This window comes from Pseudophryne corroboree, chromosome 3 (genome assembly GCF_028390025.1).
Source record: "Pseudophryne corroboree isolate aPseCor3 chromosome 3, aPseCor3.hap2, whole genome shotgun sequence".
Taxonomy (NCBI): domain Eukaryota; kingdom Metazoa; phylum Chordata; class Amphibia; order Anura; family Myobatrachidae; genus Pseudophryne; species Pseudophryne corroboree.
Genome location: NC_086446.1, coordinates 658,602,362 through 658,746,540, shown reverse-complemented (window position 1 = coordinate 658,746,540; position 144,179 = coordinate 658,602,362). Strand labels below are relative to the sequence as shown.

Sequence of the window (144,179 nt, the reverse complement as noted above, 5' to 3'; positions counted from 1 at the left end):
AGAGACTTATCTTTATGAGACTGAGTTTACTGTACGTCTTCCTAGGCCTCCCCATTGCTTTAGTAGGCAGCCTTCCCCACCTCCAATCCCAACCCCGTGAGACTTGTGATTCACAGACTGTGTGTACTGCTTAGTAAATGATAAACACAACACGGACGATATACTACTGTATGTAAATGAATGGCTCCTGCTGGCTTTGATGGGGGGAGAAAGGAAGACAGGAGGTACATTCATTTGTAAGGCATATTAGCATTGTGCATGCACTGAGACATCGAGAGATGCCTGGCGTGAGTGAGCCATCAGTTGCCAGGCAGCTCTGCTAACATCGGGCGTCTTTTCTTGCCATAAATGCATCTTCTACACATCACTATGTGAATAGGATGCACAAGCAGCTTCTGCTAATTAAAATTATATGCAGCATGCCTATATTCTATGTGTAATAGTGGCTCTATCTGAATCCGAAATGAAACGTTACAGAGCAGAGCATTTTGTATGCAAATACAGTCGCAGTCACACACAGAATATAGGCATGCTGCATATTATTTTAATCAGCAGAAGCTAATCATGCATCTTATTACATTACTTTGCAAACAAAGATGATCGGCGCTACTGAGTCCTGCTGCAGCATGGTGTGACTTCAAGGGCTGTTTAGCATGATCAAAGCATTTAGCTATACACTTCAAGTTGCTGATTGACGCTCTGCGTCTGACCATTGGTCTGTGTTTATAACATTACAGTTGCCACTGGCCATTTGCTAGAGCTTGCTAAGAGTACACTATTACAGTATGATTACTGTACTGTACTGTTTATCCATCCGCCGATATTCACTCTACAATACTGGATTAGTGGAGCATTAGCCACCCAGTGGTGAAGATGTGTATTGCGTGCTGTGTATGTTGTCGCATCTCAAGAAGCCTCTCCGTGGCCTCACCTCAACAACCTGAGCTATAGCTTAGGCGCAACAAATGCTCAGTTTAGGCGGAGAAACTGCAAAGATGAGGGAAGCTCCATCTGTATATTTGTTACATGTAAAATGTTTTCACATATTGGGCTGCCAAAAGGATAGTCTATGCAAGCAAAAAACACAATCAAGGGCGTAGCTACCATAGGTGCAGGGAGTGTAGCTGCTATGGGGCCCAGAGCTTAGGGGGGCCCATGTTTCCTGCCAAAGTAACATGTGTTATGTACCTGCTCATTGTAATATAGTATAAAATGAAAGGGTGGGCATTATAATGTTACATAATATGAACTTGGGTAGAGTAATGTGACAGAATATGAGGTAAAGACATATTATGTCATAATGTGAATTGGTAGAACTATAATGTGGCATAATGTGAACTAGGGCACCACTATGGTTCACAAATTGAAATAGAGCACTACTATGAGGCATAACATTAAATAAGGCCCTACTGTGGTTCAGAAAATGAACTAGGGCACTATTAGGGCAGTTGTTAAAATGAACAACTGCTGTGGAGAGGTGTCTCTCTAAAATCACTGTGACAGGGGCCCTTTCAAAATGTTGTTATTGGGCCCATACATTTCTGGTTACACCCCTGTCTACAGTATATTGCAGATGCCACTAGAAAAATATATTCATGTATAAATAAAGTAGCTTCTTTGTGGAGCACACCTATGTAGATACTGGGCACAGATACAAGTCAGGGAACCTTTCAGGAAGTAATCAGTCCTGTAAATAGTAAACTCTGTGCCAGACTATTGTACCTAAATGTGACAGGAGTCTCTGACAGGTTCTTCTTCCTGTAATACCATGTTTGCCAAAGACGTCACTTATGGTGTCATGACGTCTGCCCTTTGTTTTTAATTACCACTGTCTGATATGACTGGCAACTACCTTTAAAGAATATCCAGTTCTGTAAAAGACACAAAACAAAGAGCCGAACCTATGAAATGATAGTAATAAAGTAAATGAATAAATAAAATGCTGAGGGTCATTTACGTAAAGTACAGGAAAGAGCCACAGTCATATTTTTCTGTGTTGGGAATATTATTTATTCGGTTGAGCAAAATTAAGGTAATTCCTAATGCAGAGGACTGAGGGGTCTATTTACTAAGACTTAAGGCCCATACACAATAGCCGATTTTGAGCTCTAAGTAGCTCACTTTTGGTGTTTTGAGCTACTTTCAGCTCAAACTCAGCCAGTGTGTATGGCCAGGCGATGAGTGGTGAGCACTGATGTGCACTCCTGCATCATAGCTAGCCACCACAGTGCGTCGGGCTGTTTGAACAGCCAAGTGAAGCACTTTCCACAGTCTCCTACTGTGGAAAGTGCTTCACCTTCCCCGTTGGACAATGCTGGCCACAGGGAAAATAGCTCAGTGTGTATGCAGTGAGCTATTTTCCTGCCAGCGATGTTCACGATTATCGCCTTATACATACACGCTTGGCAAAAATGCCTAGTGTGCATGCACCTTTAGATGGAGATAAAGTGCAAGGACATAAGGTGCCAGCCAACCAGCTTCAAACTGTCATTTTTCAAACCCAGCCTGTGACAAGGTAGTTAGGAACTGATTGGCTGGTACTTTATCTCCGTCCACTTTATCTCCGTCCACTATCGCTTAGTAAATAGACCCCTAAATTAGTTATATTGATATTGCTTGTAGGTGTAAAGGCCAGTACTCACTGGCCGATGTCAGAGAGATGTGTGCTGAGCGAACCGCTCAGCACACATCTCTCCCGGCGCTCAGCACAGCGCGATCTGTGCTGAGCGTGTGGGGGGAGACTGGGGGGGGGGGGCGCTCACTTCACCCAGCGGGTGAAGTGAGCGACCCGCTAGATTGGCCTGCATGCAGGCCAATCCAGCAGCAGCGATAGCGATGCGCGGGGCTGCGCATCGCTATCGCTGAGGGGGCTACACACGGAGCGATTGTGCTTAAAATCTAAGCAATCTAGTCAGATTGCTTAGATTTTAAGCAGCGATCGCTCCGTGAGTACCCCCCTTTAAACCTACAAATTAGAGATGTGTGGCTGGCACTTTTCGTGTTTTGGTTTTAATTCCACTTTCGTGTTTTGGTTTTGGCTTGGTTTTGCCAAAACCACCCTTTCTGGTTTTGGTTGTGGTTTTGGATCTGGATGATTTTTGCAAAACAAAACATAAAAACAGCTAAAATCACAGAATTTGTGGGTAATTTTGCTCCTACTGTGTTATTAACCTCAATAACATTAATTTCCACTCATTACCAGTCTACTCTGAACACCTCACACCTCACAATATTGTTTTTAGGCCTAAACGTTGCACCAAGTTGGCTGTATGACTAAGCTAAGCGACACAAGTGTGCGGCACAAACACCTGGCCCATCTAGGAGTGGCACTGCAGTGTCAGACAGGATGGCACTTTTCAAAAACAAGGCCCCAAACAGCACCTCATGCAAAGATGTAGAAGAGGTGCAATGAGGTAGCTGAATGACTAAACCCAGTGACACAAACAATTGGCCCACATGGGAGTGGCACTGCAGTGGCAGACAGGAGGGCAGATATCAAAACTAGGCCCCAATCAGCACATGATGCAAAGAAGACAAAAAGGTGCACTGAGGTTGCTGTATGACTAAGCTAAGCGACACAACCACCTGGCCCATCTAATAGTGTCACGCAGTGGCTGAATGTTGAGAGAGGGCCGCAATTGTTTGGTCCACAGACAGCATCTCCAGCACGCTCCTGTCATGTTTTAAAAAATTCTGCAATTGGTGGACTTATACGGCAGTACCCCAGGACTAATACAGCAGTACCCCTGGATTCATACAGCAGTGTCAGACAGGATGGCACTTTTCAAAAACTAGGCCCCAAACAGCACCTCATGCAAAGATGTCGAAGAGGTGCAATGAGGTAACTGTATAACTAAGCCAAGCGACACAAACAATTCCCACTGGAATTGTATGTCCAAATCACTGGAATTAAATGGCAGTACCACTGAACATATACGGAAGTGTCAGACAGGATGGCACTTTAAAAAAAAATAGTCCCCACACAGCACATGATGATAAGAAGAATAAAAGGTGCAAGATGGAATTGTCCTTGGGCCCCCCCAGGACATGCACAATTTAACATGCACACTTTAACAAACCAATCATTTCAGCGACAGGGTCTGCCACACAACTGGCTGAAATGACTGGTTTGTTTGGGCCCCTACCAAAAAAAGAAGCTATCAATCTCTCCTTGCACAAACTGTCTCTACAGAGGCAAGATGTCGATCTCATCCGCCGATTCTGCACCCCTTTCACTGTGTACATCCTCCTCCTCACAGAGTATTAATTTGTCCCCACTGGAATCCACCATTACAGGTAGCTGTGTACTTTCTGGGGGCATTTGCTGGTAAAGGTCTTCCCGGTGGAATTTATAATTCATTTTGATGAACATCATCTTCTCCACATTTTGTGGAAGTAACCTCCTACGCCGATTGCTGACAAGGTTACCGGCTGCACTAAACACTCTTTCAGAGTACACACTGGAGGGGGGGGGGGGGGGGGGGGGGCAACTTAGGTAAAATAAAGCCAGTTTGTGCAAGGGCATCCAAATTGCCTTTTTTTAGTGCCAGTATACACACGGACTGTCTGACTACTGTTAGGTTCCTGGTGCTCAGAACAAGGGAGATGTTGCGTAGTGAGTCCAGAGCACCAGAACGTGACGCTGAAATAAGGTGTGGTGTGGAAATAGCCCCTAGCACCCTACCTCCATTGTTTCACCCGTGTGGTCAGTTCACACCTGAGTGACTATGGTTTCTTGGGCCCACGGCAGCCGCGTTTGAAGGGCGGATTAGGTCTGCCCAACTCCGATGCCCCCAGGTCTTAGAGTGAGACAAGGCGTGAACCGAGACAGGATAATAACAAGGGGACCTCTAACTAAAGCAAACAGAAGGCTAGGGGCTACTAACAACTTTAAAACTAAATATATGTGCGGCATGCCGCCAAAGGAAAAGAACAACAAAGGAAATGCTGTCCACACGCTGACACAATGCTGTTGTGTACCGGCGGTGACAGCATAAGCAGAACCCTCTGCAAAACACCAGTAACAAAATATAACCAAAGAATACTGCGGCCTAGGCTGAAGGACGCGGCAAAGCCGCTACTCACGGAACCGGTACAAATACTGGCAAACAGACAGGAACCCCTAATGCAGCCGACACAGACTCTCAGAACCGGAGGACAGGCAGAATCAAAAACGACAGACCGGTGGACACCAAGAAGCCAGACACTCGACCAGGCACAGACAAAGCCACAGGACTTCTGGAAAGGAACGCTTCACGGCAGGACATGGGATCAGACACTGGAACCGACACTGGAACCGACACTGTAAGCAGCTAGACAGACACTGCTAGACAGGAGCTAAGGAACTGGCAGGGACTAGCTCAGAACTCAAGAACTCTGGAACTCTGGAAATATCACCAGCGTCTGTGAATTGCACTGAGCCAGAATATAACAGAGTCTTAATTAATTATGTCGTGCAGCTGCCCTGCTGCATAACTGAGAGGTGCAATCAACAGACAGGTGAGGCTGAACACATGGGAACAAGCTGCAATCACACAGACTCACCACCGGCAGCAAACAAGAGTCTTCTCAAACCAGAGCAATGGGAAATCCTGGCCTGCAAGACAACTATAAACAAAGAATAGGAATGAACCACTACCTGTGGTTCATAACAGTACCCTCTCCTTAAGGGTGAGCTCAGAACACCCCATGACACCCACGGGGAACATAAACAGTAACCCCCCCCCTTGAGGAGGGGTCAAAGGACCCCAAAATTCAGACTTTCCAAAACAAGGGATACAAAAAAAAACCTGACACACTGGTCTAACAGAAACAAGCTGTGGCAACAGCTTGTAACGGTGCCCCCCCTTGACGGTGGCCACTGGACACAAGACAAGGAAAAAAAAATCTTTTTTTTTATATCAAGGCAAGAGTCAATAATTATTTCTTTTTCTTCTTCTTATTTTTACAAAGTTCTTGAGGTCTGACCAAGGTAATTCCCCAAACATTGTCTGAACTGATGGTACCTCCCAGCAAGGCTGGGTTCAAATCAGAGATTGGTTTCTTAACCTTGGGAGCTGAACTTTCAGGCAAAGTACTACTATCAGAAGAAGACAGAAAAGCACATCCTGCAGTCAAAACAACGGGCTGAGACTCTTGTGCCGAGTTTACAGTATACGGTGAACTCTCAGCAGATAAGACGGGTGACCTAGAGGAACCTGAACCAATTTCTTTGGAACCATATCTTTTAATAACTGCATCACTGAATGCTGGGGGATCCTGAAGAATGGGATCTTCAGCTTTCATTAGGCTGGTCGCCCACTCAAAAGGCTCTCCTCTAAAGGAATATATCAGATAGAGCACAAGGTTCTCTGAAGTGATGCCCAGAAATGGTCTAGACAACAAAATGGTGTAATAGTGTTTGTAAAGCGCCAGAAATTGGACTAAGTCCCCATCAAAGATTATAGATGTTGAGATATCAACAGAGTCAGGATCTGCTTCCTTCCCATCTGACTGACTAGAGTGCTTTGCTAGGACCTGGTCATTATTGACCTTACTCGAGGCTGAGACTTTCTGAACCCCACCTGGGGCAGTGACTTTCTGAACCCCACCTGGGGCAGTGGCCCTCGGAACCCCACTCGGGGTAGTGACTTTCTGAACCCCACCCGGGGCAGTGACTTTCTGAACCCCACCCGGGGCAGTGGCCTTCGGGAACCCCGCTGGGGCAGTGGCCTTCAGGAACCCCGCTGGGGCAGTGGCTTTCGGGAACCCCGCTGGGGTCAGCACCTCGGATTCTTTTACTGGGACCGGGCCGGGCCGTCGGCCTCCCTCTCTGAGTCGATAATTATCGAAACTTCTCCCGGGACTATGACTTCCGGGACTTTTGCTGAAGCTTTAACCTTCAGAACCTCCACTAACGCTATGCCTCTTAAGTTCTTTCCTGGGGAAGCGACCTCTAGACCCTTCTTTGGGGCTGCGTCTCTCGAGACCCACTTGGGGATATTACTTCAAAGATCCCTTCTGGGGTTTTTCTTCTCGAGTTCCCTTCTAGAACTATGGTTTTAGATACCCTTTCTGGGGTTGCACTTTTCAAGTCCCTACCTTGGGTAACAGCTTCTGAGACCCCTTCTGGTATTGACACCTGAGCTATAATATTCGATGTCCCTCTATAACCTAGAGCATCGGGTACCGCTCCAGGACTCTGGGCATCGGGTACCGCTCCAGGACTCTGGGCATCGGGTACCGCTCCAGGACTCTGGGCATCGGGTACCGCTCCAGGACTCTGGGCATCGGGCACCACTCCAGGACTCTGGGCATCAGGCACCGCTCCAGGACCCTGGGCATCGGGCACCGCTCCAGGACCCTGGGCATCGGGCACCGCTCCAGGACCCTGGGCATCGGGCACAACTCCAGGACCCCGGGCATTGGGCACCGCTCCAGGGGTTTGCAACTCTGCTTCAACAGGAAAATCAAGAGAGGAGAGAAACATTCTCCTTTGGTTCCTGAATCTATAATGGGGCTCCCTAGCCCAAGGACCCCAATTATAGGACAGAGTGCTTTTTAGTGTGGGTTGTGTGACAAGTACCTCTGCCACAGTAGAGACAGGAGTAGGTCTTGTATCCTGACTAAACTTGGCAAGAGGGTAGGACTTGTTGCCACACTTTGGCTTGCGCAACTCACAGGTCTGCAGATAGTTGCCTAAACCCCCACAATATAGGCATAAATCTAAGTTTCTGCGACGCAGACGCTCCTCTTCTGAGAGCCGGGGCCGCAGAAAACTTTCAAACTTTTTCTCTCTAATTAAACCTGAGGATTCACTTGTCACCATACTGTGAACAAGAGTCTCTTTAGAGAATGAACTCTCAAGAACTTCTGGCAAAATAAGCAAAATTTTGGTCAGAAGGTTTTGCAGTTGCTTTAAGGATTGCTGCAAAACTTCCAGCCGCTCAGGTTTCAAAGCACTGAAAGCAGAGTTCAGGGCTGAGAGAGACGCCTGCAGGGCTTGCATAGTAGGCATAGGAGGATTTCAAACTAGACAAGACAAGACTAGACTCTAGACAAGATTCTTAGACAAGATTCTAGACATGATTCTAGACACGATTCTAAGACAAGATTCTTAGACAAGATTCTAGACAAGACAAGACTGGACTGGATTTTTAAACTAGACAAGACAAGACTGGACTGGATTTTTAAACACCGGACTGGATTCTGCACACTGAGTTCTAGACAGGACTGGATTCTTGACAGGACTGGATTCTGCACACTGAATTCTAGACAGGACTGGATTCTAAACACCGGACTGGATTCTGCACACTGAGTTCTAGACAGGACTGGATTCTAAACACCGGACTGGATTCTGCACACTGAGTTCTAGACAGGACTGAATTCTTGACAGGACTGGATTCTAGACTAGACACTGGACCAAAAAAGAAAAAACTACTATTTAGCTTTGTTTCTTTTTTGTTGTATGGCTGGTGATAATGTTAGGTTCCTGGTGCTCAGAACAAGGGAGATGTTGTGTAGTGAGTCCAGAGCACCAGAACGTGACGCTGAAATAAGGTGTGGTGGGGAAATAGCCCCTAGCACCCTACCTCCATTGTTTCATCCGTATGGTCAGTTCACGCCTGAGTGACTATGGTTTCTTGGGCCCACGGCAGCCACGTTTGAAGGGCAGATTAGGTCTGCCCAACTCCGATGCCCCCAGGTCTTAGAGTGAGACAAGGAGTGAACCGAGACAGGATAATAACAAGGGGACCTCTAACTAAAGCAAACAGAAGGCTAGGGGCTACTAACAACTTTAAAACTAAATATATGTGCGGCATGCCGCCAAAGGAAAAGCACAACAAAGGAAATGCTGTCCACACGCCGACACAATACTGTTGTGTACCGGCGGTGACAGCATAAGCAGAACCCTCTGCAAAACACCAGTAACAAAATATAACCAAAGAATACTGCGGCCTAGGCCGACGGACGCGGCAAAGCCGCTACTCACGGAACCGGTACAAATACTGGCAAATGGACAGGAACCCCCAATGCAGCCGACACAGACTCTCAGAACCGGAGGACAGGCAGAATCCCAAACGACAGACCGGTGGACACCAAGAAGCCAGACACTCGACCAGGCACAGACAAAGCCACAGGACTTCTGGACAGGAATGCTTCACGGCAGGACACGGGATCAGACACTGGAACCGACACTGGAACCGACACTGGAAGCAGCTAGACAGACACTGCTAGACAGGAGCTCAGGAACTGGCAGGGACTAGCTCAGAACTCAAGAACTCTGGAACTCTGGAAATATCACCAGCGTCTGTGAATTGCACTGAGCCAGAATATAACAGAGAGTCTTAATTAATTATGTCGTGCAGCTGCCCTGCTGCATAACTGAGAGGTGCAATCAACAGACAGGTGAGGCTGAACACATGGGAACAAGCTGCAATCACACAGACTCACCACCGGCAGCAAACAAGAGTCTTCTCAAACCAGAGCAACGGGAAATCCTGGCCTGCAAGACAACTATAAACAAAGAATAGGAATGAACCACTACCTGTGGTTCATAACAGTACCCTCTCCTTAAGGGTGAGCTCCGAACACCCCATGACACCCACGGGGAACATAAACAGAAGTATAACATAAAATACATAACCAAAATGCAAAACAGGAATGAGCCACAGCCGTGGCTCATAACACTACTTGGATGCTGTCACTCATATAATCCTGCACCATTCTCTCAATGGTGACAGAATCATATGCAGTGACAGTAGACATGTCTGTAATCGTTGGCAGGTCCTTCAGTCCAGACCAAATGTCAGCTTTCGCTCCTGACTGCCCTGCATCACCGTCAGTGGGAAGGCTAGGAAATCTTATGCTTCTTCTTGCAGCCCCAGTGGCAGGAGAAATTGAAGGAGGAGCTGTTGACGGGTCACAGTCTGCTTGAGTTGACAATTTACTCACCAGCAGGTCTATGCACCTACCTCTGCACACTTGTGTCTGCTGGAAAGAGAGATACAACGTAGGCTTTAAACCTAGGATCAAGCACGGTGGCCAAAATGTAGTGCTCTGATTTCAACAGATTGACCACCCTTGAATCCTGGCAAAGCGAATAAAGGGCTCCATCCACAAGTCCCACATACTTTGCGGAATCGCTCCATCTTAGCTCCTCCTTCAATTTATCCAGCTGCTTCTGCATAAGCCTGATGAGGGGAATGACCTGACTCAAGCTGGCAGAGTCTGAACTGCCTTCACGTGTGCAAGTTCGAAGGGTTGGAGAACCGTGCACAAGACAGAAATCATTCTCCACTGCGCTTGAGCCTTTTGCTGCTCCTCCATCCTCTGAAGCATATAGAGGGTTGAATTCCACCTCGTTACCACCTCTTGCTTCAGTTGATGGCAGGGCAGGTTCAGGAGTGTTTGCTGTCGGCTCCAGTCTTCGGCACGCGGTCGCTGAATGTCGAAAGTGGCCCGCAATTTTTTGGGCCACCGACAGCATCTCCCGTACACCCCTGTAATTTTTCAAAAAATTCTGCACCACCAAATTAATTGTATGTGCAAAACATGGGACTTGCTGGAATTTGCCCAGATATAATGCACGCATAATATTGGTGGCGTTGTCCGATATCACAAATCCCCAGGAGAGTCCAATTTGGGTAAGCCATTCTGCGATGATGTCCCTCAGTTTCCGTAAGAGGTTGTTAGCTGTGTGCCTCTTACAGACAGCTGTGATACATAGCGTAGCCCGTCTAGGAACGAGTTGGCATTTGCGAGATGCTGCTACTGTTGACGCTGCTGTTGTTTCTGTGGGATGCCATACATCTACCCAGTGGGCTGTTACAGTCATATAGTCCCTGTTCCACTTGTCCACATGTCCATGGTTAAGTGGACACTGGATACAACCGCATTTTGTAGGACACTGGTGACTCTTTTTCTGAAGTCTTTGTACATTCTTGGTATCGCCTGCCTAGAGAAGTGGAACCTAGATGGTATTTGATACCGGGGACACACTATCTCCATTAATTCTCTAAGTCCCACTGAACTAATGGCAGAGACCGGACGCACGTCTAACACCAACATAAGTGTCAAGGCTTCAGTTATCCGCTTTGCAACAGGATGACTGCTGTCATATTTCATGTTCCTCTCAAAGGAAAGATGGGCAGTCAATTGCTTACTGGAAGTAGTACAAGTGGTCTTCCGACTTCCCCTCTGGGATGACGATCGACTCCCAGCAGCAACAACAGCAGTGGCAGCAACAGCAGGCGTACCACTCAAGGATCCTACAGGGGAATCCCGGTTAGGAGAGGACTCCTCAGTCTTGACAGTGACATGGCCTGCAGTACTACTGACGTTCTTGACTGAGGAGGAAGTTGACGTTGAGGGAGTTGGTAGTGTGGCTTGCAGGAGCTTGGGTATAGGAGGAAGAAGGGATTTAGGTGTCAGTGGACTGCTTACGCTCTTACCCAAAGTTTCACAACTTGACACTGACTTCTGATGAATGCGCAGCAGGTGACGTATAAGGGAGGATGTTCCTAGGTGATTAGCATCCTTACCCCTACTTATTACAGATTGACAGAGGCAACAGCTGGCTTGACACCTGTTGTCCGGATTTGTGGAGAAATAATTCTACACCGAAGAGGTGGCTTTTTTGGGGAGTTTGCCCAGGCATCACAATGGGCTTCTTTGTCCCACGGACAACAGGTGTCTCCCCCGGTGCCTGACTTAAACAAACCACATCACCATCAGAATTCTCATCGTCAACTTTCTCCTCAGCGCCAGCAACACCCATATCCTCATCCTGGTGTACTTCAACAGTGACATTTTCAATTTCAATATCAGGAACTGGACTGTGGGTGCTCCTTCCAGCACTTGCAGGCCCCCTGCAAATGCTGGAAGGAGCCACCTCTTCCCGTCCAGTGTTGGGAAGGTCAGGCATCGCAACCGCCGACACACTTGGACTCTCCTTGGGGATTTGTGATACCATCTCAGAACGCACAGTTCTTTTCTGTGCTCTTTCCAGCTTAACTCTTTTAATTTTTCTAGTGGGAGGATGAGGGCTTCCATCGTCATGTGAAGCTGAACCATTAGTCATGAACATAGGCCAGGGCCTCAGCCGTTCCTTGCCACTCCGTGTCATAAATGGCACATTGGCAAGTTTACTTTTCTTCTCCGACCATTTAAATTTCTTTTTTTGGGTCTTTTTACTGAACTTTGGGTTTTTGGATTTTACATGCCCTCTGCTATCACAGTGGGCATCAGCCTTGGCAGATGATGTTGATGGCATTTCATCGTCTACGTCATGGCTAGTGGCAGCAACTTCAGCGCTAGGAGGAAGTGGTTCTTGATCTTTCCCTATTTTATCCTCCAACTTTTTGTTCTCCAATATGTTTCTGAAGTTATATAACACAATATACGGCACAGGAATGACTGATGGCTGATGGCCAGGACACTACCACTGGTCTGATGCAGCACAACACAGCAACACTGTAAGGGACTTGTTGTTGTTGTTGTTATTATTATAATACTGTAGCAGTGGACATATAGCAGCAGCGTATACCACTGTGACTGCCTGGTCACTGGAATGACTGATGGCCAGGACACTACCACTGGTCTGATGCAGCACAACACAGCAACACTGCGAGGGACTTGTTGTTGTTGTTGTTGTTGTTATCATTATTATTATTATTATTATTATTATAATACGGCAGCAGTGGACATATAGCAGCAGCGCAAGCCACTGTGACTGTCTGGGTACTGGAATGACTGATGGCCATTACACTACCACTGGTCTGATGCAGCACAACATAGCAACACTGTGAGGGACTTGTTGTTGTTGTTATTATTATTATTATTATTATTATTATATTATAATACTGTAGCAGTGGACATATAGCAGCAGCGTATATCACTGTGACTACCTGGTCACTGGAATGACTGATGGCCAGGACACTACCACTGGTCTGATGCAGCACAACACAGTAACACTGTAAGGGACTTATTATACAGCAGCACTGGACATATGGCAGCAGAGGACACCACCACTGTGAATGGTCACTGGACTGACTGATGCACAGGACACTAGCACTGGTCTGATGCAGGACAACACAGATAATTATACAACAGCACTGAACATATGGCAGCAGAGGACACCACCACTGTTAATGGTCACTGGACTGACTGATGCCCAGGACACTACCACTGGTCTGATGCAGGACAACACAGCAACACTGTAAGGGACTTATTATACTGCAGCACTGGACATATGGCAGCAGAGGACACTACCACTGTGACTGATGCAGCACAACACACAACCACTGAACTGATGCAGCACAACAAAGCACCACTGGACAGCACTGGACATATGCTGGACACGCACTGTGACTGGACAGATTCAGCACAAGCCACGGACACTGAGGACACAGAGAACGGAGACACGTCCTCTCTGTACACTCTACAATGCCGGAGTGAAAATGGCGGGGAATCCTTATATGGAATCCAAATCCCGCGAGAATCCGACAGCGTGATGATGACGTTTTGCCTCGTTGGGGTTTCCGAGTCAGGCGGGAAAACCCGAGCCTGGCTCAGAACCAGACTCGAATGGTGAAATTCGGTACGGTTCGGTTATCTGAGAGCTGAACCCACTCATCTCTACTACAAATTACAATATTTGCCTTTTAAAGTACACACTACTTGTATACAAATGCTTATGGTAGTTTGTATAATTAATGAAAAGGGTGTCTGTGTATTGCGCTACTGCACAGAATCTATGTTGCTACTCCTCAAGGGAAGCTTCATTCCCTCTACCAAAATGGCCATGAGGCTACTACTGAGCATGTGCAGAGACATCTTGGAACTGTGTGAGTGTGCCACAGTGGGAGACAGTAGTTTTCCACTTAACCCCAGTGAGACCTATGTTTACCTGCAATGTAACCGGTGTTCCAGCATCCTGCACCACTACACGGTACTTACATACACTCACTGGCTGGTAAGCTGTATGACTACCAGCTGCGCTCCATCTACTAGTCAAACAAATTGTGGCGTTTTGGTAAAGAGTGTTCTTTAGCATATAAACTGTAATCAAACAGTGGACTTTTCATGAACAAGTACTTACAGTACAGTGAAATAAAATGTGTGAAACAAAGCAAACCTTACCTGAACAATAGTCCAGTCTGATATACTGTAAGTATATAGCATGGATTACTTTAGTCTTGGGGGGGTATGCAATTAGCTGTGTTTTTTCGCCTAGGTGACAAAAAGGAGCTTTCATTATTTTTAATGCGAATGGAGATTCGCCGTATGCAATAGCAGGGCCAGATTTTCGCCTAGGTGAAAAATGTGGCAGGGGCGGAAAACACGTTGATCGGCGAATCCACTTGTTTTCCGTTGCAAATGCGGGTCATTTTCGATGATTTTGAGGCATTTTTCACCCAACGACTTTCCACTTAATAAAAAAAGTGAAAAGGTATTGGCGAAAATGCCTTCAAAATGGCTGAAAATGGCCCTAATTGAGGGGCGAATTCATTAGCTCCGAAATGATGGGAACTAATTGCATACCACCCATAGGCAACTAATAAAACCTTCTGTAAATATATGGCATTTTCCTAAAGTTCAGGAAGTGGTCAAGAGATGTTCATGTAAATTCAGGGGAGTTCAATCCAAACGAAATGCATTAGGTAATGAGGAGACTTGCAAAAGGTGTCTATCAGGGCCATAACTAGGGTGGTGCAAAATATGACACCACACAGGGCGCCGCAATGCAGGGGGCGCAGTTCTGCGGCTCTTGTTAACTTTCTGTTTTAATCAATCTCACTTGCAACTTCCTCCTCTTTAATCCCTGGGATAACCTGGCCACCCCATCTCCCCTCACGTGCCTAAATAAAATAAAGATAATGGGCCTAATTAAGTAAGGATTGAATATTCTGCTAATTAGCAGAATTTGCAATCCTTTTGTTAGCATGCTGGGGGCCACCCATCGCAGGGCAAGGCAGCCCAGCATGCTGACCGCCGCCTCCCCCCCCCCTTCAACAAGCAGAAATTGCGATCGCATCACAATTTCTGCTTGTTAGCTTAGCTGTGCCCGCAGGAGGCCCGCTTCCATGTTTCCGATCGCAGTTGTGTGTGACGTCATGCTGCCACCGCGATCACGCCCCTGTTCATGCTGGTTACAGGCCCCGCAACGATCCGTCTCCTCCTAGGAAATGGATCGCTGCCACCCTCCTCCTCTCAACCCGCAAACGCCTCTGATTGACAGGCAGAGGCGTTAGCAATTTCTGTGGGTGCCCGCAGAAAGTGTGGGCACATGAGCAGGACGGGCGCTGCGCATGCACCCATAGGGCGAACGCAATAATTACGATTGGATGCGATTCAACCTGAATTAGCCCCAATTTTCCTAAATAACAGATAGTTCTAAAATTAAGTACAGAAATGATGGTATAAGAGGATTAGTGTCCAAATCTATTTACTTGGAAGTGTTCTGTAAGTATAGGGGTTCTATAAATGTGTGTATGTATATATATATATATATATATATATATATAAATGAACTATGAAGAGGATCGGCACTCCCACTGAAATGCAAAATGAGCACCGGTGCTCGCTTGAAACAGCTGCTTACACACACGAAAAGGTGGAAGCGGCACTCGGCGTCTTAAACAGGTAAAACGTGTATTTCAACAACACATCTCGTGGTCCAACGTTTCGGGGCTCACATGCGCCTTTATCTACTAATGGGTAAAGGAGCTGATCAGCCTGTCGCCAGGCATTTTGTTGATGCAGGACACTCTATTAATGACCTTAAACATATGGTTATAGATCATGTGGAAAAGTCGCTGAGAGGTGGCGACCGAGAAAGGAAACTACTCCGCTTGGAAGCAAAGTGGATCAACAGGCTTGGCACTATTAGCCCCAACGGGCTAAATGAAACGATGCCCTGGAATCTATTTACCCATTAGTAGATAACGTTCTCCGCGGATTCAGTTTAAAACTAATGTGTCTGTTTGTAAATTTATCCTCACTTGCATGCTAATATCTTCTCCCTCAGGTTAAGTTTTATTTTCACTTCTTTTTCACAGTTTCACTCAGTGATAGCCACATGTATGTCACGTTACTATTTTTCCTCCCTTATATTATTGCTGAAGTATAACCTAAGCAGACAGCCCAGTCTCATGTTCAGATGTTTGATACATTGTTGTATACTGTACACACTTGTTATGGCCAATAGGCCTTTTATGTTTTGCAACATGAGATAATTTTTTGCCCATTGTGTGCTTCTTTATGTGGAGCAAATATTTTTTTATGGCTTATAAAATACTGCGTAGGTTATACATATCGGCAACAGGGGCTGGTTCTCTGTATTTTTACAAATATTTGTGTTACACAGTTCACTTTCAAAGTCACGGACTTATGCCGCAACGATGTGTACCTGGTTGCTATGGTACTGGGCGGCCGCACCAAGATGACGTCACTATTCAGCGCTGGACTCAATGTTCTTTGGCGCCCTCCACGCACACCTATGGGGTTTCTTTCTACACTATAAAGGTATGTTATGCACTTTTATTCTTGTTGTACACCTTTACAAAGGGGCATGTGAGCCCCGAAACGTCGGACCACAAGATGTGTTGTTGAAATACACGTTTTACACACACACACACACACACACACACACACACACACACACACACACACACATATATATATATACGTATGTACACACACACACACACACACACACACACAAATATAAAACCACAGCACTCGCCACCCCAGAAGCGGGGTGCAATATCTGCACTCACCACTCATAGGGTGGGGTGTATGTAGCCCATGGCCTACAGTACGTAAATATATACAAACAGAAAATTCAGCACTCACCATAGCAAGCTCACTTATCCTCACAACATCAATAAATAAATGAATAAATGATGGGGGTTTAGTTAGTGAATTGGCCAATGCACAGAAGCCTGCAAACCGTTCCCCAAGGTACCTCACCTTCTTGCAGGTCCTACACTATCACAGAATCTTAAAAATTAACCTGGCAACTGTATCACACATAATATAACTGCAAATATAACTGCAAATATGCCCACTAGGTGTAATGTGCACCTGCCACATACCTTATGGCTTTTAAAGGTACACTAGTCACCTGACACTGGCTGATAAATTACTAAGGAACAGCTGACACAGGTTTAAAACAATTGAGATTACATCGGGGTGCACGAAAAAGCTTGTGGCCACAGTTAAGCGTTAACCAAAGATTAACCCTGCAATATACAAACAAATATAAAACCATAGCATTCGCCACCCCAGAAGCGGGGTGTAATGTCTGCACTCACCACTCATAGGGTGGGGTGCATGTAGCCCATGGCCACCTACTTAAATATATACAAACAGAAAGAAAAAAAATATATATAATATATATATATATATATACATACACACACACACATATATATATATATATATATATATCATGTTGCAAGGGGCATCATGGCCGGTGCCAGGGCTCGCTTTAGGTTACTGTCTGAAAAAAATATATGGGTGGGACAACTGCTTTTTCTAGCCCACTAAAATGTCTAGTTATGACTGTGATGACTGTAGTCTAAAGAAGCCAAACTTTTAATATAAAGTGATAGATTGCCATATAGACCATATAGAATAACATGGGCACAAAAGTGTTGAGGAGACTCACGAAGAAACTGCTGCCGACAAATTTGGGGGACCACTGCTACAATCAAAATGGTGGACAGTAAATAGTCAATGTTCTCAGCCAAAGATGGCTGATTTCCGATGGCAGTATTTTTCCCATTTGATTTTAACAGCCACCAAATCTGGGTCAGCCATGTGGCAGGATGTATTGCATCTACAATGAGATGCGCATGCACATCCCACCCTATATATTGATCTTCCAGTACATACACATTGGTTAAAGAGGCAGGGGCTGATAATGAGTTAAACGTGTGCAAGTTTGCATATAGTAAAATACTGAAAATCGTTATATGTACTATATATCATGAAAAGAGTCTGCACACATATGCAGATTCTCACATGCACCTATTTGCTGAATTCAGTCCTGACTCTAAATGAGGCACATAGTAAGATTTATGAAAAACCTTTGCACAGCAAACATCATGCAATCAGACATTTGCTTTCATCAAAATTGTGCTGGAAAAAGTAAATTTGATTTGATTTGCTGGTGTAGGTCACAGAACCTTATTTGTTCTACACTTCTTCCTCTTACACCATGCATTGATGTGAGACTTTACTTATCTGGTTTCCTTGAATTTTATGGATCTATTGATTTTATTTTTTTGTCATCTCTCTTCTCAAAGCAATAGAAAACTTGCTATCGCTGACATTTATCAATGAAACTAGTTAAAAGCCCATCAAAGTGACAGACACCAGGGCCGGCTTAGTAGCTGCCGCGTTTCTTGAACTCCTGCTGCTGAGAATCAGAGCTCTATCATGCTGAGCAGGTGTGTGTGTGTGTGTGTGTGTGTGTGTGTGTGTGTGTGTGTGTGTGTGTGTGTTTGTTTGTGTGTGTGTGTGTGTGTGTGTGTGTCTGTGTGTGTGTCTGTGTGTCTGTGTGTGTGTGTGTGTGTGTGTGTGTGTGTGTGTGTGTGTGTGTGTAGGTGTGTGCCGCAGGCACACCACAGAGGTCAGGAGAAGCATTAGCCATTTATAATTATATATATATATATCTGTAATGGGCAAGCTATAATGACGCTACACCATTTATACCAGCACTTGCACGTGTAAGCTCACTAGTCTCTGCACAGCTCCTGGCCAGTCTGGGGGTAGAGGTAGTAGCCACCAGCAGCTGGCTGGAGGGGTCTGGGCATAGCCTGTGCAGGGTGTGGAAGGGGCAAGCACAGGACCATGCCCTTCCGCCATCGCTCAGTATATATAAAGCAGCTGAGACGGTTATCTGGCTAAGAGCTGGCCTTAGCCAATTTGATGCCCTAGGCAAGATTCTGTCTTGTGCCCCCCCTCCCCTCCCCCCCCCCCCCCCGCCACAATGGGAAACAGAGAGAGGGAGATAGTGTGTGAAAGGGAGATATTTGGTGATGGAAATTGTGGGTGGCAGGGAGACATTGGGTGACAGGGAGAGTTTTAGGACGGGGGGGAACCGGGACCAGACATAATAGAGGGGACAGGGCAAAGGGGTGACAGGAAGATGGTAGTGGGGACAGGACCAGGACAGAGGTGACAGGGAGGGAAAGAGGTGTCAGGACCAGGACAGATGGAGAAGGGACAGGAGATAGTAGTGACAGGCAGGCCCGGCGACAGGGGGGGTCAAAGGGGACACCCGTACCGGGCCCCGACGTTGTGAGGGGCCCCAAGGATCTGGGCATCAACCATGGCATCAAGCTGTGTCAGTGCAACACGTAGGATGGGGTAAAATTTAAACGGATTGCGTTGGCCAGAAGAGAGCCGTGGCACTGTATAGTTGATAACTCCGTCGGTGGAACCCCCCCCTCTCTGCGGCGGTAACCCAGCCACTGCCCACAGTCACCTGTCCGTGTCCCACTGTGTGCGTAGATATCACATGACGCATCCATACGACGCTACACCCTTCACTTACTCCCCGCCTTTCACAGTTCACTTCAGTCTTTGCAGTGGCGACGGTCCTAAGAGGAGCCCAGTCCAGAGCCCAGGAGAAACACTGGACTGCAGGAGAAACAGCCCAGGCAGCTTGGAACTGGAGGATAGCAGTGGTATTTTGGTAAGTGACAGCAGTCAGAGTGTGGAAACGCTGTCACGCAGTGTCTCTCATGAGCCAGAGCATACAATGTTTTAAAAAACAAACAAACCAGTCAGATAATATTCACAATGCAATGCTATTTCAAAGTAATGCAGCATATTTTTATTAAAGTGCATAGTGAATATTATCTGTGTTTTTTTTATAATATTTAAAAAAACATTCAATATGCAATGTAATAAAAATATACTGCACTACTGCTGAGGATATGCTATAACACTATCTGCATTTTCAATAGAACGTCTCTACCTGATAGCAATGACATTAGTGGGTTTTATTAATATTGTTGAATTGTCGGCATAATGTTATTTTAGAATTAAATAACATTATGCCAGCAATTCAACAATATTAATAACAAATACTAATTTCACTGGTAGAGGACTTCTATTCAAAGTGCAGATAATATATTATGGTCCACTTTGCTCAGCAGTAGTGCAGTGTACTGTATGTATAGTAACATCCTAACTGTGTGGAGTTTGTATATTCGCCCAATGCTTGTGTGGATTTCCTCTGGGTACTTGAGTGTCCTCCCACACTCCAAAGATATACTGTGTGTAAATCAGTGTGTGTACACGTGTTTAGGGCAGACTAAATGGGCCAAGTGGTTCTTATCTGCTGTCAAATTCTCTATTTCTTTGTGTTCACCTGAACAATACACCTATATGGCAATACATTTTATTGGCACATGCAAGGGACGGATGTGCGGGTCTGGTATCCCGGGGGGTCGGTGGTTGGAGGGAAGAGGGGGGCCCCAGAGGTATCAGTGTACCGGGCCCCGAGATTTCTGTTGCCGGCCCTGGTGACAGGAACGGGACAGAGGTGACAAGGCAAGGTCAGAGAGGATAGGGACAGGACAGAGGTGACAGGAAAGAGAGTGATAGCGCTGGGACAGAGGGGACAGGCACAGGACAGTGGGGACTAGGACAACACAGAGGGGACAGGGACAGGACAGTAGGGACTAGGACAGGGGAGAGGGGCAATACACTGAGGAAATGACAGAGGTGATAGTGCCAGGACAGAGGTGACAGGGCAGAACTGAGGGGTCAGGAGACAGGAGTGTCAGGGACAGGACAGAGGGGACAGGGATGCAACAGTGGAGACAGGGTAGTGGGGGCAGGGACAGGAGAGAGGAGACTCGCTGGCTGTAACAGGAAAACTATTTTCACACTGACACTCTACCAGCATCCCACGGATCTTCTCACCATCAGCGGGAGTTGGATCCGTCTGTCAGCCGTCCTGCCGCTGCAGATAGGCTTCCGGACAGGTGGCTCCGTGCACACATAGTGGGTGGCTCTGTACAGTGACAGTCAGGGTGGTCAGAACATTTATAGGTGTGAGGGGCTAAGACAGATCTTCATTTTGGCCACCTGGGGGCAGAGCCACTGAGGATGGGGAGGCGGTACTACGGGGATGTAAAGGAGGCAGCACCACGGTGGTGAGGAGGCCGCACCATGTAGATGGGGTCTGGAAGTCGCACTGATGGAGAGAGTGTTAGGGAGAGAGAGAGAGAGAGAGAGAGAGAGAGAGGAGCAAGAGGAGAGAGAGGGAGAGAGAGAGAGGAGCAAGAGGAGAGAGAGGGGGAGGGAGAGAGCCCTGTTTTGTGCATGTGAATAATGCACTCGGTCTAGGAGCAGGAGGAGGGGCTGCACATACTGCTGCTGCTGTCCAGTCCCTGCACTGCACGGCGGTTGTGATGTGCTGTCTTTGAACTGACCGCACATCGCTCATCCTGTATATCGTTGCCGCTCATGTTTGGGGTGGCGAGATGCCCTCTTGCCATCCTCCCCATTGTGGCACACTACTAAAATAAATCAAAAATGGTGCAGTCGGTGTTGTTTTTTCCAGATGCCCTAGGAATTTACAGATGTCCTAAGCAATTGCCTATTTTGCCTATTGGCTAGGGCCGGCTCTGATCTGCCTCCTCCTTACCTGGTTCATCTGCAGCCACAGCACTGACCCCTCCTCTTCCCAGTCACTGTACTGCTCACCCCACACAGGGTCTCACCCCTTCCTGCCAGACTGATTCACCTTCTCCACCTGCCAGTAAGTGGCCACACGTGTCTCCGGGACTGTCTGGTGGTTCCTGCATCCATTTCCTGGTTACTTCTGCTATTTGGGAAGTAACCTGGGGAGGCAGCATAGTATATGGAAGAGGGGGTGCAGAGTATGCAGTATATGGTGGAAGCAGTATATGGAGGAGGGGGGTGCCATGTATATTGGGGGCACTATATGGTTGGGTTATGGGAGTACAGTGTGTTTATAGGGGCAGTGTAAGGTGGGTGGTGCAGAATATGGAAGAGGATGGGGGTACAGTGTAAATAAGGGAAGTATATGGTGGGAGGTACAGTGTACATAGGCAGTGTGTGTTTGTCCCAAACAGAGGTCCGTCAGGCCCTTTCTAGTGGCTGCTGGCAGTGGTGCCGAGAGGGTGGTATTCTTTACTCGGGCCTGTTGGAGGGACCCGGAGGGGTCCTGCAGCCCCTGTCCCCCTTTCTTGCAGAAAGCCGGACAGGAGAGGGAGAACTGACTGCCGCTGCAACAGCCACTCTCCTCAGCCCAGCACACACCGCTCAGTGCTGTGTGCTGAGCTGGGGAGAGAAGCAGCAGCAGCCTGTCCTCTCTCTCTGTGTGCGTGGTGGAGCGAGCGATCGCATCCCGCTGCCTGCGAAAATGGCTCATCCCGCTCTGGACACTGCTGACCCCCTGTGTGGTGCGCGCAGGCACTTCGCGGCCGCACGCAGCAGTTATTTTTTTAATGGAGGTGGTCTGGCCAGGACTCCTTTATTTGGCCACGCCATCCTCCTTGTACCAGGGCCCGCCAGAACTGTCAGAACCTTTGGCCGCCGGTGGCGCAACAGAGGTGGTAAGCAGCTTTAGCCTTTAATATTGATAGGTACTATATTGAAAAAAATCTCCATCTCTCTCTCCACTGTCCCTATCTGCCCGTACCACTCCACTGTCTTCCCTGTTCCTATTTACCCTTACCCCTCCCCCCACTTTCTCCTCCCAGTCCTTATCTGCCCAACCCTCCCGCCCTCTCTCTTTCTCCCCCAATCTGTGCCCTAACCCACTCTCCAACCCCCCAGTCCCTATCTGCACCTACCCCCAATCTCTCTCTCTTCCCATTCCCCTGTGTGTGCAAGTCAGATCAGTATTATTAATATTAGCAGCAGTATGTTAGGAGGCTGTAACATTTCCCTGCAGTATAACTTTCACTTTCACCTATGACAGCTTGCAGCAGACAAAGGAGTCCTTTGGTCCGTTGGGTGCCCTCCAGTGGCAACTGGCACACATTACAGAGGTGAGGAGCAGTGTTAGCCTTTAATTATATAGAATATAGCTGGGACTTAACATACTGCTTTTTCTGCCTCTTGGACACAACCGGTTTTATAGGTAATGGTCCAGTTATAAAAACTAAAGCCCCTTTTTTCCAGGGAAGGATGTTTAAATCCTCCCTCATAGTTGTTCTCACTTGACTAAACATATAAAGGATCTTTGGTAAGTACACTCCGTGTGTTAGCAAGTGTTGTAGGCATTCCACTTTTTTCTTCTTCTTCACCCACTGAATTTTGTGTGAGAGTTCAGATCCTCAGTCACTTGAAAAATAAATTCAGAGATCAAGCAAGACCAGAATAGCCTGGTATATTAACTGTTATTATGTGAAATAAAAAAATAAAAAAATCTTTAAAGCACATCTATAATCCTGATTCTGAGTGGGATGCAGCACAGTGCATGCCTGCAACTTTTGCCAGTTTCATGTCTTTGACTTTATGCAAATACCGCTCCATGCCTACAACTGTGCACCTGATTGTGCAAGGACTGGGATACCCAGTTTGAGGATCTTCAGATGCTGCAATCATGCTTGGTGCTTCTTTAGACACAATCATCAGTCACACATTGAAATTTGCACAAGCTCCATGCTAGGTGCAGAATGTCTGTCAAGGGGGATTGTATCGATATTCCGGCGCTTGGAATCCGGACGGTCAGAATGCCAACAGCAGCATCCAGATGTTCACACTCCCAACGGACCACATCTCCTGTCAAGTTATAGCCAGTGTGAGCAATTATGCGTCTGAAACCACTTCAGTGACATGCCCATAAAATTAACCATCCCGGTGCCTCCACATAGCCACCTCCCAGTCACACCACCCAATAATATCTAATACATTTCTGAGACCCTACATCTCAATCGCAACTGCGACTCAGTGCGCACAGATTCTGGACACATGTGCAGTCTGACTTAGACACAGGTCCAGTAGTAAAAAAGTCGCTCAGCTGCGATAAATGTCAGCAGTGTGTCCGACTTAGGCCCACAATATATAAAGCTTTGCATCAGTCCCAATGTCTTATGTCATGTATGAATGTTGGCAGCAACTTTTTAAGTGTTGTCAGGTTTTGCACCTAATTCAAAATATAATGCAGATTCTGATTGGTTGCTAATGCTAAGAAGAATGCTATGGGCTATGGGAGTAATTCAGAGTTGATCGCAGCAGCAAATTTGTTAGCAGTTGGGCAAAACCATGGAGGTAATTCAGACCTGATCGTTCACTAGCGTTTTTTGCAGCGATGCGATCAGGTCAGAACTGTGCATGACTATGCACCGCAATGCGCAGGCGCGTCGCACGGGTACAAAGCGGATTGTTGCTGTGCGACGGGTTTTACAAAGAATCCATTCGCACAGCCGATCGCAAGGAGATTGACAGGAAGAAGGCGTGTCCAAGCGTTTGCAGGGCGGGTGTCTGACGTCAGTTTTGGCCCCGGATAAGCTGAAGTGATCGCAGAGGCTGAGCAAGTCCTGGGCAACTCAGAAACTGCACAAAGTTTTTTTGTACCGCTCGGCTGCACATGCGATTGCACAGCTAAAATACACTCCCCCTGTAGGTGGCGACCATGTGAACGCAGGACTGCAAAAAACAGCTAGCGAGCGATCAGGTCTGAATTACCCCCCATGTGCACTGCAGGTGTTGAAGATATAACATATGCAGAGAGAGTTAGATTTGGGTGGGTTATATTGTTTCTGTGCAGGGTAAATACTGGCTGCTTTATTTTTACACTGCAATTTAGATTTCAGTTTGAACAGAACCCCACCCAAATCTAACTCTCTCTGCACACTTTATATCTGCCCCACCTGCAGTGCACATGGGCCCTCATTCCGAGTTGTTCGCTCGTTCTTTTTCATCGCATCGCAGCGATTTTCCGGAAACTGCGCATGCGCAATGTTCGCACTGCGACTGCGCCAAGTAAATTTGCTAAGAAGTTTGGTATTTTACTCACGGCATTACAAGGTTTTTTCTTCGTTCTGGTGATCGTTGTGTGATTGACAGGAAGTGGGTGTTTCTGGGCGGAAACTGGCCGTTTTATGGGAGTGTGTGAAAAAACGCTGCCGTTTCTGGGAAAAACGCGGGAGTGGCTGGAGAAACGGAGGAGTGTCTGGGCGAACGCTGGGTGTGTTTGTGACGTCAAACCAGGAACGAAACTGACTGAACTGATCGCAGTGGCTGAGTAAGTATCGAGCTACTCAGAAACTGCAAAGAAATTTCTATTCGGAATTTTGAGAATCTTTCGTTCGCAATTTTGCTAAGCTAAGATACACTCACAGTAGGCGGCGGCTTAGCGTGTGCAATGCTGCTAAAAGCAGCTAGCGAGCGAACAACTCGGAATGACCACCATGGTTTTGACCAACTGCTAACAAATTTGCTGCTGCGATCAACTCTGAATTACCCCCTATGGTGGTCATTCCGAGTTGATCGCTCGTTATTTTTTTTCCGCAACGGAGCGATTAGTCGCTAATGCGCATGCGCAATGTCCGCAATGCGACTGCGCCAAGTAAATTTGCTATGCAGTTAGGTATTTTACTCACGGCATTACAAGGTTTTTTCTTCGTTCTGGTGATCGTAATGTGATTGACAGGAAGTGGGTGTTTCTGGGCGGAAACTGGCCGTTTTTATGGGAGTGTTTGAAAAAACGCTGCCGTTTCTGGGAAAAACGCGGGAGTGGCTGGAGAAACGGAGGAGTGTCTGGGCGAACGCTGGGTGTGTTTGTGACGTCAAACCAGGAACGACAAGCACTGAACTGATCGCACTGGAAGAGTAAGTCTCGAGCTACTCAGAAACTGCGCAGAGAAGTCTTTTCGCAATATTGCGAATCTTTCGTTCGCAAATTTGATAAGCTAAGATTCACTCCCAGTAGGCGGCGGCTTAGCGTGTGCAAAGCTGCTAAAAGCAGCTTGCGAGCGAACAACTCGGAATGAGGGCCTATGTGTGGAAAGACAGAAATCATTTTGAAATATATAAGTAGATTTTACTGTATATGCGTGCTCCAAGATAAATACAAAAAACTCCAGAAAGTCTAATGGGCTTTACGCATTGCGCGATCCGCCGCCGAGCTGCCTGACAACAGATACGGCTGACAGGCAACCCGGCGGCGGGGGGGGGGGGGGGGGGGGTTAGTGACGGGGGGAGTGAAGTTCATAACACTGAAAGATATTAATGGTATCTCGTTCATTAATGAACAAGATCGTTCATATCTTTCAGTATTATCGCCCAGTGTGTAGGGCCCTTAAGTCGCAATTCTCTTTTCTTTTTAGTCTATGTGAGAACAGAGATAGATTTTTCTTTAAAGGATTGGCATTTATTGAATGACGTCTTACAGCAGCCGCTGAACCCGAGACTCAGCATTCTGTAAAACATCTCCGCTCTCCTGGTTCTCATTGGCTAGTTTTCACAAAAGACTGGGGGCAGGCACTGAAGGAGATTGGAGCCGAATGCAGCATCCAAGGTTCAGTAGCGGCTGTATGACACGCAGAGCTGCCGATCCCTGGGGACCTGCAACCAACGCATATGTTACACACATCCCTGCATGTATGTTCACACGTGCTCCTGCGTGATGTGGTGTGAGCTGCAGCCGCCACTATATATATATAATATATCTCCTATATATTAGCCCTGTGACTCTGTGCCTGCATTTCTAACGCTGGGTGGAGTCACAGACCTGGGCGGACTTGGACAGGCCAGGAGCTGCTCAGTGTCAGCACACCACACACCACAGAAGGGACCACCAGCCACAGATTCAACAGACCATTTCCAGCCACAAGCCAGCAGTGCACTGACGCCCCACACTGCAAGGTACGTATGGACACCCAGACACCCTCACCCCACACCACCCCTCCCCTGCAAACACCCACCACCACCTAACACACCCACCTTCCCCACCACGGCGGGACACACACCCGCTACCGAGGCTGCCGCTAACCTCCCCTACCATCTGTAAGAGTGCAGCCGCGCCGCGGCCACACACTGACGGCTAACACCCAGCCCGCACACATCGCTCCCCCCCTCCCCACTACCGCTCCACACACTGACCGGCGGTGGGGGGAGCGGAGGCCGCTACGGCTGTATGACCCGGGGAACAGGGCCGGCGGTGGGGGGAGCAGAGCTAGGGGGGAGCACCCGATGGCACAGACGGGACACACTGCCCGGGAGCCCACTGACACCCGCACCCCTCCCTCCGCACCAGCCCGTCGCCTGTTCCCACATGCAGCCACTGACACGCTGCCTGGGACCCGCCGTCCGCAACATGGAGTAACAGAAACACTGGCCATAGCTGTACATGCGGCATCACCCTGACAGCACGCCTCACCTGACTCTGTACCAGCGTTATCTCTCTTGCCGCTGCTGCCTCCGACCCGACAAATCTATCTGTTTCCAAACATCCAGCGGGGTCATCGGGTCCGAGCCCTCACCCACCCACTCACATACGGCGTGCCCCCCATATCAACCATCCCACCAGGTGCACCCCGTCCATCACAAGGGGGGAAACAAGTAGCAGCCTCATGGCCCCACATATACCAACACCTATCACCACATACACGGCAACCACTTCTACCTTACACACACACTCACCCTCACCCTCCACACTTCTAACAATGCGCACGCACCCTCCACTTCCCTGTCCCCTCCCCCCAACACACACACACACACTCACCCTCCACACTCCTACTAACACGCCCGCACCCTCCACTTCCCTTTCCCCTCCCCCCAACACACACACACACTCTCACCCTCCACACTCCTACCAACACGCCCGCACCCTCCACTTCACTTTCCCCTCCCCCCAACACACACACACTCACCCTCAACACTCCTACCAACACGCCCGCACCCTCCACTTCCCTTTCCCCTTTCCCCTTCCCCCAACACACACACACACACACACACTCTCACCTTCCTACCAACACGCACGCACCCTCCACTTCCCTTTCCCCCCCTACACACACACACACACACACACACACACACACACTCACCCTCCACACTCCTACCAACATACCCGCACCCTCCACTTCACTTTCCCCTTCCCCCAACACACACACACTCTCACCCTCCACACTCCTACCAACACGCCCGCACCCTCCACTTCACTTTCCCTCCCCCCTACACACACACCCTCTACACGCCCGCACCCTCCACTTTCCCCTCCCCCCTACACACGCACACACTCACCCTCCACACTCCTAACAACTCGCCCGCACCCTCCACCCCCCCCCACACACATTCACCCTCCACACTCCTAACAACACGCACCCTCCACTGCCCTCCCCCCCCCCTCTCCCACCCCCCTTTTTCCTCTCCCCCCCTTTTTCCTCTTCCCCCCCTCCACACACACACACACACACACACACACTCACCATCCACACTCCTAACAACACGCACGCACCCTCCACTTCCCTTTCCCCTCCCCCCAACACACACACAAAACACCTTACCCATCTTTGCTACACCACCACCCAACAACAACCACCCCTTCCCCCATTGCCTTCACACCAATAGGGGAAACAACCCTAACACACAAAACACTACCTTTAACAAACAAACCCACACCTACGCCACCACCTGGCCAACACCACCGCGCACACCGCAAGCCCATCCCACAACCGCAATACACCCATACCGCCCACCCAGCCACCACAAATACAACACCCATCCAACACAACCACAGCACAACCTTACCCATCTGACTAATCCTGCCACCCCCTCCCCTCCCATGCACACACCACAAACCCCACAAAAACCCTCCACCATCCAACCACCCATCCTATGTGGACCTCCTCCACCCATGCCAACTTCAAACCCCCTCCCCCATCCCCCTGCCACCCAACTCCATCCCACACTATCACCACTCCCATCCCTCACCCCTACGCAAAAACATATACAGGCAGTGACCCCTCTCCACACACTTGCCCAAGGACCATAAATCATTACCCACAGCATTTCAGCAAACCACACCCCAAACTACGTACCCTTCACAAAAAAACACTCCACCACACACATTCCCTTCAACACCCTCCACAATCCAGCCACACACCACCCTAACCCTATCGCACACCCACCTCCCTCCCTCTGCACCTAACTAATTCGGTCAAACCATCAAAACACCATCTACCCCACAACACTACCCCATAGCCTAAAGCCACTAATACGCCAATTCCAACTCCAACATCTGCTAACACAACACACTTCTGCCCCCAACAAACACCATAACACCACATCCACTTCACCTTGCCACACACATAAACAATCCACCCACTGCTCCCACAAAAACACAATACAGGCACCCCCCAAACACACCCCAGATCCCACAATAACAGTTCAGCATACTCCCTAAACCCCTCCCACCAACACCACCTTGCACATGGCTTTGCCACACCCTGCACCCCCTCTCAACCTACCTGTCCACCATCCCTTCCTCCCTCACACACACACTTTGCCTTCACCCACCCTGATTGCCATCCCCCCCCATAGCAAACCCTCCACCACTCACATCATGTACACACCACATTTCCACCCACCACTCTAAAACATCACCCCCATCCACACGACCCTTTCACATAAAACCATCTTCCACATGCACCGCACACAACACCATCCCTCTCTGCATGCTATCGCTACCTACATCATAAAACACAACCACCACCCAAGAAACCCTACCCCTCAACACAACCCCACCCGCAACTCCACCTCACCCACCTCCACCACATCAGCTGCACCTCACAAGCACATCCCCCAAACAAGCTAACCCCATACCTAACATCCACCGTCCACACATACACCACCCAACCATTACCCCATGCACCATCCCCCTAACTCACTCCCCACCCCCCCTTCCTTACAGCACCCCACCCCAAATACCCTCCATCATCCCACCACACTCCCTATGTGCAACTCCCCCACCCATGCCACGTTCCAACACCCACCCCTGTCCCCGTGTACCGCACAAACACAAATGCAACAAGTACTACACCACCTACCACCTACACCATCCCTTGCCCCTGTATACGCAGTCACCGGCCACCATCCACGGTTCAGCCCATACACACTCATTCACCCTCCCCAGCATCTTACAGGGCCACAGGCCAAACCTACTAACACTCACACACACCACCACACCAAACACATTACCTTCACCACCATCAACAATCCAAAGCCAACCCTCACACTCCCTAACACATACATCCTCAATCCCTAACCCATCTAACCTCCCCACCACACCCACAAAAACCCCTAAGCACCTATGCACACCCTGCCAAACGCAACACTCCCTCTCAACCCACCTACACACCACATGTTCCTCCCTCACACACAGCACATCCATTCCCCCTTCAAAAATTCCATACCCCCACTGCCAACCCTCCACCACTCCCAACATCCACATACCCCATTTATACCACCACCTCTGCACCAACATCCCCATCCACAAGGCCATTTTACAATCAAACATCCACCACACGCACCACCTACAACAACCCTCCCCACAAACAGTCAATACCTCAATCACAGGGCAACGCCAACACACACACCTCCACCTCACTACACCAACCCCCTTTCACATATAAACAACACACCATGTACACTTTTACCCCACATCCACACAACATACACCTGCCCAACACCCACAACACCTCACAATAACATCCACCAAACACTGTAGCCCCATACTTGACAAACAGCTTATGCAAATACACCACCCCTGCAGCTCACACAAAACCTCAACAAAACCATCAACCTCCCCCTACCCTGCTCAACACCCCTCCCATGAACACTACAAAGCCCCCCATACCCTTCACCATCCACCCACACACCCCATGTGGAACTCCACCACCTATGGCAGCCTCGGACATACCCTCCCCAATCCCCCTGCCACACACACCCACAACTCCAACAAGCCCAACACCTCCTGCCCCCTCCACCATCCCTCAGCCCACAGGGGCGTAGCCCTTTACGACGGTGTGAAGAGCGCCCGTAGGGCGCGATGAATCACCTAGTATATATATATATATATATATATATTCTTACAATACTATCCATTTAAACCGAGCGACCCATGAATTACACAGGTTCTATAGCTGATTGAAACCAGGCAAAAGCCTGCCACAGAGCCTGGATATTGCTATAGTCCTGTGAATGAGTCCTGGGACTTCACGGGATGAAGATATCTGGAACCAAAAAGGAACTAGAGGAGGCGCTCTATAGTGCAGATCAGGGACGTGCAGTCAGGGGCGGCAGTGCCTCCCCTGTGATTAATTATTAAAATAATGCAAATAAGATACTTATTCTGTGTCATACTATAAGTATCACTGTTATTTAATTCTAATAACTGTGTGGCATGAAATGACTTTGGGAGGCACTGATAGCATAATGGGAATGGGACAGAGGGGGGGGGGGGGAGGGGGGCAAGCACTGGGCTGTAAAAGCTGATTCAAAACAGATTGGGAAAGCGGCACTTCTACAAGTGCCTCGCTGACAGGGACACCACCCCCATGTCACCCCCAAGCATTATATAGTAATGGGCAAGTTTGGTGGGCAAGTTTGTAAGCCATTGGCGGTGGCAGCGGGCATCAGCTCAGAGGCAGTAGCAGGCATTGGCTCGGCGGTGGTAGGGGTCATCGGCAGGATTCGGCGGACATTATGGCTGCAGTGCCTCACCAGCCACTGACCTCACCGCATGCCACTGGTACAGATCAGTTTATTCATAAAAACAATTTAAAACTGTAACGCTCAATGTAGAGATATAACTCGTACCAGGAATCTCACCGCTGTGGGCTTAATACCACATGATTCATTATCTACTGCTCCACGACAAACTGGAACACTTTCACAGTGCTTCTATGTCGCTGTGACGTACGGTAGGGGTTGCTGTGACGTATGCCAGGTGAGGCAGAGCCTTTCCTGGCATACTAACGTTTGTGCCAGAGTTTTGACTGTATAAAGTATCTGAAAAATACAAATAATTTGTTTGAAATATATTTTGTATTATTCTAATCATTTTTATGGGATGCAGTCAATTTACCTCCAATCAAAATCCAGACAGTCGAAATCCCGACAGAAATTGACCGACGGTCAATTGCCCATTGTCTGTATTTTAACCTGTCGGCATTTTACATGTCGGTATTTTGACCTTGTTGGTGATTTAAATGTCGGTATTTTGTCCATGTCGGGATTTTGACCTTGTCAGGATTTTGACCGTCGGTCAATTGTTGTCAGGATTTCGACTGTCGGGATTTTGATTGGAGGTATTTCATACCGATCCCATTTTTATAGCCAAAACTCTGGAGTAAAACGTCTATGGTAGGTAAGGCAGTGCCTCGCCTGCCTATATTTACCTCACATCTCTGATCAAAACTCACCAAATTTCCAGAAGTTTATACCACTGCACCTGTGTATAATGCTCAGATGTACCCTTTGGCTCATAAATTGAATGAAAATCTGTCTCTGGTGCTAACCAGTGCCTGCTGAGCCACTAAGCTCACTGCATGTCACTGCTATGTCGAGACCAATCAACACACCACTGCCCGCAAAGCCAACCGCAGCACGCAGGACACCATCACCATGAGCACCTGAAGGTCTAAACCAGGGCAGGAACACTACGTCACCAAGCCACGCCCCTACGCATTTCATCACAGACTTCATCAGAGGGCTGGCTTGTGTGATGTGTCTATGGCGAGTTAAACCGTTTGTAACCAATCAAAAATACAATTACATACAAAGTAGATAAACAATGTTACCAAGTTAAAAAAGCATTTTTAATTTATATAAAAAAAGCAAAACATCTGAGAATTTTTTTTTTGTGCTGATATGGAAATATGCAATCTTATATCTTATTAAAACCGTATTACTCAGATATCATACCATTGATAAACAGTGCATCTGGAAAGTATTCCCAGCAGTTCACTTTTTCCACATTTTGTTATGTTACAGCCTTATTCCAAAATGGAATAAATTTTCCCCTCAGAATTCTACACATAATACCCCATAATGACAACATGAAAAAAGTTTGTGATTTTTACAAATTTATTAAAAATAAAAAACTAAGAAATCACATGTACATAACTATTCACAGCCTTTGCCATGAAGCTCAAAATTGAGCTCAGGTGCTTCCTGTTTCCACTGATCATTCTTGAGATGTTCCTATGGCTTAATTGGAGTCCACCTGTGGTAAATTCAGTTGATTGGACATGACTTGGAAAGGCACACACCTGTCTATATAAGGTCTCACACTTAACAGTGCATGTCTGAGCACAAACCAAGCATGAAGGCAAAGGAATTGTCTGTAGATTGTCTTGAGGCACAAATCTGGGGAAGGGTACAGAAAAATATCTGCTGCTTCGAAGGTCCCAATGAGCACAGTGGCCTCCATCATCCATAAATGGAAGAAGTTCGGTACCACCAGGACTCTTCCTAGAGCTGGCCGGCCATCTAAACGGAGCGATCCTTGGAGAAGGGCCCTAGTCAGGGAGGTGACCAATAACCCGATGGTCACTCTGTCAGAGCTACAGCATTCCTCTGTGGAGAGAGGAGAACCTTCCAGAAGGACAACCATCCCTGTAGTAATCCACCAATCAGGCCTGTATGGTTGAGTTGCCAGATGGAAGCCACTCCTTAGTAAAAAAAAAAGCACATGGCAGCCCACCTGGAGTTTGCCAAAATTCACCTGAAGGACTCTCAGACCATGAGAAACAAAATTCTCTGGTGTGATGAGACAAAGATTGAACTCTTTGGTGTGATTGCCAGGCGTCATGTTTGGAGGAAACCAGGCACCGCTCATCACCAGGCCAATACCTTCCCTACAGTAAAGCATGGTGGTGGCAGCATCATGCTGTGGAGATGTTTTTCAGTGGCAGGAACTGGGAGACTAGTCAGGATATAGGTAAAGATGAATGTAGCAATGTACAGAGACATGTTGGATGAACACCTGCTCCAGAGCATTCTTGACCACAGGCTGGGGCGACAGTTCATCTTTCAGTAGGACAACGACCGTAAGCATACAGCCAAGATATCAAAGGAGTGGCTTCAGGACAGCTCTGTGAATGTCCTTGAGTGGCCCAGCAGGAGCCCAGACTTGAATCTGTTTGAACATCTCTGGAGAGATCTGAAAATGGCTGTGCACCGACGCTTCCCATCCAACCTGGTGGATCTTGAGAGGTGCTGCAAAGAGGAATGAATGAAACTGCACAAAGATAGGTGTGCCAAGCTTGTGGCATCATATTCTGAAAAGACTTGAGGCTGTAATTGCTGCCGAAGGTGCATCAACAAAGTACTGAGCAAAGGCTGTGACTACTTCTGTACATGTGAATTCTTAGTTTTTTATTTTGAATACATTTGCAAAAAAAAAAAAAAAAAAAATGTCACGTTTTCATTATGGGGTATTGTGTGTACAATTTTGAGGGAAAAAAATGAATGTCTTCCATTTTGGAATAAGGCTGTAGTAACATAACAAAATGTGGAAAAAGTGAAGCGCTGTGAATACTTTCCGGATGCACTGTACCACTGAAACATTAAAGTTAATTAGGAACGTCACTCTTACTACTATAGATGCAAGTGCGATTATCCCATACGCATGTGACATGATAGATTTACTTTATAGCTAAACCACCACAGATGTTATTAACGGAATTGCATTATATTGTGTTTAACTTTTTTTGCCATCAGTTAGTATCTGGAATCTACATCAAATACAGGTTGAGTATCCCTTTGTCACAACTGAGGGCCTGAGCTGACGGGAGGCAGCCTCAGTTGTAGGGGCTGAGATGTACCGGAACCTGGGAGGTTGTATCAGACCCCTGGACATGTAAGTAACATGAATAATAACTGCCCGAAGGCGTGACCACGACAACTTGGATAAAAGTCAATGATGTTTATTATGACAACTCCGCAACACTGCAGCAGTAAAAGAAAACGAAAAAGTCAGCAAAGAATAAATACAGTTCCTGGGTACTACAGGATGGCAGGAGCCACAGGGCACTGGTAGTGTGAGATAGTTCTTATGATCTTCTAGATGGAAAGTCCTTACCAGGCCCGACTGCAGCAATGGAGATAACCCAGGATTGTGCCAGCTGGTGTTCCAGAAAAAGCTGGGTTGCTGAAGATAAAACAGCTGCTGTGGATACTGGCTGTAACCAGACTGTTAGCACGGAGTGGATACTGGCTGGAACCAGTTAAATAATAAATGAACTTGGGAGCGATGAAATGTGAACTGAAATGTAGAACTTGAGAGCGGAGAAATAATAATACCGGTGGAGAGTGGTAAAGTGTAGAAAGGACACCGGCCCTTTAAGGGAAGCTGTACTCTGCTGGAAGCTGAGCTGGGAGCAGGTAATGTTGTAGCTGGAAACAGATGAATCCACAATGGATTGGAGAGTCAGGCTACACCGCAGGTGGAATGCTGGTGCGGGTCTCTATGGTGGAAGTCTTGAGACAGGAGCTGGAACCTGGAAGACAATCACAGGAGAGAGACAAACAGGAACTAGGTTTGACAACCAAAGCACTGACGCCTTCCTTGCTCAGGCACAGTGTATTTATACCTGCAGCAAGGAAGGGATTGGCTAGGCAATTATGCAGATTATCAATACTGAGAACAGATTGGTGGAAATGATCAGCTCACAGAATCCAAGATGGCTGCGCCCATGCAGACACTTGGAGGGAAGTTTGGTTTGTAATCCATGTGGTAATGAAAACAGTAATGGCGGCGCCGGCCACCGGAGACCGGAGGCGCCAGGCTGACAGATGCACATCCAACCACGCGGACACAGCGGAGGCCGCGGCTGACGTAATCGCCACTCAGACACTCTGCATGCAGAAGTTCAGGGACGGCGGCGGAGGCTGCGGGAGACGCCATGCCAGGTGTAATATGGCGTTTACTGTGACAGCGTCCCAGAGTGACAGGAGAGGATACAGGAATGTACACATCAGGATAACAGATGGGATCCGGTCCTGGAGCGCTGAGCCAGCCTTAGGAGGCATCTGATGGGTAAGAAATGGCGTCCAGATACCCGGATCGTGACAGCACCCCCCCCTTTAGGAGTGGCCCCAGGACACTTCTTTGGCTTTTGAGGAAACTTGGAATGGAATCTCCGGACCAAGGCAGGAGCATGGACATCAGAAGCATTGGTCCATGAACGTTCCTCAGGACCATAACCCTTCCAGTCAATAAGATATTGTAGTTGACCGTAACGGTGACGTGAGTCCAGGATCTTGGCCACTTCATACTCAACGCCTCGTTGAGTTTGGACTTTCGGAGTTGGAGGAAGTGAGGAATGAAACCGATTCAAGATCAGCGGTTTCAACAGGGAAACATGGAATGTCCTGGGTATTTTTAAGAAGGGAGGCAACTGGAGTCTGTAAGCAACAGGATTGATGACTTGTTCAATCTTGAAAGGACCGATATAGCGAGGTGCAAACTTCATACTGGGGACTCTTAACCTCAAATTCTTCGTGGATAACCATACCCGATCACCCACCTTGAGAGCAGGAACTGCTCGACGCTTCTTATCCGCAAACTTCTTGTACCTGAACGATGCCTTGAGCAGAGCTGATCGTACGCTCTTCCAGATATTGGCAAACTGATGCAAGGTGATATCCACTGCGGGAACAGAAGTTGCTGGAAGCGGTTGGAACTCAGGGACTTTAGGGTGGAATCCAAAGTTAGTGAAGAATGGTGTTGAAGCAGATGAAGAATGATACTGGTTGTTATGACAGAACTCGGCCCAGGGAAGTAATTGAACCCAGTCATCTTGAGAGGAGGACACATAGATGCGGAGGAAGGCCTCCAAGTCCTGATTCACCCTCTCGGTTTGACCATTGGTCTGAGGATGGTAAGCCGTGGAAAACTTTAGCTTGACTTGGAGGACTTGACATAAACTTCGCCAGAATTTGGCTGTGAATTGAACTCCTCGATCTGAGATAATTTCTTCAGGAAGACCGTGGAGTCGGAAGATCTCTTGTATGAATACTTGAGCCAACTTGGAAGCTGACGGAAGACCGGTGAGAGGAATGAAGTGTGCCATCTTGGTGAACCGGTCAACTACCACCCAGATGGTATTGAACTTGTTGCACATGGGTAAGTCTGTAATGAAATCCATCGACAAGTGGGTCCATGGTCGACGGGGAACGGATAGTGGAACCAGTTGCCCCGCAGGCGACTGGCGGGATACTTTATGTTGGGCACACTTTGGGCAAGATGCAATAAACTCCAAGACGTCCTTTTTCAGAGTTGGCCACCAATAGGACCTAGAGATAAACTCCAGGGTTTTTTGGATACCAGTATGTCCGGCAAAACGGGAAGCATGGGCCCAATGCATGAGCTTCTTCCTTAGCATCGGCTTCACAAAACTTTTCCCTGATGGGGGCGTAGAGTCCATCCCTACCGTGGAGAATGCCAACGGATTTATAATAGGATGCTTGTCTGAAGACTCTGACTCATTTTCTTGCTCCCATGAGCGGGAAAGGGCATCGGCCTTGCGATTCTGAGAGCCCGGACAGAACTGGAGTTTAAAGTCGAACCTGGAAAAGAAAAGTGCCCATCTGGCCTGACGAGGGTTGAGACATTGTGCGCCCTTCAGGTATAAAAGGTTCTTGTGGTCTGTAAGTATGGTGATTGAATGAGAAGCTCCCTCCAACAGATACCTCCACTCTTCTAGAGCGAGCTTGATGGCTAGCAACTCCTGGTCGCCAATGGCATAGTTGCGCTCAGCTGGGGAGAACTTCCGGGAGAAGAAACTGCAAGGGTGTAAATGGCCATCTTTAGCCCTCTGAGATAACACCGCTCCTACTCCAACGGAGGAGGCATCCACCTCTAAGATGAAAGGAGAGTCGATGTCAGGCTGTTTCAGAACAGGCGCAGAGATGAACCTTTGTTTTAAAAGATGAAATGCTTGCATGGCTTCTTCAGACCACTTGGACGGGTTAGCACCCTTCTTAGTGAAAGCAGTAATAGGCGCCACAATGGTGGAAAAGTCTCGTATAAACTTTCGGTAATAGTTGGCGAACCCTAAGAACCTCTGGACCCCTTTGAGGGTTAAGGGTACCGGCCAATTTTGGATTGCTTGTAGTTTCTCAGGATCCATCTCTAGTCCGGAACCGGACACAATGTACCCTAGAAACGGAATGGACTTGACTTCAAAGACGCATTTTTCTAATTTGCAATAGAGATGATTGACACGGAGACGGGACAGAACCTCTTTAACCCAAAAACAATGTTCCTCTAAATCGTTGGCAAAAATGAGGATATCGTCTAGATAGACCACGACATGACGGTATAGAATGTCTCTGAAGATCTCATTGACAAAATGCTGGAAGACAGCTGGAGCATTGCTCAATCCGAAGGGCATGACGAGGTACTCATAATGTCCGTCACGGGTGTTAAAGGCGGTCTTCCACTCGTCACCCTCACGGATCCGGATGAGATTGTATGCACCTCGCAAGTCCAGCTTTGTAAAGATGGTAGCTCCGCTAACTCTGTCAAAGAGCTCAGTAATCAGGGGTAAAGGATAACGGTTCTTGATGGTAATGTCGTTCAAACCTCTGTAGTCGATGCACGGCCGCAGACCACCATCTTTCTTTTTTACAAAAAAGAAGCCTGCGCCGGCTGGAGAAGAAGAAGGTCGAATGAACCCCTTTGCTAGGTTCTCTTTAATATATTCCTCCATAGAATGCGTCTCAGGCAGAGACAACGGATAAGTTCGGCCTCGAGGTGGAACCTTCCCTGGAACGAGATCAATCGGACAGTCCCATTCTCTATGAGGAGGAAGGATATCAGCAGAAGCTTTACTGAACACATCCGTGAAATCTTGATATGGAGGAGGTGGAACATCAGACGACCTGGGGGAGGAAGAACAGACAGGCAATACTTTAAACAAACATGTCTCAGCACAGGAGGAACCCCATGCCAGGATTTGCGTAGTCGTCCAATCAATTGTAGGATTGTGAAGACGGAGCCATGGAAGGCCCAGGACCACAGGATGTGTGGCTCTTGGAATCACTAAAAAAGAAATAAGTTCGGAATGAAGAACTCCCACTCTCAGACGAACTGGTAGAGTCCTTAAAGAAATAACTGCATCAAAAATTTTGCTGCCATCCACGGCAGTTAAAGAAATGGACGAAGGAAGTCTCTCGGTGGGTAGGGACCACCGTTTAACATAGGCTTCGGTAATAAAGTTCCCAGCTGCTCCGGAATCAAGGAGGGCAATGACGTTCCGATAACGTTGAGCAACTTGAAGCGAGACTGGGAGATTACAATCTTGAGGAGATGGAGAGGAGATCATTACTCCTAGCCGGCCCTCTCCTTGGCGAGCTAGGATTTGGAGTTTCCCGGACGTTTGGGACAGGCGTTAATGGTGTGAGACGGAGCTGCACAATAGAGACAGAGAAACTCGGAGAGGCGTCTTCGGCGCTCAGCAGGAGTTAAACGGGAACGGCCAAGTTGCATGGGCTCATCTTTAGATGGTGACAGTTGACGAGGAGGAGGAGCAGAAGATTTTGGAGCAGATGATCTTCCACGCTCAGTTGCTCTCTCTCTGAAACGTAAATCAACTTTCGTGCAGAGTGAGATTAGCTCATCTAACTTAGAAGGTAAGTCTCTGGTAGCTAACTCATCTTTAATACGCTCAGATAAGCCATGCCAGAATGCAGCATACAGGGCCTCGTCGTTCCATGCCAGTTCGGATGCCAGGATCTGGAACTGTATCAGATATTGTCCTACAGTACGTGACCCCTGGCGTAAACGGAGATTCTCGGATGAAGCTGAGGTTACCCGGCCTGGCTCGTCGAAGATGCGCCTGAATGTTGACACGAAGGCAGTGTAGGAAGATAGCAGGGTGTCGGACCTCTCCCATAACGGTGATGCCCAATCAAGGGCTGAGCCACTGAGAAGAGAAATAATGTAGGCAATTTTTGTACGGTCACTGGGAAAATTGCCAGGTTGTAGCTCAAACTGAATCTCACACTGGTTGAGAAATCCCCTGCAGAATCTTGGAGATCCGTCAAATTTTGCTGGCGTTGGAAGATGAAGACGTGGAGCAGAAATGGGTAAGGTGGGTGGGGTTATAGCTGGAGTCACTGTGGTTGACGCACCAGACGCGCCTGATCCACGGAGAGTTGTCTGAATCCCATCCAGCCGAGTAGAGAGATCCTGGAGACAGCGGATGATGTGGCCCTGTGCAGCCTCCTGATGTTCTAGTCGGGCTGCCAGTTCTTGCATCGGCCTGGCCGCTTGATCCTGGTCTCCGGCTGGATTCATTAGGTCAGTGCTTACTGTCACAACTGAGGGCCTGAGCTGACGGGAGGCAGCCTCAGTTGTAGGGGCTGAGATGTACCGGAACCTGGGAGGTTGTATCAGACCCCTGGACATGAAAGTAACATGAATAATAACTGCCCGAAGGCGTGACCACGACAACTTGGATAAAAGTCAATGATGTTTATTATGACAACTCCGCAACACAGCAGCAGTAAAAGAAAACGAAAAAGTCAGCAAAGAATAAATACAGTTCCTGGGTACTACAGGATGGCAGGAGCCACAGGGCACTGGTAGTGTGAGATAGTTCTTATGATCTTCTAGATGGAAAGTCCTTACCAGGCCCGACTGCAGCAATGGAGATAACCCAGGATTGTGCCAGCTGGTGTTCCAGAAAAAGCTGGGTTGCTGAAGATAAAACAGCTGCTGTGGATACTGGCTGTAACCAGACTGTTAGCACGGAGTGGATACTGGCTGGAACCAGTTAAATAATAAATGAACTTGGGAGCGATGAAATGTGAACTGAAATGTAGAACTTGAGAGCGGAGAAATAATAATACCGGTGGAGAGTGGTAAAGTGTAGAAAGGACACCGGCCCTTTAAGGGAAGCTGTACTCTGCTGGAAGCTGAGCTGGGAGCAGGTAATGTTGTAGCTGGAAACAGATGAATCCACAATGGATTGGAGAGTCAGGCTACACCGCAGGTGGAATGCTGGTGCGGGTCTCTATGGTGGAAGTCTTGAGACAGGAGCTGGAACCTGGAAGACAATCACAGGAGAGAGACAAACAGGAACTAGGTTTGACAACCAAAGCACTGACGCCTTCCTTGCTCAGGCACAGTGTATTTATACCTGCAGCAAGGAAGGGATTGGCTAGGCAATTATGCAGATTATCAATACTGAGAACAGATTGGTGGAAATGATCAGCTGACAGAATCCAAGATGGCTGCGCCCATGCAGACACTTGGAGGGAAGTTTGGTTTGTAATCCATGTGGTAATGAAAACAGTAATGGCGGCGCCGGCCACCGGAGACAGGAGGCGCCAGGCTGACAGATGCACATCCAACCACGCGGACACAGCGGAGGCCGCGGCTGACGTAATCGCCACTCAGACACTCTGCATGCAGAAGTTCAGGGACGGCGGCGGAGGCTGCGGGAGACGCCATGCCAGGTGTAATATGGCGTTTACTGTGACAGCGTCCCAGAGTGACAGGAGAGGATACAGGAATGTACACATCAGGATAACAGATGGGATCCGGTCCTGGAGCGCTGAGCCAGCCTTAGGAGGCATCTGATGGGTAAGAAATGGCGTCCAGATACCCGGATCGTGACACCCTTATCCAAAATGCTTGGGACCAGAGGTATTTTGGATATGGGATTTTTCCATATTTTGGAATAATTGCATACCATAATGAGATATCATGGTGATGGGACCTAAGTCTAAGCACAGAATACATTTATGTTACATATACACCTTATACACACAGCCTGAAGGTAATTTTAGCCAATATTTTTTATAACTGTGCATTAAACAAAGTGTGTCTACATTCACACAATTCATTTATGTTTCATATACACCTTGGTGGTCATTCCGAGTTGTTCGCTCTGTAATTTTCTTCGCATTGCAGCGATTTTCCGCTAATTGCGCATGCGCAATGTTCGCACTGCGACTGCGCCAAGTAAATTTGCTATGCAGTTAGGAATTTTACTCACGGCATTACAAGGTTTTTTCTTCGTTCTGGTGATCGTAATGTGATTGACAGGAAGTGGGTGTTTCTGGGCGGAAACTGGCCGTTTTATGGGTGTGTGTGAAAAAATGCTACCGTTTCTGGGAAAAACGCGGGAGTGGCTGGAGAAACGGAGGAGTGTCTGGGCGAACACTGGGTGTGTTTGTGACGTCAAACCAGAAATGAAACTGACTGAACTGATCGCAGTGGCAGAGTAAGTCCCGAGCTACTCAGAAACTGCAAAGAAATTTCTATTCGCAATTTTGAGAATCTTTCGTTCGCAATTCTGCTAAGCTAATATTCACTCCCAGTAGGCGGCGGCTTAGCGTGTGCAAAGCTGCTAAAAGCAGCTTGCGAGCGAACAACTCGGAATGAGGGCCCTTATACACACAACCTGAAGGTTATTTAATACAATATTTTTAATAACTATGGGGTCAATTCTATTCGGCAACTAAAGAATAGCGCCGGGAATTAGCTCCCGACGCTATTCAATTCTGCTACTAGTTGCCCGCAATTGTCGGGAATTCTTCTCTCATCCCCGGGGGATGAGAGAATAAACCCGACAAAAGTGCTGCCTCGCGGCCGGCGCGAGGCTGATTCTGTCGGGAATCAGCCTCGCGCCGGGTAGTTAAGTCGGAGAATGCCCGTTCTCCCGACAAAACTACCTGTTAAGTCGGCGAGAACGGGACATCACCGACTTAACTTTAGCTGAATTGAATAGCGTCGGGAGCTAATTCCCGGCGCTATTCTTTAGTTGCCGAATAGAATTGACCCCTTTGTGTATTAAACAAAGTTTGTGTACACTGAGCCATCAGAAAAAAAAAGGTTTCACTATCTCACTCTCACTCAAAAAAGTCCGTATTTTGGAATATTTCGTATTTCGGAATATTTGGATATGGGATACTCAACCTGTATTTTTTAAATATAATAAAAAAAATAAAGTATGAATTATTTAATTACACTTTTCAAGAGGACTCTTTCATACCCTCCAACATTGGCCCTCATTCCGTGTTGATCGCTAGCTGCCGTTGTTCGCTGCGCAGCAATCAGGCTAAAAATCTGCATTTCTGCGCATGCACGGCAATGCGCAGGCGTGTCATACGGGTACAATGAGCGTCGTGGTTTTGCACAGAGTCTAACGAACATTCCAGTCGCACGGCCGAACGCAGGAAGATTTACATGAAGTGGGCGTTTCTGGGTGTCAACTGACCGTTTTCAGGGAGTGTTTGGAAAAACGCAGGCGTATCTGGAAAAAAACGCAGGCGTGGCTGGGCGGGTGTGTGACGTCAAAAGCCGTCCCTCCGTTGTTAGAATCAACGCACACAAAAAGTAACTACAGGGCTGGTCTTGTTTTGCACAAAATGTGTTTGCAGGCGCACTACTGCACAGGCGTTCGCACTCCTGCAAAGTGAAAATACACTCCCCCGTGGGCGGCGACTATGCATTTGCACGGCTGCTATAAGTAGATAGCGAGCTATCAACTTGGAATGAGGGCCATTGTACATATAAAAATAGGTACAAATCAGGAAATGGGGCGTGGCCACAGGTAAGGGGGCATGGCCACGCCCCTTTCCCTATACTTTCAATGGAAATTAGGGGTGTCAAAAATCGGCACATCTGCCAAAAAGGTACAGTTGGAGGGTATGCTTTCATACCCTCCAACATGACCCGCCCCACTAGGTACAAAATGCTCTGTTTCTGTACTTCCCTCTTAATTTATTATTGCCATCACCTGTGAAGAAACAGCTTTCTTATCATTTAACTAGTTCAACACAGGTGATGGAAATCATAAATTAAGAGGGAAGTCCAGAAACAGAACATTTTGTACCTAGTGGGGCGGGTCATGTTGGAGGGCCTGTGCTTTGAGTCTTTACACATCAATTTGCCAAGATGTAAGAACCCTTTTCACTTATTTTGTACCAACAATAGTTATTTAAATTCAGACCCTGACCACTTGTGTCATATTAGTCACACAGAGTGTTACATAATGGAGTGTGTAACTTTTAATAATCCTAAAACAGAGATACAATAACTGAGCAGCTTGGTATGGTGAGAGGGGACTCCCTTGTCAGCTGTGTCAGTGCCTCATGCCGCTGCCATGGCAACTGCCACCAAAACCAGTTTATAGCAGTTGCAGAGTGAGCAGATTGAGGCAGCACTGCGGAGGCAGCTCAGGAGAGGAACTGCAAGTCCTGAGAGATAACTTACACAGGAAAGACTAACAAACAGTCTAAGGTAGATACTAAACAGCCAAATAATGCCTAATCATATTTTATGAGCAAATGTCCCAATATACAAATGAATGCATCTAACTGTATGCAAAAATATGTATGTAAATTGGATGTTAAACTCCAAATACTGATATTTCTCTGACGTCCTAGTGGATGCTGGGGACTCCGTAAGGACCATGGGGATTAGCGGCTCCGCAGGAGACTGGGCACAAAAGTAAAAGCTTTTAGGTCACCTGGTGTGCACTGGCTCCTCCCCTATGACCCTCCTCCAAGCCTCAGTTAGGATACTGTGCCCGGACGAGCGTACACAATAAGGAAGGATTTTGAATCCCGGGTAAGACTCATACCAGCCACACCAATCACACCATATAACTTGTGATCTAAACCCAGTTAACAGCATGATAACAGAGGAGCCTCTAGAAAAGATGGCTCACTACAGCAATAACCCGATTTTTTGGTAACAATAACTATGTACCAGTATTGCAGACAATCCGCACTTGGGATGGGCGCCCAGCATCCACTACGGACTACGAGAAATAGAATTATCGGTAAGTAAATTCTTATTTTCTCTAGATTTTTGTGCCCGAACGAGAAGGGTGCACACTAGGTGGCTCTCCTGAGCTGCTTAGTGAAAAGTTTAAGTTTAGGTTTTTTATTTTCAGTGAGTCCTGCTGGCAACAGGCTCACTGCATCGAGGGACTAAGGGGAGAAGAAGCGAACTCACCTGCGTGCAGAGTGGATTGGGCTTCTTAGGCTACTGGACATTAGCTCCAGAGGGACGATCACAGGCCCAGCCATGGATGGGTCCCAGAGCCGCGCCGCCGGCCCCCTTACAGAGCCAGAAGACAGAAGAGGTCCGGGAAATCGGCGGCAGAAGACGTCCTGTCTTCAATAAGGTAGTGCACAGCACCGCAGCTGTGCGCCATTTCTCTCAGCACACTTCACACTCCGGTCACTGAGGGTGCAGGGCGCTGGGGGGGGCGCCCTGAGACACAATAAAAACACCTTAGATGGCTAAAAATACATCACATATAGCTCCTGGGCTATATGGATGCATTTAACCCCTGCCAGTTTTTCCTTAAAAAAGCGGGAGAAAGGCCGCCGAGAAGGGGGCGGAGCCTATCTCCTCAGCACACTGGCGCCATTTTCCCTCACAGCTCCGTTGGAGGGAAGCTCCCTGGCTCTCCCCTGCAGTCACTACACTACAGAAAGGGTTAAAAAAGAGAGGGGGGCACTAATTACGCGCAGTATTAAATAATACAGCAGCTATAAGGGGAAAAACACTTATATAAGGTTATCCCTGTATATATATAGCGCTCTGGTGTGTGCTGGAAAACTCTCGCTCTGTCTCCCCAAAGGGCTAGTGGGGTCCTGTCCTCTATCAGAGCATTCCCTGTGTGTGTGCTGTGTGTCGGTACGTTTGTGTCGACATGTATGAGGAGAAAAATGATGTGGAGACGGAGCAGATTGCCTGTAATAGTGATGTCACCCCCTAGGGGGTCGACACATGAGTGGATGAACTGTTGGAAGGAATTACGTGACAGTGTCAGCTCTGTATAAAAGACAGTGGTTGACATGAGACAGCCGGCTACTCAGCTTGTGCCTGTCCAGACGTCTCATAGGCCGTCAGGGGCTCTAAAGCGCCCGTTACCTCAGATGGCAGATATAGACGCCGACACGGATACTGACTCCAGTGTCGACGGTGAAGAGACAAATGTGACTTCCAGTAGGGCCACACGTTACATGATTGAGGCAATGAAAAATGTTTTACACATTTCTGATAATACGAGTACCACCAAAAAGGGGTATTATGTTCGGTGAGGAAAAACTACCCGTAGTTTTCCTGAATCTGAGAAATTAAATGAGGTGTGTGATGATGCGTGGGTTTCCCCCGATAACAACTGATAATTTCTAAAATGTTATTGTCATTATATCCTTTTCCGCCAGAGGTTAGGGTGCGTTGGGAAACACCCCCTAGGGTGGATAAAGCGCTCACACGCTTGTAAGAACAAGGGCTCTACCCTCTCCTGAGATAGCCGCCCTTAAGGATCCTGCTGATAGAAAGCAGGAGGGTATCCTAAAATGTATTTACACACATACTGGTGTTATACTGCGACCAGCAATCGCCTCAGCCTGGATGTGCAGTGCTGGGTTGGCGTGGTCGGATTCCCTGACTGAAAATATTGATACCCTAGATAGGGACAGTATATTATTGCCTATAGAGCATTTTAAAGATGCATTTCTATATATGCGTGATGCACAGCGGAATATTTGCCGACTGGCATCAAGTCTAAGTGCGTTGTCGATTTCTGCCAGTAGAGGGTTATGGACACGACAGTGGTCAGGTGATGCGGATTCCAAACGGCATTTGGAAGTATTACCTTATTAAGGGGAGGAGTTATTTGGGGTCGGTCTTTCAGACCTGGTGGCCACGGCAACAGCTGGGAAATCCACGTTTGTACCCCAGGTCGCCTCTCAACATAAGAAGACGCCGTATTATCAGGCGCAGTCCTTTCGTGGGCAAGCGGACAAAAGGTTCCTCATTTCTGTCCCGTGACAGAGGGAGAGGAAAAAGGCTGCAGAAATCAGCCAGTTCCCAGGAACAGAAGCCCTCTCCCGCCTCTGCCAAGCCCTCAGTATGACGCTGGGGCTTTACAAGCAGAATCAGGCACGGTGGGGGCCCGTCTTAATGAATTTCAGCGCGCAGTGGGCTCACTCGCAAGTAGACCCCTGGATCCTTCAGGTGATATCTCAGGGGTACAAATTGGAATTCGAGAAGTCTCCCCCTCGCCGTTTCCTAAAGTCGGCTTTACTGATGTCTCCCTCTGACAGGGAGGCAGTTTTGGAAGCCATTCACAAGCTGTATTCCCAGCAGGTGATAATCAAGGTACCCCTCCTGCAACAGGGAACGGGGTATTATTCCACACTGTTGTGGTACCGAAGCCGGACGGCTCGGTGAGACCGATTCTAAATCTAAAATCTAAAATCTTGAACACTTACATACGGAGGTTCAAATTCAATATTGAGTCACTCAGAGCAGTGATTGCGAACCTGGAAGAAGGGGACTACATGATGTCTCGGGACATCAAGGATGCTTACCTTCATGTCCCAATTTACCCTTCTCACCAAGGGTACCTCAGGTTTGTGGTACAGAACTGTCACTATCAGTTTCAGACGCTGCCGTATGGATGGTCCACGGCACCCCGGGTCTTTACCAAGGTAATGGCCGAAATGATGATACTCCTTCGAAGGAAGGGAATTTTAGTTATCCCTTACTTGGACGATTCCCTGATAAGGGTAAGATCCAGGGAACAGTTGGAGGTTGGTAGCACTATCTCAGGTAGTGTTGCGGCAGCACGATTGGATTCTCAATATTCCAAAATCGCAGCTGATTCCGACGACTCGTCTTCTGTTCCTAGGGATGATCCTGGACACAGTCCAGAAAAAGGTGTTTCTCCCGGAGGAGAAAGTCAGGGAGTTATCCGAGCTAGTCGGGAACCTCCTATAACCGAGCCAAGTCTCAGTACATCAATTAAAGGGTTCTGGGAAAAATGTTGGCTTCCTACGAAGCAATCCCATTCGGCAGATTCCACGCAAGAACTTTCCAGTGGGACCTGCTGGACAAATGGTCCGGGTCGCATCTTCAGATGCATCAGCGGATAACCCTGTCACCAAGCACAAGGGTGTCTCTCCTGTGGTGGTTGCAGAGTGCTCATCTTCTAGAGGGCCGCAGATTCGACATTCAGGACTGGGTCCTGGTGACCACGGATGCCAGCCTGCGAGGCTGGGGAGCAGTCACACAGGGAAGGGATTTCCAGAGCTTATGGTCAAGCCTGGAGACATCACTTCACATAAATATCCTGAAGCTAAGGGCCATTTACAATGCTCTAAGCTCAGCAAGACCTCTGCTTCAAGGTCACCCGGAGTTGATCCATTCGGACAACATCACGGCAGTCACCCACGTAAACAGACAGGGTGACACAAGAAGCAGGAGGGCAATGGCAGAAGCTGCAAGGATTCTTCGCTGGGCGGAAAATCATGTGATAGCACTGTCAGCAGTATTCATTCCGGGAGTGGACAACTGGGAAGCAGACTTCCTCAGCAGACACGACCTCCACCCGGGAGAGTGGGGACTTCACCCAGAAGTCTTCCACATGTTTATAAAACTCGACAAGTATTGCGCCAGGTCAAGGGACCCTCAGGCAATAGCTGTAGACGCTCTGGTAACACAGTGGGTGTACCAGTCAGTGTATGTGTTCCCTCCTCTGCCTCTCATACCCAAGGTACTGAGAATCATAAGATGGTGAGGAGTAAGCACTATATTCGTGGCTCCGGATTGGCCAAGAAGGACTTGGTAACCGGAACTTCAAGAGATGCTCACGGAGGATCCGTGCCCTCTACCTCTAAGAAGGGACCTGCTCCAGCAAGGACCCTGTCTGTTCCAAGACTTACCGCGGCTGCGTTTGACGGCATGGCGGTTGAACGCCGGATCCTGAAGGAGAAAGGCATTCCGGATGAAGTCTTTCCTATCCTGATCAAAGCCAGGAAGGATATAACCGCAAAACATTATCAACGCATGTGTCGAAAATATGTTGCGTGGTGCGAGGCCAGTAAGGCCCCGACGGAGGAATTTTCAACTAGGTCGATTCCTACATTTCCTGCAAACAGGAGTGTCTATGGGCCTGAAATTGGGGTCCATTAAGGTTCAAATTCCGGCCCTGTCAATTTTCTTCCAAAAAGAACTAGCTTCAGTCCCTGAAGTTCAGACGTTTGTAAAAGGGGTACTGTATATACAGCCTCCTTTTGTGCCTCCAGTGGCACCTTGGGATCTCAATGTAGTTTTGGGTTCCAAAAGTCACATTGGTTTGAACCACTTAAATATGTGGAGTTAAAATATCTCACATGGAAAGTGGTCATGCTGTTGGCCCTGGCCTGGGCCAGGTGCGTGTCAGAATTGGCGGCTTTATCCTGTAAAAGCCCTCATCTGATTTTCCATTCGGACAGGGCGGAATTGAGGACTCGTCCTCAGTTTCTCCCTAAGGTGGTTTTCAGCGTTTCACCTGAATCAACCTATTGTGGTGCCTGCGACTACTAGGGACTTGGAGGACTCCAAGTTGCTAGACGTTGTCAGGGCCCTGGAAATATAGGTTTCCAGGACGGCTGGAGTCAGAAAATCTGACTCGTTGTTTATTCTTTATGCACCCAACAACCTGGGTGCTCCTGCTTCTAAGCAGACTATTGCTCGTTGGATTTGTAGTACAATTCAGCTTGCACATTCTGTGGCAGGCCTGCCACAGCCAAAATCTGTAAAAGCCCATTCCACAAGGAAGGTGGGCTCATCTTGGGCGGCTGCCCGAGGGGTCTCGGCTTTACAACTTTGCCGAGCAGCTACTTGGTCAGGAGAAAATACGTTTGTAAAATTCTACAAATTTGATACCCTGGCTGAGGAGGACCTGGAGTTCTCTCATTTGGTGCTGCAGAGTCATCCGCACTCTCCCGCCCGTTTGGGAGCTTTGGTATAATCCCCATGGTCCTTACGGAGTCCCCAGCATCCACTAGGACGTCAGAGAAAATAAGAATTTACTTACCGATAATTCTATTTCTCGTAGTCCGTAGTGGATGCTGGGCGCCCATCCCAAGTGCGGATTGTCTGCAATACTGGTACATAGTTATTGTTACCAAAAAATCGGGTTATTGCTGTAGTGAGCCATCTTTTCTAGAGGCTCCTCTGTTATCATGCTGTTAACTGGGTTTAGATCACAAGTTATATGGTGTGATTGGTGTGGCTGGTATGAGTCTTACCCGGGATTCAAAATCCTTCCTTATTGTGTACGCTCGTCCGGGCACAGTATCCTAACTGAGGCTTGGAGGAGGGTCATAGGGGGAGGAGCCAGTGCACACCAGGTGACCTAAAAGCTTTTACTTTTGTGCCCAGTCTCCTGCGGAGCCGCTAATCCCCATGGTCCTTACGGAGTTTCCAGCATCCACTACGGACTACGTGAAATAGAATTATTGGTAAGTAAATTCTTATTTTCATTGCTGGTCTGAAAATTACTCTGTCTAGACTAGAGTATACTAAAATTCATATACAGTGTGTGTGTGTGTGTGTGTGTGTGTGTGTGTGTGTGTGTGTGTGTGTGTGTGTGTGTATATATATATATATACATACACACATACATAGATACATACACACACACACACACACACACACACACACACACATACACATTTATGTACACGGTTGAGTCACATTATTATGACCACCAGCTAATAGCCGAGTAACCGCCGTATGCAGCATAGACAACAGCTAGACGGGCAACTCTAATTTCTCTTACGTCCTAGAGGATGCTGGGGACTCCGTAAGGACCATGGGGATAGACGGGCTCCGCAGGAGACATGGGCACTTTAAGAAAGACTTTAGGTCTGGGTGTGCACTGGCTCCTCCCTCTATGCCCCTCCTCCAGACCTCAGTTTGATACTGTGCCCAGTGGAGACTGGGTGCATTTCAGGAGCTCTCCTGAGTTTCCTGTAAAGAAAGCATTTTAGTTAGGTTTTTTATGTTCAGGGAGCCTGCTGGCAACAGACTCCCTGCATCGAGGGACTGACGGGAGAGAAACAGACCTACTTCTGTGAGTTTCAAGGCTCTGTTTCTTAGGCTACTGGACACCATTAGCTCCAGAGGGATTTGTACGCAGGTCTCACCCTCGCCGTCCGTCCCAGAGCCGCGCCGCTGTCCTCCTTGCAGAGCCGGAAGATAGAAGCCGGGTGAGTATGAGAAGAAAAGAAGACTTCAGAGGCGGCAGAAGACTTCTTGATCTTCACAGAGGTAACGCACAGCAGTAACGCTGTGCGCCATTGCTCCCATTCACCTCACACACGGCAGTCACTGTAAGGGTGCAGGGCGCAGGGGGGGCGCCCTGGGCAGCATACAAACCTCTCCTTTGGCAAAATTACATATATACATGGACAGCTGGGCACTAAACGTGTATATAAAGAGCCCCCGCCAGTTTTTTAAGAATTTTGAGCGGGACAGAAGCCCGCCGCCGAGGGGGCGGGGCTTCTCCCTCAGCACTCACCAGCTCCATTTTCTCCACAGCACAGCGCTGAGAGGAAGCACCCCGGACTCTCCCCTGCTTACTCACGGTGACAGAGGGTTTTCAAGAGGAGGGGGGCACATAATTGGCGCATATACATATAATAAGGCGCGACTGGGTAAACATTTGGTGTTTTTTCCTGGGTCATATAGCGCTGGGGTGTGTGCTGGCATACTCTTTCTCTGTCTCTCCAAAGGGCCTGGTGGGGAAACTGTCTTCAGATAAGAGTTTCCCTGTGTGTGTGGTGTGTCGGTACGCGTGTGTCGACATGTCTGAGGTGGAAGGCCCGCCTAGAAGGAGGGGGAGCGTGTGAATGTGAGGTCTCCGTTGGCAGCGCCGACACCTGACTGGATGGATATGTGGAATGTTTTAAGTGCTAATGTCAATTTATTGCACAAAAGATTAGACTAAGCTGAAGCTAGGGAACAGTCAGGGAGTCAACCCATGTCAGTCCCTATGTCGCCGGGACCTTCGGGGTCTCAAAAGCGCCCATTATCCCAAATAGGAGACACAGATAGCGACACGGATTCTGACTCCAGTGTCGACTACGATGATGCAAAGTTAAAGCCGAAAATGGCTAAATGCATTTGTTATATGATTATTGCAATAAAAGATATTTTGCATATCACGGAGGAACCCCCTGTCCCTGACACGAGGGTACACATGTATAAGGGAAAGAAACCTGAGGTAACTTTTCCCCCCTCACATGAGTTGATCGAGTTGTGTGAAAAAGCGTGGGAATCTCCAGACAAAAAACTGCAGATTCCCAAAAGGATTCTTATGGCGTATCCTTTCCCGCCAACGGACAGGATACGGTGGGAATCCTCCCCTAGGGTAGACAAAGCATTGACACGCTTATCAAAAAAGATAGCGCTGCCATCCCAAGATACGGCTACCCTCAAGGATCCTGCTGACCGCAAGCAGGAGGTTACCTTGAAGTCCATTTACACACATTCTGGTACCTTACTCAGACCGGCGATTACGTCGGCCTGGGTTTGTAGCGCTGTAGCAGCATGGACAGATTCATTATCAGTGGATATTGAGACCCTAGATAAGGATACCATTTTATTGACCCTAGGGCATATAAAAGATGCTTTCTTATATATGAGGGATGCTCAAAGAGACATTAGGCTACTGGGTTCCAGAATAAACGCTATGTCTATTTCTGCTAGGCGAGTCTTATAGACCCGGCAGTGGACAGGTGATGCCGACTCGAAGAGGCATATGGAGGTTTTGCCTTACAAGGGTGAGGAATTGTTTGGGGAAGGTCTCTCGGACCTCGTCTCTACAGCTACGGCAGGTAAATCGAATTTTTTGCCTTATATGTTCCCTCACAGACTAAGAAAGCGACACATTATCAAATGCAGTCCTTTCGTTCAAATAGAAGCAAAAGAGTACATGGATCGTCCTTTCTTGCCAGAGGTAAGGCCAGAGGAAAAAAGATGCACAACACAGCTAGTTCCCAGGAACAGAAGTTCTCCCCGGCCTCTGCAAAATCCACCGCATGACGCTGGGGCTCCGCTGGGGGAGTCCGCCCCAGTGGGGACACGTCTTCGACTTTTCAGCCACTTCTGGGTTCACTCACAGGTGGATCCCTGGGCAATAGAAATTGTTTCTCAGGGATACAAGCTGGAATTCGAAGAGGTGCCTCCTCGCCGGTTTTTCAAATCGGCTCTACCGACTTCTCCCCTAGAAAGGGAGTTAGTGTTAAATGCGATTCGCAAATTGTGTCTTCAACAAGTGGTGGTCGAGGTTCCCCTGCTTCAAAGAGGGAAGGGTTACTACTCAACTCTGTTTGTAGTCCCGAAACCGGACGGTTCGGTCAGACCCATTTTGAATTTAGAATCCCTAAACCTATATTTAAAACGGTTCAAGTTCAACATGGAATCGCTCAGAGCGGTCATCCCCAACCTAGATGGGGGGGATTTTATGGTATCTCTGGACATAAAGGATGCATACCTTCATGTTCCCATTTATCCGCCCCACCAGGCGTACCTGAGATTTGCAGTACAGGATTGTCATTACCAATTTCAGACGTTGCCGTTTGGGCTTTCCACGGCCCCAAGGATTTTCACCAAGGTAATGGCGGAAATGATGGTGCTCCTGCGCAAGCAGGGTGTCACAATTATCCCGTACTTGGACGATCTCCTCATAAAAGCGAGATCACGAGAGAAGTTACTGAACAGCGTGTCACTTTCCCTGAGGGTGTTACAGCAACACGGCTGGATTCTCAACATCCCGAAGTCGCAGCTGGTTCCTACGACCCGTCTGACCTTTTTGGGCATGATTCTGGACACAGACCAGAAAAGGGTTTTTCTTCCGATAGAAAAAGCTCAGGAACTCATGACTCTAGTCAAGAACCTATTGAAAGGAAAACAAGTGTCAGTACATCATTGCACTCAAGTCCTGGGAAAGATGGTGGCAACATACGAAGCCATTCCCTTCGGCAGATTCCATGCAAAGACTTTCCAATGGGACCTATTGGACAAGTGGTCTGGGTCACATCTACAAATTCATCAGCGGATCACCCTGTCCCCCAGAGCCAGGGTGTCTCTCGTGTGGTGGCTGCAGAGTGCTCACCTTTTAGAAGTCCGTAGCTTCGGCATTCAGGACTGGATCCTGGTGACCACGGACGCTAGCCTCAGAGGGTGGGGAGCAGTCACACAGGGAAGAAACTTCCAAGGACTTTGGACAAGTCAAGTGACTTGTCTTCACATCAACATCCTGGAACTGAGGGCCATATACAACGCCCTACGTCAAGCGGAGACCTTACTTCGCGACCAACCAGTTCTGATCCAGTCAGACAACATCACCGCAGTGGCTCATGTAAACCGCCAAGGCGGCACAAGGAGCAGAGTGGCAATGGCGGAAGCCACCAGAATTCTTCGCTGGTCGGAAAATCATGTAAGCGCACTGTCAGCAGTGTTCATTCCGGGAGTTGACAACTGGGAAGCAGACTTCCTCAGCAGACACGACCTGCATCCAGGAGAGTGGGGACTTCATTAGGAAGTCTTTGCACAGATTGCAAGTCAGTGGGGACTGCCCCAGATAGACATGATGGCGTCCCGCCTCAACAAAAAGCTAGAGAGGTATTGCGCCAGATCAAAAGACCCTCAGGTGGTAGCTGTGGACGCCCTAGTGACACCGTGGGTGTTCCAGTCTGTCTATGTGTTTCCTCCTCTTCCTCTCATACCCAAGGTGTTGAGAATAATAAGAAAAAGAGGAGTGAGAACAATTCTCATTGTTCCAGATTGGCCACGAAGGACCTGGTATCCGGATCTGCTGGAAATGCTCACAGAAGATCCGTGGCCTCTTCCTCTACGACAGGACCTGTTGCAACAGGGGCCCTGTCTGTTCCAAGACTTACCGCGGCTACGTTTGACGGCATGGCGGTTGAACGCAGGATCCTAGCGGAAAAAGGCATTCCGGATGAGGTCATTCCTACGCTGATAAAGGCTAGGAAGGACGTGACAGCAAAACATTATCACCGTATATGGCGAAAATATGTTTCTTGGTGTGAGGCCAGGAATGCTCCTACGGAAGAATTCCATCTGGGCCGTTTCCTTCACTTCCTACAGACTGGAGTGAATTTGGGCCTAAAATTAGGCTCCATTAAGGTTCAGATTTCGGCCTTATCCATTTTCTTTCAAAAAGAATTGGCTTCTCTCCCAGAAGTACAGACTTTTATGAAGGGAGTACTGCATATTCAGCCTCCTTTTATACCTCCGGTGGCGCCTTGGGACCTTAACGTGGTGTTGAGTTTCCTTAAGTCGCACTGGTTTGAACCACTTCAAACGGTGGAGTTAAAATATCTCACTTGGAAGGTGGTCATGTTATTAGCCTTGGCTTCGGCTAGGCGAGTGTCGGAATTGGTGGCTTTGTCTCATAAAAGCCCCTATCTGGTTTTCCATATAGATAGAGCGGAATTGCGAACCCGTCCTCAATTCTTGCCTAAGGTGGTGTCATCTTTTCATATGAACTAACCTATTGTGGTGCCTGTGGCTACGCGAGACTTGGAGGATTCCGAGTCCCTTGATGTAGTCAGGGCTTTGAAAATTTACGTGGCCAGAACGGCTAGAGTCAGAAAAACAGAAGCACTGTTTGTCCTATATGCAGCCAACAAGGTTGGCGCCCCTGCTTCAAAGCAGACTATTGCTCGCTGGATCTGTAACACAATTCAGCAGGCGCATTCTACGGCTGGATTGCCGTTACCAAAATCAGTCAAGGCCCATTCCACTAGGAAGGTGGGCTCGTCTTGGGCGGCTGCCCGAGGGGTCTCGGCACTACAACTATGTCGAGCTGATACTTGGTCGGGTTCAAACACCTTTGCAAAGTTCTATAAGTTTGATACCCTGGCTGAGAAAAACCTCCTGTTTGCTCAATCGGTGCTGCAGAGTCATCCGCACTCTCCCGCCCGGTTTGAAGCTTTGGTATAATCCCCATGGTCCTTATGGAGTCCCCAGCATCCTCTAGGACAGGCTTTCCCAACCACGGTCCTCAAGGCACACCAACAGTGCAGGTTTTAGTGATATCCAGGCTGCAGCACAGATGGTTAAATCAAAATAACTGAGCTACTAATTAAGACACCTGTGCTGAAGCCTGGATATCACTAAAACATGCACTGTTAGTGTGCCTTGAGGACCGTGGTTGGGAAAGCCTGCTCTAGGACGTAAGAGAAAATAAGATTTTAAACCTACCGGTAAATCTTTTTCTCGTAGTCCGTAGAGGATTCTGGGCGCCCGTCCCTAGTGCGGACTACTTCTGCGAGACTTGCATATAGTTTTGCTTACATAAGGGTTATGTTATAGTTTCATCGGTTTTGGACTGATGCTATGTTGTTTTTTCATACTGTTAACTGTTTAATAAATACACAAGTTATACGGTGTGATTGGTGTGGCTGGTATGAATCTTGCCCTTGGATTAACTAAAATCCTTTCCTCGTACTGTCCGTCTCCTCTGGGCACAGTTTCTCTAACTGAGGTCTGGAGAAGGGGCATAGAGAGAGGAGCCAGTGCACACCCAGACCTAAAGTCTTTCTTAAAGTGCCCATGTCTCCTGCGGAGCCCGTCTATCCCCATGGTCCTTGCGGAGTCCCCAGCATCCTCTACGGACTACGAGAAAAAGATTAACCGGTAGGTTTAAAATCTTATTTTTAGACACATATCTGGTAGCCCCCAAGTTCATTTTGATGGTGGGGAGTGTCTATGTATTTTTTCAGGGGTATGGGACTCAGGGTCGACACCTATTGGTCGACAGTGAATAGGTCGACACTAGAAATAGGTCGGCATTAGTTTTCCATATTTTTTGGTGTTGTTTTCTTCATAACGTGACCGGGAACCCCAATTAGTGCACCGAGTCCCCTTGCATGGCTCGCTTCCCTCGCCATGCTTCAGGCAAGGTGTCAAGCTCCGCTACCGCTGTGCTTGGCACAGGTTACCGTTCCCAATCGTAGTCCGCTTCCGCTGCGATCGGCACAGGTTACCGTTCGCAATTGTAGTCCACGTGGATCGTATGAAAAAGTTTTTTAAAAAAATTTGAAAAACTCATGTCGACCTTTTTGCACGTTGACCTTGTTCATGTCGACCCAGAGTCCAGATAACTTTTTTCACATACTCTTTATTCTTATAACACTCTCTACACTGCATAACTACATTTGCATAGCTGTGATCTGTGGCGGAACTACCGCCAGTGCAAGCACTGGGGCCCGCCACGGTCCAGGGGCCCAAATCCAGTCCAGCATGTAATGAGTCAAACTGACTCATTACACGGCGCTGTCCGCTGCCCGCCGAGGAGAGGAGCGTTGCGCCACAGGGGGGAAGGAGGAGGAGGGAGGTGGAGGAGGGAGCCGCTGCAGCGCAGTGTAATTGGTGAAGGTGCTGCTGCTGTCCCTCTCCTTCACCATAAGCTGCCTTCCGCCGCTGTGAATGGTGGGAAGCGCATCCCTCCTCCACCTCCCTCCTCCTCCTTCTCCCCTGCCCGGGATCATCATCCGCCATCAAGCTGCACCGAAGAGCCTGACTGCCAGCGGAGACAGTAAGTATAATCTTTTCTTTCTGTCTCTCTGTCTGTCTATATATTCTGTCTGTCTGCCACAATGTGTAAAAAGGGCCGCTGTCTGCTGTACTGTGTAAAAAGGGGGACGCTGTCTGACGTAATGTGTAAAAAGGGGACGCTGTCTTCCTTATTGTGTAAAGAGGGGACGCTGTCTGCCATTATGTGTAAAAAAGGGGACGCTGTCTGCCGTAATGTGTAAAAAGGGGATGCTGTCTGCCATAATGTGTAAAAAGGGAACGCTGTCTGTCGTAATGTGTAAAAATAGAGGGACTGTCTGCTGTAATGTGTAAAAAAGGGGACGCTGTCTGCCGTTATGTGTAAAAAAGGGGACGCTGTCTGCCGTAATGTGTAAAAAGGGGACGCTGTCTGCCGTAATGTGTAAAAAGGGGATGCTGTTGGCCGTAATGTGTAAAAAGGGGACGCTGTCTGCCGTAATGTGTAAAAAGGGGACGCTGTCTGCCGTAATGTGTAAAAAGGGGAATCTGTCCGCCGTAATGTGTAAAAGGGGCTCTACCTGGTGTAGTGGTGCTACTGTGCTGCGCAATGTGAATAATGGAGACTACTGTGCACCGTTATGTGAATTGGTATTATTTTGTGGCCACGCCCCTATATTTTTTGCGTGCGCCTACGGCGCGCACTGCTCCTGTTCTACATAGCGCGAGGGGGGGGTTCCAATGCTGTTTCTTGCACACATCGCTAAAATGTCTAGTAACGGCACTGTTGCTAGGTATCCATTTCCCTGGCCCCGAGCAGGTCCCCCTCACCAGATCCTCTCCATGGGTGAGGGGGTGGACTTGGATAGGATTGGGGGGGCGCCAAAGCATTTTGTCGCACCTGGGCCCACCGCTCGCTAGTTCTGCCACTGCCTGTGATGCCCTTGGATGGTTTTTGGCTGGGCTGGTTTGGGGGTGCTCTGCGCACTGGATATGAGTGTTAGGGACTTGCCCGACAGAGGTGACCTGAATGCATTGGGCAGGCCCGTATCTTTGGCCAAACATATGCAAACAAACCTCTTATGACATTTAATCGTAATAGATTTACATTTATAGTAATGACTGCATAGTGCATTTGCACCCATGTGTTATTTTGACGGTGATCTGCTCATCTGTAGCGTGTCGGTCGGCCCTACTGTATCCTGCCTGCTGGCATTTCAGCTTCAACCTGGCACACACAATAGGAGCTGGCCTTTTCATGACCTACCACTTTTTTGTTTGTTCTTTTGTTGACCTCTTTCCATATTGTACATAATGCATGGATTAGCCCTCTTTTCTCTAACGTCCTAAGTGGATGCTGGGGACTCCGTAAGGACCATGGGGAATAGCGGCTCCGCAGGAGACTGGGCACATCTAAAGAAAGCTTTAGGACTATCTGGTGTGCACTGGCTCCTCCCCCTATGACCCTCCTCCAAGCCTCAGTTAGATCTCTGTGCCCGAACGAGAAGGGTGCACACTAGGGGCTCTCCTGAGCTTCTTAGTGAAAGTTTTAGATTAGGTTTTTTATTTTCAGTGAGACCTGCTGGCAACAGGCTCACTGCATCGAGGGACTAAGGGGAGAAGAAGCGAACTCACCTGCGTGCAGAGTGGATTGGGCTTCTTAGGCTACTGGACATTAGCTCCAGAGGGACGATCACAGGCCCAGCTTGGATGGGTCCCAGAGCCGCGCCGCCGGCCCCCTTACAGAGCCAGAAGGCAGAAGAGGTCCGGAAAATCGGCGGCAGAAGACGTCCTGTCTTCAACAAGGTAGCGCACAGCACTGCAGCTGTGCGCCATTGCTCTCAGCACACTTCACACTTCGGTCACTGAGGGTGCAGGGCGCTGGGGGGGGGCGCCCTGAGACACAATAAAAACACCTTGGATGGCAAAAAAAATGCATCACATATAGCTCCTGGGCTATATGGATGCATTTAACCCCTGCCAGAATCCATAAAAAAGCAGGAGAAAAGTCCACGAAAAAGGGGCGGAGCCTATCTCCTCAGCACACTGGCGCCATTTTCCCTCACAGCTCCGTTGGAGGGAAGCTCCCTGTCTCTCCCCTGCAGTCACTACACTACAGAAAGGGTTAAAAAAAGAGAGGGGGGCACTAATTAGGCGCAGTATTAACTATACAGCAGCTATAAGGGGAAAAACACTTTAAGCCGCTCATAACTTTATTGTGATTACATAAACCTTTTCTTTAAGCTAGCTTATCACTAAATAAAACCACACCACACACTGAAATAAAGACACGGACACAGTAGCTGGAGTTAAAGGTCAGACGATGTTTATAATCGCTGACCAACTCTTTAAACTAATAATTGAGGCCGAATTAGAATTGAATTGAATATATATTTAACTTTAGTTTGGAGGATGGCAAACAGAAAACCGCTGCCAAACACCAGCACCCGTCACCTAGATGAAAAACCACCCAACCAAGGAGGGGCGTACACCTACCCCACCTCCTTCCCGCATAAACCGCATTGTGCTGGCCTTACCCCTCTCTCTCTGGCAAACGTTCGGTTCCCGCAGGGGAACGTCTAAATGTCCAACCGCAAGAAAAGGACACACCTGCCGTCCTTCTAAAGAGGGAGCCCCACAATGACCACTTATGCCTGTGTGACAGCTGGTTGGCAGCGATTTCCCGCCACCAAGGTTTACCAAACCGCCACCGCCATCCGCAAACAGAACCCTAACCAAACCAGAAACTAACTAGCTCTACCGAAAAAGACCAAAAATGTCCTCCAGAAAAAACTGCACTCCTTCCGGAGAAAGGTGAACCCCATCGTCTCTGTAGAACTGCCTGTTCCGCAGCACCAGCAGAGGATGCTTGATTGCCACTCCGCCTATTGCCTTGACAAAAAGAGACACCGTAGAATTCACCTTTTTGCGTGCTTTCTCCAGCGCCGAGAAACGCACCGCACCACGCCAATGAAAACGGGGCACCATTTCCGACCAGACAATGCATACCCCAGGCCAGTGACAACGGATCGCCACTACATCCGCCTTTATAGACAAAATCAAGTCTATGCCTTTAACTCGGCCCAGATCATTACCACCCAAATGAATGATAATACAACTGGGGCGACCCCAGCGGCGCTCCCGAGAAAAAAGGACGCGCAACAGATCACCCCATAACATGCCCCTAACACCTAACCATCTAAATTGCCTGGACCCAAAAATCTCAGTCGCCCTAGATGCCATGGGATGTTTCTCCGCCCAAAAAACATAGGAATGACCAACCATCCATATGTGGTCTCCAAAATTGATGACAGCTGTAAAAGAAAATATCCTAACGTCAGATTATGCACATAATCTGTAACTTAAACACAACGTAACCAAATTAAACCCAAGTGAAGGAGATAACTCAAAAAACCTCCCGTGGACCTTGATAGAACAGCCAATTGAAATTAGGCCCCCTCGGAGGAAAAATTTTAAAAATTCACTTCACACCCTCGATTCCTGAACGGTAAGCGTTCAAAAACCGACGAGTAAACACGTTTTTGGGTTAGCGCAACAGGCGCACTTATAACTTATCTATACGGACGTAGGACTTATAGGAGGCCGACCTCCAGCGACCCAACTCCCGAATAGCCGCTGGTGATGAACCAGCGGCCGCCGCATGGGTAGCCGCCCCAATCCGAAAGGAATGAGTACCGAAGTCCGCCTCCTGCAAGCCCAGCGTCGTCAAACATTTCTTGAACACAGATGAAAACTGAAACTTTGTCAGAGGGTCCGACTGCGCGTGCACCAGCAACTGGTTGCCCCCCGGAGGTCTTAAACGCACATACTCTTGCGTCAACCGCAGCGGGCAAACGCCCATTCCTTCCTGAGCCTCCAAGGACAACCAGCGACCCCTACCTGTTTGATCTGTCTTGGATCGCACAATCCTACAGAGCAACAGGCCCTCCTGCAAGCGCACATTCTCGTAGAGCAGACCCGATTCCCGGGACGCCTTGCTGCTCGCCACTAACTCGCTCACCCGAAAAGCCCCGAAAAAGGCCAGGGCATACGCGCTACTAAACAATGCCACCTCAAATTCCGAGGACGCAATCTGAGGTAGCACGCGCAGCAATTCTGCTAGCAGCTGCAACGTTACAGGCCTACGTGAATCCGCAGGCGCCGGGTGCAACCTAGCCCAACCTTTCAGCGCTCTGGAAAGGACAAACGACCCCGTGGGGTCTGTCGTCCCGTGGAGCCGCGAGTGAAAGGCGATGCCCGCAAGGGCAGTAGCCATGGCCGCTTTTGACCTACCGTTTTGGTAATGCTCCCAAACAAAGGTCAACAGGGCGTCGGCCGAGGACTCACCTGCTACCCCGTACCTACTCTGAAAGGTTGACCAATCCCGCCATGCAGCATCATACGCTCGTAGCGTGGAGGGAGCCAGAGCACACCTGGCTAAAGCCGTTAAACCGATTCGACCATCTGCCAGACAGAAGGTGGGCATTGTAACCCCTCTGCCTCCGCTCCCGGAACCAACGTCCTGAACCTGTCAAATTGGAACCGGGACAATGCATCCGCAATTCCATTGTCAACTCCAGGAACGTGGCTGGCCCTAAAATTAATATTGCGCTGCAAACAAACCAACACTAAATGCCTTAGCAGTCTCAGTGCCTGCGGTGAGGAAGAACGCTGATTATTAATCGCATGCACTACCCCCAAGTTGTCGCAAAGAAACAAGATGTCCCTATTCGCGAACCGTCCGGCCCATAACTCAAGCGCCACTAAGATCGGGAACAATTCCAGCAACAAAAGGTTCTTGGTAAACCCGCGCGTCACCCAAGATGCCGGCCAAGCCGCAGCGCACCATGCGCCAGCGAAGAACGCGCCAAACCCTCGACTGCCAGAAGCATCCGTGAACAATTGCTGCTGCTTACTAGAACAACAAGGAGCGGGCCACAAGACCTCCCTGTTGAAGGACACCAGGAAAGAGACCCAAATCCGCAAATCATCCTTGATCTCGCGGGAAAGGTACACGGAGTGATTCTGCCGTACCGTCCCCGCCGTGGCCCGCTCGAGTTTGCGACAGAAAATCCTACCCATGGGGATAATCCGACACGCAAAATTGAGAGAACCAAGCAAGGACTGCACCTGCTTAAGCCGAACCCTGCGTTTTCCTAAACAGTCTGTAATCAAACCCAATAGTTTCCGCACCTTATCCTCGGGCAAGCGACAGCACCCCCCTACCGTGTCAATTTCGATACCTAAATAGCTAAGACAAGTGCAAGGACCCTCGCACTTATCTTGCGCAACCGGCACCCCTAAAGCGCAGAATAACGACCTGGCCACCGAGAGAATGTCCCCACAGACCGCACTGTCCCCGGGCCCAACAAAGAGAAAGTCATCCAGGTAGTGAGCCACCCCCAGTTGCCCGGAGGCGGTCTGGACGCACCAGTGTAAAAATGTGCTAAAGCACTCAAAGTAGGCGCAGGAGACAGAGCAACCCATGGGGAGACACCGATCGACGTAGAATTCGCCCCCTATTTTGAAACCCAGAAACCGCAGGGAATCTGGGTGTAGCGGGAGTAGCCGAAAGGCCGACTCCACGTCCAATTTTGCCAACAGACTCCCCGGACCGCACTCCCTCACCAAGCGCAGCGCGTCGTCAAACGACTGATATCGAACCCTGCACTGGGCTTCCGGGATAGCGTCGTTGACCGACAACCCCGGCGGGTGCGACAAGTGCTGTAACAAACGAAACTTGCCTATGGCCTTCTTGGGCACTACCCCTACTGGGGAAATGCACAAGGAGGGCAGCGGGGAAAAGGCGTAGGGCCCAGCCATGCGCCCCAGCCCAATCTCCCCGTCAACCTTCCGCCGGACTTCCTGCGGGAATTCCCGAGCCGATCTCAAATTCTGGCGTGCAACCACATACACCGAATCCGGAATTGGCAAACGAAAACCGCGCTGAAAGCCCTCCAAGAGAAACGATGCCGCCGACTCATCGGGGTACAAGGTAAGCCAGCGCTGCAACTCGGGAACTATAATCGGGGAGAAGGCCTTACTTGCCAACTCCACCGGCCTCGGTGGAAGCGGCAGGCTTACTGCCTGTCGCGGCGGTGCATTCCTTGGCCGGGTGACTTGCTCCGCACAACCTACATGAGTGGCGAAAACGACAACTCGTTCCTTTGACGCATTTGCCGTCGTTGTAGGCAAAGCACTTGCCTTTTCCCGTCAATCGGGAAGCCGCCGCCCCGGCCGCCCCGGGCTTCTTGGCCGTGACGTCCGGGGTGGGTTTGACCTGCTGCGTGACCTCCAACCACACCTCAACATCCTTAAAACCCGCGGGCAGGATGGGGTTGCCATCCTGATTGCGACGAAACTTCTCGTCGTAATCCCGCCACGCGGAACCCTTGGATTTTAAGTACATATCGTGTACTAAAAACAAATATTTCACCAAGTTGGCATACTCCGAGGGACGCGATTCCGTGTAGCAAGCCATGAAAACCAAAAAACCACGCAGCCACTGGTGAAAATTGCGAAACGCATTTTCCCCAATACCACCCGGCTTCTTGGCTGCGTCAAAACCTTGCCGCATTTCCTCCGTAAGGGTGAATATGTCTACATACTTCCCCTTACGGATTTTTTCCCGCATGCGCTTGCGAACCCCCCTTGTAACTGCCGTGTTGGCGCAATGTACCATCTCCCCGTAACGGGGGGGGTCAGAGGGGACCACCTGCGCAGGAGCGGCCACCTTATGCGCCTCCTTAGCCATTCGCCGCGCGATGAGCCTAGCTAATTTACGCGGGCGCCGCGGAGAGCCGGATGATACACTGCTAGAAGATGAGGAACTACAAGTTGAAACGTGTAAAGGAATGTTTAGCTCACCGGAGTTCGAAGGACCCGGAACCGCGTCGTCCGCTGCATCCGCCTCCGCTGATGGCCGTACCTCCACGTTCGCAGTCGCGGTCGTCCGCGACCTTCGCCTCCTGCCGGGCGTAGCCCCTGAATTAGACGGGACCTGTGAGGGAGAAAAAGAGGGGACAACGGGCACAGAGGGAACGAAAACATCATTAACAATTGGCCGCAATGGCGGAGGGCCCGCCCCTCCGCTCCGCGGCGGATGGCCGCCCGGCAGCTGCAGGGAGGGGGCCCCCACCGAGGTGTACCCGACCGACTGCGTAAAGGCCGACCCGCTCACTGCACCAAAACTCGCGGGGTAAGACGGCCGCCACGCCGTATGCGGCGGGCAGACGCCTGCCCCCGCCCATCCGGATGACGCCGGAAGGAACTGAGGGGGCGCCGGGAGAGGGGGCCAACTCTGTGCCACCTGATACCCACCGCCTGGTGCCTGACCTGACTGCAGGCCCGCAAAGGCCGGAAAGGGCACCGCGACTCGGGGGCCACCAACCGACCACGTGGACTGCACGCCGGCGCCCGCGCTGGACCCGTGCGGGGAAAATTGTGTGCCGGACACCGTCATGAAGCCCATGGAAGGCATGCTGGCGGCTAAGGGGAATGCTGGAGCCGGAGGCCAAGCAAAACCCCCGGGGAAGGACTGGCTCCCCGCGAAGCCTTGCTGCGCTGCTACCGCAAGCGCCCCGCCGGGCGTAATATAAGCCGCCGAGACGGACGCCTGCGTGGACCCGAATTGAAAAGGACCGGGAAAGGCGTGGGGAGGAGTTTGAAACCCTGCAAGCGGGGGCGCCGTTAATGGCGGCGGGGCGGCTGACGACCAGGGGGCGCTCGAGCAGGCCCCCGAGGCCGGGGGGAAACCCTGCCATGTGACTGTCGCCGGGGCGGGTGTGGCGGCAGCCGCTGCCACGTCCCCCGCCCCAGCCACACTAGGCCCAAACGGCCCCACATTATTTAAAACGCCCTGGGGTGTGCTAGCCCCATCGCTGGAGGGGGGTAGGATGGGGCCCTGTGTTGTCCCGGGGACAGCGGGAGCCGCTACCCGCTGTCCTGGGCTCATATTCCCTCGCTGAACATTGACCCCCCCCTCGCCCCCTGCGGCTCTGCCGCGGCCGTCCGGCACGGCTTGTGCCCCCAGGACGCCGCCGAGAGCCGTCCGCGGGGATGGAGGAGGAGGGCCGGAGGCACTGATAGGAGGAGGGTGAGGAGATGGCTGACCCGCGGGAGACGCCGGGGCGCGCGGCCCAGCCGGGCCGCGCGCACCTGCGCCATGTGACGAGCGGCCGCTGGCCACCGGAGGAGGAGGACTGAAGGCGCCCGGAGCAGGAGGGCGAGGAGAGGCCCGTCCCGCTGCGAGCGCCGGTGCGCGCGGCCCGGCCGAGCTGCGCGTCCCGGCACCACGTGACGAGCGGCCGCTGGCCGCCCGTCTCCGTGCGGCAGGGGAGCGGGCTGTAACTGCCCGCCCCCGCCGCCTGTCTGCAGCAGGGGAAAGGCCTCTCTGAGGCGCAATGCTCGGGGAGCGGGAGCGGAAGGCGCTCCCCGCATCCACGAGGCGCCGGGGGGGGGTAGCTGATCGTCTGGGACGAGGCATTGCAGAGGGAGGGAGACGTCGGTAAAAGCAAAACAAATGACCGCACAAAGAGGGGGCAACAGTATTATATAATGCCCTAGTGAAGGCAAATGAAATTTAACCAAGTTATAGCAAGTTGAATAAGCAATAGTATACTTATCCTTCCTGGGCATAAACTGAATGGCAAGAGGAAGTCTAGCAAAATGGCCACCCCCTATATACTAACCTAAGACCCTCCTCTTCATCTTGATGCACAACCCTCTAATCCAATAGGAAAAACCAACCGGGAAAACTGATCTGCCTAGCAACTGCTTAGTCATTTAACAACCAATCACAAAAAGTTGATCGCTTATATGGCCTCAGGCTTATGCAGCCTTCAGCTTATCATATAAGGTTATCCCTGTATATATATAGCGCTCTGGTGTGTGCTGGCAAACTCTCCCTCTGTCTCCCCAAAGGGCTAGTGGGGTCCTGTCCTCTATCAGAGCATTCTCTGTGTGTGTGCTGTATGTCGGTACTTTTGTGTCGACATGTATGAGGAGAAAAATGATGTGGAGACGGAGCAGATTGCCTGTAATAGTGATGTCACCCCCTAGGGGGTCGACACCTGAGTGGATGAACTGTTGGAAGGAATTACGTGACAGTGTCAGCTCTGTATAAAAGACAGTGGTTGACATGAGACAGCCGGCTACTCAGCTTGTGCCTGTCCAGACGTCTCATAGGCCGTCAGGGGCTCTAAAGCGCCCGTTACCTCAGATGGCAGATATAGACGCCGACACGGATACTGACTCCAGTGTCGACGGTGAAGAGACGAATGTGACTTCCAGTAGGGCCACACGTTACATGATTGAGGCAATGAAAAATGTTTTACACATTTCTGATGATACGAGTACCACCAAAAAAAGGGGTATTATGTTCGGTGAGGAAAAACTACCTGTAGTTTTCCTGAATCTGAGAAATTAAATGAGGTGTGTGGTGATGCGTGGGTTTCCCCCGATAACAACGGATAATTTCTAAAATGTTATTGGCATTATATCCTTTCCCGCCAGAGGTTAGGGTGCGTTGGGAAACACCCCCTAGGGGGGATAAAGCGCTCACACGCTTGTAAGGGCTCTACCTTCGCCTGAGATGGCCGCCCTTAAGGATCCTGCTGATAGAAAGCAGGAGGGTATCCTAAAAGGTATTTACACACATACTGGTGTTATACTGCGACCAGCAATCGCCTCAGCCTGGATGTGCAGTGCTGGGTTGGCGTGGTCGGATTCCCTAACTGAAAATATTGATACCCTAGATAGGGACAGTATATTTTTGCCTATAGAGCATTTAAAAGATGCATTTTTATATATGCGTGATGCACAGCGGAATATTTGCCGACTGGCATCAAGTCTAAGCGCGTTGTCCATTTCTACCAGTAGAGGGTTATGGACACGTCAGTGGTCAGGTGATGCGTATTCCAAACGGCATTTAGAAGTATTGCTTTATTAAGGGAGGAGTTATTTGGGGTCGGTCTTTCAGACCTGGTGGCCACGGCAACAGCTGGGAATTCCACGTTTGTACCCCAGGTCGCCTCTCAACATGAGAAGACGCCGTATTATCAGGCGCAGTCTTTTCGTGGACAAGCGGGCAAAAGAGGGAGAGGAAAAAGGCTGCAGAAATCAGCCAGTTCCCAGGAACAGAAACCCTCTCCCGCCTCTGCCAAGCCCTCAGTATACGCTGGGGCTTTACAAGCAGAATCAGGCACGGTGGGGGGCCCGTCTCAATGAATTTCAGCGCGCAGTGGGCTCACTCGCAAGTAGACCCCTGGATCCTTCAGGTGATATCTCAGGGGTACAAATTAGAATTCGAGACGTCTCCCCCTCGCCGTTTCCTAAAGTCGGCTTTACCGATGTCTCCTTCTGACAGGCAACAGTTTTGGAAGCCATTCACAAGCTGTATTCCCAGCAGGTGATAATCAAGATACCCCTCCTGCAACAGGGAACGGGGTATTATTCCACACTGTTGTGGTACCGAAGCCGGACGGCTCGGTGAGACCGATTCTAAATCTAAAATCTTTGAACACTTACGTGCAGAGGTTCAAATTCAAGATTGAGTCACTCAGAGCAGTGATTGCGAACCTGGAAGAAGGGGACTACATGATGTCTCGGGACATCAAGGATGCTTACCTTCATGTCAAAATTTACCCTTCTCACCATGGGTACCTCAGGTTTATGGTACAGAACTGTCACTATCGGTTCAGACGCTGCCGTATGGATGGTACACGGCACCCCGGGTCTTTACCAAGGTAATGGCCGAAATGATGATATTCCTTCGAAGGAAGTGAATTTTAGTTATCCCTTCCTTGGACAATTCCCTGATAAGGGTAAGATCCAGGGAACAGTTGGAGGTCGGTGTAGCACTATCTCAGGTAGTGTTGCGGCAGCACGATTGGATTCTCAATATTCCAAAATCGCACCTTTTTCCGACGACGTGTCTTCTGTTCCTAGGGATGATCCTGGACACAGTCCAGAAAAAGGTGTTTCTCCCGGAGGAGAAAGCCAGGGAGTTATCCGAGCTAGTCAGGAACCTCCTAAAACCGAGCCAAGTCTCAGTGCATCAATGCACAAGGGTTCTGGGTAAAATGGTGGCTTCCTACGAAGCAATCCCATTCGGCAGATTCCACGCAAGAACTTTCCAGTGGGACCTGCTGGACAAATGGTCCGGATCGCATCTTCAGATGCATCAGCGGATAACCCTGTCACCAAGGACAAGGGTGTCCCTCCTGTGGTGGTTGCAGAGTGCTCATCTTCTAGAGGGCCGCAGATTAGGCATTCAGGACTGGGTCCTGGTGACCACGGATGCCAGCCTGCGAGGCTGGGGAGCAGTCACACAGGGAAGGAATATCCAGGGCTTATGGTCAAGCCTGGAGACATCACTTCACATAAATATCCTGAAGCTAAGGGACATTTACAATGCTCTAAGCTTAGCAAGACCTCTGCTTCAAGGTCAGCCGGTGTTGATCCAGTCGGACAACATCACGGCAGTCACCCACGTAAACAGACAGGGTGGCACAAGAAGCAGGAGGGCAATGGCAGAAGGTGCAAGGATTCTTCGCTGGGCGAAAAATCATGTGATAGCACTGTCAGCAGTATTCATTCCGGGAGTGGACAACTGGGAAGCAGACTTCCTCAGCACGACCTCCACCCGGGAGAGTGGGGACTTCACCCAGAAGTCTTCCACATGATTAAAAACTCGACAGGTATTGCGCCAGGTCCAGGGACCCTCAGGCAATAAGCTGTAGACGCTCTGGTAACACCGTGGGTGTACCAGTCAGGGTATGTGTTCCCTCCTCTGCCTCTCATACCCAAGGTACTGAGATTGATAAGATGGAGAGGAGTAAGCACTATATTCGTGGTTCCGGATTGGCCAAGAAGGACTTGGTAACCGGAACTTCAAGAGATGCTCACGGAGGATCCGTGGCCTCTACCTCTAAGAAGGGACCTGCTCCAGCAAGGACCCTGTCTGTTCCAAGACTTACCGCGGCTGCGTTTGACGGCATGGCGGTTGAACGCCGGATCCTGAAGGAAAAAAGGCATTCCGGATGAAGTCATCCCTATCCTGATCAAAGCCAGGAAGGATGTAACCGCAAAAACATTATCACTGCAATTGGCGAAAATATGTTGCGTGGTGCGAGGCCAGTAAGGCCCGACGGAGGAAATTCAACTGGGTCGATTCCTACATTTCCTGCAAACAGGAGTGTCTATGGGCCTGAAATTGGGGTCCATTAAGGTTCAAATTTCGGCCCTGTCAATTTTCTTCCAAAAAGAACTAGCTTCAGTCCCTGAAGTTCAGACGTTTGTAAAAGGGGTACTGCATATACAGCCTCCTTTTGTGCCTCCAGTGGCACTTGGGATCTCAATGTAGTTTTGGGTTCCAAAAGTCACATTGGTTTGAACCACTTAAATCTGTGGAGTTAAAATATCTCACATGGAAAGTGGTCATGCTGTTGGCCCTGGCCTAGGCCAGGCGCGTGTCAGAATTGGCGTCTTTATCCTGAAAAAGCCCTTATCTGATTTTCCATTCGGACAGGGCGGAATTGAGGACCCGTCCTCAGTTTCTCCCCAAGGTGGTTTCAGCGTCTCACCTGAACCAACCTATTGGTGGTGCCTGCGGCTACTAGGGACTTGGAGGCCTCCAAGTTGCTAGACGTTGTCAGTGCCCTGAAAATATATGTTTCCAGGACGGCTGTAGTCAGGAAATCTGACTCGCTGTTTATCCTGTGTGCACCCAACAAGCTGGGTGCTCCTGCTTCTAAGCAGACTATTGCTCGTTGGATTTGTAGTACAATTCAGCTTGCACATTCTGTGGCAGGCCTGCCACAGCCAAAAATCTGTAAATCACTTTGAAAAAGTCACGTGACTCCGTGACGAAACGCGTCAGTCTCCGCCCATCTTCTTGAAGCTGCAGCAGTGTTCATCATCTAGCCACAGGTGTATTGTTCAGCACAGCGGGAGCAGACACGGGAACACAAAAACGACCTAACCCGTGGCCAGTTACCAGCAACAGCGGCACTATTGCCGAAGCAGGCTCCAGCTTCGGAAGTCCGATGCACCATTTCCCCCTACACTCGTGAAGGAAGCCACAGTCGGTGACACAAAAAGGCACCCCCCGTGCAACATCCTAACCGGGGACGCTCGGTTACCGGGGGTAGGACCACACCGCATTTTCTAACAGGGAGGTAATCGGACTCAATTGTTATAAGCTGCTTTCTGCTATTACACCTTTATCATTCCAGCGTACTACAGTTACTCTCTGACTGTTACAAAGTAACAATACGCTGATGTCTTCCCAGGACAATTTCATCTAGTGGAACATTGTCATTTAAGGAATATTTATTATCATAGTTCATTATACGCTGACACTATCATTTCAGGTCCCCAAACAGGGACCTTTTAGAATTATATGTGTTAATTGAAAACTGCTGGCCAGCACGTTATTTTACTTTACTTTATTTTATTACGTTAACCAGTCACATTACAATTGGTGTAATTGCTACTTAATAAATTTCTACTTTATTAATATACCGGCTCTGTACAGATCAATTAAGTATCCATTATGAACATATGAGCGCTTCTCTTTTCTTTTTCTAAAAATCTGTAAATGCCCACTCCACAAGGAAGGTGGGCTCATCTTGGGCGGCTGCCCGAGGGGTCTCGGCTTTACAACTTTGCCGAGCAGCTACTTGGTCAGGAGCAAATACGTTTGTAAAATTCTACAAAATTGATATCCTGGCTGAGGAGGACCTGGAGTTCTCTCATTTGGTGCTGCAGAGTCATCCGCACTCTCCCGCCCGTTTGGGAGCTTTGGTATAATCCCCATGGTCCTTACGGAGTCCCCAGCATCCACTTAGGACGTTAGAGAAAATAAGAATTTACTTACCGATAATTCTATTTCTCATAGTCCGTAGTGGATGCTGGGCGCCCATCCCAAGTGCGGATTGTCTGCAATACTTGTACATAGTTATTGTTACAAAAATCGGGTTATTATTGTTGTGAGCCATCTTTCAGAGGCTCCTCTGTTATCATGCTGTTAACTGGGTTCAGATCACAGGTTATACGGTGTGATTGGTGTGGCTGGTATGAGTCTTACCCGGGATTCAAAATCCTTCCTTATTGTGTACGCTCGTCCGGGCACAGTATCCTAACTGAGGCTTGGAGGAGGGTCATAGGGGGAGGAGCCAGTGCACACCAGATAGTCCTAAAGCTTTCTTTAGATGTGCCCAGTCTCCTGCGGAGCCGCTATTCCCCATGGTCCTTACGGAGTCCCCAGCATCCACTACGGACTATGAGAAATAGAATTATCGGTAAGTAAATTCTTATTATTCTTGCTCTAGTCCTGCAAGGGAAGAAAATACATTTATATATTTTAGATGCGGGTTATATACAGGTTGCTTTTACATGTAGCCCACACATGCTGGAGAGCTCTATTTTTCACCTGCAATCTATATTTGAGTGTGAAACAACCCCCCACCCTCCAAATCTAAATTCTTCTGCACATTTTAAATCTGCCCCATTGGAACTGGGTTTGAAGTCTGGGAGTTATTCAGGTCTGTTAACAAACCAAAAAAGATAGCAATTGGACAAAATCATGTTGCACTGCAGGTGGGGCAGATGTAACATGTGCCGAGTGAGTTAGATTTGGGTGGGTTATATTGTTTCTGTGCATGGTTTCTGTGCATGGTATGCTGGGCGCCGGGATCCCGAGTGCCGGCATACCATAGTAGACCTCTCAAAAGCACTCAGTTACTTCCATAAGGATAATTAGCACTGACAGGTTTAGTATGAAATACCTACAATCAAAATCCCGACGGTCAAAATCCCGACAACAATTGACCGATGGTCAAAATCCAGACAAGATCAAAATCCCAGCATTTGAAATACAGACAAGGTCAAAATACCGACATTTAAAATGTCGTCAGGTCAAAAAGTCAACGCAAGTTTTTCATTGGTTTTTTGGTGTGTATGTCGACATAGGTTGGCATGAACCCCGTATAAGTGTACCGCATCCCCTCGCATAGCTCACCATGCTTCGGGCACACTATTATATTCCCCCCTCCAGGTCCACTGGGATGGTAAAGTATGAACATGTCGGTTTCAATGAAAAAAAATCACAAAAAACTCATGTCAACTGTTTGACCTGTCAACATTTTAAATGTCAGTATTTCAACCTTGTCGGTATTTTAAATGTCGGCATTTTGACCATGCCGGGATTTTGACCTTGTCGGGATTTTGACCGTCGGTCAATGGTTGTCGGGATTTTGACTGCCGAAATTTTGATTGTAGGTAAATTGACCGCATCCCGCACTGACGTACCTCTCTGTGACTAGAGAACCATTAAACTCAATAAACAGGGTTTAATTAGTCTTATTCGACAGTGGAAGAGTTCTTTAGCTCATGCTATCATAGGATCTATCAAGGTCACAGGAAGGGCAGTACGGATGGTGTAATGGTTAGCACTACTGCCTCACAGCACTGAGGTCATGGGTTCGTTTCCCACCATGGCCCTAACTGTGTGGAGTTTGTATATTCTCCCCGTACTTGCATGGGTTTCCTCCGGGTACTCTGGTTTCCTCCCACAATCCCAAAAATATACTGGCAGGTTAATTGGCTCCCAACAAAATTAACCCTAGATTGAATGTGTCTGTGTGTACATGTGATAGGGAATATAGATTGTAAGCTCCACTGGATCAGGGACTGATGTGAATGGACAAATATTCTCTGTAAAGTGCTGTGGAATATGTGTGCGCTATATAAATAACTGGTAGTAATAATAATAATAATAATAATAATAATGCTCAAAAATTATTGCAACTCCTTTAAAAACCATTCTATGGGGTGGTATGTTATAGCCCCCAATTTTGTAAAATTTTTACATCTGCCTATATGCATTCTCTCCAAAACAAATTGATATTGCTGTTAGAATGGAAACTAGTTGACAGTCAATATATTTAAATACAAATCTCCACTAGATGGCTGAAGCAGATTCTGATAGTCACAACTATAATGAAGTGTCAAAGATGTTGCAAGATCTTAACAAGGATCTGGAAGTAATGCTGGAGCAGATGGAGAAGATATCAGGTAGGACAAGCAATACCCACTGGAATACCTGCATTTCCAGCATCTAATATTACACAGATACTGTATATATATATATATATATATATATATATATATATATATATCTCAAATACTCTATCACTGTTTAGTCTGGGTGCAATAGTTTATTATTGTTTGTTTCATATTGTACTTCCAACACCAAAAAGCCACATTTACAGTTACTGCTGCTCTGAGTACAGTGAATATGAATTAATTAAATAATTAATTAATTTTATAACTGCCCTCATGCTACTCTGTTTAGCACATCCTGAAGGTAAACTACATCAACTAATCAGCTACTAGTTGTCTAGTGCAATTTAGGCCATAAAATCAAGTTTCTGATCAGTTGCTGTGTTTTATTGTAAGCTTTGCATCTAAGCACAGTGTTAGTAAATGAGCTCTCAATCAGTTGTGTTTACTCAGACCAGACACCATGATTGGCATTGGTGGTCCCTTCTGGCCCTCCTGCTACTTTCCCTGCCTCTGCTGTGACCAAAGGTTTGTTAAGAAAGGAAAGTTCCTATATCTGCAGTATGAGAGTGAAGGTACAAGATTGTTTCTCACTCACATATACCAGAATCATGTGGTAAAGTATTGAAAATTGGGTTACAGTGCTTTTAACATCAAATACTTTCTTTACTAGCATGTTATGTCTCAATGTAGTATTATCCTATAGAGCTATCTAGGTAAAGCAGCCTCTTCCTGCCTCTTTGACCTTATGTGAAATGCAGCCAATTATCCCTTATTCTTTACTCGGGTGTACTACGGTATGCCGGCGCCCGGGAACCTGACGCCCAGCATACCGGCGCTTACTCATATGCTCAGTTATCCTATCTTTTTTCAGTGTTTAAGCATTGATTCAATTTACAGACGTATCAACATTTTTCTTGTCTACAGATAATCTGAAGAAATTCAATTTTTACTATGCTGAACAGAAAATAGTTTTGACCATTGATCAGCAAGTGTGTGCAGCCATTGGTGAACATGAACATTTATGCTCCCTGTGGCCTGTTTAGGTCTTATCCACCTAATGCGCAGAAATGTGAAAATCTGACCTTTTTTGGGCCTGGTTTTGAGTTGCATGCAAAGTGTTTACAGCAGCGTCTATTGGGGGGTCACCTGTCTGTGAGCTTATGCAAATGCCCTTCAAAGTCCTTTCTTTGGAGGTAATTCAGACCTGATCGTAGCAGCAAATTTGTTAGCAGTTGGGTAAAACCATATGCACTGCAGGGGGGGGGGGGGCAGATATAACATGTGCAGAGAGAGTTAAATTTGGGTGAGGTCTATTGTTTCTGTGCAGGGTAAATACTGGCTGCTTTATTTTTACACTGCAATTTAGATTTCAGTTTGAACACACCCCAACCAAACAACTCTCTCTGCACATGTTATATCTGCCCCCCCTGCACTGCACATGGGGGGTCATTCCGACCCGATCCGTGGCCGGTCCGTGGGGGGGGGGGGGGTCGCGGCGGCTGCGTGACATCTCACGCAGTCGCTGCGGCCAACGGGAGCGACGAGCAACTCCCGGCCAGCCGCAGGAGCTGCGCTGGCCGGGAGTTACTCCTCAAATGCAAAGGCATCACCTCTGTGCGATGCTTTTGTATTTGTGCGGGGGGGCCGGCACTGACATGCGGGACGGACTAGCCCTGTGCTGGGCGTACCCCTGCATGTCTGAGTTAACGATTGTAGCTGTGCTAAACTTAGCACAGCTACGATCAACTCGGAATGACCCCCATGGTTTTGACCAACTGCTAACAAATTTGCTGCTGCGATCAAGTCTGAATTACCCACTTTGTGTACATCTGTGTGGACGAATGTGCAAGGACTGAGATGCCCACTTTAGCATCCGTGCACACTGTTATACCGAAACTTGCAACAGTCCTATAGCAGCTGCAGTTGCTACGTATGACCATTGCCTCCTATGCTTCGGCATGCTTCGGCTGTGCGTCTTTGAATGCAGCTGCTTGCATTCATTTGCCTGTGACACTCCCATAATACACCCGCGGAATGGACCATTTTTGCGTCCACTACTAGCCACCTTCCAGTCACCGCCCAAGAACGCCCATCACCATCTGAATTGATTGCAAAAGGTCCTCTGTGTGTACATGGGTCACACACACCTGACAGGGGGTCACAGGGGTCTCCCACACACTCACACATATACACAAACACACGAACACATACACACACATCCTGCTGCTGCAGAAGACCAGCTTGCCAGTATGTGGGGGAAGAAGACACCACTGCAGAAGGTGAGTAATTAATGATTAATTAAGTTAATTGGAAACTTCCAATTGTGAAATTTGCCATTGTGAGGTGTTTTAGTTCTGAACAAGTCCTGCTATTTCTACCTAAAAATAAAGATTTTAGGAAAACTTAATCTAATTCAGAAAAATTAAATAAATAAAAAATATTTTACCTAATTGAATTCCAAAAAGCATGCACCTGTAGGGAAAACCATGTGGTGCGAAATGTTTGAAAACTCGCCTGCAATTGTATATCCCTGTTTTATTAGGAACATTTCCATTTCATTTCCAGGAGTTGTTATCCTTGAAAATACTCAGGCACTGGGAACAAAGGAAGGAGCATTAAGAATCATTGCCAATTTTAATAACTTAATGCAGTAGGTAAATGTTAGAAAAGAGCTTATTGGTTGACATGAGCGACATTTCCACTCCTCTTTAGAAGGTTTGATACTGTATATTGCCTCCTAAATTCCATGTGACAGGTAATGTAGTTATTATCAATAGCATCTACTCATAAATAAATACATGTCCAACAAATACATGAACACTTGTCTGGAAAATAACTTTTTGGATTATTTCCTGAAATAGAAAAAAAATATATATAAAGTCTCATAACATTATTGAATTCATAGTGTATCTTGAAAACATCTTCGCCATTCTAGCTGGCTCACTATATTTCGAGGTTAGTTTTGTGAGTGTGTCAGTTATAGACATCCACTATAAGGTTTATACGGTTATCCTAGCCTGCTTGCAAACTGTATTCAGGGACATCTGAATCTTGCTTGAGATACACTATATGGACAAAAGTATTCGGATGCCTGACCATTACACCAACAGGGACTGTAATTACATTGTATTCAAATACATATACTTTAATATTTGAGTTGGTCCTCATTTTAAAGCTATTACAGCGTACACTCTTATTGGAAGACTTTCCACAAGATTTTGGAGTGTTTCTGGGGGAATTTGTGTCCATTCATTCTGTAGAACATTTCTGAGGACAGGAACTGATGTTGGACGAGAAGGCATGACTCGCAATTTCCGTTCCACTTCATATCAAAGGTGCTCAATGAGGTTGAGGTCAGGGCTCTGTGCGGGCCAGTCAGGTTCTTCCACACCAAACTCAATAAACCATGTCTTTATAGTCCTTGCTTTGTGCACTGGGGCTCAGACATGTTGGAATAGAAAAGGGCCTTCTCCAAACTGTTGCCACATTGTTACGTTCTATGTACTTGGAACCCAGGAGATAGGGTGGCAGCAGAAGAGTTCCAAGTACAGATGCGTGAAGCTGCGACAGAACTGGGGTACGCAGCAATACCTAACGAAAAACCCTGACTCCATTGTACGTTGTCCTTCCCTAGTGGTCGGTTAACACCTGCGAGACTATGGTTTCTTGGGATACTGCAGGCGCGTTTGAACGGGCGGATTAGGTCTGCCCGAACTCCGATGCCCCCCGGTCTTAGTTGGTGACAAGGCGTTAACCGAGACAGAGAGAGAACAAGGGGAAAGCTAACTAAGACAGACACAAAAGTGAAAGGGGAAACCACAGAAAATAAACTAAGTTATGTGTGGCGCCGCCGCCAAGAAAAATCGTAACCAAAGTAACGCTACCCAAATGCCAAATACGAATTGGTCGTAGTTCGGCAAGGACAACCATGCAGAAGCCTCCGCCAAAATGACTCGACCAAAAAACAGATAACGAGAACACGGCTTCAGCCGTAAGGTGCGGCAGAGCCGCTACTCACGACACCACGGAAGATGCACGCAGGAAATGTGCTGCAGAGCCGCTACTCACGACACCACGGAAGATGCACGCAGGAAATGACTGGAACCCCGAGGCTTCGGACACCAGACCACTCCACTGGAAGACAAACTCAGAGGACAACAGGAAACGATCCCTCAGACCGTACTCTGGAAACTGGACACAGGACACTGGAGTACACAAGCTGGATACAGGAACACACCAGAGGCAGGAAGACAGGCTCCACTGGAAGCTGCTGACAGTGACCAGGAACAAGCTTGCAGGAAGCTAACCAAGAACTGGAACATACAGGTATCATAACAAAACTTCTATCACCGGCGCTGGACTGCAGGGCTAGCTGGGTAATAAGGAAAGCACGCCCCAATCAGGATGGCTGGAAGCCAGGCACAAGGTAATGGCCAAAATACTGGCAGGTGAGGCTACACAGACAAGAGCCATAGAGAAAGTGAAAATCCTTGAGGGCGCTTCTTGTCTACCGTAAGCTGCATTCTAAATCCAAAATTGGACCTATCCCAAGAGGTCCTGGAATTTGGACAGAAAAAGTGGTGTTGTGGATTAGATGGCGCTAACGTTCATGCAAGGGTGGAAATCGTGAGGGAGTAGGAATACTTAGCTATGCTCTGTGTATCACCGCGGTTGACCGGAGAGGCTCTACGTTCGGGTCCCCGATGTAGCGTTCGACCACGGACAGAGTAAAAAAGATAAAAAACACACAATGTGTAGTATTGTTACATGCAAAATGGTAGAAAACTTCACCAATCTCATCCGGCGTACCTCACTTACAATGTGAGTCGTCGGATGATAAATATAAAGGTATCTTTTTTGCGTAAAAGATGATATTTCTTCACATGAACACACCTCACTTACATAAAAGCAGGTGTTTATACTCCTATAAAGGTATCTTTCTTGACCATAGACACTTTTTCACAAAGAGATGGTAAAAAAAATGTTGGTACGTAATCAGCGTACCTAACACTCACTGTGACAGCTGTATGTCTCCTCACATCATGGTTTCTTTAAAGAAGGCTCCGTCCAGAAAAGGTAAAAGAATGTGAATTTATTCGACGATAAAAAACTAAATAAAAAGGCTTGAATCAGCGTGAAAGTCAAATTCCGAGGGAGGTAAAAAACCGTCTTGGAACATAGAAGTGGCCAACTTGTGTAAGTCCCAAATATACAAATAAGACAAGGTCTTACCTTCCCTCGGAGTGAAATGACTGGTCCGCCGATGCAATATCCCCTCTTAGCCGACGCGTTTCGAGTCAAAGGACTCTTTTTCAAGGCATGAGGGTCCATAGCAATAGGTTTCCCTATTTATAGTGAATAGGGTGAGTCACTTCTGGTCACATGACCGGAACCGGAAGTGGTGAAAGGTGAACGAGTTAAAAACATTTAAAATACATGTTTAAAGGCTTACTGCCATATGCATAAATTACTTATCTATAGGCTAATTCATGTACAAATTTTAAACAGGTTATTTACAATGGTAATGATTCTTGTGATGGAAACGAAAAACGGACGAAACAGGAAGTTCTAACCCGCTAGGGATTATGGGTGATGTAGTCCTCCATAGCGTGAATGAAATGCCGGCGGAAGCGGATGTTCTTTTCCGTTTGGGGTTCTGGGAAATGTAGTTTCCTGCTGTGATTTCCCAGACGCAAGTTGCGGCGGAAACGTAAGACGGGGGACGCGGTGTCTCGCTCAGGATTGCGGGAAATGTGGTCTCCGGCTGTAGTTCTTTTGTTGCTGGACGCAGCCGCAGTGGGGGTCCGAGTTATGTGAATGATTTCCGTGGTAATGAAACGCACTGCACTGGATTATGGACTATGTAGTTCACAGGGAGGCCATTTTGGTAGTTCTAAGTCTTCATCCATGGCTTGCAATAAGTGGAATAAACAGACATGATTCTGTTCTGTATTCCTGATTTTATTGTCCCTCTTTTTTTTCCTTTTAGGCTCATGTTGCTGAAATAAACAGGGGTATAAAATTACTATACTCACATGAGTAAACAGTGTGTTATCTCATAAAATTATGTGATCGCAGTGAGTCTGTAAGTAAGTGACACGTCAGATTGTGTGACAATGGATTAATTACTTAAAGTGCGTTAAATTACGGACTTTCTGCTGGGGTTGGATGAATAGGATATAATGTAAAAGGATGCATGTATACATATACACATACGTACACACATACATATACATATATATACAGTGGCAGAATTTATTCTACTTCTCTGGTATTAGTTATAGGAACCATTTAAGTTCGAAGTCATTGTTTAAACCACCAGGTGTTAGAGTGTTGAGCAAGAATATGGTCTTCATCTCGGAGATAGCCAGGTTCTTGTCGATATTTTTATCTCTCCAAGTGGATTTAATGTGTTTAATTCCAATGAATTTCTTTATATGTTGAGTGGAGCAGTCATGTTTTATCCTAAAATGATTAGAGAGATGGTGGGTCTCTATTCCTTTTTTAACATTTCTCAAATGCTCTCCTATTCTTATCTTGAGGGGTCTTGTAGTTCTGCCGATGTAATTAAGGCCGCAGGAGCATTCAATTAGATAGATCACATTGGCAGTGTGGCAGGTGATAAAGTCCCTGATTTTATAGGTAACATTATTGACTGTTACTTCAGAGTGTTTGCTGATGGGATCTTTGATATTTCTACATCCAATGCAGAGTCCACATCTATGGAAGCCTTTGGTCCTAATTAGGTTCCGAGTAGGGATATGCAACGCACTCCGTACTAAATGGTCCTTTATATTTCTTGATTTCCTGTACACAAAATTCGGTTTTTCAGGTATTATGTTGGTTAGGACAGGGTCTTTGGTTAGGAGATACCAGTTTTTCCTAATGATTCTTTCAATTTGTTTATGCTGGGCGTCATATTGAGATATGAAAGCCCACATGAGTTTTTTGGCTTGATTTGTTTTCTTTTTGGTTGGATTGGCTAACAATAGAGATGTGCGATCTACTTTTTCCACTTCATTGATGACTTGATTGAGATCTTCTTCCTTGTATCCCTTTCCAATAAAGTTCTCCTTCATTTGTAGTGACTGTTGTTTGAAGACTTGATCGTTACTGCAATTCCTGCGTATTCTCAGAAATTGGCTCTTTGGAACCCCTTTTAGCCATAAGGCATGATGTTGACTGTCTATTGGAATATAGGTATTAACATCTGTGGGTTTTTGGTAGATTTTTGTGTTCAAAATGTTGTTTTCCTGGTATATGGTAAGATCCAGGAAGTTAATTTGCTCCCGACTGCTGGTGAACGTAAATTTGAGGTTGACGTTATTCTCATTGAGTATTTCAAAATATTTGATCAGTTCTTCTTGAGAGGAATTCCAGAATAGAAGCACATCATCGATATACCGAAACCAATGGATGAGCGGTCCACCCCAAGCTACGCCGTTGTAAATTGCTCCGTTTTCCCAATAACTCATGAAAAGATTGGCGTAGCTTGGGGCGAATTTAGTCCCCATCGCGGTCCCGTTCTTTTGAAGGAAAAAATCGCCGTTAAAGAAAAAATAGTTATTTTTGAGAATGAAATCAATGGCCTCCAAAGTGAAGTCTTTCCTTTCCTTTGTCATTTCTGTCTTGTCAAGAAACCAGGTGATGGCCTCTATACCCTGTTCGTGCTTAATGCAGGTATAGAGGGATGTTACATCAGCGGAGGCCATGCTCATGCCCTCTTCCCACGTTATGTTCTGAAGTTTATTAATGGCATCACTTGTGTCTTTTAGATAGGAGGGATTAGCGGTAACAAGGGGCTGTAAGATGGAATCCACCAGGGAGGAGAGGTTGGATGTGAGGCTTCCAGTTCCGGCTATGATAGGTCTTCCTGGAGGGTTTGTCAAACTTTTGTGGACTTTAGGAAGTATGTATATAGTAGGAGTTACTGGATCCTCTATATTAACAAAATCGTGCTCTTCTTTGGTCATGCCCTTGCTTTGCTTATGTTTGTCAATGAGCACAAGGAATTTATCCTTTATTGCATTAGACGGGTCCCCTTTCAGTTTGATGTAAGTTTCACTGTCGGCTAATTGTCTGATTACTTCTCTGATATAGTCATCGCGGTTTAATATCGCTATGCCTCCACCCTTATCGCAGGGTTTTATAATGATGTCATCATCTTTGCTGAGATCTTCTAAGATTTTCCTCTCACGTTTATTGAGGTTGAATTTCATCTTAGGTTTCTTTAAGCTTTTCACTTCCTCCAACACTAATTTGGTGAAGGTTTCAATAAATGGCCCTTTCACATGGGTTGGATAAAATTTGGATTTTTTTTCTTCTTATTATTCTTGTTGGGGGTTTCTTCTTCCGTTGTTTCTGTAGTCTCCGTAGTTTTCTTTGACTGTTCTCCTCTGATGGTGCTCTCTGACTCCTTCAGTGCAAAGAATTTCCTCAGAGTAATTTTTCTGATAAACTTTTGAATGTCTATATGTTTACTAAAGTCATTCATGTAAGATGTAGGGGCGTTTCATTACCACGGAAATCATTCACATAACTCGGACCCCCACTGCGGCTGCGTCCAGCAACAAAAGAACTACAGCCGGAGACCACATTTCCCGCAATCCTGAGCGAGACACCGCGTCCCCCGTCTTACGTTTCCACCGCAACTTGCGTCTGGGAAATCACAGCAGGAAACTACATTTCCCAGAACCCCAAACGGAAAAGAACATCCGCTTCCGCCGGCATTTCATTCACGCTATGGAGGACTACATCACCCATAATCCCTAGCGGGTTAGAACTTCCTGTTTCGTCTGTTTTTCGTTTCCATCACAAGAATCATTACCATTGTAAATAACCTGTTTAAAATTTGTACATGAATTAGCCTATAGATAAGTAATTTATGCATATGGCAGTAAGCCTTTAAACATGTCTTTTAAATGTTTTTAACTCGTTCACCTTTCACCACTTCCGGTTCCAGTCATGTGACCAGAAGTGACTCACCCTATTCACTATAAATAGGGAAACCTATTGCTATGGACCCTCATGCCTTGAAAAAGAGTCCTTTGACTCGAAACGCGTCGGCTAAGAGGGGATATTGCATTGGCGGACCAGTCATTTCACTCCGAGGGAAGGTAAGACCTTGTCTTATTTGTATATTTGGGACTTACACAAGTTGGCCACTTCTATGTTCCAAGACGGTTTTTTACCTCCCTCGGAATTTGACTTTCACGCTGATTCAAGCCTTTTTATTTAGTTTTTTATCGTCGAATAAATTCACATTCTTTTACCTTTTCTGGACGGAGCCTTCTTTAAAGAAACCATGATGTGAGGAGACATACAGCTGTCACAGTGAGTGTTAGGTACGCTGATTACGTACCAACATTTTTTTTACCATCTCTTTGTGAAAAAGTGTCTATGGTCAAGAAAGATACCTTTATAGGAGTATAAACACCTGCTTTTATGTAAGTGAGGTGTGTTCATGTGAAGAAATATCATCTTTTACGCAAAAAAGATACCTTTATATTTATCATCCGACGACTCACATTGTAAGTGAGGTACGCCGGATGAGATTGGTGAAGTTTTCTACCATTTTGCATGTAACAATACTACACATTGTGTGTTTTTTAATCTTTTTTACTCTGTCCGTGGTCGAACGCTACATCGGGGACCCGAACGTAGAACCTCTCCGGTCAACCGCGGTGATACACAGAGCACAGCTAAGTATTCCTACTCCCTCACGATTTCCACCCTTGCATGAACGTTAGCACCATCTAATCCACAACACCACTTTTTCTGTCCAAATTCCAGGACCTCTTGGGATAGGTCCAATTTTGGATTTAGAAGGCAGCTTACGGTAGACAAGAAGCGCCCTCAAGGATTTTCACTTTCTCTATAGCATTGTTGTCCAATATCCCTTGAAATCCTTTAGGCAGCATCATGTTCAAGCACCGTGAGGGTAGAACAGCAAGAATAGAAGAAGCACTCAAAATGAACTTTAAAGATGATGGTTTTGAAATGACTGATGATAACCTTGAGACTGCCATGACCCGGTTATGCGATTGGCTGTTAAAAGAGAACAAATTATGGTGGGAAGTCGCCACCCTCGAAAAATATCAGGCAGAACAAATAATACCAAAGGGCTTAAGGATAATTAAACCACCCTCTTTTCAAGATGGGTCAGAAGAATTTCAAAATGAGTGGAACACCATCTTGGAAAAATGTTCATTATCACTCATGTCCATCATATTAAAGGAAAGGAAGATTAAACTTAAAGAAACGAATGAAAGGATAGAAATACTACAAACCCTCATACAACAATTCAATCAACTACCAACCTTTGCTGATCTAGAAAAGAATATCACAGAGAAAATCGAAAGGAACACAGAATTTCTAATTAAAAAAAAGCAAGGAAAGTTACAGCGAGATTATGATTTCTACAAATTTGGAATCATCAGAAAAAATAATATCAAGAACCAGATGCAACGAAACAAAGGGGACTACAACACGAGAGAAAGAGATATCGGAACGAGGACATATAGTCCATATAGATCAAGACCAAATATGGAGACAATGTACGGTCGACGAAACCATCATCATGAATACAATCAGAGGCCACAACATTATGTAAATTATGGGAGGAACAACAGAGAACATGACACCCGTAATCAGAGAAGGGAATGGAGAAGAAATCCCTACGATTGTCGAGAAACATCGGAGTACCACAGATATCATCGAAGGGATGACACGCCTAAATATCGTCCACACAGATATGAAGATCCAAAAGATAATTACAGGTCTCATCCCCATAGACGATACAAGGAGCCCACTCCGAGGAGAAGAAATCAACCTTCCAGGAACAGAGAGCAAACAATAAAGAGGAATCACGGCCATTGGAATGCGGATCCAGAATCCATCACTCATAGACAAGACAGAGGATCACCTAGAAGGAATACAGGGAGGACAACTCGTCATGTAAGTGAGGAGATACAAACTAGGAGACAACCTTTTTTAGAAGAAAGGTCCCCAAGGAGGGTCCGTCTCTAGATCCCCCTTTGGCTAAGACCCGTACTCTAAATCTATGGGAAACCGAAACTGACTACCAACAGAGCAAAAATGTGAATGAAACATCTAACACAAAAGAGAAAACAAAGAATTCAACTAAACCAACAAAACGAGGCTGTAGAGGAGGGATAAATAAAAAAAGAAGTAAAAAGAAGAACATCTACACTCCTAAAGAACAGGCAAAAACCAATTTGGTGTTTAACCTCAGTAAAACGGAATTAACCGATCAAGAAATGAAAGTGTTAAATAAAGGCCTCAAATACGCCCCTACATCTTACATGAATGACTTTAGTAAACATATAGACATTCAAAAGTTTATCAGAAAAATTACTCTGAGGAAATTCTTTGCACTGAAGGAGTCAGAGAGCACCATCAGAGGAGAACAGTCAAAGAAAACTACGGAGACTACAGAAACAACGGAAGAAGAAACCCCCAACAAGAATAATAAGAAGAAAAAAAATCAAAATTTTATCCAACCCATGTGAAAGGGCCATTTATTGAAACCTTCACCAAATTAGTGTTGGAGGAAGTGAAAAGCTTAAAGAAACCTAAGATGAAATTCAACCTCAATAAACGTGAGAGGAAAATCTTAGAAGATCTCAGCAAAGATGATGACATCATTATAAAACCCTGCGATAAGGGTGGAGGCATAGCGATAATAAACCGCGATGACTATATCAGAGAAGTAATCAGACAATTAGCCGACAGTGAAACTTACATCAAACTGAAAGGGGACCCGTCTAATGCAATAAAGGATAAATTCCTTGTGCTCATTGACAAACATAAGCAAAGCAAGGGCATGACCAAAGAAGAGCACGATTTTGTTAATATAGAGGATCCAGTAACTCCTACTATATACATACTTCCTAAAGTCCACAAAAGTTTGACAAACCCTCCAGGAAGACCTATCATAGCCGGAACTGGAAGCCTCACATCCAACCTCTCCTCCCTGGTGCATTCCATCTTACAGCCCCTTGTTACCGCTAATCCCTCCTATCTAAAAGACACAAGTGATGCCATTAATAAACTTCAGAACATAACGTGGGAAGAGGGCATGAGCATGGCCTCCGCTGATGTAACATCCCTCTATACCTGCATTAAGCACGAACAGGGTATAGAGGCCATCACCTGGTTTCTTGACAAGACAGAAATGACAAAGGAAAGGAAAGACTTCACTTTGGAGGCCATTGATTTCATTCTCAAAAATAACTATTTTTTCTTTAACGGCGATTTTTTCCTTCAAAAGAACGGGACCGCGATGGGGACTAAATTCGCCCCAAGCTACGCCAATCTTTTCATGAGTTATTGGGAAAACGGAGCAATTTACAACGGCGTAGCTTGGGGTGGACCGCTCATCCATTGGTTTCGGTATATCGATGATGTGCTTCTATTCTGGAATTCCTCTCAAGAAGAACTGATCAAATATTTTGAAATACTCAATGAGAATAACGTCAACCTCAAATTTACGTTCACCAGCAGTCGGGAGCAAATTAACTTCCTGGATCTTACCATATACCAGGAAAACAACATTTTGAACACAAAAATCTACCAAAAACCCACAGATGTTAATACCTATATTCCAATAGACAGTCAACATCATGCCTTATGGCTAAAAGGGGTTCCAAAGAGCCAATTTTTGAGAATACGCAGGAATTGCAGTAACGATCAAGTCTTCAAACAACAGTCACTACAAATGAAGGAGAACTTTATTGGAAAGGGATACAAGGAAGAAGATCTCAATCAAGTCATCAATGAAGTGGAAAAAGTAGATCGCACATCTCTATTGTTAGCCAATCCAACCTAAAAGAAAACAAATCAAGCCAATAAACTCATGTGGGCTTTCATATCTCAATATGACGCCCAGCATAAACAAATTGAAAGAATCATTAGGAAAAACTGGTATCTCCTAACCAAAGACCCTGTCCTAACCAACATAATACCTGAAAAACCGAATTTTGTGTACAGGAAATCAAGAAATATAAAGGACCATTTAGTACGGAGTGCGTTGCATATTCCTACTCGGAACCTAATTAGGACCAAAGGCTTCCATAGATGTGGACTCTGCATTGGATGTAGAAATATCAAAGATCCCATCAGCAAACACTCTGAAGTAACAGTCAATGATGTTACCTATAAAATCAGGGACTTTATCACCTGCCACACTGCCAATGTGATCTATCTAATTGAATGCTCCTGCGGCCTTAATTACATCGGCAGAACTACAAGACCCCTCAAGATAAGAATAGGAGAGCATTTGAGGAATGTTAAAAAAGGAATAGAGACCCACCATCTCTCTAATCATTTTAGGATAAAACATGACTGCTCCACTCAACATATAAAGAAATTCATTGGAATTAAACACATTAAATCCACTTGGAGAGATAAAAATATTGACAAGAACCTGGCTATCTCCGAGATGAAGACCATATTCTTACTCAACACTCTAACACCTGGTGGTTTAAACAATGACTTCGAACTTAAATGGTTCCTATAACTCAGGGGTGGGCAATTATTTCAGCTTGGGGGCCACATAACACATTTCAGCGAATATTCGAGGGCCGCACACAAATAGGTGGGTACAGGGTGTCACACAAAGCGTCAGGGGGTGTACACTGTCAAAAATGTCAGGAAGGTAGGGGTACAGGGTGCCATATACACAGAGGTAGGGGTACAGGGTGCCATATACACAGAGGTAGGGGTACAGGGTGCCATATACACAGAGGTAGGGGTACAGGGTGCCATATACACAGAGATAGGTGGTACTGGGTATCAAACACTGGGGGGGGGGAGTACAAGGTGTGTAACACACACACAGGGGTAGGAGGGTAGTGGGATACACACCAGGGGTGAGGGGGGTAGTGGGGGTCACACACAGAGGTATGAGGTACAGTGATTCACAGGGGGGGGGGTAGGTGGGTACAGGGATCCCAGGGTGCTCACCTCTCTCTGCACCAATCCACTGAGCTGCAGGGTGTGATATGCGGGACCCATATACAGGCCAGGGGGATCCAGGCTGGTCACTCAACAAGTGTTCTGCAGCCCATGGAGCCGTGCCGCCAGTCATTTCGGGTGTGAGGCCGGAACTGTGACCGGGAGGCCAAGGTCTGCTTCCTCCTCCCTGGAGGAGGGAGGGTGCGGGAGATGCTGCCGCTGTTCCTCCATGGTGCTGCAGTAGGGAGCAGGGGGTGGAGCTGGCCGAGGTGGTTAGCCAGGGAGCAGGAGACAGTCGGCGTCCAGCTGCCCAGATGATCCGCTGGCCCCATCCGCTGCTGCCCGCATCCGCTGCTGCCCCTGCTTTGGCTCCGCCCCCCGCACCGCCCAGCGCCTGACGTCGGAAAGGAAATCCTGGTCAGCAGCCCCTGTGACGTGACCGAGATTTCCTCAGCGGCGCCGCGTCTTGGAGCTGATGTAGTGCAATGACAAGCGGCTCAGCCAGTCGGGCCGCTTGTCATTGGGCACTGGTGGGGGACAGCGGGCCAGGCAGGATCGGTTCCGGCCGCATCCGCGCGGGCCGCATGTTGCCCAGCCCTACTATAACTAATACCAGAGAAGTAGAATAAATTCTGCTACTGTATATATATGTATATGTATGTGTGTACGTATGTGTATATGTATACATGCATCCTTTTACATTATATCCTATTCATCCAACCCCAGCAGAAAGTCCGTAATTTAACGCACTTTAAGTAATTAATCCATTGTCACACAATCTGACGTGTCACTTACTTACAGACTCACTGCGATCACATAATTTTATGAGATAACACACACTATTTACTCATGTGAGTATAGTAATTTTATACCCCTGTTTATTTCAGCAACATGAGCCTAAAAGGAAAAAAAAGGGGGACAATAAAATCAGGAATACAGAACAGAATCATGTCTGTTTATTCCACTTATTGCAAGCCATGGATGAAGACTTAGAACTACCAAAATGGCCTCCCTGTGAACTACATAGTCCATAATCCAGTGCAGTGCGTTTCATTACCACGGAAATCATTCACATAACTCGGACCCCCACTGCGGCTGCGTCCTGCAACAAAAGAACTACAGCCGGAGACCACATTTCCCGCAATCCTGAGCGAGACACCGCGTCCCCCGTCTTACGTTTCCGCCGCAACTTGCGTCTGGGAAATCACAGCAGGAAACTACATTTCCCAGAACCCCAAATGGAAAAGAACATCCGCTTCCGCCGGCATTTCATTCACGCTATGGAGGACTACATCACCCATAATCCCTAGCGGGTTAGAACTTCCTGTTTCGTCCGTTTTTCGTTTCCATCACAAGAATCATTACCATTGTAAATAACCTGTTTAAAATTTGTACATGAATTAGCCTATAGATAAGTAATTTATACATATGGCAGTAAGCCTTTAAACATGTCTTTTAAATGTTTTTAACTCGTTCACCTTTCACCACTTCCGGTTCCGGTCATGTGACCAGAAGTGACTCACCCTATTCACTATAAATAGGGAAACCTATTGCTATGGACCCTCATGCCTTGAAAAAGAGTCCTTTGACTCGAAACGCGTCGGCTAAGAGGGGATATTGCATCGGCGGACCAGTCATTTCACTCCGAGGGAAGGTAAGACCTTGTCTTATTTGTATATTTGGGACTTACACAAGTTGGCCACTTCTATGTTCCAAGACGGTTTTTTACCTCCCTCGGAATTTGACTTTCACGCTGATTCATGCCTTTTTATTTAGTTTTTTATCGTCGAATACAGAAACCATGATGTGAGGAGACATACAGCTGTCACAGTGAGTGTTAGGTACGCTGATTACGTACCAACATTTTTTTTACCATCTCTTTGTGAAAAAGTGTCTATGGTCAAGAAAGATACCTTTATAGGAGTATAAACACCTGCTTTTATGTAAGTGAGGTGTGTTCATGTGAAGAAATATCATCTTTTACGCAAAAAAGATACCTTTATATTTATGATCCGACGACTCACATTGTAAGTGAGGTACGCCGGATGAGATTGGTGAAGTTTTCTACCATTTTGCATGTAACAATACTACACATTGTGTGTTTTTTATCTTTTTTACTCTGTCCGTGGTCGAACGCTACATCGGGGACCCAAACGTAGAGCCTCTCCGGTCAACCGCGGTGATACACAGAGCATAGCTAAGTATTCCTACTCCCTCACGATTTCCACCCTTGCATGAACGTTAGCGCCATCTAATCCACAACACCACAGCACAGACAAGAGCCAGACTGCAGTACACAGACTCACCACATAATGACCAAATATATGACAGGTGAGGCATAACACATAGAAAACAGGCTGCAGTTACACAGACTCACCACCAGCGGCCAACAAGAGTCTTCTAAACAAGTACAAGAGATATCCTGGCATGCAAACAGAAATATAACATACAATTCATGAACAGAAAGTAAAACAGAAATGAACCACTGCTTGTGGTTCATAACAGTACTCCACACAGGCTAGTTTTGTGAGTGTGTCAGTTATAGACATCCACTAGAAGGTTTATACTGTTATCCTAGCCTGCTTGCAAACTGTATTCAGGGACATCTGAATCTTGCTAGAGATACACTATATGGACAAAAGTATTCTGATGCCTGACCATTACACCAACAGGGACTGTAATTACAGTATTCAGTGACATCTGAATCTTGCTAGAGATACATTATATGGACAAAAGTATTCGGATGCCTGACCATTACACCAACAGGGACTGTAATTACATTGTATTCAAATACATATACTTTAATATTTGAGTATATAGGTAAAGTGCTACCGGCATGTGCCAAGCGCAGACTCACCCATCTGACTGCCACTGCTCCGCAGTCCAGTGTCGGTGTGCTTTACACCACTCCATCCGACGCTTGGCATTGGACTTGGTGATGTGATGCTTGCATGCAGCTGTTCAGTTTTGGAAACCTATTCAATTCAGCTCCCTCCGCATAGTTTTTGTGCTTACATTAATGCCAGTGGAAGTTCTGAACTCTTCAGCTATGGAATCAGCAGAGTGTTGGCGACTTTTGCGCACCATGTGCCTTAGCAGTAGTTGACCCCGCTCTGTGATTTTATGTGGTCTTCCACTTCATGGCTGAGTTGCTGTAGTTTCTGAACACTTCCACTTTCTAATAATATCACTTACAGTTGACCTTGGAATATCCAACAGGGATGAAATTTCACAAACCCTCTTATAGCAAAGGTGGCATCCTATCACAGTACCATGCTTGAAGTCGCTGAGCTCTTCAAACTGACCCATTTTGTATCACAAATGTTTGCAAATGTAGACTGCATGACTAGGTGCTTGATTTTATTAGTGATGTTCCCCGGACATTTTTCGGGTTTTGTGTTTTGGTTTTGGATTCGGTTCCGCGGCCGTGTTTTGGATTCGGACGCGTTTTGGCAAAACCTCCCTTAAATTTTTTTGTCGGATTCGGGTGTGTTTTGGATTCAGGTGTTTTTTTTAAACAAACCATCAAAAACCGCTTAAATCATAGAATTTGGGGGTAATTTTGATCCCATAGTATAATAATATTAACCTCAATAACCATAATTTCCACTCATTTCCAGTCTATTCTGAACACCTCACAATATTATTTTTTGTCCTAAAATTTGCACCGAGGTCGCTGGATGACTAAGCTAAGCGACCCAAGTGGCCAGCACAAACACCTGGCCCATCTAGGAGTGGCACTGCAGTGTCAGACAGGATGGCACTTAAAAAAATTGGCCCCAAACATCACATGATGCAAAGATAAATAAATAAAAAAAGAGGTGCAAGATGGAATTGTCCTTGGGCCCTCCCACCCACCCTTATGTTGTATAAACAGGACATACACACTTTAACAAACCCATCATTTCAGCGACAGGGTCTGCCACACGATTGTGGCTGAAATGACTGGTTGGTTTGGGCCCCCCAATCTGCGATGATGTTCCTCAGTTTCCGTAAGTGTTTGTCAGCTGTGTGCCTCTTATGGAAAGCGGTGATACAAAGCGTAGCCTGACTAGGAACGAGTTGGCGTTTGCAAAATGCTGCTACTGGTGCTGCCGCTGGTGTTGTTGCTGCGGGAGGCAATACATCTACCCAGTGGGCTGTCACAGTCATATAGTCCTTAGTCTGCCCTGCTCCACTTGTCCACAAGTCGTGGTTAAGTGGACATTGGGTACAACTGCATTTTTTAGGACACTGGTGACTCTTTTTCTGACGTCTGTGTACATTTTCGGTATCGCCTGCCTAGAGAAGTGGAACCTAGATGGTATTTGGTACCGGGGACACACTACCTCAAGAAATTCTCTAAGTCCCTGTGAACTAATGGCGGATACCGGATGCACGTCTAACACCAACACAGCTGTCAAGGCCTGAGTTATCCGCTTTGCAACAGGATGACTGCTGTGATATTTTATCTTCCTCGCAAAGGACTGTTGGACAGTCAATTGCTTACTGGAAGTAGTACAAGTGGTTTTCTGACTTCCCCTCTGGGATGATGATCGACTCCCAGCAGCAACAACAGCAGCACCAGCAGCAGTAGGCGTTACACTCAAGGATCCATCGAAGGAATCCCAGTCAGGAGAGGACTCGTCAGACTTGCCAGTGACATGGCCTGCAGCACTATTGGCGTTCCTGTCTAAGGAGGAAATTGACACTGAGGGAGTTGGTGGGTTGGTTTGCAGGAGCTTGGGTACAAGAGGAAGAAGGGATTTAGTTGTCAGTGGACTGCTTCCGCTGTCACCCAAAGTTTTTGAACTTGTCAATGACTTCTGATGAATGCACTCCAGGTGACGTATAAGGGAGGATGCTCCTAGGTGGTTAACGTCCTTACCCCTACTTATTACAGCTTGACAAAGGCAACACACGGCTTGACACCAGTTGTCTGCATTTCTGTTGTAATAATTCCACACCGAAGAGGTGACTTTTTTGGTATTTTGACCAGGCATGTCTATGGCCTTATTCATCCCACGGACAACAGGTGTCTCCTCGGGTGCCTGACTTAAACAAACCACCTCTCCATCAGAATCCTCCTGGTCAATTTCCCCTCAGCGCCAGCAACACCCATATCCTCATCCTGGTGTACTTCAACAGTGACATCTTCAATTTGAATATCAGGAACTGGACTGTGGGTGCTCCTTCCAGCACTTGCAGGGGGCGTGCAAATGGTGGAAGGATCCACCTCCTCTCGTCCAGTGTTGGGAAGGTCAGGCATCGCAACCGACACAATTGGACTCTCCTTGGGGATTTGTGATTTAGAAGAACGCACAGTTCTTTGCTGTGCTTTTGCCAGCTTAACTCTTTTCATTTTTCTAGCGGGAGGATGAGTGCTTCCATCCTCATGTGAAGCTGACCCACTAGTCATGAGGAACATAGGAGAGGGCCTTAGCCGTCCCTTGCCACTCCGTATCGTAAATGGCATGTTGGAAGTTTACGCTTCTCCTCAGACGCTTTTAATTTAGATTTTTGGGTAATTTTACTTAACTTTGGTTTTTTGGATTTTACATGCTCTCTACTATGACATTGGGCATCAGCCTTGGCCGACGACGTTGATGGCATTTCATCGTCTCTGCCATGACTAGTGGCAGCAGCTTCAGCACTAGGTGGAAGTGGATCTTGATCTTTCCCTATTTTACCCTCCACATTTTTGTTTTCCAATTTTTAATGTGTGGAATTATATGCCAGTAATATATCTGGAATTAGATGGCAGTAATGTCTGAAATTAGATACCACTAGACAGATACCAGATACCACTGTGACTGGAATAATGATGACCTATGCACAGTGACAGGACACTACTACAGTACCCTACAGCAGCAAGATGCAGCACAAGACACTGGACTTTTAGTCACCACAATGCAGCACTGACACTGAGCACAGATATTAAGCACTGTTCAGGATACTAGAAGTGACACGGAGCTGCAAGTTAGTAGCAATTATAGGACTACTGTACTGTACTACTATATACTGGTGGTAACCACAATGCAGCACTGTACTACTATATACTGGTCACCACAATGCAGCACAGATCTTGAGCACTGATCAGGAGAATAGAACTGAGTCTGACACGGAGCTGCAAGATAGAGCAGTGGACTACTGTACTAATATATACTGGTGGTCACCACAATGCAGCACTGTACTACTATATACTGGTCACCACAATGCAGCACAGATATTGAGCACTGATCAGGAGAATAGAACTGAGTCTGACACGGAGATGCAAGATACAGCAATGGACTACTGTACTGTACTACTATATACTGGTGGTCACCACAATGCAGCACTGTACTACTATATACTGGTCACCACAATGCAGCACTGTACTACTATATACTGGTCACCACAATGCAGCACAGATATTGAGCACTGATCAGGAGAATAGAACTGAGTCTGACACGGAGCTGCAAGATACAGCAATGGACCTCTGTACTGTACTACTATATACTGGTGGTCACCACAATGCTGCACTGTACTACTATATACTGGTCACCACAATGCAGCACAGATATTGAGCACTGATCAGGGGAATAGAACTGAGTCTGACACTGAGCTGCAAGATACAGCAATGGACTACTGTACTGTACTACTATATACTGGTGGTCACCACAATGCAGCACTGTACTACTATATACTGGTCACCACAATGCAGCACAGATATTGAGCACTGATCAGGAGAATAGAAGTGACACAGAGCAGCAAGAAACAGCAAAGGCCTACCGTACTGTACTACTATATACTGGTGGTCATCACAATGCAGCACTGTACTGCTATATACTTGTCACCACAATGCAGCACAGATATTGAGCACTGATCAGGAGAATAGAACGGAGTCTGACACGGAGCTGCAAGATACAGCAGTGGACTACTGTACTAATATATACTGGTGGTCACCACAATGCAGCACTGTACTACTATATACTGGTCACCACAATGCAGCACAGATATTGAGCACTGATCAGGGGAATAGAACGGAGTCTGACACGGAGCTGCAAAATACAGCAATGGACTACTGTACTGTACTACTATATACTGGCGGTCACCACAATGCAGCACTGTACTACTATATACTGGTCACCACAATGCAGCACTGATATTGAGCACTGATCAGGAGAATAGAACTGAGTCTGACACGGAGCTACAAAATACAGCAATGGACTACTGTACTGTACTACTATACACTGGTGGTCACCACAATGCAGCACTGTACTATATACTGGTCACCACAATGCAGCACAGATATTGAGCACTGATCAGGAGAATAGAACTGAGTCTGACACGGAGCTGCAAGATACAGCAGTGGACTACTGTACTGTACTACTATATACTGGTGGTCACCACAATGCAGCACTCTACTACTATATACTGGTCACTATAATGCAGCATAGATATTGAGCACTGATCAGGAGAATAGAACAGAGTCTGACACGGAGCTGCAAGATACAGCAGTGGACTACTGTACTGTACTACTATATACTGGTGGTCACCACAATGCAGCACTGTACTACTATATACTGGTCACCACAATGCAGCACAGATATTGAGCACTGATCAGTAGAAAAGAAGTGACACAGAGCAGCAAGAAACAGCAATGGCCTACTGTACTATACTACTATATACTGATGGTCATAACAATGCAGCACTGTACTGCTATATATTTGTCACCACAATGCAGCACAGATATTGAGCACTGATCAGGAGAATAGAACTGAGTCTGACACGGAGCTGCAAGATACAGCAGTGGACTACTGTAGTAATATATACTGGTGGTCACCACAATGCAGCACTGTACTACTATATACTGGTCACCACAATGCAGCACAGATATTGAGCACTGATCAGGAGAATAGAACGGAGTCTGACACGGAGCTGCAAAATACAGCAATGGACTACTGTACTGTACTACTATATACTGGTGGTCACCACAATGCAGCACTGTACTACTATATACTGGTCACCACAATGCAGCACAGATATTGAGCACTGATCAGGAGAATAGAACTGAGTCTGACACGGAGCTGCAAGATACAGCAGTGGACTACTGTACTGTACTACTATATACTGGTGGTCACCACAATGCAGCACTGTACTACTATATACTGGTCACCACAATGCAGCACAGATATTGAGCACTGATCAGGAGAATAGAACTGAGTCTGACACGGAGCTGCAAGATACAGCAATGGACTACTGTACTGTACTACTATATACTGGTGGTCACAACAATGCAGCACTGTACTACTATATACTGGTCACCACAATGCAGCACAGATATTGAGCACAGATCAGGAGAATAGAACTGAGTCTGACACGGAGCTGCAAGATACAGCAATGGACTACTGTACTGTACTACTATATACTGGTGGTCACCACAATGCAGCACTGTACTATATACTGGTCATCATAATGCAGCATAGATATTGAGCACTGATCAGGAGAATATAACAGAGTCTGATACGGAGCTGCAAGATACAGCAGTGGACTACTGTACTGTACTACTATATGCTGGTCACCACAATGTAGAACAGATATTGAGCACTGATCAGGAGAATAGAACTGAGTTTGACACTGAGCTGCAAGATACAGCAATGGACTACTGTACTGTACTACTATATACTGGTGGTCACCACAATGCAGCACTGTACTACTATATACTGGTCACCACAATGCAGCACAGATATTGAGCACTGATCAGGAGAATAGAACTGAGTCTGACACGGAGCTGCAAGATACAGCAGTGGACTACTGTACTGTACTACTATATACTGGTCGTCACCACAATGCAGCACTGTACTACTATATACTGGTCACCACAATGCAGCACAGATATTGAGTACTGATCAGAATAGAAGTGACACAGAGCAGCAAGAAACAGCAATGGCCTACTGTACTGTACTACTATATACTGGTGGTCATCACAATGCAGCACTGTACTACTGTATACTGGTCTCCACAATGCAGCACAGATATTGAGCACTGATCAGGATACTAGAACTGAGTCTGACACGGAGCTGCAAGATACAGCAATGGCCTACTGTACTGTACTACTATATACTGGTGGTCACCACAATGCAGCACTGAACTAGTATATACTGGTCACCACAATGCAGCACAGATATTGAGCACTGATCAGGATACTAGAACTGAGTCTGACACGGAGCTGCAAGATACAGCAAAGGCCTACTGTACTGTACTACTATATACTGGTGGTCACCACAATGCAGCACACTGAGCACAGATATTGAGCTTTTCAGGCAGAGAACGTAGCCACGTCCTCTCCGCTCAATCGACAATACACAAGTGAAAATGGCGGCGACACGCAGCTCCTTATATGGAATCCGAATCTCGCGAGAGTCCGACAGCGGGATGATGACGTTTTCCCCCGTTCGGGTTTTTCGTGTTAGGCGGGAAAAACCGAGGCTGCCTCGGACCCGTGTAAACCACGTGAAGTTCGGGGGGGTTCGGATCTCAACAAACCGAACCCGCTCATCTCTAGATTTTATACATCTGTGGCAACGTGTCCTATTGAAACACCTGAATTCACTAATTCTGGAAGGTTTTTAAAATACAATTTCCTTGGCTCCGATGCTTGTCACACCCCACACTTTGGTCCTTATGCTTGCTTCTCCTGACTTGTACTACTCCTCTTCCCTATTGTTATTGGCTTATTTTCAGTATGTATTTCAAATTGCCTAACACCTTTGTATAGCACAGGGAATAAGTGCCATACTGTATTCCTTTGGTGTGACTTTACAGCTTTTGCTGGTTGAAGCATACTTGCCAACATTCTGGCTGTCTCTTACCAGACGAGGCAGCCGGGTCAGCGCAGCATTGGGGCATACATGGCACAGGGGGTCATGGCAGGGGGAAATATTATCCTCTTTGGGGTGGAGCGTGGGGCATAAAAGTGAGATCACGTCATCGTGGCCCCTGCTACACTATGCCAAGATTACTGGCATAGTGGAGCAGGAGGGGTGGGGGGGGCAGGATGACGTGAATCAGCATGAATCGCGTCATCGGCACCCTCACTGCGGGGTAAATATGGCTGCCATCCGGAAGACTTGTCAACTTTTCTGAGTGGCTAGGAGTGCCTACTGGCCATTCCAGGAGAGTAGGCAAGTATGGGTTGAAGCCATCCCATGCTTCTAGCACGGGTAGGCAATAGCAAGGCATGCTGGGAGGTGTTGTTCTACAAGAGGTGGAGGGCCACTTATTGTCCACCCCAGTTCTAGAGACTGAGAGAGATCCCAGTTTGGTGACTCTCCCTTACTTTGCTATTAACAGTATTGTGTCTATTGTGATGCCTATACTTAACTTGGCAATTATCTGGGGAAAGTAGCAATTATTTCTCTTATGTCCTAGAGGATGCTGGGGTCCACATTAATACCATGGGGTATAGACGGGTCCCTTGGGAGCCATGGGCATTTTAAGAGTTTAATAGTGTGGGCTGGTTCCCCCCTCTATGCCCCTCCTACCAGACTCAGTTTAGAAAATGTGCCCGGTGGAGCCGGTCACAGCTAGGGGAGCTCCTAGGGGTTTTTCTAGTTTTACTATTTTTTAAAAGATGTTAGGTACAGGGAGGCTGCTGGCAACAGCCTCCCTGCTTTGTGGGACTTAGGGGGGGGGGGAGTAGGAACCAAGCCTAGAGGTTAATGGTTCTCTATCTCTGCTGACAGGACACTGAGCTCCTGAGGGTGATGATCGCAAGCCCCCGAGGCGACCGCTCACTCCCCAGCACGGCCACCACCCCCTAACAGAGCCAGAAGATAGAAGAGTGGTGAGTATGACACCGGCGACCTGGGAAGCGGGTCGCCGGCGGGAATGGCGGCACAAGGGCTGACAGGCTGCGATCCGGAAGGCTCAGCGGTACATGATGTGTGGCACTGTGAAGGGCGCCCTGGGCCAGCGCAATACCCTACAACTGGTAATATATGCTAACAGGGGCTAATCCCACTGTTAGCAGCTAAATCAATTCATAGTAACATAGTATCTAAGGTTGAAAAAGACAATTTGTCCATCGAGTTCAACCTATTGGTTGTCTCCTATGCAGTTTTCTTTTAGGACTAATTTTGCCTCATGCTGATGTCAGCCATTTTGTTTTAATGACAGCCGTTTTGTTTTAATAACTATAGTGCGTGACTAAGCACCATAACCCTGAATATCCTTATCCATTAGGCATTTATCTAACCCATTCTTAAAGGTGTTGACTGAGTCCGCCGTTACTACTTCCTCAGGCAGGGAAATCCAAACACGTATTGTCCTTACTGTGAAAAACCCTTTTGCCGCATTGTGCAGAATCTCCTCTCCTCTAACCTAAGCGAGTGCCCACGTGTCCTCTGAGCTGATCTTATCAAAAACAGGTCCCGCGCAAGCTCTGTGTATTGTTCCCTTATATATTTGTAGATGTTTATCATGTCTCCTCTTAGTCTCCTCTTTTCCAGTGTAAACATGCCTAGCCTTGCAAGCCTTTCCTTGTATTCCAGCGTCTCCATTACCTTAATTAGTTTGGTTGCCCGCCTCTGAACCTTTTCAAGCTCCAGGATATCCTTTATGAAGTATGGTGCCCAAAATTGTACACAGTATTCTAGATGTGGCCTCACTAGTGATTTATATAATGGCAGTATAACACTCTCGTCCCTTGCATCAATTCCCCATTTTATGCATGCTAATATTTTATTAGACTTCTTTACTGCAATCCTACTTTGGGTACTGCTACTTAGTTTGCTATCTATGTGAACACCCAAGTCTTTACAGAATCCCCTAATATTATCCTATGTAGTATGTAGGTGTTGTTTTTGTTCTTGCTACCACAATGCATTACCTTACACTTGTTGGTATTGAATTTAATTCTCCATTTAGCTGCCCATGCGTCTAGTTTCACTAAGTCGTTCTGAAGAGACTAGGCATCCTCCTCCGTATTTATAACCTTACACAATTTTGTTGTCACAACTGAGGGCTGAGGCTGACTGAGGGAAGCCTCAGTTGTAGAGGCTGGCGTGTAGGTGAACCTTGGAAGTGAGATTAGGTTCCTAGATATGCAGTATGATTATATCACCATGAGCCCGAAGGCGTGACCACAACAACGGAGTAAAATTATAAACAGTTTATTGAACACACAGTATAACTCTTGGCAATGAGATAGCGTCAACAGTGAGTGCAGAATAAATATGCAGTGCAGTTCCTGAGTATGCAATTGGTATTTGAGACTGTGGCTATGCAGAACAAGATCACAAAGTCCTTTTCTAGAATCCGGATTTGGAAAGTCCGTGGCCACAGCTAACCGCTGTAAAGAGGAACAATCAAGTACTGCACAGTAGTTGGTAAACAGGAGACTGGAATAGGCACTGATACACTGAGGTTGAAATATTGTAAATAGAATTGCCGATGTGAGGAAAGCTTTGCTGAACTCACCACTTAGATCAACAGTTCGATGGTGAGCATCGATGGATACTGTGGTCCGATGTTGTGTGGAATGAAATGCTGGACAATATATGAATATCGAGATGAGATGAAGCACCGCTGAAGACAGACGGTAACACCCAACACTGCTGGAAGCTGGAAGCGATGGAACCAGGGCCGGTTCTACACCTTGCGGCGCCCAGTGTGAACGTTTCCACTGGTGGCGCCCCTCCCCGCACGGCAAAACAGTTAGTGCGCGCCGAGGGCACGCATCAAAAAATAGGGGGGTGGCTTCATAGAGGAGGGGGGTGGCTATAGTTATGCCCCCAGATTTGCCCCAAGTAGTTGTGCCTCCCAGTTGATTTGCCCCCTGTAGCTATGCCCCCAGTAGCTGTGCCCCCTGTAGCTGTGCCCTCTGTAGCTGTGCCCTGTTGCTGTGCCCCCAGTAGTTGTGCCCTCTGTTGCTGTGCCCCCTGTTGCTTTGCCCCAGTAGTTGTGCCCTCAGTAGATTTGCCCCAGTAGTTGTCCCCCCTGCTGCTGTGCCCACAGTAGTTGTGCCCCCAGTAGTTGTGCCCTCTGCTGCTGTGCCCCCATTAGTTGTGCCCTCTGCTGCTGTACCCCCTGCGCTGTCAAACACACAAAAAAAACCCCAATACTTACCACTGCCCCACTCCTGCTTCCCGAGTCCCGACCGCTGGTGCTGCTGCTGCTCCGTCTGGCCGCCGCGGCTCTTCTCTATGGGAGAGACATCATGACGTCTCTCCATAGCAGCGCTGCACTGACACTAGATGTCAATAATGACCTCTAGTGTCTGTCAGTGGAGCCGTCTGCAGTGGGCGCCCACACAGTCCACGGCGTCTGCTGCAGCCGGGGAGTGGGGTGCGGGTAGGCGGCGGTGCCTGTGGGGTGCCTGCGGCCGCACCGCCAGGCCGCAGCGCCCTGGGCGCAGGCACTGCTTGCCCGCACCAAGAACCGCTCCTGGATGGAACGCTGGAAGCCAGTGACAAATGTACCTTGAAGCTAGAGAGCGATGCAGTAGTGCAGAGCGATATAGGAATACCGCTGAAGGTGATATGAAGCAACACTGTAGGCAGATGATAAGATCAATCACTGCTGGAAGCTGAAAGCGATGTGAACGACACGCTGAAGCTGGAAGCCAGTGACACTTTACCACAGAAGCTGGAGTGCGATGCTGTAGATGACTGGAAACAATAATGATGCCAGGGTACCGCTGGAAGCTGGAGGCAGAATAGAACCTGCGCTGGAGGCCGGTATCGGGATCGCTGTAGAAAGCCAGGAAGCAGGGCTGGAACAATGCAGGAGTCAGGCTGCACCGCAATATGGTAATTGGTGCCGGTCTCTTGGAGAAGCTGAATCACAGGAGCTGGAATACCTGGAAAGTCAAGCTGAGAATTCACCAAACAGGAGAGACATGTATGCAGGATTGACAACCAAAGTACTGACGATTATCCAGCCCTGGAACAGGATATTTATACCAGCTGGGATAGGCTGGATAATTACACAGAGTCCAGACTGCAGCAGATAGGCTGAAAACAACATGTGATGTAATATAAACATGGCTGCGCCCATGTTAGAAACTGGAGGGAAAGTCTGTTTGTATTCCACATGTGAGAATCAGCATTAATGGCGGCGGAGGCCGCAGAGGGCAGGAGACGCCATACTTTAAACAGATGGATGTTTACTGTAATGTTGCAATGTCAGCGCTTCAGCGATTACAGAGGATCACCTTGAGATTCAGATATGCAGCGCGCTGCCCGCAGACAGCGCAGGTGGAATCTGGGCCTGAAATGCTGGGCCAGTCTCAGGAGGCACTTAGCAGGTAAATAATGGGAGCTGATAACCAAGATCGTGACAGCACCCCCCCTTTAGGAGTGGACCCAGGACACCTCTTAGGCTTATGAGGAAATCTGGCGTGGAAAGCATGGACCAACTTAAGAGCATGGACATCCGATGCATTTGTCCAGGAACGTTCCTCAGGGCCATAGCCCTTCCAATCAATTAGGTACTGAAGATGACCGTACCGGAAGCGTGAGTCCAGAATCTTAGCGATCTCATACTCCACACCTCGTTGAGTTTGAACCTTGGGGAGCGCAGAATGAAAACGATTCAGGATCACTGGCTTGAGAAGAGAAATTTGAAATGTCCTAGGAATCTTCAGGAATGGAGGCAACTTGAGTCTATAAGCAACTGGATTGACGACTTGTTCAATCTGAAATGGGCCGATGCACCGAGGAGCAAACTTCATACTTGGAACTCTTAATCTCAGATTTTTAGTAGACAGCCAAACACGGTCACCTGGTTTGAGGGCTGGAATTGCCCTACGCTTCTTGTCTGCAAACTTTTGGTACCTTGAGGAAGCTTTCAAGAGAGCTGTTCGGATATTCTTCCAGTTTTTAGAAAACTGATGAAAGGTGACATCAACTGCAGGCACTGCTGTTGCTGGAAGCGGTTGAAACTGTGGAACCTTTGGATGGAGACCGTAGTTGGCAAAGAATGGTGTAGAAGAGGATGAAGAGTGGTACTGATTATTATGACAAATTTCGGCCCATGGAAGAAGATGAACCCAGTCGTCTTGAGAGGAGGATATATAAATTCAGAGGAAGGACTCCAAGTCCTGATTCACCCTTTCGGTTTGCCCACTGGTTTGGGGGTGATAAGCTGTGGAAAACTTTAGCTTGACTTGGAGTGCTGAACAGAGGCTTCGCTAGAATTTGGCTATGAACTGGACACCTCTATCAGAGATAATTTCCTCTGGAAGACCATATAATCTGAAGATTTCTTGAATAAAGACTTGAGCCAGTTTGGAAGCTGATGGAAGACCGGTGAGGGGAATGAAGTGAGCCATCTTGGTGAACCGGTCAACTACCACCCAGATGGTATTATACTTGTTACATTCAGTAAGGTCTGAAATAAAGTCCATAGATAAATGGGTCAAGGGGCGATGAGGAAAAGACAAGGGTACCAGTTGTCCAGCGGGCGACTGGTGAGGTACCTTGTGCTGGGCACATTTAGGGCAGGATGCAATAAACTCTGTAATGTCTTTCTTCAGGGTCGGCCACCAGTAAGATCTGGAAATGAATTCAAAGGTTTTCTGAATACCCGCATGTCCGGCAAAGCGAGAGGAATGTGCCCATTGCAAGAGCTTCCTTCTAAGAGCAGGTTTCACAAAGCTTTTCCCTGGAGGAGGCATAGAGTCCACTCTCACGGCGGAGAATGCCACTGGATCAAGAATAGGATATTTACCAGTAGACTCAGACTAATTTTCTTGCTCCCAGGAGCGGGAAAGAGTATCAGCCTTACGATTCTGTGACCCTGGACAAAACGAAAGTTTGAAGTCAAACCTGGAAAAGAAGAGTGTCCATCTGGCTTGACGGGGTTGAGGCATTTGGCAGCTTTTAAGTACAGAAGGTTCTTGTGGTCTGGCAGGATAGTGATGGTATGAGAAGCTCCCTCCTGTAGATATCTCCATTCTTCAAGAGCGAGTTTAATAGCTAAAAGTTCTTGATCGCCAATGGGGTAATTGCACTCAGCAGGAGAGATATTTCATGAGAAGAAGCCACAGGGATGTAAGTGGCCATAATCGGCTCTTTGAGAGAGCACAGCGCCGACTCCAACTGAAGAAGCATCCACTTCTAAGGTGAAGGGTGAGCTGGTATCAGGCTGTTTCAGGACTGGAGCGGAGACAAACTTCTGTTTGAGTAGAGAAAAAGCTTGAGTAGCTTCTTCCGACAACTTGGAGGGATTAGCACCTTTTCTTGGAAGAGCAGTGATAGGTGCTACAATAGTAGAGAAGTCTCGAATGCACCTTCTGTAATAATAGGCGAACCCCAGAAATCTTTGAACACCCTTGAGGGTTGTGGGTATTGGCCAATCACGAATAACCTGGAGTTTCTCGGGATCCATCTCTAATCCAGAACCGGACACGATGTACCCCAGAAATGGAATTGACTTGACCTCGAAGACGCATTTGTCCAATTTACAATAGAGATTGTTGGCAAGGAGACAAAACAGAACTTCCTTGACCCAATGAAGATGCTCCTTTAAATCATTAGCGAAGATTAAAATATCATTGAGGTAGACCACAACATGTCGGTAGAGTATATCACGAAAAATTTAGTTCACGAAATGTTGGAATACTGCTGGAGTGTTACTGAATCCAAAAGGCTGGACAAGGTAATCGTAATGTCCGTCATGGGTGTTAAACGCGGTCTTCCACTTGTCACCCTTCCGGATACAGGTGAGATTGTATGCACCCCTCAGGTCCAACTTGAACAAGATGGTGGCTCCACTGACGCAATCAAAAAGCTCGGTGATGAGAGGCAAAGGATACTGTTTTTTCACTGTGATGTCGTTGAACCCACGGTAGTCAATACAGGGTCGCAGACCACCATCTTTCTTTTTCACAAAGAAGAAGCCTGCGCCAGCCGGTGAGGAGGAAGGTCGAATAAAACCTTTGGCAAGGTTTTCCTTTTTATACTCCTCCATGGAGTGGGTCTCAGGAAGCGACAACGGATAGGTTCATCCTTGAGGTGGAGACTTCCATGGAATGAGATCAATGGGACAATCCCATTCCTTATGAAGAGGAAGAATATCTGCAGAGGATTTACTAAAAACATCAGTGAAATCTTGGTACAGTGGAGGTGGAACATCTGTAGACTTGGAAGAAGAGGTGCTAGCTGGAAGTACCTTTTAAAGGCAAGTCTCTGAACAGGAAGGACTCCATGCCAAGATATGCGTAGTCTTCCAATCAATTTGTGGATTATGGAGACAAAGCCATGGAAGGCCTAGAACCACAGGATGTGTGGCTCTTGGAATGACCAGAAGAGAAATCAACTCGGAGTGAAGAGCTCCTACCTTCAGACGGATATGCATGGTTTTGAGATTAATGACTGCGTCGGAAATCTTGCTGCCATCCACCGCAGTCAGGCATATATGGAGGACGAATGTCTCTCGGTGGGTAGGGACCACCATTTAACGAACTCCGCAGTCATGAAGTTTCCGGCTGCTCCGGAATCCAACAGAGCGATGAGTTTCTTGAAGCGCTGAGAAACCTGAAGAGAAACTGGAAGGTTACAGTCACATAAAGATGGAGAGGAATTCATTACTCCTAGATGACCCTCTCCTGGATTGGCTAGGATTTGGAGTTTCCCTGACGCTTCGGACAAACGTTGATGACATGAGATGGAGCAGCACAATATAAACACAGGTGTTCTGATAAGCGTCTTCTACGCTCTGCAGGAGACAGACGTGAGTGGTTGATCTGCATGGGCTCATCTTTAGGTGGAGATAACTGACGAGGAGGCACAACACTGGAGGTTTTAGGAAGTGTGGACCTCCCTCGTTCAATTACCCTTTCACGGAATCTGAGATCAACTTTGATGCAGAGGGATATAAAGCTCATCAATTTTAGAAGGTAAGTCTCTAGTAGCGAGCTCATATTTAATTCGCTCAGATAACCCGTGCCAGAAAGCTGCGTAGAGAGCGTCATCATTCCATGAGAGTTCAGACGCAAGGATCTGAAATTGTACTAAATATTGACCGACTGTCCGTGTTCCCTGACGAAGCCGAAGAAGATCAGTGGAGGCAGATGTCACACGTCCTGGCTCATTGAAGATGCGCCTGAAGGATGCCACGAAACTTGTATAAGAAGAAAGCAAGACATCAGACTTCTCCCGTAGAGGTGAGGCCCAATCCAGAGCAGGACCACTGAGGAGGGAGATAATGTGGGCAACCTTGGTGCGGTCTGTTGGAAAGTTGCCAGGCTGCAAAGTAATTTCACACTGGTTTAGAAAACCTCGACAGGCTTTAGGGGAACCATCGAACTTAGCTGGAGTCGGTAGATGAATACGACGAGCAGAAACGGGAATGGTGTGTGGGGTTACCACCGCAGGTACTGCAGTCGGCACACTGGATGCCCCTGAACCACGGAGGGTTGTTTGTATCCCATCCAGCCGAGAGGAGAGGTCCTGGAGACAGCGAATCACGTGGCCCCGTGCAGCCTCCTGATGTACAAGGCGGGCTGCAAGTTCTTGCATCGGGCTGGCTGCTTGGGCCTGGTCTCCGGCCGGATCCATATGGTCAGTGCTTACTGTCACAACTGAGGGCTGAGGCTGACTGAGGGAAGCCTCAGTTGTAGGGGCTGGCGGTAGGTGAGCCTTGGAGGTGAGATTAGGTTCCTAAACATGCATTATAATTATATCACCATGAGCCCGAAGGCATGACCACAACAACGGAGTAAAATTATAAACAGTCAGTTTATTGAACACACAGTTTAACTCTTGGCAATGAGATAGCGTCAACAGTGAGTGCAGAATAAAAATGCAGTACAGTTCCTGAGTATGCAATTGGTATTTGAGACTGTGGCTATGCAGAACAAGATCACAAAGTCCTTTGCTAGAATCCGGATTTGGAAAGTCTGTGGCCACAGCTAACCGCTGTAAAGAGGAACAACAAGTACTGCACAGTAGATGGTAAACAGGAGACTGGAATAGGCACTGATACACTGAGGTTGAAATATTGTAAATAGAATTGCGAGGGACTACCGGCACTGGCGTGCGCAGCACATTTTATTAGGGGGTGCACCGTCGGAGGGGTGTGTCTAGCACCGCCTTTTGGGCGTGTCTAGCACCATTTATTGATGGTCAACGAATATAAAATATCCACCTTTGTACCAATCCTAATAAAGAAGATACATTGTCAGATGTTGTGGTGTGCACCAAACACCCCTGATGGCACTCATGCAATTACAGTGCTCCTCCTCAGCCAGGTCTGGCTCCCCCTCTCTTTCCCCTGCAAGCTGCAGCAGCTTACTTACAAGTCAGTCACTCACTGACACTGACAGTCGCAGACTAGTTATTGCTGCTGCTGGAAAAACGAGTGACGTGTCAAAGCTGCTGCCGGCCGTCTGCCAGTATTGAATTTGTCTTCCTAAGAGGAACGCTGGCTGCATGCTGCTCCTCATCAGTGGCTGGCGTTGGCATAGCATAGAAGGAGAGAGTTGGGCGTGTGACGGATGGACGTGCGAGCAGCATGACGTAATCACATCACATCACACTGTTTTTGTACATGGAGGTGGAGCTGGGAATTTGAAAGCCGGTGGCAGTGGCACCCTTGATTAACCCAGGCGTCCGGTCAGTAATGCAGTCCTGCAGGGTGCAGCGCAGAGGGGACAGTAATCAGCCTGCTCGGCAATCGCTGCATCAGGCATGTGAGATCGGGGTGCCAGACATTAGGGGGTGCCTGTGCGCACCAGGCACCCCCCCTGCGCACACCTATGACTACCGGACAGAACCAGTGTGAGGAAAGCTGTGCTGAACTCACCACTTAGAGCAACAGTTCGATGGTGAGCATCGATGGATACTGTGGTCCGATGTTGTGTGGAATGAATATGAATATAGCTGGAGATGAGATGAAGCACCGCTGAAGACAGATGGTAACACCCAAAACTGCTGGAAGCTGGAAGCAATGGAACGCTGGAAGCCAGTGACAAATGTACCTTGAAGCTAGAGAGCGATGCAGTAGTGCAGAGCGATATAGGAATACTGCTGAAGGTGATATGAAGCAACACTGTAGGCAGATGATAAGATCAATCACTGCTGGAAGCTGAAAGCGATGTGAACGACACGGTGAAGCTGGAAGCCAGTGACACTTTACCACAGAAGCTGGAGTGCGATGCTGTAGATGACTGGAAACAATAATGATGCCAGGATACTGCTGGAAGCTGGAGGCAGAATAGAACCTGTGCTGAAGCCGGTATTGGGATCGCTGTAGAAAGCCAGGAAGCAGGGCTGGAACAATGCAGGAGTCAGGCTGCACCGCAAGATGGTAATTGTTGCCGGTCTCTTAGAGAAGCTGAATCACAGGAGCTGGAATACCTGGAAAGTCAAGCTGAGAATACACCAAACAGGAGAGACATGTATGCAGGATTGACAACCAAAGTACTGCAGTGGATAGGCTGAAAGCATGTGATGTAATATAAACATGGCTGCGCCCATGTTAGAAACTGGAGGGAAAGTCTGTTTGTATTCCACATGTGAGAATCAGCAGTAATGGCGGCGGAGGTCGCAGAGGGCAGGAGACGCCATACTTTAAACGGATGTTTACTGTAATGTTGCCATGTCAGCGCTGCAGCGATCACAGAGGAGCACCTTGAGATTCAGATATGCAGCACGCTGCCCGCAGACAGTGCAGGTGGAATCCGGGCCTGGAATGCTGGGCCAGTCTCAGGAGGCACTTAGCAGGTAAATAATGGGAGCTGATGACCCGGATTGTGACATTTGTATTGTCTGCAAAGATTGACACCATGCTCTCTAGACCTACTGTAAGGTCATTAATGAAAATGTTAAACAATAGTGGTCCAAGTACAGACCCTTGTGGCACACCACTTAGCACTTCAGTCCAATTTGAAAATGATCCATTAACCACAACACGTTGCTTCCTATTATCTAACCAATTTCTGAACCATGTGCATATTGTGCTCCCTAGCCCTATTTCTTGTAGCTTATAGATAAGTCGCATGTGTGGTACTGTGTCGAAAGCTTTGGCAAAGTCTAAAAAAGATTATATCCACCTCCTTACCCTGATCAAGGTTCGCACATACTGTTTCATAAAAGCCAAGTAAGTTGGTTTGACATGATCTATCCTTAACAAATCCATGTTGGTTCCTTTTAATGATCTTATTGTCATCAAGGAACTTCTGAATACTATCCCTTAGAATACCTTCCAATATTTTCCCCACTATATATGTAAGACTAACTGGTCTATAATTACCCGGTTCGGCTTTACTTCCCTTTTTGAATATTGGCACCACTTCCGCTATATGCCAGTCCTTCGGAACCATACCCGATATAACTGAATCTTTGAAAATCAAAAATAGTGGTCTTGCTAGTTCAGAATGAAGCTCCATAAGAACCCTTGGGTGAATTCCATCGGGACCAGGTGACTTATTAATCTTTGAATTTTTGAATCGGTCATAGACTACCTCCTCACTCAAATAAGCATTTAGCAGTGGGACATTATTTTTGTTGAGATTGTGTGTTAGACCCTGCATTTGATCTTCTCTGGTAAATACCGTTGAGAAAAAAAAAACTCATTTAGTTTGTTCGCTATGTCATTATCATTTTTGATTAAGACTCCCAACTTATCTTTTAAAGGGCAAATACTCTCCTTCTTTAATATCTTGCTGTTGATGTATTTAAATTTTTTGGGGGGATTTGCTTTGCTTTGCTTTCCTTTGCTACTAGTTTTTCTGTTTCTACTTAAGCCTCTCTAATGTCTTTTTTGCATATTTTGTTACAATCCTTGTTATGCTGAAATTACTCCGCATTCCCTTCAGATTTGTATTTTTTGAATGCTCGACTTTTTTTGGCCATTAGTACCTTTATCTATTTGTTAAGCCACATTGGTTTAGGATTTGTATTCCTTTTTTCTCTTACGTCCTAGAGGATGCTGGGGTTCACATTGGTACCATGGGGTATAGGTGGGTCCACTAGGAGCCACTGGCACTTTAAGAGTTTAATAGTGTGGGCTGGCTCCTCCCTCTATGCCCCTCCTACCAGACTCAGTTTAGAAAATGTGTACGGAGGAGCCGGTCACAGTCAGGAGAGCTCCTAGAGCTTCTTTAGTTTTTTTTTCTTTCTAAGAGTATTTAGGCACAGGGAGGCTGCTGGCAACAGCCTCCCTGCTCCGTGGGACTTCGGGGGAGAGTAGTGTCCAACCCAGAGAGGTTAATGGCCACTATCTCCGCTGACAGGACACTGAGCTCCTGAGGGTGATGATCGTTAGCCACCCGAGGCGACCGCTCACTCCCGCAGAATGCCGCGACCTCCTAACAGAGCCAGAAGATTCCGGTGGTGAGTGTGTCACCGGCGACCCAACTAGCGGGGAGCTGGTGTTAAAGGCGGCAACAGGGTGGGAGCACAGTACTGCCACTGCGCTCCGGAGTGCTCAACAGTACACAGTGCGGCGCTATGAGGGGCACCTTGAGCCAGCGCAAATACCCTAAACTGGTCACTCAGGCTATCAGGGACCTCGGTAACACTGCTAGCACCATACCTCCGGCCAGTATAAAGATTTCAAAGTGTGGGAAGACGCGCCATGTTCAGGGGGCGGAGCTTCTCTTCAGAGCGGACCCAGCAGCTCACCAGCGCCATTTTCTTCCTGCAGATCCATAGACAGAGACGCTGACAGGGAGCGCTGTCCCTCCACACGGCTCCAGCTATCCTGTGCTGTACCAGGGGGTTGTAGAAGGGGGGGGGGGGGGGAGGTGGTAGTTTACTGCGTAGTCTATTAAGGGTACACAGTCAGCGCCAGGTGTTTTAATTTATAACTGCCTAATTGAGCGCTGTGTGTGTGCTGGCTCCAAACTATGTGTTCCTTTGAAGGTACTTGGATGAATCTGTGTCTGACATTTTCCTGTGTGTGTGTGTGTGTGGGTGTATGCGAGTTTCTCACATAGCCATGTCCAGGGACTCTGTGTCTTATGCTGCAGAGGAACTATCTTCTCCAGAGGAATCCATTCCATGTACCCAGGAATGTAAAATCATGTCTCAGACTTCTGAATCTGAGCCACAATGGCTGGCTTCCATTAAGGGAATGATATCTCAGATTTCTACTAGGGTAGCCCATACTGAGACTGAAACTCAGGTTTTAAGGAAATCTATGGAAGTTTGGTCAGGTTCTGTTCCTATTACTTCTAAATCCCCTAGCATATACCCAAAGAAACATGCACTTGCCCAGATTATGCAAGCCGACACGGATACCAACTCTGACACGGCAGACGGTGATGGGAATGTGCTGAGGGGGGCGGCATCCCTTGCAAAGGGGGTGCAGCTCATGATTGAGGCCATTAGGTATGTGTTACACATTACTGAAACACCACCTGAGCAGGTTGAGGAGGCTTACTTCACGGACAATAAGAAAGCCTTGCTAACCTTCACCTGCGTCTAAAGAATTAAACGCATTATTTGAAAAGTCCTGGGAAACCACGGAGAAAAAATTCCAAATCCCAAAAAGGGTTCTTGTTGCTTTTCCCTTTCCTAAGGAAGATAGAAAAAAATGGGAAAACACACCCATAGTTGATGCATCTGTCTCTAGACTGTCAAAAAAGGTGGTTTTACCTGTCCCTGGATCTACCACGTTAAAAGAACCGGCTGATCGTAAGATTGACACTACGCTCAAATCCATATACACTGCTTCAGGAGTGACGTTAAGGCCCACTATTGCCTGTGCATGGATTTCTAAACCCATAGTAAAGTGGTCAGGCACATTACTAGAGGACTTAGATACGATGGATAGAAGTGACATTAACTGTTTTTATGTAACATACAGGATTCTGCGGGTTTCATGGTGAAGTCCATGAAGGACCTGGGTACTCTGAATGCAAGGATATCTTCCATGGCTGTCTCAGCACGCAGGGGACTCTGGCTACGCCAATGGTCTGCAGACTAGGAATCCAGGAGAAGTGTGGAGAACCTACCCTTCACAGGTCAGGCTCTATTTGGGGAAGTGTTGGATGCGTGGATTTCCACGGCAACCGCGGGTAAGTCGACCTTTCTTCCCTCAGCTGCTCATTCTACGAAGAAACCATTTTCTTCATCACCATCGCAGTCATTTCAGACCGCAAAGACAAAGAAGTCAAAGCCGCCTACCACCTTCTTTAGAGGTGGTCGGGCAAAATCCAAAAAGCCTGCACCCACAGGTTCCCAGGACCAGAAGCCTGCTTCTGGTTCCTCAAAATCCTCAGCATGATGGTGGACCGCACAGCCTGGAGAACGGGCTGATGAGTGCGAGAATAAGATGTTTCAGCCATGTCTGGGTGTCGTCCGGCCTGGATCCCTGGATACAGGATATTGTGTCCCAGGGGTACAGGCTGGAGTTTCAAGAACTCCCACCTCACCGATTCTTCAAATCAGGCTTGCCAACTTTACTGACGGAAAGGGCTATCCTACAGGAAGCCATCCAAAATTTGGAAAAGTCAGAGGTCATTATTCAAGTTCCATCTCATATGCAACACATGGGTTACTATTCAAACCTTTTCGTGGTACCAAAACCGGATGGTTCGGCCATACCGATTTTGAACTTGAAATCGTTAAACTCTTTTCTGCTGCGGGGTACACTGGGCTCCACAAGGAAAGACATAGGGGTGCAGAGTAGAATCTTGATCCGAGGCACCACCAGGCTCAAAAGCTTTGACTGTTCCCAAGATGCACAGCTCCGCCTCCTCTATAACCCCGCCTCCCTGCACAGGAGCTCACTTTTGTAGTTGGTGCCGCAGATAGCAGGCACATAATAGATGGGCTGCTCTGGGCAGCCCTAAGAAGAGTTTTTTTAGAAGAAAAGTGAATACTTCAAGGGCTGCAGCAGTGTGTACATGTCTGGAGACATTCACTGCTGCAGCTCCATCTCTCCCCAGCGGCGCTGTACACTCCTGCGCCCTGGTTGCCGGGTAACTACAGCAGGAGGCTCCGGTTTTCTTCTGGTCAGGCACACACGACTGGGGCTGTCCAGGATTGCGTTGCCGCGCTTCGGGAGGTGGTGAGTGGGTCCCGCTCGCGGGACCCGCGCAGTATCGCGATTTAGCGCGGCCGATGTGAGGCGGGCCGCGCGCGCTGGCGGTGGACACTGTGGCAGTACAGGCGATCCCAATAGATCACCAGGGCATGGGTGCAGGTCAGGTTTTCTCTTCAAACCTTTTTGTGTGTAGCCTGCAGTACCAGGTGGTTTTGCCAGTAGTGGGGATAAGGCTTAGACATGGAGCCCCTCCCCCAGCCCCAGGGCGCCATTTCCAGCAAATGTTCCCGCACTGGAGCTGCATATCTGTCTCTCCCTCACTCCCTGTCAGTGTTTGGGCGCCATTTCTCTCAGCTACACTGTTCCTGGGACTGCTTGGGCAAATCCTCCTTTGTAAAGCTGCCTGGTTGTCAGTGCTGTGACTTTACATGAAACTTAAGTATTCTACATGTCACTTATACACTGTTAGTTAAGAAAGAGTGCATTTAGTCAGGGTTCTCTGGTACAAGTACCCTGTGATATACATCCAGTTCTTACTGTGCAGTGTTATATCTATTGATTACAGAGCTATATATATATATATATATATATATATATATATAAAAGCTGGTCCAGTGCAGTATTATTGTTGGTAATAACCTCTGCATTGTATAACTGTGACTATATGTGTGTGCATTAGCTTGTTGGGTGATTTACATTTCGTCTCTCTCTCCACTTGCTATCCCTATATTCTATAACCTGAGGGGGCTTGGTGCGTCAGGTTTTATAAAAATATAGGATATTCACAAGATATACTCTAATACGTATTTTTCTCTGTGATTTTAGTCACCATATCTGTCCTGTATCTCTGCTTGTGCTGACTACACTGTGCAGGCGGTTTGGGCAAGAGGTATTGTGCTGCTGATAATTGTACTGTGTTACCTGATATTGCAAGTTATATCATGTCTGCTTCTGAAGGTAACGGTTCTGGTTAATGGTTGAAAACCACTTCAGATGCCTGGGTACGGGAAGTCGTCACTCAAGGTTACGCCATTGCCTTCAAAAACCGCCCCCCTCATCGATTTTGCCTGACAGACAACCCGTAGGACCAGACAAAGGCAAACACTCTACATTCGGTGGTATAGACCCTCCTGGATACAGGAGTCGTAGTACAGGTGCCTCTTGCTCAGAGGGGCCGGGGGTACTTTTCTCTGCTGTTTCTAGTCCTGAAACCGAATGGGTCCTCTCGGCCCATTCTCAATCTCAAGGCATTGAACAGGTTTGTGAAAGTTTCCAAGTTCCGTATGGAAACCCTTCGCTCTATAGTTCTGGCCTTGGAACCTGGGGATTATATGGTCTCCCTGGACATACAGGATGCTTACCTGCATATTCCTATAGCAGTGTCCCATCAGCAATACCTGAGGTTTGCGATTGGCAACCTCCATTACCAGTTCCGGGTGTTACCTTTTGGTTTAACTACGGCTCTGCGAGTTTTCACCAAAGTTATGGCGGTGATGACGGTGGTACTCCGCCGTCAAGGGGTCAGGATACTGCCGTATCTGGACGACTTGTTGATCCTGGCAAATTCCACAGAACTTCTCCTACGTCATCTGGATATGACTGTCCGGTTTCTACAAGCCCACGGGTGGCTCATCAACTGGAAGAAATCCTACCTGGTCCCTGCTGAGAGCATGGTGCACCTGGGAGCGCTATTGGACACTCACAACCAGCAGTTGTTCTTGTCCCAGGAGAAAGTCCTGAAGTTTCAGGACAGGATTCGTTGCTTCCTTTCTCATCCGCAAGTGTCGATACATTCGGCGATGCAGGTGCTGGGCCTCATGGTGTCAGCATTCGACATGGTGGAGTATGCTCAATTCCATTCTCGCCCTCTCCAGAGGCTGATTCTAGCCAAGTGGGACAGCCTGCCTTACCGGATCAGGTCTCACATGATCTCATTGACTCCGGAGGTCCGTCTGTCGCTGCACTGGTGGCTCCAGGACCAAAGATTGTGCAGGGGCCCTCCCTTCTGGATATCCGACTGGGTCCTGTTGACGACAGATGCCAGTCTAAGAAGTTGGGGCGCGGTGCTGGAGCAACACTCCCTTCAGGGTCGGTGGACCAAGGAGGAATCTCTCCTCTCGATCAACATTCTGGAATTGCGGGCGGTCTTCAATTCGTTGAACCTGGCCCAGCATTTAATTCAGAACCGTCCTGTTCAAGTACAGTCGGACAATGCCACCACAGTGGCTTACATAAATCATCAAGGCGGCACTCGAAGCCGTTTGGCAATGAAGGAAGTCTCACGGAATCTGCAATGGGCGGAACGCCATCTACCGGCCATATCGGCAATATTCATTCCGGGAGTCCTGAATTGGGAAGCAGACTTTCTCAGTCGTCAGGACGTACATGCTGGCGAGTGGGTCCTCCATCCAGAAGTGTTTCAACTCCTAGTGGAAAATTGGGGCCTTCCAGACGTAGATCTGATGGCGTCTCGACAAAATCACAAGGTTCCGGTCTTCGGAGCAAGGACAAGGGATCCTCAAGCAGCATTCGTGGATGCGCTGGCGGTGCCGTGGAGGTTTCGGCTGCCGTACGTGTTCCCTCCGGTGTCACTCCTGCCCATGGTAATTCGGAAGTTCAAGCACGAAAGAGGAATTCTGCTTCTCATAGCTCCAGCGTGGCCCAGACGGCACTGGTTCTCAGACCTGCAGGGCCTATCGTCAGAGCATCCAATTCTACTTCCACAGCGCCCAGACCTCCTCGTTCAGGGCCCCTGTGTCTACCAGGACCTAGCCCGGCTGTCTTTGACGGCGTGGCTCTTGAAGCTTCCGTCTTGAGGGCTAAAGGGTTTTCTGAGGCGGTCATTCAAACTATGTTGCAGGCCCGGAAACCGGCTTCTGCTCGGATTTACCATAGGGTCTGGCATTCTTACTTTGTTTGGTGCGCATCTAACAATTATGACGCTTCCAAGTTTAGTACAGCCAAGTTGTTGGCCTTTCTTCAGCAGGGCCTGGACTTAGGCCTGCGTCTGGCCTCCCTCAAGGTTCAAATATCTGCCTTGTCGGTGTGGTTTCAGAGAAAGATTGCGACCTTACCTGATGTGCATACCTTCACTCAGGGTGTGTTTGCGTATCCAACCTCCCTATGTCCCGCCTGTGGCTCCTTGGGACTTGTCGGTGGTTTTGGAGGCGTTACAAGAGTCTCCGTTTGAACCTCTTAGTTCAGCTGATCTTAAGTGGCTTTCCCATAAGGTGGTGTTTCTGCTGGCTATTGCTTCAGCTAGACGAGTGTCGGATTTGGGTGCCTTGTCTTGTAGTTCCCCATATCTGATATTTCACCGTTACCGGGCGGTTCTTAGGACTCGTCCCGGTTATTTGCCTAAGGTGGTTTCTTCGTTTCACCTTAATCAGGAGATTGTGGTACCGGCCTTTGTCTCCTCCTGATCTGTCTCCCAAAGAGCGGTCTTTGGATGTGGTACGGGCTCTCCGTATATATGTGAAGAGAACTGCTTCTGTTAGGAAATCTGATTATCTCTTTATTCTGTTTGGGTTTCACAAATGGGGCTGACCTGCTCACAAGCAGACTTTGGCCAGATGGATTAGAATGGTGATTGCACATGCTTATGTGAGGGCTGAATGAAAAAAATGAAAAATACCACCTGCGCTCCTTGCTAGTGAACCGGCTGCTGGAACTACAAGTGACTACACCAATCACAAAAAACAATGCCAATAACGAAAGAAGTTCCTGCGCACTAGAAAAGGTATATAATACACCTAATTCAGTGTTGTCAAATCATAAACAATCTTTCTAATCATATGAGAGATGCTTTTTTACAAACAATTCTCTCCAAATAAATAAATAAAGGAAAATATTCTTCTACGTGTTTGAGAGGATGTATAACACACCTTATTTAGGGTTTTAGACAAAGACCCTATCGGTTGAAACGCGTTGGTGCTCTTGGCTGCCCAGGATTTGGTGAAGGTACAGCTCAATAGGGGGAGCTTCATAAATACCCCTGTATGCTATATACTGTGCCTTCCTGGAAGGTCATTTGGGTACGCATTTAAGTGTAAAAATTATGTTTCTGTAATAACCTTGTATAAGTCTGCACTATGATTCCCCATTATTTGTTTTGCATGTACCTTTACTGAGGAGCTTGACAAAGAATCATATATGGTGGGGACGACTTATCACAAGCATTTAGGAGGAGACCAGATAAGAGACTTATTTCATTTTTATTGGACTGATTGACTTTATTTTGGACATTTTAAGCTTCATTGTTACGAGACTTTTGCCTGGTGAAAATTACTTGGAAGAATATATTTCCCACCTAATCTTATCTTTCTGAGATCAGGTGGATTGGTGTTATAATTCTAAAACCCTAAATAAGGTGTGTTATACATCCTCTCAAACACGTAGGAGAATATTTTCCTTTAATTTTTTTATTTGGAGAGAATTGTTTGTAAAAAAGCATCTCTCATATGATTAGAAAGATTGTTTATGATTTGACAACACTGAATTAGGTGTACTATACCCTTTCTAGTGCGCAGGAACTTCTTTCGTTATTGGCATTATGTGAGGGCTGGTCTGTCAGCTCCTGCTCACATTACGGCCCATTCTACTCGGTCTGTTGGACCTTCTTGGGCGGCCCGCCATGGTGCGACCCTTGAACAATTGTGCAAGGCAGCTACGTGGTCCTCTGTGAACACGTTCATAAGGTTCTATGTCTTTGATACTGCCGCTTCCCAGGATGCTTCCTTTGGACGCCGGGTTCTTGTGCCCACTACAGTGCGTCCCCTCCCATAAGGAACTGCTTTAGGACATCCCCTATGTCTTTCCTTGTGGAGCCCAGTGTACCCCGCAGCAGAAAACGAGTTTTATGGTAAGAACTTACCTTTGTTAAAACTCTTTCTGCGAGGTACACTGGGCTCCACAAGGCGCCCACCCTGACGCACTTAGCTTCTTTGGGTTGGTATGGCATTAGCCGCTGACACTTCTCCTGTCGTGAGAGTGTGGTGTATGTGGCTGCTAACCGTTGTCGTCTCTTTTCCTGCTACTGCATTGGGCTGGTTAACTAAAAACTGAGCTCCTGTGCAGGGAGGCGGGGTTATAGAGGAGGTGGCGCTATGCATCTTAGGAACAGTCAAAGCTTTTGAGCCTGTTGGTGCCTCGGCTCAAGATCCTACTCTACACCCCTATGCCTTCCTTGTGGAGCCCAGTGTACCTCGCAGAAAGAGTTTTAACAAAGTTAAGTTCTTACCATAAAACTCGTTATCTGAGGGAGTTCAAATTCAAAATGGAGTCTATGAGAGCGGTGATCTCAGTTTTGAAGAAGGGAGAGTTTCTTGTATCCCTAGATATCACACCTCCACATTCAGATTTGGCCGCCGCATCAGGCTTATCTCAGATTTGCACTGTTAGACAGTCACTATCAGTTCCAGGCACTGCCATTCGGTCTCTCCACGACACCGAGGGTGTTCACCAAGGTGATGGCAGAGATGATGGTTCTCCTCCGCAGACAGGGGGTGAACATAATTCCATATCTGGATGATCTGCCGATAAAGGCATCGTCCAGGGAGAAGTTGTTGCAGAGCATTGCTCTCTCGATTCAACTACTCCAGGATCATGGTTCTACCTGAATCTTCCAAAATCGCCTTTACAGGAGGTTGATGTCAAGTTTCTTACTTGGAAGGCGGTCACACTGTTTGCATTAGCACCTGCAAGACGTGTGTCAGAACTGGGGGCATTGTCCTGCAAGAGCCCCTACTTGATTTTCCAAGAAGATAGATCTGAGCTCAGGACGCGTCAGCAATTTCTTCCGAAGGTTGTGTCGGCTTTTCATATAAACCAACCTATTGTGGTGCCAGTGGCTACTGACTCCTCAATTACCTCAAAGTCCTTGGATGTTGTGAGGGCTTTGAAGATTTATGTGAAGAGAACTTCTCATCACAGAAAGTCGGACGCTCTGTTTGTCCTTTCTGATCCCCACGAGGTTGGGTGTCCTGCTTCTAAGCAGACGATTTCTCGCTGGATCAGGTTTACTATTCAGTATACTTATTCTACGGCAGGCTTGCCATGTCCAAAATCCGTTAAGGCCCACTCTACTCGTAAGGTGGGTTCTTCCTGGGCTGCTGCCCGGGGTGTCTCGGCTTTACAACTTTGCCGAGCAGCTGCTTGGTCAGGGTCGAACACGTTTGCTAAGTTCTACAAGTTCGATACTTTGGCCTCTGAGGACCTAAAGTTTGGTCAATCTGTTCTGCAGGAGCTTCCGCGCTCTCCCTCCCGTACTGGTAGCTGTGGTACATCCCCATGGTACTAATGTGGACCCCAGCATCCTCTAGGACGTAAGAGAAAATAGGATTTTAATTACCTACCGGTAAATCCTTTTCTCGTAGTCCGTAGAGGATGCTGGGTGCCCGCCCAGCGCTTTGTTTTTCTGCAGTTGTTACTTGGGAGGTCATTCCGAGTTGTTCGCTCGCAAGCGGATTTTAGCAGATTTGCTTATGCTAAGCCGCCGCCTACTGGGAGTGAATCTTAGCATCTTAAAATTGCGAACGAAGTAATCGCAATATTGCGATTACACACCTCGTAGCAGTTTCTGAGTAACTTCAACCTTACTCGGCATCTGCGATCATTTCAGTGCTTGTCGTTCCTGGTTTGACGTCACAAACACACCCAGCGTTCGCCCAGACACTCCTCCGTTTCTCCGGCCACTCCTGCGTTTTTTCCGGAAACGGTAGCGTTTTTTCCCACACGCCCATAAAACGGCCTGTTTCCGCCCAGTAACACCCATTTCCTGTCAATCACATTACGATCGCCAGAACGATTAAAAAGCCGTGAGTAAAATTCCTAACTGCATAGCAAATTTACTTGGCGCAGTCGCAGTGCGGACATTGCGCATGCGCATTAAGCGGAAAATCGCTGCGATGCGAAGATTTTTACCGAGCGAACAACTCGGAATGACCTCCTTGGTTCAGTACTGCATTGTTACTTGGTTAAGTACTGTTGTACAGCCGTTGCTGAATTGTTTCAAGCTGGTTGGCTTGCTTTTCTGTTGTTATGTGTGAGCTGGTGTTAATGTCACAACTATTTCCTTCTCTCAAAGTATGTTCGTCTCCTCGGGCACAGTTTCTAAACTGAGACTGGTAGGAGGGGCATAGAGGGAGGAGCCAGCCCACACTATTAAACTCTTAAAGTGCCCATGGCTCCCAAGGGACCCGTCTATACCCCATGGTACTAATGTGGACCCCAGCATCCTCTACGGACTACGAGAAAAGGATTTACCGGTAGGTAATTAAAATCCTATTTGTACCACTTTTCTCTTTGTTTAAAATACTATATTTCCATTTTCCTGTTCTCTTTCCAAATATGATTTTGCATTTTCTTTCTCAAAATAAAAAGCAACACATGATACACAACCTAGTGATGTCTTTATTTGTACCTTGTGTTTGCAATTAGTTAAAGCAACATGGATGGCTTATGACATGGTAACGACTCGCGGCAATCCTGATCTGGTTGAACAAATGAGAAGACTGGAGGAGAGTTTCATGCAGTGCAAGGAGGAGATTGAGAAACACTGGAAAGATATATTAGATGAAAGCAAGAAACCGTCATAGAGAAAGAATGCACCAACATGCTTCTTATTTTTGTCTTATCTGTTCTTTAAGACATTAAATTTGTTTTGAAAAACAAACAGTTATCGTTATTAATTTGATAAATTGTGCTCTCATAAATATTAGCTTGTTATGAAAATGGCTGCCTTAGTTTGGTGAAGACAATAGGGTGGATTTACTAAAGCTTCTAAAGCAATCAAGTCGATGTGTTGCTATACCTCCCAACTGTGCTGATCAGGGCCGTTTCTAGACAATTTGGCTCCCAGTGCGAGATTTCAAAATGCGCCCCTCCCCCCACCCCCACCCCCATTGCTCTAAAAAAAAAATGTGTGCCCCCCCCCCCCCCCCCCCATATAGCCATAAAAATAATGCGCGCGCCATAGGCGCGCGCGCTCCCGACAAGGGTGTGTGGCCTGATTAAAATGGGCGTGGTCTCATTAAAGTGGGCATGGCCTCATCTGATATCATCACACCCACCACAGGGGGGAAAAAATTAAAATAAAAAAGTCCCCTTTTTACACATTACAGCAGGCAAGTGTCCCCATATTACACAGCGCGGCAGCCAGGTGTCCCCATTTTACACAGCGTGGCAGGCAGGTGTCCCCATTTTACACAGTACGGAAGGCAGGTATCCCCATTTTACACAGTACGCAGGCAGATGCCCCCATATTACACAGTAAGCAGGCAGGTATCCCTATTTTACACAGTGCGGCAGGCAGGTATCCCCATTTTACACAGCGCGGCAGGCAGATATCCCCATTTTACACAGTACGCAGGCAGATGCCCCCATATTACACAGTGCGGCAGGCAGGTATCCCCATTTTACACAGCGCGGCAGGCAGATATCCCCATTTTACACAGCGCGGCAGGCAGATATCCCCATTTTACACAGTACGCAGGCAGATGCCCCCATATTACACAGTACGCAGGCAGATGCCCCCATATCACACAGTACGCAGGCAGATGCCCCCATATTACACAGTACGCAGGCAGATGCCCCCATATTACACAGTACGCAGGCAGGTGCCCCCATATTACACAGTACACAGGCAGATGCCCCCATATTACACAGTACGCAGGCAGGTGCCCCCATATTACACAGTACGCAGGCAGGTGCCCCCATATTACACAGTACGCAGGCAGGTGCCCCCATTTTACACAGTGCGGCAGGCAGGTATCCCCATAGGCAGGTGTCCCCATTTTACACAGTGCGGCAGCGGCAGGCAGGTTTCAAGTTGAGAGGAAGGAAGGGGGAGAGGGGGGGAGAGAGAGAATACTTACGTCTTCCCGCTCTTCGGTCCCGCCGCCTCACGTCCCTCGCGCCGGCCGCCTCCTCCTTCATGCTTATCTCCTTCTCGCCTCTCCCGAGCGCTCCTGCTCGGGGAACGGAGTTTCGCGGAATGACGCGTTTGCGTCGTGACGTCACGACGCAACGCGTTATTCCGCGAAACTCCACCCCCCGAGCAGGAGCGCTCGGGAGAGGCGAGAAGGAGTAACAAAGTGCCGCGGCGGGCGCCCCGTGCGGTTGCACGGCTCGCCCGCCGCTAGAAACGGCACTGGTGCTGATTTTCGCAGGGCAAGTCCCGCTTTTCACGGACTGTCCCAAAGTTCCACCTGCGAGTCGCAGTGTCTCATGGTTGGGTGGGCAGTTGGGGGACCCTCTCACAGAGCAGCGAAGAAGCAGCATTGAGCAGAACAGAGCAGCGATGAAGCAGCATTGAGCAGAGCAGAGCAGCGATGAAGCAGCATTGAGCAGAGCAGCGATGAAGCAGCATTGAGCAGAGCAGAGCAACGATGAAGCAGCATTGAGCAGAGCAGTGATGAAGCAGCACTGAATAGCATTGAAGCAGCAATAAATGGACAATATGTGCATGCGTACAGCATCTATTCCCTGGCAGAGAGGGACAGGGGGCATGGCCAGCAGCTCACAGAGTGCTGTCCATGACCCCATAGTGACGATAACGGGGGCATGGCTCATGACCGCTTCACTTTCCGCGTGGCCATGCCCCTACCATCCCCCCTAATTTTGGGGGCGCGCAAATATGTCCCTCCTTGAGACTACAAGAAATTGGGAGGTATGGTGTTGCTCTTAACAATCAATCAGATTATGTCTGTCAATTTCTAGGATGCAATACAGAAACAATAGCTGGAATTGGATTGTTTGCTATGGAAACACTTCCACTTTTCATAATTTTCAGAAGTTTTAGTAAATCCACCCTAATGGGTAAATTTAGTGACTATATATATATATATATACTGTGTGTATGTATGTGTATATATATATATATATATATATATATATATATATTAGAGATGAGCGGGTTCGGTTTCTCTGAATCCGAACCCGCCAGAACTTCATGTTTTTTTTCACGGGTCCGAGCGACTCGGATCTTCCCGCCTTGCTCGGTTAACCCGAGCGCGCCCGAACGTCATCATGACGCTGTCGGATTCTCGCGAGGCTCGGATTCTATCGCGAGACTCGGATTCTATATAAGGAGCCGCGCGTCGCCGCCATTTTCACACGTGCATTGAGATTGATAGGGAGAGGACGTGGCTGGCGTCCTCTCCGTTTAGAATAGATTAGAGAGACACTTGATTTACTAATTTTGGGGAGCATTAGGAGTACTCAGTACAGTGCAGAGTTTTGCTGATAGTGACCACCAGTTTTATTTATAATCCGTTCTCTGCCTGAAAAAAGCGATACACAGCACACAGTGACTCAGTCACATACCATATCTGTGTGCACTGCTCAGGCTCAGGCCAGTGTGCTGCATCATCTATTATCTATATATAATATTATATATATCTGTCTGACTGCTCAGCTCACACAGCTTATAATTGTGGGGGAGACTGGGGAGCACTACTGCAGTGCCAGTTATAGGTTATAGCAGGAGCCAGGAGTACATAATATATTATATAGTGAGTGACCACCAGACACACAGTGCAGTTTATTTAATATATCCGTTCTCTGCCTGAAAAAAGCGATACACACAGTGACTCAGTCAGTCACATACCATATCTGTGTGCACTGCTCAGGCTCAGGCCAGTGTGCTGCATCATCTATATATATTATATATCTGTCTGACTGCTCAGCTCACACAGCTTATAATTGTGGGGGAGACTGGGGAGCACTACTGCAGTGCCAGTTATAGGTTATAGCAGGAGCCAGGAGTACATAATATTATATTAAAATTAAACAGTGCACACTTTTGCTGCAGGAGTGCCACTGCCAGTGTGACTAGTGACCAGTGACCTGACCACCAGTATATATAATATTAGTAGTATACTATCTCTTTATCAACCAGTCTATATATTAGCAGCAGACACAGTACAGTGCGGTAGTTCACGGCTGTGGCTACCTCTGTGTCGGCACTCGGCAGCCCGTCCATAATTGTATATACCACCTAACCGTGGTTTTTTTTTCTTTCTTTATACATACATACTAGTTACGAGTATACTATCTCTTTATCAACCAGTCTATATTAGCAGCAGACACAGTACAGTGCGGTAGTTCACGGCTGTGGCTACCTCTGTGTCGGCACTCGGCAGCCCGTCCATAATTGTATATACCACCTAACCGTGGTTTTTTTTTCTTTCTTTATACATACATACTAGTTACGAGTATACTATCTCTTTATCAACCAGTCTATATATTAGCAGCAGACACAGTACAGTGCGGTAGTTCACGGCTGTGGCTACCTCTGTGTCGGCACTCGGCAGCCCGTCCATAATTGTATATACCACCTAACCGTGGTTTTTTTTTCTTTCTTTATACATACATACTAGTTACGAGTATACTATCTCTTTATCAACCAGTCTATATTAGCAGCAGACACAGTACAGTGCGGTAGTTCACGGCTGTGGCTACCTCTGTGTCGGCACTCGGCAGCCCGTCCATAATTGTATATACCACCTAACCGTGGTTTTTTTTTCTTTCTTTATACATACATACTAGTTACGAGTATACTATCTCTTTATCAACCAGTCTATATATTAGCAGCAGACACAGTACAGTGCGGTAGTTCACGGCTGTGGCTACCTCTGTGTCGGCACTCGGCAGCCCGTCCATAATTGTATATACCACCTAACCGTGGTTTTTTTTTCTTTCTTTATACATACATACTAGTTACGAGTATACCATCTCTTTATCAACCAGTCTATATTAGCAGCAGACACAGTACAGTGCGGTAGTTCACGGCTGTGGCTACCTCTGTGTCGGCACTCGGCAGCCCGTCCATAATTGTATATACCACCTAACCGTGGTTTTTTTTTCTTTCTTTATACATACATACTAGTTACGAGTATACTATCTCTTTATCAACCAGTCTATATTAGCAGCAGACACAGTACAGTGCGGTAGTTCACGGCTGTGGCTACCTCTGTGTCGGCACTCGGCAGCCCGTCCATAATTGTATATACCACCTAACCGTGGTTTTTTTTTCTTTCTTTATACATACATACTAGTTACGAGTATACTATCTCTTTATCAACCAGTCTATATATTAGCAGCAGACACAGTACAGTGCGGTAGTTCACGGCTGTGGCTACCTCTGTGTCGGCACTCGGCAGCCCGTCCATAATTGTATACTAGTATCCAATCCATCCATCTCCATTGTTTACCTGAGATGCCTTTTAGTTGTGCCTATTAAAATATGGAGAACAAAAATGTTGAGGTTCCAAAATTAGGGAAAGATCAAGATCCACTTCCACCTCGTGCTGAAGCTGCTGCCACTAGTCATGGCCGAGACGATGAAATGCCAGCAACGTCGTCTGCCAAGGCCGATGCCCAATGTCATAGTACAGAGCATGTCAAATCCAAAACACCAAATATCAGTAAAAAAAGGACTCCAAAACCTAAAATAAAATTGTCGGAGGAGAAGCGTAAACTTGCCAATATGCCATTTACCACACGGAGTGGCAAGGAACGGCTGAGGCCCTGGCCTATGTTCATGGCTAGTGGTTCAGCTTCACATGAGGATGGAAGCACTCAGCCTCTCGCTAGAAAAATGAAAAGACTCAAGCTGGCAAAAGCAGCACAGCAAAGAACTGTGCATTCTTCGAAATCCCAAATCCACAAGGAGAGTCCAATTGTGTCGGTTGCGATGCCTGACCTTCCCAACACTGGACGTGAAGAGCATGCGCCTTCCACCATTTGCACGCCCCCTGCAAGTGCTGGAAGGAGCACCCGCAGTCCAGTTCCTGATAGTCAGATTGAAGATGTCAGTGTTGAAGTACACCAGGATGAGGATATGGGTGTTGCTGGCGCTGGGGAGGAAATTGACCAGGAGGATTCTGATGGTGAGGTGGTTTGTTTAAGTCAGGCACCCGGGGAGACACCTGTTGTCCGTGGGAGGAATATGGCCGTTGACATGCCAGGTGAAAATACCAAAAAAATCAGCTCTTCGGTGTGGAGGTATTTCACCAGAAATGCGGACAACAGGTGTCAAGCCGTGTGTTCCCTTTGTCAAGCTGTAATAAGTAGGGGTAAGGACGTTAACCACCTCGGAACATCCTCCCTTATACGTCACCTGCAGCGCATTCATAATAAGTCAGTGACAAGTTCAAAAACTTTGGGTGACAGCGGAAGCAGTCCACTGACCAGTAAATCCCTTCCTCTTGTAACCAAGCTCACGCAAACCACCCCACCAACTCCCTCAGTGTCAATTTCCTCCTTCCCCAGGAATGCCAATAGTCCTGCAGGCCATGTCACTGGCAATTCTGACGAGTCCTCTCCTGCCTGGGATTCCTCCGATGCATCCTTGCGTGTAACGCCTACTGCTGCTGGCGCTGCTGTTGTTGCCGCTGGGAGTCGATGGTCATCCCAGAGGGGAAGTCGTAAGCCCACTTGTACTACTTCCAGTAAGCAATTGACTGTTCAACAGTCCTTTGCGAGGAAGATGAAATATCACAGCAGTCATCCTACTGCAAAGCGGATAACTGAGGCCTTGGCATCCTGGGTGGTGAGAAACGTGGTTCCGGTATCAATCATTACTGCAGAGCCAACTAGAGACTTGTTGGAGGTACTGTGTCCCCGGTACCAAATACCATCTAGGTTCCATTTCTCTAGGCAGGCGATACCGAAAATGTACACAGACCTCAGAAAAAGAGTCACCAGTGTCCTAAAAAATGCAGCTGTACCCAATGTCCACTTAACCACGGACATGTGGACAAGTGGAGCAGGGCAGGGTCAGGACTATATGACTGTGACAGCCCACTGGGTAGATGTATGGACTCCCGCCGCAAGAACAGCAGCGGCGGCACCAGTAGCAGCATCTCGCAAACGCCAACTCTTTCCTAGGCAGGCTACGCTTTGTATCACCGGTTTCCAGAATACGCACACAGCTGAAAACCTCTTACGGCAACTGAGGAAGATCATCGCGGAATGGCTTACCCCAATTGGACTCTCCTGTGGATTTGTGGCATCGGACAACGCCAGCAATATTGTGTGTGCATTAAATATGGGCAAATTCCAGCACGTCCCATGTTTTGCACATACCTTGAATTTGGTGGTGCAGAATTTTTTTAAAAACGACAGGGGCGTGCAAGAGATGCTGTCGGTGGCCAGAAGAATTGCGGGACACTTTCGGCGTACAGGCACCACGTACAGAAGACTGGAGCACCACCAAAAACTACTGAACCTGCCCTGCCATCATCTGAAGCAAGAAGTGGTAACGAGGTGGAATTCAACCCTCTATATGCTTCAGAGGTTGGAGGAGCAGCAAAAGGCCATTCAAGCCTATACAATTGAGCACGATATAGTAGGTGGAATGCACCTGTCTCAGGCGCAGTGGAGAATGATTTCAACGTTGTGCAAGGTTCTGATGCCCTTTGAACTTGCCACACGTGAAGTCAGTTCAGACACTGCCAGCCTGAGTCAGGTCATTCCCCTCATCAGGCTTTTGCAGAAGAAGCTGGAGGCATTGAAGAAGGAGCTAAAAGGGAGCGATTCCGCTAGGCATGTGGGACTTGTGGATGCAGCCCTTAATTCGCTTAACAAGGATTCACGGGTGGTCAATCTGTTGAAATCAGAGCACTACATTTTGGCCACCGTGCTCGATCCTAGATTTAAAGCCTACCTTGGATCTCTCTTTCCGGCAGACACAGGTCTGCTGGGGTTGAAAGACCTGCTGGTGACAAAATTGTCAAGTCAAGCGGAACGCGACCTGTCAACATCTCCTCCTTCACATTCTCCCGCAACTGGGGGTGCGAGGAAAAGGCTCAGAATTCCGAGCCCACCCGCTGGCGGTGATGCAGGGCAGTCTGGAGCGACTGCTGATGCGGACATCTGGTCCGGACTGAAGGACCTGACAACGATTACGGACATGTCGTCTACTGTCACTGCATATGATTCTCTCAACATTGATAGAATGGTGGAGGATTATATGAGTGACCGCATCCAAGTAGGCACGTCACACAGTCCATACTTATACTGGCAGGAAAAAGAGGCAATTTGGAGGCCCTTGCACAAACTGGCTTTATTCTACCTAAGTTGCCCTCCCACAAGTGTGTACTCCGAAAGAGTGTTTAGTGCCGCCGCTCACCTTGTCAGCAATCGGCGTACGAGGTTACATCCAGAAAATGTGGAGAAGATGATGTTCATTAAAATGAATTATAATCAATTCCTCCGCGGAGACATTGACCAGCAGCAATTGCCTCCACAAAGTACACAGGGAGCTGAGATGGTGGATTCCAGTGGGGACGAATTGATAATCTGTGAGGAGGGGGATGTACACGGTGATATATCGGAGGGTGAAGATGAGGTGGACATCTTGCCTCTGTAGAGCCAGTTTGTGCAAGGAGAGATTAATTGCTTCTTTTTTGGGGGGGGTCCAAACCAACCCGTCATATCAGTCACAGTCGTGTGGCAGACCCTGTCACTGAAATGATGGGTTGGTTAAAGTGTGCATGTCCTGTTTTGTTTATACAACATAAGGGTGGGTGGGAGGGCCCAAGGACAATTCCATCTTGCACCTCTTTTTTCTTTTCTTTTTCTTTGCATCATGTGCTGATTGGGGAGGGTTTTTTGGAAGGGACATCCTGCGTGACACTGCAGTGCCACTCCTAGATGGGCCCGGTGTTTGTGTCGGCCACTAGGGTCGCTAATCTTACTCACACAGTCAGCTACCTCATTGCGCCTCTTTTTTTCTTTGCGTCATGTGCTGTTTGGGGAGGGTTTTTTGGAAGGGACATCCTGCGTGACACTGCAGTGCCACTCCTAGATGGGCCCGGTGTTTGTGTCGGCCACTAGGGTCGCTAATCTTACTCACACAGCTACCTCATTGCGCCTCTTTTTTTCTTTGCGTCATGTGCTGTTTGGGGAGGGTTTTTTGGAAGGGACATCCTGCGTGACACTGCAGTGCCACTCCTAGATGGGCCCGGTGTTTGTGTCGGCCACTAGGGTCGCTAATCTTACTCACACAGCTACCTCATTGCGCCTCTTTTTTTCTTTGCGTCATGTGCTGTTTGGGGAGGGTTTTTTGGAAGGGCCATCCTGCGTGACACTGCAGTGCCACTCCTAGATGGGCCCGGTGTTTGTGTCGGCCACTAGGGTCGCTAATCTTACTCACACAGCTACCTCATTGCGCCTCTTTTTTTCTTTGCGTCATGTGCTGTTTGGGGAGGGTTTTTTGGAAGGGACATCCTGCGTGACACTGCAGTGCCACTCCTAGATGGGCCCGGTGTTTGTGTCGGCCACTAGGGTCGCTTATCTTACTCACACAGCGACCTCGGTGCAAATTTTAGGACTAAAAATAATATTGTGAGGTGTGAGGTATTCAGAATAGACTGAAAATGAGTGTAAATTATGGTTTTTGAGGTTAATAATACTTTGGGATCAAAATGACCCCCAAATTCTATGATTTAAGCTGTTTTTTAGTGTTTTTTGAAAAAAACACCCGAATCCAAAACACACCCGAATCCGACAAAAAAAATTCGGTGAGGTTTTGCCAAAACGCGTTCGAACCCAAAACACGGCCGCGGAACCGAACCCAAAACCAAAACACAAAACCCGAAAAATTTCAGGCGCTCATCTCTAATATATATATCAGAATTCAAATTAAGCTTTGAAAAAGTAAGCCCCATTTCAGAGCTCAAAGGCGCTTGCATTGCTTGTACTAAGGAGTATACTAGGAGACTTTTTTTTAACTACATTACAGAGCATGTACAAAGCAAGGCAATCTTATTATCATAAATATTGCTTTAGTTATATCAGTTTGGAATGATGGCTGTGAGTATTCAGATATCAACAGCATCCATGCTAACATCACATGTATAATCAATGGCACTCATGCTAACATCACATGTACAATCAATGGCATTCATGCTAACATCACATGTACAATCAATGGCACTCATGCTAACATCAAATGTATAATCAATGGCACTCATGCTAACATCACGTGTACAATCAATGGCATTCATGCTAACATCACATGTACAATCAATGGCATTCATGCTAACATCACATGTACAATCAATGGCATACATGCTAACATCACATGTTCAATGGGTATTAGTCATTAGGAAGCCTTGCTTCATGTACAGTAAGCAGCACTGACATGCCTTATGCACACTGCTGGCTTATGCTGTATATTATGTGCGGTTACACAGAATGTAAATCTATGCTGATCTAAGTGATGCTGCTTGTACTGTGTGCATTCCAAGGGCCTTAATCAGAGATGTACGCTAATGCATTCACAAAGGCCAATTTGTGCGCAGCTCATATGTCACAATCAGTGGTGAATATAGACTTAACTTTTAGGGTGGCGGTTTAATAATTATGACCCCTCCCCCTAATCATAGCTCCTCCCTCTTATAAATGCCCCTCCTTTTCGCTTCTAAAATTTCCTATTGTTGCCATTACTAATACAATGTTGCCAGTTAGTGGAGAGAACTGAAAGGATTGCCCCTATATTCTTTAACCCTCGATGTGATGGCCTCTCAGACGTCCGTGAGTGTAAACCTTTAGCCACAAGTTACATGCACAACACAAGCAGTAAAGATTCACACTGCTTTATTATGAGGTTAACAAAAGTATAAAAGACAATGCATATGGGTGTAACTGACATGTTGTTACACTCTCATTGGCTCGTTAGTAGTTACCAGGCAGAATTGATAAGGCGGATGTCCATATATGGGTTTTTCTACAAGTTTCTCAAAACATTTAACAAAGTCTGTAACACAGGATATTTGGTACCACACAGAAATAGAAATAACAGGTTTGATCTGGTATGGGACTGCCCTTGAATACCAGGCTCATACAAGCCTGGCATTTGTATGAGCAGACAAAGGTACCTGGCACAGGGTAGTACGTATCTATGCAAACACATAACAGTTCATATAGCATGTTTTAACCCTTCATTAGGGAAGTAGAAATATTCACTTTTACACTGTAACTATTATAAGGAAATTGATCATATAAAAAGTAATATTTACAAAGCACAGAAGAGTTAACCCTTCAATCCCCTCTTAGAATCATGATTGTTATATGACATGATTCTTGAGTGAGGCTCCTTTCTTGTTCCTCCAGTTCTTGAGATATTGGACATAATCGTCGGGTCCCTTACTATCAGAGGAGGTGACAGGACTGGTGGTTATATCATAGTACATCAGGGCCTTATCAATGCCTTTGGAGGTAAGTTTCTTTCCACAGGGAATTACACAATAAACTATAATGCCTACAAGAATTAAAGTTACAAGTATGAATATGCTTATTTGCACAAGAGCCTGTTTCCAATTTTCAAACCACCCAAAATATTGGCTCCATGGGTTATCAATACCTGAATTTTTCTTAAGTTCTATGGATAAGGTTTCTAACTTGTTTATGGCTAAAGTAACCTTACCATTGGGACCAGTGTTGTCAGGAATATATGTACAACAGCCTTCCACCTTACTAATGTAAACACATGTACCGCCTTTTTCTGCTAGAATCATGTCAAGGGCCATTCTATTTTGGAATGTCATTTGGGAAGTGGCTTCTAGCTGTTCAGCTATACCTTTAAGAGCATCTTTGGTATCATTAACAAATCTTTGTTGATTATAATATATATAATTAATCCAGGCTACGTTTTTATTTACAGTTACTATAGGAAACAATGACTCAAAACCCGCAGCCACCTCATCTCTAGCTTTGAACTCATTTGGAACACCTCTTGGGACCCCTATAGCATCAATGTATACGTGGGGGTCAAAGCTACCTCCTGGGAGTGCTCTTTTCTTTCGATTAGCAGGAGTATTAGAGGGAGGAGTGGGGTCATCGGTGATCATTAGGAGTGGCATTATGACTTTGGCCAGGGCACACTCACCATACCATGGTGTGTCTAATTTAATTCTAAGCTTCATATCCCCACATATGTAATAAATGTCGCCTAATGATCTAGTTTGGTTGACTAAAACAGTTGTTCTTTTATTTGCACAATACCCTGGTGGGAAGGTTTTTAAATTTCTCCCTGTGGTGGTGTTAGATGTATAACAGGTATAGTTTCCAGGATATATGGTTATGGTGCTTCCTGGGTTGGGATTTTTTGACAATATGGGATATTCCCTTTTCCACATTTCGCACTGACTGTCATTTGTTTTGGTGTCATTAAAAAGGCTGAAAAAAACAATTTTCCTGTTCTAGGGGTATATTAAGGGGCACTGTACCTAGGTGGGGCCTAGATTTGCCACAGACATAGCAGTTGCTTTTATTGTGTTTGTTAGCACTATACTTCATCCATTCCAACCAAAAATTAATGTCAGAGAAACCAGTTTCAATAGCTAGGGTGTCTTCAAAGGTAGGGTTAGTAATAGCCACCATATCTTTAGAAGTGGCAATATGGGGCTTTAAAGGTTTGTTTTGGGGAGCAATTTTAGGCTGGTATTTTGGGTTTTTATACATGTCCCACAAATAAAACATTTGCCTTGCACTATAGTACCCTGCTTGCCACCATATACCAAGTACATAAGTCTCATTGTCGCTTCTGCTAGGGTTCACTATGTTTAGTCTAAACCTGTATGAATTTGGGCCTTCATCCATCTTATGAATGGATAGTCTAGAAAGTAGGGGTACTCCATATTTGCTCCATCTATTTTTTGCAAATGATGGGCCATATTTCCAATCTGCTCCTGTATTCCACCCCACAGATTCCCAGTAATCACAGTTGGATCCATGATAGGATATGTCCATCCACCATTCATCAGTGACACAAATGTACATTGTCTCAGACATCCCTGATTTTCTTTTCTGCTGTATGAAATGTTTGTTGTCAGCAAGTTTAGGGAACATGAAATAATCAAGGATGTATGTGGCTACGTGTGTATTGGAGGAATTGTACCACAAGGTGGGGACCCCATCTGTTTGTGTGATGTCGACTTCACATATTGTGAGGTGAATGAGGGCCAGTAGGGCTATCGAGATAGTCCCCAGGATAGAGATAGGGGGCAGGTTCTTCATCGTTTTCTGTTCTTCTGTCTTCGCTAGGTGGGAGGTCAGGGCTGTCTGCCCCGGTTCGTACCTCACTGGAATCACTTGCTTCCCTCTCTAGGTCTGGTCTAGGAACCTTTTTTACTCGGGATGCATGGATCCAGGTAGGACTTTCCTCTGTCAGGACTGCTGTTCGGGTAACTGCTACGACCTCTGTCTCTGGACCATAGGTGAAGTCTCCTGGGCTCTTGTTCCTGGGGAGCACCTTCACCACGACTCTGTCTCTGACTTTAAAGGGGTGTGTAGGTTCCTGTGGATTCAAAGGGTTTTTACAAACAACCTCATGTTCAATTTCATTCAGTTTTGTTATCAGGGACCTGACATACTCTTCTCTGATGAGTTCTAGATCTCCTTCCTGTATTACTAGTGGTTTCTTAGCCCAGGGTGTAGGAAAAGGGTCTACCCATTAGTATTTCAAAGGGTGAGTATCCTAGAGTTTTCTGTGGGGTATTCAAGATGCTGGTGTTTAGCTTTATTAGGGTTGTTCCTGAGGCAAGTGATGCATCTGCTAACATACTGGTCCACAAGTGATTTGGCATTAGTAACATAAAAATCATTGGTTAGTAGGAGGAGTGTTGTGGCTTCACCACGGTGACCAACACCACGGCAATGGGCAACGAGCAAAGGGGCACTGGACTGGGGTATACAGGGTTTCCCCTCTTTGCAGATTAATCCTGATTTAGGATTTTTACTGCAGAATTGGGTAAGTCCAGTCGGAGAGATCAGCATTAGTCGCAGCAGCTTGAAGTTGAGTGAGCAGATGGACGCTGTCAAGGGAGGGACATGCTCTAGTGAGTGCAATGAGTTCTGCAGCTTGCGCGGACTGATAAGGTATTGGCAGGGTTTCCAACACAGTGTCAGGGAGGGTGACAATGGCATAGCCAGCCTGGTATGTATTGTCATTGGGCCTACTACAGGAGCCGTCAACAAAAACTATGTCTGCGCCTGGTATGGGAACGGGAGACATGTCAAGTCTGGGAGAAGTTTCAGCTTCAATGGAAGCAGCACAGTCATGTAGGTCGGGTGGTTCATCCTCGGGACCTTTCAAGCCTAAAAGGGCATTGAGAATGGGTGCAGGGCCAGAAGAACTAGCAGTGTACTTAATGGTAAGGGTAGGGTTACTCAAAAGGAGTACTTCATATCCACTAAGGCGTTGTGCTGACATGTGCTGTGTGTGTAAGCCTTTAAGTATTGCCAGGACATCATGTGTGGTGTGGAGTACTGTGATGTGGCCTAAAGTGAGGGTAGTGGCCATTTCTGCAACCATTGCACAGGCTGCCAAAGCCCTGAGGCAGGCAGGCATACCTTGCACAGACACTGGCATGACTTTGGAAAAAAAATGCCACGGGGCGCAACTTCCCTCCATGAAACTGTGTGAGCACCCCCGCCATGGTTTTACAATTGTCCCTTGCATATAGATGGAAAGGTAGTACATAATTGGGGAGGCCAAGTGCCGGACTTTTCATCAACATACATTTTAAACTTTCATATGCAGTTAACATTTCTTGTGACCATTGTACAGTTTTAGGTTTGTCCTTCAGTGTGGCTTGTCTCAAAATGTTATCATAATAGGAGCAATCAGAAATCCACTGTCTGCAGTAATTTACCATACCCAGGAAGGACAGTAGTTCCTTCTGGGTAGTTGGGGTGACCAGGCCCAATACAGACTGTATGCGTTGTGGACTGATTTTCCTCTCTCCCTGAGTGAGCACAAAACCTAAGTAATCAACATGCTTTTTTACACCATTGCATTTTTGTTTTGGACACCTTGTGTCCACATTCACAAAGCCAGTTTAGTAATGAAACACCATCCTCTCGGCAGGCCTCCTCAGTTTGACTACAGAGCAGCAGATCATCTGCATACTGTAGCAGGACTGAACCATGGTGAGGTTGCCAGGGCCCCAATGTGGCCTGGAGACAACAGGTGCGTCAATAATCTGCACCAGGTAAGTTGTTTACCCTCAAAAGAAAAGGCAAAAAGTAATTGTGTCTGTGAATCTACAGGTATGCTGAAAAAGGCATTCTTCAAATCAATTACAGAGAAGAACGCAGCATCTGCAGGGATTGCAGAAATGAGTGAGTTTACATCTGGAACAATTGGTGCAATTGGGACAATTAACTGATTGATCGCTCTGAGATCCTGTACAAATCTTATACTGCCATCAGCTTTGGCAACAGGGTTCACAGGAGTACAGTATGGTGATACAATATGTCTGAGAATACCCTGTTGTAAGAATTGCTGTATGAGACCTTCTATAAACAGGTTGTGAGTCGGGTTTGAGATTGGCCTTATGTGGTGTGCATGAGATTAGGCCAGTGTCATATGGACCTTCTGACCAAAGAGCGGGGTTTACTTGAGCTAAGTCAGGCATTGGTGGGTAGGTTGTTAATGAAGGTGGAAATGAGTAAGCTTTCTGAGTTAAGCAAAGGTAAGCCAGCGTCATCTGTCCAGCAGTCCTTAAACCTTTTCCAAAACTCAGTAACAGACTCCGAGGGTTTCAGTTTACAAGCTACAGCGACAGGCAAAAAAACACAGGCAAAGGAGCACGGGTTTTAAAGACTTCCTCCATATGTGTATCGCTGCGTCCTTTGCAAGCTTTGCGCAAATAAGATATACAGCCATCGAGGGTAATAGTGGGCTTGGGACAGTGTTTTACTATTATCTAAACTCTGGGTTACTGGTGCGTTAGGGATAGAGCTAGTGGACGCACCCTCCAGCAGTGGAGTTGGAGGCGATCCCATCTGGTGTGAAAGGGTTACTGCTGCCAAGAGATCTGTGTCTCCGAGCGCAGGATATATTGGAATGTAAGGGGGAGGGAGAGGGTTTTCAAAGATTTTACAGTTTCTCACTGCTTCGCTTCTGTGCTGTTGGGAACTGACATTTTTTTTTTTTTTAATCCTCCATATAGAAAAGGTAATTACTGCCTTCCCGTAGGAATGGGTCCTGTCCTGCTTTCTCTGTCCATCCCGCTAAATTATCCACCCAGGGGTTAACTAAGTAATACTCTGAGGTAGAGTTGCGGGCGACATACATCTTGCATGTCTCACCAGGGAGGGGCGGGGGATATGTAGTTTTTTTTACTCTGACTAGAGCCCATTGTCAGACAGTAATATAAATCAACAGTACAACTTTAAAAGAAAATATCTAAAATTTACAACACTCTACTATACATGCATCAGCTAACCAGTTAATTAGTCATTGACAATATCACAATATTATCTGTATAGTGAGAACATGAAATCTTTTGACGTGTACGATACTTACCATTCGTACAAGATGTCAGAAAAATACAGCGTTTTAAACAGGAAGCAGGAAAAGTGTTTGAGTAAAGATATCTGGCAGACGAAAACTTACCAGCCGTCTGGACCAAATATAAGAACTTATCTCACTACAAACATACAAGAATATATAGACGATCAAATCGAGGTATTCTCTACGTTACGTATAGACTCCCAGGTCTATTTTTAAGTATCCCAGATACTAACGTCACGTTATGTATAGACTCCCAGGTCTATTTTAAGTATCCCAGATACTAACGTCTTTGGAGAATTGCGCTTGGACCCCTGGTCCCTTCTCAGACGTATCTTTAAGTCCCAGACATTAAAGATGTTTGGTCACGTGTTCCCAGAACACTGACACGGATTCAGCTTCAGTGTATGACCGCAATCCCGTATGGCAAAGACAGACAATAAATTCTCTATCTTACCATTCGGGGACGATCACTGAATCGCGGACGGAGCCCCCACTTGAAAGGATTGCCCCTATATTCTTTAACCCTCGATGTGATGGCCTCTCAGACGTCCGTGAGTGTAAACCTTTAGCCACAAGTTACATGCACGACACAAGCAGTAAAGATTCACACTGCTTTATTATGAGGTTAACAAAAGTATAAAAGACAATGCATATGGGTGTAACTGACATGTTGTTACACTCTCATTGGCTCGTTAGTAGTTACCAGGCAGAATTGATAAGGCGGATGTCCATATATGGGTTTTTCTACAAGTTTCTCAAAACATTTAACAAAGTCTGTAACACAGGATATTTGGTACCACACAGAAATAGAAATAACAGGTTTGATCTGGTATGGGACTGCCCTTGAATACCAGGCTCATACAAGCCTGGCATTTGTATGAGCAGACAAAGGTACCTGGCACAGGGTAGTACGTATCTATGCAAACACATAACAGTTCATATAGCATGTTTTAACCCTTCATTAGGGAAGTAGAAATATTCACTTTTACACTGTAACTATTATAAGGAAATTGATCATATAAAAAGTAATATTTACAAAGCACAGGAGAGTTAACCCTTCAAGAACCTTGCGCACTGGTGATACAGACTGGCGAATCGCCATTCCTGCATGCATCTGCACATTCGTAGATCACACATGCACAATCATGCAGCCCAGATTTGGGCTACCAGTCCACTTTCAGAGAGAAAAAAGTGAAATACATTTATTTTAGCAGGAAAAAATGCTTTATATAAATACTCATTTCTCATTTCTTTTTATACCAATAGATGGCATAAGTAATAGGACAACAATGGTACACATTATAACTAGAGATGAGCGGGTTCGGTTCTCAGATAACTTTGCCTTCCGAGTCCGGATCCGAGCCAGGCTTGGATTTTCCCTCTTGACTCGGAAACCTGAACGCGGCAAAACGTCATCATCCCGCTGTCGGATTCTCGCGGGATTTGGATTCCACATAAGGAGCCGCGCGTCCCCGCCATTTTCACTCCAGTCTCGGAGAGTGTATAGAGAGGACGTGTCCTCAGTGTTCAGTGTCTGTGTGTTGGGGTGGGAAAGTGGGGAGGCAAGTGTTGTGCTGCTCAGTCCAGTCCAGTGTAGTCACTCGGTGTATTGTGCTGCATCAGTCCAGGCAGTCACAATGTTGGTGTTCTCTGCTGCCATATATCCAGTGTAGCTGTAAAGTTTGTGCTGTGTTGTGCTGTGTTGTGCAGACCAGTCCAGTGTCCTCATCCTCCCGCTAGAAAAATTAATAAAAAGAGTTAAGCTGGAAGAGCACAGAAAAGAACTGTGCGCTCTGAGATGGTATCACAAATCCCCAAGGAGAGTCCAAGTGTGTCGGCGGTTGCGATGCCTGACCTTCCCAACACTGGACGGGAAGAAGTGGCTCCTTCCACCATTTGCACGCCCCCTGCAAGTGCTGGAAGGAGCACCCACAGTCGCGTCCTGATATTCAAATTGAAGATGTCACTGTTGAAGTACACCAGGATGAGGATATGGGTGTTGCTGGTGCTGAGGAGGAAGTTGACGATGAGGATTCTGATGGTGATGTGGTTTGTTTAAATCAGGCACCGGGGGAGACACCTGTTGTCCTTGGGACAAAGAAGCCCATTGTGATGCCTGGGCAAACTACCAAAAAAGCCACCTCTTCGGTGTGGAATTATTTCTCCACAAATCCGGACAACAGGTGTCAAGCCATCTGTTGCCTATGTCAATCTGTAATAAGTAGGGGTAAGGATGTTAACCACCTAGGAACATCCTCCCTTATACGTCACCTGCTGCGCATTCATCAGAAGTCAGTGTCAAGTTCAGAAACTTTGGGTAAGAGCGTAAGCAGTCCCCTGACACCTAAATCCCTTCTTCCTCCTGTACCCAAGCTCCTGCAAGCCACACCACCAACTCCCTCAACGTCAACTTCCTCCTCAGTCAGGAAAGTACGTAATTCTGCAGGCCATGTCACTGTCAAGACTGAGGAGTCCTCTCCTAACCGGCATTCCTTCATAGGATCCTTGAGTGTTACGCCTGCTGTTTCTGCTGTTGTTGCTGCTGGGAGTCGATCGTCATCCGAGAGGGGAAGTCAGAAGACCACTTGTACTACTTCCAGTAAGCAATTGACTGTCCAACAGTCCTTTGTGAGGAAGATGAAATATGACAGCAGTCATCCTTTTGTAAAGCGAATAACTGAGGCCTTGACAGCTATGTTGGTGTTAGAGGTGCGTCCGGTATCCACCATTAGTTCAGAGTCACTTAAAGATTTGATGGAGATAGTATGTGCCTGGTATCAAATCCCATCTAGGTTCCACTTCTCTAAGCAGGTGATACCGAGAATGCACACAGACGTCAGAAAAAGAGTCACCAGTGTCCTACAAAATGCAGTTGTATCCAGTGTCCACTTAACCACGGACATGTGGACAAGTGGAACAGGGCAGACTAAGGACTATATGACTGTAACAGCCCACTGGGTAGATGTATGGCCTCCCGCAGCGGCACTAGTAGCAGCATCTTGCAAACGCCAACTCGTTCCTAGGCAGGCTGCGCTATGTATCACCCCAATTGGACTCTCCTGGGGATTTGTGATATCGGACAATGCCACCAATATTGTGCGTGCATTACATCTGGCCAAATTCCAGCATGTCCCATGTTTTGCACATACAATTAATTTGGTGGTGCAGAATTTTTTGAAAAATGAGAGGGGTGTGCAGGAGATGCTGTCGGTGGCCCAAAAAATTGCGGGCCACTTTAGGCATTCGGCATTGCGCCGAAGACTGGAGCGCCAGCAAACACTCCTGAACCTGCCCCGCCATCAACTGAAGCAAGAGGTGGTAACGACGTGGAATTCAACACTCTATATGCTTCAGAGGATGGAGGAGCAGCAAAAGGCCATTCAAGCCTATACATCCACCTACGATATAGGCAAAGGAGGGGTAATGCACCTGACTCAAGCGCAGTGGAGAATGATTTCCGTCTTGTGCAAGGTTCTGCAACCCTTCGAACTTGCCACACGTGAAGTCAGTTCAGACTCTGCCAGCTTGAGTCAGGTCATTCCCCTCATCAGACTTTTGCAGAAGCATCTGGATATATTGAAAGAGGAGCTAAGACGGAGCGATTCCGCAAAGTATGTGGGACTTGTGGATGGAGCCCTTTATTCGCTTTGCCAGGATGCAAGGGTGGTCAATCTGTTGAAATCAGAGCACTACATTTTGGCCCCCGTGCTCGATCCTAGGTTTAAAGCCTACGTTGTATCTCTCTTTCCAGCAAACATAAGTGTGCAGAGGTGCAAAGACCTGCTGGTTAGTAAATTGTCAACTCAAGCGGAACGTGACCCGTCAACAGCTCCTCCTTCAATTTCTCCCACCACTGCGGCTGCAAGGAAAAGGATAAAATTTCCTAGCCCAATCGCTGAAGGTGATGCAGGGAGAAGTAAGGAGTGATAACTGACATCTGGTCCGGACTGAAGGACCTGCCAACGATTACTGACATGTCTACTGTCACTGCATATGATTCTGTCACCATTGAAAGAACGGTGCAGGATTATATGAGTTACAGCATCCAAGTAGGCATGTCAGACAGTCCGTACGTATACTGGCAGGAAAAAGAGGCAATTTGGAGGCCCTTGCACAAACTGGATTTATTTTACCAAAGTTGCCCCCCTCCAGTGTGTACTCCGAAAGAGTGTTTAGTGCAGCCGGTAACCTTGTCAGCGATCGGGGTAGGAGTTTACTTCCACTAAATGTGGAGAAGATGATGTTTATCAAAATGAATTATAAATTCCTCCAGGAAGACCTTTACCAGCAATGGCCTCCAGAAAGTACACAGGGACCTGTGATGGTGGATTCCAGTGGGGACGAATTAATACTCAGTGAGGAGGATGTACACGGTGAAAGGGGTGAGGATTCGGAGGATGATGATGAGGTCGACATCTTGCCTCTGTAGAGCCAGTTTGTGCAAGGAGAGATTGATTGCTTCTTTTTTGGTGGGGGCCCAAACAAACCAGTAATTTCAGCCACAGTCGTGTGGCAGACCCTGTCGCTGAAATGATTGGTTTGTTAAAGTGTGCATGTCCTGTCTATACAACATAAGGGTGGGTGGGAGGGCCCAAGGACAATTCCATCTTGCACCTCTTTTTCTTCTTTGCATCATGTGCTGTTTGGGGACTAGTCTTTTTAAGTGCCATCTTGACTGCCATTGCAGTGCCACTCCTAGATGGGCCAGGTGTTTGTGCCGCACATTGTGTCACTTAGCTTGGCCATCCAGCCACCTCATTGAACCTCATTGAACCTCATTGAACCTCTTTTTCTTCTTTGCATCATGTGTTGTTTGGGGCCTATTTTTTAAATCTGCCATCCTGTCTGCCACTGCAGTGCCACTCCTAGATGGGCCAGGTGTTTGTGCCACACACTTGTGTCGCTTAGCTTAGCCATACAGCTACCTCATTGCACCTCTTTTTCTTCTTTGCATCGTGTGCTATTTGGGGCCTATTTTTTAAATCTGCCATCCTATCTGTAACTGCAGTTCCACTCCTAGATGGACCAGGTGTTTGTGCCGCACACTTGTGTCGCTTAGCTGGGCCATCCAGCTACCTAATTGCACCTCTTTTTCTTCTTTGCATCATGTGCTGTTTGGGGACTAGTTTTTGAATAGTGCCATCTTGTCTGCAACTGCAGTGCCACTGCTAAATGGGCCAGGTGTTTGTGCCGCAACACTTGGGTCGCTTAGTTTAGTCATACAGCCACCTCGGTGCAACTTTTAGGCCTAAAAACAATATTGTGAGGTGTTCAGAATAGACTGGAAATGAGTGGAAATGATTGTTATTGAGGTTAATAATACTGTAGGAGCAAAATAACCCCCAAATTATGTGATTTTAGCTGTTTTTATGTTTTAAAAAAAAAATCATTCAGATCCAAAACCAAAACCCGAAAGGGTGGTTTTGGCAAAACCAAGCCAAAACCAAAACACGAAAATGGAATTACTGTAGAACCAAAACCAAAACACAAAAAGTGCCCGCCGCACATCTATAATTATAACACACGGTATGAGACGAAATTCACATTATAGCACACGGTATGAGCTGAAATTCACATTATAGCACACAGAATGAGCCGACATTCACATTATAGCACAAAGAATGAGTTGAAATTGACATTATAGCACACATAATGAGCTGAAATTCCCATTATACCACACGGTATGAGCCGAATTTTACATTATAGCACACAGAATGAGCTGAAATTCACATTATACCACACGGTATGAGCCGAATTTCACATTATAGCACACTGTATGAGCCGAAATTTACATTATAGCACACGGTATGAGCCTAAATTCACATTATAGCACACAGAATGAGCCAAAATTCACATTATAGCACACAGAATGAGACGCAATTCACATTATAGCACACGATATGAATCGAAAATCACATTATAGCACACGGCATGAGCCGAAATTCACATTATGCCACATGGAATGAGACAAAATTCAGGGAGAGTGACAGCAGGGACATAGGGACAGGGAGAGTGACAGTAGGGACATAGGGACAGGGAGAGTGACAGTAGGGACATACGGACAGGGAGAGTGACAGCAGGGACATAGTGACAGGGAGAGTGACAGTAGGGACAGGGAGAGTGACAGCAGGGACATAGGGACAGGGAGAGTGACAGTAGGGACATAGGGTCAGGGAGAGGGACAGCAAGGGTATACAGTAGGGATTAGGGAAAGAGAAAGGCAGCAGGGTAAGAATACCTATTTAGCAGTGGTGGTGCTGAGGATGCTGTGGTCTGCTGTGTGGTGGATAAGGAGGCTGTGGTTGGCATGGTGCGGAGGAGGCAGAGGTGCAGAGAAGGACTGAGGGCGGCGGCGGCGGCGGGGCAGTTATTAAAGCTACAAATTCAGCCCGTGAGCACAAGGAGTTGATTGTGTTCTTTCTGCGGTTGTGAATGGGATCATCACCATGCCTGCTTCTCTGCTGCCGTGAAAATGGAGCCTCACAGTTATCATTAAATTAAGTTTAAGCTTTAGCCTTACTACCAGGAGAACAAATTTAATTTAAATAATGTATTTAATAATAAGGAATGCCTAAAAGCAGCATTACAGGTAGTAAAGCTTAAACTTAATTTAATGATAACTGTGAAAATACTGTACATTAAATAGATTACAAAGTAGATTTTAAACTAAGAAAAAACACTTACATTATACTATAAAAAAACACATTTAAACTAGGAGGACAACTAAAATGATCTTTCAGACAAGCCCCGGCAATTATGACAACACCTGTCTATGTGTCTGGAGTGGCGGAGTACACCCGGCCATACAGTACTTCCGCGATCATCTGCGGTAGCCGCAGCCAGGCAGCACCTCAATGCAGGCTGTGGCTGCCGCAGATGATTGTCGTGGTGGGCGCAGGACGGAAGTACTGTACGGCCGGCTGTGCTGACTGGCTGAGGCTGCCGCAGATGATCGTTGCGGCGGGACCCGGCCATCCATCCCGGCGCCAGTATGTGTAGGGGGGGCATTCACCCTAATCGCCCCCCCCCCCCCGCTAAGTCCACCACTGCTCACAATACACAATAGCTGTAGCCGCCTGGAATTGTATCGAGATGCCCACAGGCGGCACTGCAAATCCCAGCAACTGCTTACACATACACAGCGGCCATCACAGATCCTTCCATAGTCATCTACCTGAGTCACCCTATGGTTGCGCAGAATGGCCACAGGAATAGAGATGCAGGCACCATGTTTTCTGTGTATGTGATTGCAGTTGTAGGCTTTGGCATGCCACTGAAAACAGTTGTGACATGCCTGTGTTTTTGCCTCGTTACCTACCTCAAATGCTTCCTTTCAATCACTTTGCAAATAGATCCTCACTGCGAGCGACATCGCTAAGGTACCTTGACGCGTGCTAAGTGCTGCAAATCTTCGAATATCTGGGATGTAGTCAGAAGGTTGACAACAATAATGTCAACATTCATAATGTGGATACCAGAATGTTGGCAATTATGATGATGACATTGCTAAATGTCAATGGTAACATATCGACAGGTGAAATGTCAACATTGCCAGAATGTCAACATTACGGTTAGGCTGTGGCAGGAGGGTTATGCTGGGGACAGGAGTATTAGGCTGCGGCCAAGAGTGTTAAGCTGCAGGCTTATCGAGTCCAGCTGCCAGCATGGTGTGACTTCAAGGGCTATTTAGTGTGACTGCAGCAAGGATGAAAGAGGACACATCTGTAGATTGGCTCAGCATCTCCAATGCACACAAAGAAAAGCACAGTTCCGAGGTCTACACAGCTATCTAAAAGAAGAAAAATAAATCATTACAATCAGCAATTGAGTTGGGACACACAGCACTATAAAAAAAATTACAATGAGCAACATCACTATGTCACTGCAGGTGTCAGTCACCTATTTCCATAGCTGTCTTGGCATAGTGGTATCACCAATGGCTACCATGCCCGTGAGTTAGAGTTTGATTCCTGCAAAGGACACACTTGTATATCTGTGTAAAAATTAGCATCCAGAATTTTTTTCTAATTTTACAATAACAAGTTCTGTCATACTTTGTATACAGTCTCAGACATGCACACTTACATACAGTCAAAATTAGTGAAAAAAACTGTGGTTGTTAGTTACTTATTACACAAATATACAAATGTGACTTTTCAAATTACAGGAGTCTTATCTTTATGAGACTGAGTTTACTGTACTTCTTCCTGGGCCTCCCCATTGCTTTACTAGGCAGCCTCACCCACCACTAAACCCTCTCTCTGTGAGTCTTGTGATGTCACAGATTGTGTGTACTGCTTAGTAAATGACAAACACGACACGGACGGTACACTAATGTATGTAAATGAATGGCTCATGCTGGCTTTGGTTAGGGGAAGGGAACCCAGAAGCAGAGCCGGCCACAGGCATAGGCAAACTAGGCAATTGCCTAGGGCATTTCATATGCCTAGGGGCATCAGCAGCTTCTGCTGATTAAAATGATATGCAGCATGCCTATATTCTGTGTGTAGCATTTCATATGCAGATACAGCCACAGTCTCACAC

The 144,179-nt window shown here is 47.2% G+C and overlaps 1 protein-coding gene across 1 annotated transcript; it reads left to right on the top strand.

Annotated features, from left to right (window-relative positions):
• The first annotated feature begins 44,112 nt into the window (after positions 1 to 44,112).
• Positions 44,113 to 119,999, top strand: SYCE3 (synaptonemal complex central element protein 3). The gene is made up of 3 exons (XM_063963725.1): positions 44,113 to 44,245; positions 73,291 to 73,399; positions 119,765 to 119,999. The coding sequence occupies exons 2-3, from the start codon at positions 73,291 to 73,293 to the stop codon at positions 119,920 to 119,922; spliced, it is 267 nt and encodes an 88-aa protein (XP_063819795.1). The 5' UTR covers positions 44,113 to 44,245; the 3' UTR covers positions 119,923 to 119,999.
• Positions 120,000 to 144,179: the final 24,180 nt, after the last annotated feature.

Coding starts and splice junctions, on each gene's coding strand:
- SYCE3 (XM_063963725.1), top strand. CDS start 73,291: ATGGCTGAAGCAGATTCTGATAGTCACAACTATAATGAAGTGTCAAAG. Junction 73,400..119,764: donor GCAGATGGAGAAGATATCAG/GTAGGACAAGCA, acceptor GTTTGCAATTAG/TTAAAGCAACATGGATGGCT.